This window comes from Cololabis saira, chromosome 20 (assembly GCF_033807715.1).
Source record: "Cololabis saira isolate AMF1-May2022 chromosome 20, fColSai1.1, whole genome shotgun sequence".
Classification (NCBI taxonomy): Eukaryota; Metazoa; Chordata; class Actinopteri; order Beloniformes; family Belonidae; genus Cololabis; species Cololabis saira.
This window is the reverse complement of record NC_084606.1, coordinates 39,922,559-40,066,737: the sequence shown is the minus strand read 5'-3', so window position 1 is coordinate 40,066,737 and position 144,179 is coordinate 39,922,559. Positions and strand designations below refer to the sequence as shown.

Here is a 144,179-nt window from a genome sequence, read left to right as displayed (position 1 = left end):
TTTGACAATTTTCACCTGTTTCAAGTAAATTTTCACTTGAAATAAGTAGAAAAATCTGCCAGTGGAACAAGCAGATTTCCACTGGCAGATTTTTCTACTTATTTCAAGTGAAAATCTACTTGAAACAGGAGAAAATTGCAGTTTTTTCCAGTGATGAGTCTTGTTTTAAGTGTAATGAGATTTTTTTTTACTAAATTGAGACATTTTAACTAGAAATAAGACAAATATTCTTGTTAAGATTTAGAGTTTTTGCAGTGATCCATTTTACTTATCCTGTGAAGGATAGAGTCATATTGATAAGTTCAGAAAAGTGTTTTTATTGTTGTGTTTTGATGTATTTGATGTAAGCCCAGTGGATATTTAAAGCTTACAGTAGGCTGCATTTAACTGCTGCTATGTCATTCCTGCAGTATTTCTGCAGGTGTTTTGGTCACTGCTATTATTTGTAATATATTATTTGTAATCAGCACAAATTATCTGTCCCCATATGATAAAATCCACTATCCCCCTGATTTTTTTTTTTACAACTCGAGTACTGGCAAGTTGCAACAAATATGCACGCCTTGCTCTGTGCCAACTCTGTGTTGATTCTGCGCCCACCCGGCCGTGTGCGCGGCGCAAACAAAGCAGCTTTAAGCGGTGAAATCAAAAAATGTTCAATTTGGGCAGGCAGGTGCAGCACAAACCCCGTGGCAGGCGCCCTCTTGCGCGCCTCGGCGGCAGAGCGGTCCGCTCTTAACAGAGTGGACCGCGAGTCTCTTGTGCCGCGGCAGCACACACATGTTTGGTTTGTCCCACCTAGACTGCACCGAGCTGTTTCTTCTTCTATTCACTTGTATTGACGCAACAGGCGTCACCACTAGTTTGGGGGTGGAACTGCAGCAATGATCATCAAATTCTCAGCTTGCCCGTTGATTGACAGAACAGGGGCACTTCAGGGGCCAATCAGATTACAGGCGGGGCCTCGGCCCCCATGGCCCCACCCCTAGATCCGCCCCTGGTCATGTGTGATAAAAGAGTTTCAGCTAAAATGAAAGGAAAGGTGTAGAAAACTGTGGGGAGAGCAGCGATGCTGTTTGGTCTAGAGACAGTGAGGAAAAGACAGGAGGAAGAGCTGGAGGAGCAGAGAGGAAGATGCTGAGGATCAGGAATGAGTAAATCAATCAATCAATCAATCAATCAATCAATCACATTTTATTTACTATTTTGTATATAGCACTATGCATCCAAGTACATGAAATACAAAGTGTTTAACATTTTGACTGAAAAATAAGCATAATAAAAAATAAAAATAAAATAAAAACTGGGAGACAAATGCACACTGACATACAATATAGTTAATTGAAATGAAATAATGATAAAAGTTCAAGAATTAAGGCTAAAAATAATCAGTCCACAACAATAAAATAAAGGACTGTCTCAGAAAATTTGAATATTGTGATAAAGTTCTTTCTGTAACGCAATTAAAAAAACAAAAATGTCATACATTCTGGATTCATTACAAATCAACTGAAATATTACAAGCCTTTTATTATTTTAATATTGCTGATTATGGTTTACAGTTTAAGATTAAGATTCCCAGAATATTCAATTTTTTTGAGATAGGACAATTGAGTTTTCTTAAGCTGTAAGCCATGATCAGCAATATTAAAATAATAAAAGGCTGAAAGCAGCAAAAGTTTTAGTTCTACTCTGGGGAAACAGCTAGAAAGGAAGAACCAGAGGATCTGAGTTCCTTCCTGGTTCATAGAAAAAAACATCTCTAAAATATACTCTGGTGCAAGCCCATGAAGCGCTTTATAAACTAATTAAAGAACTTTAAAATCAACAAGAAAACTAACAGGTAGCCAGTGTAAGGATTTTAAAATTGGCCTAATGTGTTTCTCTCCTTCTGGTCTGAGTCAGAACTGCTGCAGCGTTTTGAACCAGTTGTAGCTGATTGATGGTTTTCTTGGGTCGACCAGTAAGAAGAGCATTACAGTCAGAGGGACAGCACACGTTAGAGGCTCTGGAGATGAAGTCAGGGAGGCCAGACTGAGATGGTTGGGACCAGTACTCGAGTTGTAAAATAAAATCAGGGGGGATGGTGGATTTTATCATATGGGGACAGATAATTTGTGCTGATTACAAATAATATCATATATTACAAATAATAGCACTGACCAAAACACCTGCAGAAATACTGCAGGAATGACATAGCAGCAGTTAAATGCAGCCTTCTGTAAGCTTTAAATATCCACTGGGCTTACATCAAATACATCAAAACACAACAATAAAAAACACTTTTCTGAACTTATCAATATGACTCTGTCCTTCACAGGATAAGTAAAATGGATCACTGCAAAAACTCAAAATCTTAACAAGAATATTTGTCTTATTTCTAGTTAAAATGTCTCATTTTAGTAAAAAAATCTCATTACACTTAAAACAAGACTCATCACTGGAAAAAACAACAATTTTCACCTGTTTCAAGTAGATTTTCACTTGAAATAAGTAGAAAAATCTGCATGTGGAACAAGATTTCTTTGCTTGTAATGAGAAGATAAATCTTGTCCCACTCGCAGATTTTTCAACTAATTTAAAGTCAAAATTAACTTGAAACAGGTGAAAATTGTCAAATAAGTTATTTTTCTGGTGTTATTTTTTTGGTGATGACTCTAAATGTTGAAATAGTAGTAAAACCACATTCATTGATGAAATGAAAGGGATGGAAAGGAGGGATGGCAGTTTTACAGGGGGGATGATTTGGACCGTTTTTATTTCAGGGGGGGATGATTTGGACCGTTTTTATTTCAGGGGGGATGATTTGGACCGTTTTTATTTCAGGGGGGATGATTTGGACCGTTTTTATTTCAGGGGGGGATGAGGACCGTTTTTATTTCAGGGGGGGGTGAGGACCGTTTTTATTTCAGGGGGGGATGATTTGGACCGTTTTTATTTCAGGGGGGATGATTTGGACCGTTTTTATTTCAGGGGGGGATGAGGACCATTTTTATTTCAGGGGGGGATGATTTGGACCGTTTTTATTTCAGGGGGGATGATTTGGACCGTTTTTATTTCAGGGGGGGATGATTTGGACCGTTTTTATTTCAGGGGGGCTGATTTGGACCGTTTTTATTACAGGGGGGATGATTTGGACCGTTTTCATTTCAGGGTAGGAGGATTTTGGACCGTTTTTATTTCAGGGGGGGGGGATGCCATCCCCCCTCATCCCCCCTCAACTCCAGTACTGGTTGGGACATGTCCAGAGGAGAGATAGTGAATATATTGGTAGAAGGAGCTGAGTTTTGAACTGCCAGGCAGGAGGCCCAGAGGAACCAAAGAGGTTTATAGATGTAGTGAAAGAGGACATGAAGGTAGTTGGGGTAAGAAAAGAGGATAGCGAATTTTCTGTTTCACCAAGTGAACAGACGGAACGCAAAAAAAAGATGTTAAATTGCTGGAAAGGAACTGGAATTTACCGGGATACCTTAAAGGAGCCGTATGTAAGAGCAATAATAAAACGAATCATAAAATGACCCTGATATGTCAACAGACATTTAAAAATCATGTTCATTTCAAATACTTATGTCACTGACAACAGCACTAAAGCCAGGATATTCCCGTTTAAAAAGAGGAGTTGCAGCCCTCAACTGATGTTTATGTTGTCATTTTTTGTTTTGGCCTGAAGCTCCATCCTCCACTTATCTCCCAATCACAAAGTCAGTATTGTTTCGGCATGCCAGCTCGGCTCTAATTATCGCAGCAGCCGCTACGAACGTGTTGGATGAAAAAATGTATAGCTTTCCAAAACCTAAAAGACCTCGTTATGAATCCGAGTTACGTCGTGACAAGGTCCGAAATAAAACAAGGATTTGTATAAGAGATGCTTTTGATAGATGGAGACGGCTGAAAGCGGAGAAGAATTTGAAGACAGACGCCAACGTTGCTGATTTTCTCCTGGACAGGTAAGATTCATAGCTAAATGTTTGGCTTTCATATATAAATACCGTATTTTCGCGATCATACGGGCGCCGTGTGGAAAGGCGCACCCTCAGTTTTGTGTAATTTCTGTATTTAAAACACACACACGGCGCACCGAACCTAAAGGCGTATGGAGCTAGAACAGTCTCATAATTCACAATTGCACAGGACAAGTTTTACAAATGCACAGACCGATTTGCAAATACAAACACCGTTTCACACGTGCACAGGACAAGTTTTACAAATGCACAGACCGATTTACAAATGCAGAGGACAAGTTTTACAAATGCACAGACCGATTTACAAATACACACACAGTTTCACACGTGCACAGAACAATTCACACGTGCGTAGGACAAGATATACAAATGTATTTTTGATGCACACACAAATATAACCTGATTTACAAATGTTTTTTTGTCTGTGAGCTGCGCTGGATTTGTGTGTGTTTTGAGACTCCCTTGACGTGACTAGATCATGGATGTATCCACAAATGTGTTTTTTTTTAACACGGAAGGATCTGCAACCAATCAGATTAAAGGGGCGGATACACCTGCTGTTTGAACTGCGTTCGCTTAGAAAAGTGATTAATATTTGGAGTTGGTGGAGTAAAGATAAACAAACATCAACAGGAGATAAAAGATAAATAAACAGGATGGAAAGGAGATCATTGTTCTGCTTTTCATGTGATCTAAAGAAAACAGCGCGATCTGAGATGGTTTGTCAGGCCGTTCAACCAGAGCCGTCGGGACTGGAGAGCTCCAAGTCCTGCCGATGCAGCAACTGAATTATGTGAATTATGAGACTGGTCTAGCTCCATAAAAGGCGCCGTCTACACACACACACACACACACACACGTGCGAGCGCGCCGCAGAACACACACACAAGCACACGCCGCTCAACAGTATTTTGAAAGTGACTGCAGTACCAGTTTTGGCCATTTCTTACAGACGGCTCCTTTAAAAAAGGAAGCCAGGGAGCAGTATATGGAGAAAATAATGATTACTAACGGTTTGGATCCATATGAAATCCCTACTAAAGAATGGAGCTCCTCGTCGGAGCTCCACTCTTTAGAAAGGATTTATTGCTGTAGTTCTGCACAACCCACGTCTCCGGCTACCTTATTTAGGAGTGTTTGGCAGCTGCTTTGGTAAATGTTTGACTCGCCATGTGTTTCAATAAATTTGTATAATAGTACAACATACAGTACATGTTTTGTATTACTCTTACTTCTCTTTTCTTTTTTTTTGACTGCTATATTATGCTGAAGAGGCTCCGAGGCGTGAGCAATATTTTTGTTTTCCTCGTGAGATTATTTTTTTCCTCTGCAGCTACAAATAGAGTTAATATTTTTTCCTCAACAAACTAGTTTTATCTGAAGATTGGGGTTAATCGCACCGCAGAGAGCTGGCCAGCAACTGCGTTTAGCTGGAGAAGTGGGGAATAAAACCCGTGTTTTGATCCGACCCCGGCTCAGACCCAGAGGAGGTCCAGTACCGCGGGTCCCAGGACGGTTATAAACGCTACAGTTAGCTGAGTGTTTATTCCGCTGATGATGTCATTGTGACATCACCTCCAGGTTTCCTGCAGAGTGGATTTGAAGCCTCTTTTTCACACATCAATCCGAGTATAAAGATGTGGTGTTAATCCACTCTGCAGCTGTGCTTTCACGTTGATCCCATGATGCTCCCGTCCTAAAGTGAGCTTTTATAAAGCCATAAGCTGTTCTGCAATTAAAGCAACCTGAGCTGTGATGTCACCACAGCTGGAGCAGGGAGCCTGGCACCATTCTTGAATAGCACCCACTTCCTCACGTCACATTCATCCTGCCTTTCCACGATGGCAGTTCATTCATTTTATTGCTCTATCTCTCAAGGAAAACCCTCCCACATCTGAGCCACCCTGCAATTCACACAGCGCAGTAGAGGAAAGGTGCTACAGGGTTGGGGCTGGTTTAATTTAAAGGAGCCGTCTGTAAGCAATGGCCAAAACTGGTACTGCAGTCACTTTCAAAATATTGTTGAGCGGCGTGTACCCTCCCCCTCCTCCCCCCGACCAGAGGTTGCCAGGTAGGCTGCAGAATGCAGCAGGAACCCTCATAAAAGGATCAGTACCAACAGTACGGACCCGGCAACTGCACACGAGTCAGCGGTAAGTGACGTTATTTTTTTATGTTATTCATATTTGTCTACAAGTATGATCTTTGCATGGGCTAAGTATTTAGCTTAGCTCCGGTGTTAATCCGTGTTACGGAGCTCTATTAGTACCGTAATACATTTTCTTCTGTTCATGGTTTCAGATCTTCCCAGCACCTGAAGCTGTTCAACGACACCTTCAGAAGACTCACGGTCCTTCCTTGAGCCAGCAACAGTGCATACATGTTATTTATATACAACTTATGTTCTTTTATTTTTTTAAAAGTTGTAATGGATGATACTAACACAATTTGCCCAGTTCTTTTACAAATCACAAATCACACATTTATTGATAGCAGAGGAATGTTATCTCTCATAGATGCTTATTCTGGTATATACAGTGAACAGTTTTAGGATAGGGGGGTGTTTCATTCGTACTTCTCACATGAAAATATTGAAATGAACTGATTTGAACTAGTTCAAAGTGAAAATGGTGAACTATGAATGTGAACTATTCATTTTTAAACTTTGTGAACTGAAGTTTGAACTAGTTCATGAGAAGCATGAACTTGCACAACACTGTTCTCACCCTAGATGTCATTAGCAGGCTGATTTTCACACATAACCTCTATGTTTTGTATTCCAGCTTTTGACATGTTTTCTTGGACAACTGAACTTCATTTTCATTGAAAGTGATTTAAAATCGACCACGTTTGCTGTTTCAAACTTGCAACTTTAGCACACAGGGTCAACACCTCTCTGTTCTAATAATTCAGCGTATGTGACGTATCAGCAGCAGCGAGGAGGAGCTTAGAGGAGAGACTCCCATCAGCCTCATTCCCACAGCTTCCATGGAAATGTGTAACTGGCTCCAGTTAGGGTGTGTGTAGCAAAGTGATAAGATAAGTGTGTTGTGGGAGTGTGTGTGTGTGTGTGTGTGTGTGTGTGCGTGTGTGTGTGTGTGTGTGTGTGTGTGTGTGTGTGTGTGTGTGTGTGTGTGTGTGTGTGTGTGTGTGTGTGTGTGTGTGTGTGGCACAGCACACACAGCTGGTGGTGGTCTGGTCCCGTCTAAATCACATACCATTCATTCTCAGCCACACTCCCCCTTCAGCAGGCACTCCCCCTCTCCCCCTCTCCCCTGACCTCTCCTGCTTTCACTCTTCTCCTCTTCCTCTCTCTAAAAGAGAGAAGAGAGAGTCAGCATCCATCACCTTTCAGCCTCTTCACACTCTTCACTTGGCTATTATTGCTCCATTTCTTAAAGGTTGGAAGTCTTTTTTTCATTAACCCCCTTTAACCCTGTTTTTCAGGATGCTGGTCAAAGCCTCAAACTTTGATGTTTATATACATATATATATATATATATATATATATATATATATATATATATATATATATATATATATATATATATATATATATATATATATATATATGTATATGTATATATATATATATCCATCCATCCATCCATGATCTATACCAGCTTTTTATTCTTTGCAGGGTCACGGGGTCTGCTGGAATCTATCCCAGCTCGTATTCAGGCGAGAGGCAGGAGTTACACCCTGGACAGGTTGCCAAGAGGCCTGTACTTTTCATCACTGGTATATCTCAACTGTGAGAGACAAAAATGAAAAAAATAGAAATCCAGAAAATCACATTGTCTGATTTTTAAAGAATGTATTTGCAAATCATAGTGGAAAATAAGTATTTGGTCGATAACAAAAGTTCATCTCAATACTTACTACTAAAGATTTTCTATGGGGGTGAGATCTGGAGACTGGCTAGAACACTCCAGGACCTTGAAATGTTTCTTACCAAGCCACTCCTTCGTTGGCCAGCGATGTGTTTGGATCATTGTCCTGCTGAAAGACCCAGTCACGTTTCATCTTCAATGCCCTGCTGATGGAAGGAGGTTTCCACTCATTCCACTCCATTCATTCTTTCCCTACACGGATCAGTCGTCCTGGTCCCTTTGCAGAAAAACATCCCCAAACCATGATGTTTCCACCCCCGTGCTTCACAGTAGGTTTGGTGTTTTTTGGATGCAACTCAACTTTCTTTCTCCTCCAAACACAGAGAGTTGTGTTTCCACCAAAAAGTTCTATTTTGGTTTTATCTGACCATATAACATTCTCCCAATCCTCTTGTGCATCATCCAAATACTCTCTAGCAAACTTCAGACCTGGACATGTCCTGTCTTCAGGGGGAACGTCTGGCCCTGCAGGATCTGAGTCCCTGATTGTAGTGTGTTACTGATGGTTCCCCTTTGTTACTCTGGTCCCACTCTCTGCAGGTCATTGACTAGGTCCCCATGTGGTTCTGGGATCTTTACTCACCGTTCTGGTGATCATTTTTACCCCCCAGGGTGAGATCTTGGAGCCCCAGATGGAGGGAGATTATCAGTGTCTTGTATGTTTTCCATTTTCTAATAATTGCTCCCACAGTTGATTTCTTCACTCCAAGATGCTACCTATTGCAGATTCAGTCTTCCCAGCCTGGTGCACGTCTACAATTTAGTTTCTCACGTCCTTTGGCAGCTCTTTGGTCTTGGCCATAGTGGAGTTTAGAGTGAGACTGTTTGAGGTTGTGGACAGGTGTCTTTTATACTGATAACCAGTTAAAACAAGTGTCTTTTATACTGATAACCAGTTAAAACAGGTGTCTTTTATACTGGTAACCAGTTAAAACAGGTGTCTTTTATAATGATAACCAGTTAAAACTGGTGTCTTTTATACTGATAACCAGTTAAAACAGGTGTCTTTTATACTGGTAACCAGTTAAAACAGGTGTCTTTTATACTGATAACCAGTTAAAACAGCTGCATTAATACAGGTGACGAGTGGAGGACAGAGGAGCCTCAAGAAGAAGTTACAGGTCTGTGAAAGCCCGAAATCTTGCTTGTTTGTAGGTGACCAAATATTTATTTTACCGAGGAATTTACCAATTAATTCAGTCAAAATCCTACAATGTGATTTCCTGGACTCTTTCCCCTCATTCTGTCTCTCATAGTTGAAGTGAACCTTCACTTATACTTTGGCTGTGTCCCAATTGAACCCCTCGCCCTCGTTTTCTTCACTAACCCTAAATTTTGCGCGTTCCCGTGAAGGTAGTGGTGTCCCAATTCCTCTTTTTACCTAGGGGGAGGGGGCATAACGAGGGCTAGGGGCTGAGAATAGCCCCTTCAAATCGAGGGATTTCAGATGCTGACTTGGCGAGCGAGGGGGTATGAAAATTTCAATTCAATTCAATTCAATTTTATTTATATAGCGTCTAATACAACAGAGTTGTCTCTAGACGCTTTCCAGAGACCCATACCCAGAACATGACCCCCGAGCAGTTATTACATAAACAATGGCAGGTAAAAACTCCCCTAGTGGGAGAAAAACCTTAAGCCAAACAGTGGCAAGGAAAAACTCCCCTTTAGGAGGGAAGAAACCTTGAGCAGGACCAGGCTCATAAGGGGGGACCCTCCTGCCGAGGGCCAGACTGGTGGGTCAGGGACGGCAACAGCACAGCAGGCAGGTGGAAGCAGCAACGGGATGACCAGGGGTGGGGACCGCAGGCCAGCACGCAGCTCCCGAAGCTCCGGCCCAATCAGCAAGTCCCAGGTTGGGGTGCAGGGTAAGGGAAAGACTTGTGCTCCGTAATGCAAGCTACAAGCCACCCACGACCACCTGCAGAGAGAGAAAAGGGAGGAGAAGGGGGGCCAGCAATGGGATGACCAGGGGTGGGGACCGCAGGCCAGCACGCAGCTCCCGAAGCTCCGGCCCAATCAGCAAGTCCCAGGTTGGGGTGCAGGGTCAGGGAAAGACTTGTGTTTCCCAGAATGCTTTTGCCGTAGGCTCTGTGTCGATTTGACTCGCCGACCAAAGGCAAACAGGCAGACTCGTCTCAGAGAAATAGAGAGAAATAATCCTGTGACTCGTCAGATTTGTTTTGGATGTTTCTGATATAATAGTCTTCAGAAACCACAAAGTAATCCAGCTGTTATCTGGCTAATTTACACACTTTCAGATAAAGTTGCCGAAGATCACGCCAGAATAAAGGAATTTATGGTTCCGTGTTACACCAACGCAGAGCCTACGCCGTACGCCGTACCCTACGCCGTAGGGTCTGCGTCGATTTAACGCAGACCCAAGCTCCGGAGCCGGCAGACAGAATCTCTAAATTTCAGAGCAAATTTCTTAACAGGCGTAGCTACAACTGTTAGATTTCATCTATTAAACCAACATCTTCCTAAATGATTTATTTCAGCCAGCGTAATTCTCAACGGAGCTGCGTTCCGGGAGAGAGTTTCTCTCCCGGGACGAGGGAGCAGCTTGACCCGGCGGATACGTCTGTTTTCGGGCTGTGAGCTAAGGCGGCTCTTCTCATCTCCGAAAACATCGGGTCAAATTTCTTAACAGGCGTTATTTGGATAAACTGAGCCCCGGTTGCGGATCTTAAGGTTACCTTTATGCCTGAAAAAATATTAAAACTTAATAAAGTGCCATATTAACAGCGCTACAGCTGAAATTAAAACAGCTTTTGGCTCTCAGCTTCCTGATCAGGGTAGGGATGAAAACGAGGGGGAGTAGGAGAAATGGGACAGGCACCTGGGCCAAGTGCCCTAGATCTCAAGTGCCCTAAAATCTCCCCCTTCTTTTTTAGGGGTTAGGGAAGAAAAGAAGGGCGAGTGGAGAAAAGAAGGGCGAGTGAAGTTGAATTGGGATTGGGCCTTTGTGCTACTAGCTCGGGGGTCGGCAACCCGCGGTTCTAGAGCCGCATGCTGCTCTTTAGCACCGCCCTAGTGGCTCCTGGAGCTTTTTCAAAAATGTTTGATCTTTTTTTTCCTTTTTTTCGTCTTTTTTTTCTTTTTTTTAATTATTTTTTTCTCTTTTTTTCCTTTTTTTCCCTTTTTTTCTTCTTTTTTTTCTTCTTTTTTTCCTTTTTTTCTCTTTTTTTCTTCCTTTTTCCTTTCCTTTTTTTCTCGACATTTCCACTTTTTCTCAACATTTCGACTTTTTTCTTGACATTTCGACTTTTTTCTCGACATTTCAACTTTTTTCTCATTTCGACTTTTTTCTCAAGATTGTACTTCAACATTAATCTTGAAATTTCAACTTTTTTCTAAACATTTTGACTTTTTTCTCAAAGTGCATAATGAAAAAAAAAATCTTCCCCCAGTTCTAACTAATATAGATTCATGCAGCATGTGTTGTCTTCATTCTAAGGCTTATACAAGACTTTTCATTTTTTGCGGCTCCAGACATATTTGTTTTTTGTGTTTTTGGTTCAATACGGCTCTTTCAACATTTTGGGTTGCAGACCCCTGTACTAGCTCCTTCAGCAGTTGTGGCAGTGGCTAGCTGTTGGCTTGGCCCTCTGCCATTCAGTCAAGTTAGCAATAAATATAATGCTTTTAATACATTCTCCTGGTTTGATCTGTGACAGCTCTATGTTGTTAAGTTTTTTTTTTCTTTAATGGAAAAACAGGATTTCTGGCAATGAATGAGTTTTTCGTGGTCAGTTTCTCCACAACTCACATGGGGAATAAGAAGAGGGTGGGAGAGGATGGGGGGGGGGTCACAGGAAAAGGGGACAAACAAAGAGCGTGAGAAGCTGTGATGTCACACAATCTGCTGGGACCCAAATGGTTTATTCTACGAAACACACACACACACACACACACACACACACACACACACACACACACACACACACACACACACACACACACACACACACACACACACACACACACACACACATACAAACACACACACATATATATAAAGAGAGAGCGCTCAGGATCAGACGTAAATAGGACATTCAGCACACGTTATTGACAACGGTGTAAACTGAGCAAATCACCTTAAAAGCTTTTGGGTTCATTGGTGGATTAAATCTTCAGTCAGCATGAAGCTCATTATGGGGCAGCTTCTCTGGTCTCCTCTCGTGTATTCGTATTGAAATAAAGTGATCTAAATAGGAAAATTGTAACTTGTAATATGCATAATGGGAATTTAAACGTCCTGCTGAAAACTGTGTAACAGCGACTGGAACTGATGCAGCTGCATGAGCTGGATTTTGGCAACAAATCCTGAGTTTGAAGAGTGGAGGGTGGCCTTGCCTAGTCCCCTGAGAAAACTGATCACAAGTGCAAAGTGTGAGCACATTCCGGGGCAGTGGGATATCTCCGGATGAATGTAGAGCTGTAAGGAAGACTTGTGCTCACTTTCTCTTTGTAGTCTGAAGGAGAAAGTGCCCTGGGAGGGTTCCAGCCAACAGCTGAGGCCACGGCTCATTTCATTTAGGGTTTGAATGACTTTGTGGTCGTGGCGGTTTCATCGATCGCAGGTGGTCGTGTGTATGTTGAAGAAAATCTGGAAGAAGAAAAAAGCTAGATACTGCATGTGGTGGATCATGGATGTCTTTCAGCTTCTGGCTGCAGGTTACATGGATTTATTCAAAGCTACTGCATCATGTGATTAGAAATACCAACGTACAAGTGGAAAAGACACCCCCATTTGTTTGAATACAGAGTTGCAACGTCAGTTCAGAACACTTCAGGCCAGAGTCGGCCCAAGGCATAAGCCAACTAAGCGGCTGCTTAGGCTCCCAAGAGTTAAAAAAATTAAATAAAATTATTTTTTCATGTGTGAGTGATGATTCATACATTATCAAAGGTATGTTATTGTAAAAAACACAATAATTAATAATACTAACAATATTATGTTAGACTAGAGTAGACTACTTCTGGCATCTGGACTGTATTTTCCGCACTATGAGGCGCACCTAAAAGCCTTAAATCTTTTCAAAAGCTGACCATGCGCCTTATAATCCGTATTTCTTATTATTTATTTTTCTTCTTATCAGGGCCCGAGCACCTTCAGTGCGAAGGCCCTATTGTATTTGCAGGAATTTTTATTATTAGGGCCCGAGCACCTTCAGTGCGAAGGCCCTATTGTATCTGTAGGAATTTTTTTTCTTTCTTTCTTTCTTTCTTTCTTTCTTTCTTTCTTTCTTTCTTTCTTTCTTTCTTTCTTTCTTTCTTTCTTTCTTTCTTTCTTTCTTTCTTTCTTTCTTTCTTTCTTTCTTTCTTTCTTTCTTTCTTTCTTTCTTTCTTTCTTTCTTTATTCTTCTGACGAAAGGAGGGCCTTTTTGCCCCCCTAAACGTGCCCAAAAAGTCACCAAATTTTGCATGCAAGCCAGGCCTGGCGAAAAATTTGATATTTAATGGTTTGCATTAATGGGCGTGGCAAAATGGCTCAACTGCGCCCCCTTGAAAACTTTGTGCCTCAAGCCCCAGAATGCGGTATGTCGTACACGCACGAAAATCGGTACACACCTGTATCATGGCGCAACTGAAAGAAAAGTCTCTTGGCGTCATGCCCGAAACCTAACAGGAAGTCGGCCATTTTGAACATTCTGAAATAATTGCGTAATTTTGGAGCAATATATGCCATTCCTTCGAGAGTTAATTCAGCCCGAACCGTATCGTGAACCCAGATGTGTTATACATCAAAATGTGCGTCTCCATCCTGCGACTACACGCATTACTTTTCTCTTTCAAAAGTGTTACCGTGGCGACGCTAGACGCCAACAAGCAGACCCCCCCTTCATCTGATTGGTCCATATTTGATAGTTCCCCAAAAGGCACCAAATTTGGCATGCAAGCCAGGCCTGGCGATAAATTTGATCTTTCATGGTTTGCATTAATGGGCGTGGCAAAATGGCTCAACAGCGCCCCCCGGAAAACTTTGTGCCTCAAGCCCCACAATACGGTTTGACGTACATGCACGAAAATCGCTACACACCTGTATCATGTCACAACTAAAAGAAAAGTCTCTTGGCGCCATGGCCGAAACCGAACAGGATGTCGGCCATTTTGAATAAATTGTGTCATTTTGGCGAAATTTATGCCATTCCTTCGGCAGTTAATTCAGCCCGAACCGTAACGTGCACCCAGGTGTGTTATACATCAAAATGTGCGTCTACATCCTGCGACACCACGCATGACTTTTCTCTTTCAAAAGTGTTACCGTGGCGACGCTAGACACCAAAAGGCGCGCCCCCCCTTCATGTGATTGGTCCATATTTGATAGTTCTCCAAAAGTCACCAAATTTTGCATGCAAGCCAGACTTGGCGATAAATTTGATATTTCATGGTTTGCATTAATGGGCGTGGCCTAACGGCTCAACAGCGCCCCCTAGAATACTTTTCTCTGCCATAACTTTTGAATGGTTTGACATAAAGAGTTGTGGGTGGTGTCATGGGACTTGGTATTGAGTCCTTGACCTTCATTGGCCTGAATTAGCCCCGCCCCTTCTTCTGATTGGTTGTCCCGATTTTCTGCTATGAATTTGGAATGGTTTGACATAGAGAGTCGTGGGTGGTGTCATTTCTGATATGCTTATGGGGGGCGGTGGCCGTGAGTGCGAGGGCCCGTTCATCGCTGCTTGCAGCTTTAATTATTATTAGGGCCCGAGCACCTTCAGTGCGAAGGCCCTATTGTATCTGTAGGAATTCTTCGCGTTATTATTAGGGCCCGAGCACCTTCAGTGCGAAGGCCCTATTGTATCTGTAGGAATTCTTTGTATTATTTTTCTGACAAAAGGAAGGCCTTTTTGCCCCCCTAAACGTGCCCAAAAAGTCACCAAATTTTGCATGCAAGTCAGGCCTGGCGAAAAATTTGATATTTAATGGTTTACATTAATGGGCGTGGCAAAATGGCTCAACAGCGCCCCCCGGAAAACTTTGTGCCTCAAGCCCCACAATGCGGTTTGTCGTACATGCACGAAAATCGGTACACACCTGTATCATGGCCCAACTTAAAGAAAAGTCTCTGGGCGTCATGTCGAGAAACCGAACAGGAAGTCGGCCATTTTGAATTAATCATGTCATTTTGGCGAAATTTATGCCTTCCTTCGGCAGTTAATACGGCCCGAACCGTAACGTGCACCCAGGTGTGTTATACATCAAAATGTGCGTCTCCATCCTCCGACACCACGCATTACTTTTCTCTTTCAAAAGCGTTACCGTGGCGACGCTAGACGCCGAAAAGCGCGCCCACCCTTCATCTGATTGGTTCAGACAGAAAAAACTTTGCGCCTCAAGCCCCTCAATACGGTTTGACGTACATGAACGAAAATCGCTACACACCTGTATCATGTCGCAACTTAAAGAAAAGTCTCTTGGCGCCACGGCCGAAACCGAACAGGAAGTCGGCCATTTTGAACATTCTGAATTAATTGCGTAATTTTGGAGCAATATATGCCTTTCCTTCGAGAATTAATACGGCCCGAACCGTATCGTGAACCCAGATGTGTTATACATCAAAATGTGCGTCTCCATCCTGCGACTACACGCATTACTTTTCTCTTTCAAAAGTGTTACCGTGGCGACGCTAGACGCCAACAAGCGCACCCCCCCTTCATCTGATTGGTCCATATTTGATAGTTCCCCAAAAGGCACCAAATTTGGCACGCAAGCCAGGACTGGCGATAAATGTGATATTTCATGGTTTGCATTAATGGGCGTGGCAAAATGGCTCAACAGCGCCCCCCAGAAAACTTTGTGCCTCAAGCCCCACAATACGGTTTGACGTACATGCACCAAAATCGCTATACACCTGTATCATGGCACAGCTTAAAGAAAAGTCTCTTGGAGCCATGGCCGAAACCGAACAGGAAGTCGGCCATTTTGAAATCTGATTGGTCCATATTTGATAGTTCTCCAAAAGTCACCAAATTTTGCATGCAAGACAGACTTGGCGATAAATTTGATATTTCACGGTTTGCATTAATGGGCATGGCCTAACGGCTCAACAGCGCCCCCTAGAATACTTTTCTCTGCCATAACTTTTGAATGGTTTGACATAGGAAGTTGTGGGTGGTGTCATGGGACTCTGTATGGAGTCCTTGACCTTCATTGGCCTGAATTAGCCCCACCCCTTCTTCTGATTGGTTGTCCCTTTTTTCTGCTATAACTTTTGAATGGTTTGACATAGGAAGTCGTGGGTGGTGTCATGGGACTCTGTAATGAGTTCTTAAGCTTCGTTGGCCTTAATTAGCCCCGCCCCTTCTTCTGATTGGTTGTCCCTTTTTTCTGCTATAACTTTTGAATGGTTTGACATAGGAAGTCGTGGGTGGTGTCATTTCTGATATGCTAATGGGGGCGGTGGCCGTGAGTGCGAGGGCCCGTTCATCGCTGCTTGCAGCTTTAATTAGGGCCCGAGCACTTGCAGTGCGAAGGCCCTATTGTATTTGCAGGAATTTTTATTATTATTTTTTTTTTTCTTCTGACAAAGTGATGGCCTTTTTGCCCCCCTTAACATGCCCAAAAAGTCACCAAATTTTGCACCCAAGTCAGGTCTGGCGAAAAATTTGATATTTAATGGTTTGCTTTAATGGGCGTGGCAAAATGGCTCAACAGCGCCCCCTTGAAAACTTTGTGCCTCAAGCCCCACGATACGGTTTGACGTACATGCACGAAAATCGGTGCACACCTGTATCATGGGGCAACTTAAAGAAAAGTCTCTTGGCGTCATGCCCGAAACCGAACAGGATGTCGGCCGTTTTGAATTAATCGTGTCATTTTGGCGAAAGTTATGCCATTCCTTCGAAAGTTAATTCAGCCCGAACCGTAACGTGCCCCCAAGTGTGTTATACATCAAAATGTGCGTCTCCATCCTGCGACACCACGCATTACTTTTCTCTTTCATAAGCGTTACCGTGGCGACGCTAGACGCCAAAAAGCGCGCCCACCCTTCATCTGATTGGTTCAGACAGAAAAAACTTTGCGCCTCAAGCCCCATAATACGTTTTGACGTACATGAACGAAAATCGGTACACACCTGTATCATGTCGCAACTTAAAGAAAAGTCTCTTGGCGCTATGGCCGAAACGGAACAGGAAGTCGGCCATTTTGAACATTCTGAATTAATCCTGTAATTTTGGAGCAATATATGCCATTCCTTCGAGAATTAATTCAGCCCGAACCATAACGTGCACCCAGGTGTGTCATACATCAAAATGTGCGTCTCCATCCTGCGACTAAACGCATTACTTTTCTCTTTCAAAAGTGTTACCGTGGCGACGCTAGACACCAACAAGCGCACCTCCCCTTCATCTGATTGGTCCATATTTGATAGTTCCCCAAAAGGCACCAAATTTGGCATGCAAGACCGGCCTGGCGATAAATTTGATATTTCATGGTTTGCATTAATGGGCGTGGTAAAATGGCTCAAAAGCGCCCCCTTGAAAACTTTGTGCCTCAAGCCCCACAATACGGTTTGACGTACATGCACGAAAATCGCTACACACCTGTATCATGGCACAACTTAAAGAAAATTCTCTTGGAGCCATGGCCGAAACCGAACAGGAAGTCGGCCATTTTGAAATCTGATTGGTCCATATTTGATAGTTCTCCAAAAGCCACCAAATTTTGCATGCAAGACAGACTTGGCGATAAATTTGATATTTCATGGTTTGCATTAATGGGCGTTGCCTAACGGCTCAACAGCGCCCCCTAGAATACTTTTCTCTGCCATAACTTTTGAATGGTTTGACATAGGAAGTTGTGGGTGGTGTCATGGGACTCTGTAATGAGTTCTTAAGCTTCGTTGGCCTTAATTAGCCCCGCCCCTTCTTCTGATTGGTTGTCCCGATTTTCTGCTATAACTTTGGAATGGTTTGACATAGAGAGTCGTGGCTGGTGTCATCAGATTATTTATGGAGTCCTTGACCTTCATTGGCCTGAATTAGCCCCGCCCCTTCTTCTGATTGTTTGTCCCTATTTTCTGCTATAACTTTTGAATGGTTTGACATAGAGAGTCGTGGGTGGTGTCATCAGACTCTGTATGGAGTCCTTGACCTTCATTGGCCTGAATTAGCCCTGCCCCGTCTTCTGATTGGTTGTTCCTTTTTTCTGCTATAACTTTTGAATCGTTTGACATAGAGAGTCGTGGGTGGTGTCATTTCTGATATGCTTATGGGGGGCGGTGGACGTGAGTGCGAGGGCCCGATCATCGCTGCTTGCAGCTTTAATTAGGGCCCGAGCACCTTCAGAGCGAAGGCCCTATTGTATTTGCAGGAATTTTTATTATTATGGGCATGCCAAGTAATGGCATGACCATATTGCAATCGTCCAGAATGGCCCAAAGGGCAATGTTGCTAGCATTTTGCTAACAAGCTAAAGTCGCAAAAGTCCCACGTCACACCAGCGGGTGTACAGCATGACCCCGCTCTGATGTGGAAAAAAAAAATCTCCAAAAACTAAAACACGCCCGAAAAAATGAGGAAAAACATGAAAATGAAGGCGATATATTGGTATACAGAAAAGGTTTCCCTTTTCTTATTATTCTTATTCCGCACTTTTTTTCGTCCGTTAATACGGCCCGAACCGCAACGTGCACCCATGCATGGCATACATCGTTGGATGCGTCTCCATCGTGATTCGATGGGTATTACTTTTCTCAGTAATAGGGGTTACCGTGGCAACGCTAGTTGCCAAAAAGCAAAAAAAAAGGCAAAAATTCCCACGCTTATTGCTCGGCCGAACTTTATCGTAGAGACATCGTTCAAACTTTGAAACACTCGGCCCGATAGTCTTTAAAGGACCATACAACTTCATCATTCTAGTTATTACGGTTTTTGCGATATTTAACTTTCAATTTAAAAAAAAAATCCCTTTTATTTTGGACGTTTGTTGCTAGGCAACGGTTTATCGTACAGACATCATTACAACATTGACAAACCCGGGACGCTTTGTACTGCAACATATTTTAGTCTCGTCAAGCTTGCTATTACGGTTTTTGAGGTATTCCACTTTGTTCATTTTGATGCTAACGGAATTTCGGACGCTTGTTGCGCGGCAACACAATATCGTAGAGAGTTTAATTTAACGTTAAAAGACTCGGGTTGCTGTGGACTACAACATACTAAGGTCTCATTACGCTGTCGTTTACAGCTTTTGAGATATTGAAGCCTAATTGTCCCATTCTATCCTATGGAGCTTGTTACCATGGCAACAAAAACCTATGCATTTGTATGGGGGAGCATGTGAATAAAACATCTGTTAATGATGCCCAGACCGGAACGTGCACCCATGCATGGCATACATCGTTGGATGCGTCTCAATCGTGCCTCGATGGGCATTACTTTTCTCAGTCAAAAGTGTTACCGTGGCAACGCTAGATGCCAAAAAGCAAAAAAAAAGGCAAAAATTCTAACGTTTATTGCTCGGCCAGACTTTATCGTAGAGACATCGTTCAAACTTTCAAACACTCGGCCCGATTGGCACTAACGGACCGTACAAGCTCATTATGCCAATTATTACACTTTTTGCGATAATGACCTTTCATTTTTTTCTTTATTTCCGTTTGACTTTGGACGCTTGTTGCTAGGCAACAGATTATCATAGAGACATCCTACAAATGTTCCCCGACTCGGCACGCTGTGGACTTCAACATATTCAAATTTCATGAAGCTGTTATTTAAGGAAATTTTATGTCAAAATCCATGCCAAATGGCCCCATTCATTCAGATGGTTTTTTTTACCACGGTGAAACAAAAACCTATCCATTAATGTAGCCTGAACCGCAACATGCACCCATGCATGGCATACATCGTTAGATGCGTCTCCATGTTGCCTCGATGGGCATTACTTTTTTCAGTCAAAAGTGTCACCGTGGGGGGCGCTAGACGCCAAAAAGCGCACGCCTTTAATAACTATTGGGAGCACAGGAATGAATGCAATACAACTTTAAACACCTCAAACTGACATAGAACCACCCCGAACACAACCACTACAGCCCTAAACCAAAGCAGCGAGAGGGGTCGAATGGGCCGTAGGGCATGCCCATATCAAAATTTCATGAAATTTTCTAGTTATTATTATTATTATTTTCCTGACAAAGTGAAGGCCTTTTTGCCCCCCTTAACATGCCCAAAAAGTCACCAAATTTTGCACCCTAGTCAGGCCTGGCGAAAAATTTGATTTTTAAAGGTTTGCACTAATGGGCGTGGCAAAATGGCTCAACAGCGCCCCCCGGAAAACTTTGTGTCTCAAGCCCCACGATACGGTTTGACGTACATGCACGAAAATCGGTACACACCTGTATCATGGGACAACTTAAACAAAAGTCTCTTGGGGTCATGCCCGAAACCGAACAGGATGTCGGCCATTTTGAATTAGTCGTGTCATTTTGGCGAAATTTATGCCATTCCTTCAAAAGTTAATTCAGCCCGAACCGTAACGTGCCCCCAAGTGTGTTATACATCAAAATGTGCGTCTCCATCCTGCGACAACACGCATTACTTTTCTCTTTCAAAAGCGTTACCGTGGCGGCGCTAGACGCCAAAAAGCGCGCCCACCCTTCATCTGATTGGTTCGACAGAAAAAACTTTGTGCCTCAAGCCCCATAATACGGTTTGACGTACATGAACGAAAATCGGTACACTCCTGTATTATGTCGCAACTAAAAGAAAAGTCTATTGGCGCCATGGCCGAAACCGAACAGGAAGTCGGCCATTTTGAACATTCTGAATTAATTGCGTAATTTTGGAGCAATATATGCCATTCCTTTGAGAGTTAATTCAGCCCGAACCGTATCGTGAACCCAGATGTGTTATACATCAAAATGTGCGTCTCCATCCTGCGACTACACGCATTACTTTTCTCTTTCGAAAGTGTTACCGTGGCGACGCTAGACGCCAACAAGCGCACCCCCCCTTCATCTGATTGGTCCATATTTGATAGTTCCCCAAAAGGCACCAAATTTGGCATGCAAGCCATGCCTGGCGATAAATTTGATATTTCATGGTTTGCATTAATGGGCGTGGCAAAATGGCTCAACAGCGCCCCCCGGAAAACTTTGTGCCTCAAGCCCCACAATACGGTTTGACGTACATGCACGAGAATCGCTACACACCTGTATCATGGCACAACTTAAAGAAAAGTCTCTTGGAGCCATGGCCGAAACCGAACAGGATGTCGGCCATTTTGAATAAATTGTGTAATTTTGGCGAAATTTATTTATTTCCTTCGGCAGTTAATTCAGCCCGAACCGTAACGTGCACCCAGGTGTGTTATACATCAAAATGTGCATCTACATCCTGCGACACCACGCATTACTTTTCTCTTTCAAAAGTGTTACCGTGGCGACGCTAGACGCCAAAAGGTGCGCCCCCCCCTTCATGTGATTGGTCCATATTTGATAGTTCTCCAAAAGTCACCAAATTTTGCATGCAAGACAGACTTGGCGATAAATTTGATATTTCTTGGTTTGCATTAATGGGCGTGGCCTAACGGCTCAACAGCCCCCCCTAGAATACTTTTATCTGCCATAACTTTTGAATGGTTTGACATAGGAAGTCGTGGGTGGTGTCATGGGATTCTGTAATGAGTCCTTAAGCTTAGTTGGCCTTAATTAGCCCCGCCCCTTCTTCTGATTGGTTGTCCCGATTTTCTGCTATAACTTTTGAATGGTTTGACATAGAGAGTCGTGGGTGGTGTCATCAGATTCTTTATGGAGTCCTTGAACTTCATTGGCCTGAATTAGCCCCGCCCCTTCTTCTGATTGGTTGTCCTTTTTTTATAATAAAATTGCCGCGAGCCGCCAGTCGCTCTCGCGCTGACTCCCGCTTCCTGATTCAAACGTCTGCCGGCCCCGCCCCCTGACCAATCAGTGGCGAGTAGGGTGATGGCGGCCCCGCCCCCCGACCAATCAGTGGCGAGTAGGGTGATGACGGCCCCGCCCCCCGACCAATCAGTGGCGAGTAGGGTGATGACGGCCCCGCCCCCCGACCAATCAGCTCCCTGTAATGTGGTGACTTCAGAAATATTCCCGGCTCAGCCCGGTTACAACCTTGGCAGAATGGTTACAAAAAAAGTAATAATTTAAATAGTAGGGTTTTACTAATATTTATAACTTACAAATATTAAAAAAATTAGGAAAAAAAAGTTCCAGACATTTTATCGCTATGTTGGTCTGTCCTAACCCAGTAGGTCAAATAAAAGGATAAGCTGAGACTTAGCTCAGCCAGATTATTGCGGTCTTTGCTGCCAGAGGTCGAGAGTTCAAGCCTGGCTTGATATGCCAAAATTTTTGTCAGCAATTTTTGTGTTTTTTTTACATCAAAATGTTCGTCTCTGTCCTGTGACGACGCACATTACTTTTCTCTTTCCCCTTCATCTGATTGGTCCATATTTGATAGTTCTCCAAAAGTCACCAAATTTTGCATGCAAGACAGACTTGGCGATAAATTTGATATTTCATGGTTTGCATTAACGGGCGTGGCCTAACGGCTCAACAGCGCCCCCTAGAATACTTTTCTCTGCCATAACTTTTGAATGGTTTGACATAGAGAGTTGTGGGTGGTGTCATGGGACTCTGTAATGAGTCCTTAAGCTTCGTTGGCCTTAATTAGCCCCGCCCCTTCTTCTGATTGGTTGGCCCGATTTTCTGCTATAACATTGGAATGGTTTGACATAGAGAGTCCTGGGTGGTGTCATCAGATTCTTTATGGAGTCCTTGACCTTCATTGGCCAGAATAAGCCCCGCCCCTTCTTCTGATTGGTTGTCCCTTTTTTCTGCTATAACTTTTGAATGGTTTGACATAGGAAGTCGTGGGTGCTGTCATTTCTGATATGCTTATGGGGGGCGGTGGACGTGAGTGCGAGGGCCCGTTCATCGCTGCTTGCAGCTTTAATTAGGGCCCGAGCACTTGCAGTGCGAAGGCCCTATTGTATCTGTAGGAATTTTTTTTTTTCTTTCTTTTTTCTTCTGACGAAAGGAGGGCCTTTTTGCCCCCCTTAACATGCCCAAAAAGTCACCAAATTTTGCATGCAAGTCAGGCCTGGCGAAAAATTTGATATTTAATGGTTTGCATTAATGGGCTTGGCAAAATGGCTCAACGGCGCCCCCTTTGTGCCTCAAGCCCCAGAATGCGGTATGTCGTACACGCACGAAAATCGGTACACACCTGTATCATGGCGCAACTGAAAGAAAAGTCTCTTGGCGTCATGCCCGAAACCGAACAGGAAGTCGGCCATTTTGAATTAGTTGTGTCATTTTGGCGAAATTTATGCCATTCCTTCGAAAGTTAATTCAGCCCGAACCGTAACGTGCACCCAAGTGTGTTATACATCAAAATGTGCGTCTCCATCCTGCGACTACACGCATTACTTTTCTCTTTCAAAAGCGTTACCGTGGCGGCGCTAGACGCCAAAAAGCGCGGCCACCCTTCATCTGGTTGGTTCAGACAGAAAAAACTTTGCGCCTCAAGCCCCATAATACGGTTTGACGTACATGAACGAAAATCGGTACACACCTGTATCATGTCGCAACTAAAAGAAAAGTCTCTTGGCGCCATGGCCGAAACCGAACAGGAAGTCGGCCATTTTGAACATTCTGAATTAATTGCGTAATTTTGGAGCAATATATGCCATTCCTTCGAGAGTTAATTCAGCCCGAACCGTATCGTGAACCCAGATGTGTTATACATCAAAATGTGCGTCTCCATCCTGCGACTACACGCATTACTTTTGTCTTTCAAAAGTGTTACCGTGGCGACGCTAGACGCCAACAAGCGCACCCCCCCTTCATCTGATTGGTCCATATTTGATAGTTCCCCAAAAGGCACCAAATTTGGCATGCAAGCCAGGCCTGGCGATAAATTTGATATTTCATGGTTTGCATTAATGGGCGTGGCAAAATGGCTCAACAGCGCCCCCTAGAAAACTTTGTGCCTCAAGCCCCACAATACGGTTTGACGTACATGCACGAAAATCGCTACACACCTGTATCATGGCACAACTTAAAGAAAAGTCTCTTGGAGCCATGGCCGAAACCGAACAGGATGTCGGCCATTTTGAATACATTGTGTCATTTTGGCGAAATTTATGCCATTCCTTCGGCAGTTAATTCAGCCCGAACCGTAACGTGCCCCCAGGTGTGTTATACATCAAAATGTGCGTCTACATCCTGCGACACCACGCATTACTTTTCTCTTTCAAAAGTGTTACCGTGGCGACGCTAGACGCCAAAAGGCGCGCCCCCCCCCCCCCTTCATGTGATTGGTCCATTTTTGATAGTTCTCCAAAAGTCACCAAATTTTGCATGCAAGCCAGACTTGGCGATACATTTGATATTTCATGGTTTGCATTAATGGGCGTGGCCTAACGGCTCAACAGCGCCCCCTAGAATACTTTTCTCTGCCATAACTTTTGAATGGTTTGACATAGAGAGTTGTGGGTGGTGTCATGGGACTCTGTAATGAGTCCTTAAGCTTCGTTGGCCTTAATTAGCCCCGCCCCTTCTTCTGATTGGTTGTCCCTTTTTTCTGCTATAACTTTTGAATGGTTTGACATAGGAAGTCATGGGTGGTATCATGGGACTCTGTAATGAGTTCTTAAGCTTCGTTGGGCTTAATTAGCCCCGCTCCTTCTTCTGATTGGTTGTCCCGATTTTCTGCTATAACTTTGGAATGGTTTGACATAGAGAGTCCTGGGTGGTGTCATAAGATTCTGTATGGAGTCCTTGACCTTCATTGGCCTGAATTAGCCCCGCCCCTTCTTGTCATTGGTTGTCCCTTTTTTCTGCTATAACATTTTAATTGTTTAACATAGAGAGTCGTGGGTGGTGTCATCAGATTCTTTATGGAGCCCTTGACCTTCATTGGCTTAAATTAGCCCCGCCCCTTCTTCTGATTGGTTGTCCCTTTTTTCTGCTATAACTTTTGAATGGTTTGACATAGGAAGTCGTGGGTGGTGTCATGGGACTCTGTAATGAGTCCTTAAGCTTCGTTGGCCTTAATTAGCCCCGCCCCTTCTTCTGATTGGTTGTCCCGATTTTCTGGTATAACTTTTCAATGGTTTGACATAGGAAGTCGTGGGTGGTGTCATTTCTGATACTTATGGGGGGCGGTGGCCGTGAGTGCGAGGGCCCGTTCATCGCTGCTTGCAGCTTTAATTAGGGCCCGAGCACCTTCAGTGCGAAGGCCCTATTGTATCTGTAGGAATTCTTTGTATTATTTTTCTGACAAAAGGAAGGCCTTTTTGCCCCCCTAAACGTGCCCAAAAAGTCACCAAATTTTGCATGCAAGTCAGGCCTGGCGAAAAATTTGATATTTAATGGTTTACATTAATGGGCGTGGCAAAATGGCTCAACAGCGCCCCCTTGAAAACTTTGTGCCTCAAGCCCCACGATACGGTTTGACGTACATGCACGAAAATCGGTACACACCTGTTTCATGGCACAACTTAAAGAAAAGTCTCTTGGGGTCATGCATGAAACCGAAAAGGAAGTCGGCCATTTTGAATTAATTGTGTAATTTTGGCGCAATTTATGCCATTCCTTCGGCAGTTAATACGGCCCGAACCGTAACGTGCTCCCAGGTGTGTTATACATCAAAATGTGCGTCTCCATCCTCCGACACCACGCATTACTTTTCTCTTTCAAAAGCGTTACCTTGGCGATGCTAGACGCCAAAAAGCGCGCCCACCCTTCATCTGATTGGTTCAGACAGAAAAAACTTTGCGCCTCAAGCCCCATAATACGGTTTGACGTACATGAACAAAAATCGGTACACACCTGTATCATGTCGCAACTAAAAGAAAAGTCTCTTGGCGCCATTGCCAAAACCTAACAGGAAGTCGGCCATTTTGAACATTCTGAATTAATCGCGTAATTTTGGAGCAATATATGCCATTCCTTCGAGAATTAATACGGCCTCAACCGTAACGTGCACCCAGGTGTGTTATACATCAAAATGTGCGTCTCCATCCTGCGACTATGCGCATTACTTTTCTCTTTCAAAAGTGTTACCGTGGCGACGCTAGACGCCATAAGGCGCGCCCCCCTTCATCTGATTGGTCCATATTTGATAGTTCCCCAAAAGTCACCAAATTTTGCATGCAAGGCAGGCCTGGCGATAAATTTGATATTTCATGGTTTGTATTAACGGGCGTGGCAAAATGGCTCAACAGCGCCCCCCGGAAAACTTTGTGCTTCAAGCCCCACAATACGGTTTTACGTACATGCACAAAAATCGGTACACACCTGTATCATGTTGCAACTTAAAGAAAAGTCTCATGGCGCCATGGCCGAAACCGAACAGGAAGTCAGCCATTTTGAATTAATTGTGTAATTTTGGCGCAATTTATGCAATTCCTTCGGCAATTAATACGGCCCGAACCGTAACGTGCACCCAGGTGTGTGAGACCTCAAAATGTGCGTCTCCATCTTGCGACTACGCGCATTACTTTTCTCTTTCAAAAGTGTTACCGTGACGACGCTAGATGCCAAAAAGCACTCCTTCCCTTCATCTGATTGGTCCATATTTTATAGTTCTCCAAAAGTCACCAAATTTTGCATGCAAGCCAGGCTTGGTGATAAATTTGATATTTCATGGTTTGCATTAATGGGCGTGGCCTAACGGCTCAACAGCGCCCCTTAGAATACTTTTCTCTGCCATAACTTTTGAATGGATTGACATAGAGAGTTGTGGGTGGTGTCATGGGACTTGATATTGAGTCCTTGACCATAATTGGTGAAAATTAGCTCCGCCCCTTCTTCTGATTGGTTGTCCATATTTCCTGCAATAAATTTTGAATGTTTTGACATAGAGAGTTGTGGGTGATGTCACCTGAATCGGTATTGAGTCCTTGAGCTTCATTGGCCTGAATTAGCCCCGCCCCTTCTTCTGATTGGTTGTCCCGATTTTCTGCCATAACTTTTGAATGGTTTGACATAGAGAGTCGTGGGTGGTGTCATCAGACTCTGTATGGAGTCCTTGACATTCATTGGCCTGAATTAGCCCTGCCCCTTCTTCTGATTGGTTGTTCCTTTTTTCTGCTATAACTTTTGAATGGTTTGACATAGAGAGTCGTGGGTGGTGTCATTTCTGGTATGCTTATGGGGGGCGGTGGACGTGAGTGCGAGGGCCCGTTCATCGCTGCTTGCAGCTTTAATTATTATTATATATACCAGTTTACTGTTTATAGTGTGTTATTATTACTGTGTTATTACTATTCCTATTGATGCCTCTTGTTTTTGCACTATCCCCTTTGCTGCTGTAAACTGCAAATTTCCCCTCTGTGGGACTATTAAAGGATTACCTTATCTTATTATCTTATCTTATTCATTTTGGGAGTGAATGGAGTTGTCAGAAAGCTGATTTGTAATCTATTAATAAAGTTTGACTGTTTTGTTGACATTCCCTTTAGCACAGCACCGTCTAATGGATGCTAACGTAACCCCAGCCTCTACTGTAGCGCCTTAGAATGCGGTGCGCCTTATATATGGAAAAGGTTTTAAAATACGTCATTCATTGAAGGTGCGCCATATAATGCGGAAAATACAGTAGTTTAGTTGAAGTTTATTTAAAACCAAAAATAAAGTAGATAACGTGTTTACAGTAAATGGTTTACAAATTATCTATTTGATTATTTTGTTTCTTTTAGTCGGCCTACACTGTAGATGACACTCAGTATCACACTTAAATGGTAAATGGTAATTGGCTTACACTTATATACACTTACACTTAGTACTATATCACTTTAAATATTATGGGTAAATCAACCCCAGGCTGCTCTTGTAGCTGAATTTGCTCCATTTCAGATTAAAACCCATAGGGCCCGATTTACTAAGATCCTAAATAAAGAGTACTAAATTGCGTGTGCACTGAAAAAGTTTGCGCGTGCTGTTGTTGCGTGGTTTGCGGGTGATCAACTAAGATTGCCTGCGCAATTGATAACAGGTGCAAACAGCAGTATTTAAATGAGGTGTTGCGTGTCTTAAGGTTTGCGAGCGCAAACTCTGCGCCATGGAGAGTCTGGATGGAATGCACAGTCACAAGTCACAAGCGCAAAATGAAATTTGACGAGTTGGAGTTAGAGATATTAGTGGAAGAGGCAAATAAACACATTCATGAACTACAGCAAATACATTTAAACATTACCAAAAGAAACGCAATATCGGAGAAAACCTGCGATAGAATAAATGCAGTTGGTAACACAAAAAACGGAAAAACGTCTGGTTTTTCATATTTCAATTTTAGGCACAGATCAAAAATACGAAATAGAAAAACGAGCCACAGGACTGAATTTGATTTTAATATTGAATTGGTCGGGTTTACGTGACCCCGCGGTGCTCGGCATGATCTGAGGAGAAAAAGACAATCAGACACAGAGCTGGAGAGCGCTTTGATTCATCTATTTATGAGTTAAGTTTTTATTCAGATGTCCACAGTATATTGCAAATATTATATATTATATAGCAAACACTGACAGTAAATGTGTGACAGACGGGACCATCATATGGCCGTCGATTTAACGCAGAAGCATAATTCAGGCGAAGTTGCAGTCTCTGCGCTGATCCTGACACAGCGGGTCGGAGCGGATTTGGTCATGATGTTTAACCTGTGTTTTGTGATTAATAAGCACTAGTTTTAATTAAATGTAATTTACGAAGGATGATTTCACGTTCAATAAGATAAGTAATCAATAAAATACAAAGTTTTGGCACAAAGGCTTGGCCTGCTTGTGGGCGAGTGGAGGGGGGCACAGGTGGCAAGATATAAGGCGGAGAACTAAAGAAAAAGTGGCCTTTAATAAAACTTGTGCAACCATTTTTAAAATAGCATGCAGCAGAATAAAGACTCTCTCTCTGCGTATTCTTTGATTTTGGATGTCGCCTCCTTGCCACAATAACAGCAGCAGCAGATTAGCACCTTCCTTTCAAACGTATTAAATACAGACGCAATCACAATACGCGCAATTACTTTCAGGCTTGGTAAATCTCATTGCGCGTGGTAAATGGACCAATTTGCATCTTCCCCTCCCAGTATTTAGGATTTCTGGCGGGTACGCCCCATATCGATTATTCATCAGGGCAAAAGTACTAAATGGATTGCGTGTGCAATTTTGTGCATTTCAGAGACGCAGTCGTCTTTGCACGCCGTTAGTAGATCAGCTGGCACTTTGGTTTGCGGGTGCTGTCAAGTTTGCACACGTTTTAACACACGCAAACCTTTAGTAAATCGGGCCCATAGATGGGTAAAAACCTGCCAGGCTGACAGTAGGATGATGGAAACAACACTGCTGCAACTGTGACCTTTGACCTTTTATCTGCTGCTTCTCTGTGTGGCTAGTAGGGGCAGTTGCTGACTTTGCAAAATATAAAGTTTGTTAATCTGTTGTCTGCTTCCATGGTCTTAATCCCTGTGGATTACAATCTAACTACAACAAAAAGTTTTACAAGTGTATTGTAATGACAGGGAAGAACATGAAATAAGTTTATAGTGGGTGTGTGAATGATCAATAATCAGTATTATTGGCAGTAATACAGGGCCCCAAAATCACATTTTGCTTAGGGCCCCATGGAGGCTTGGGCCGGCCCTGCTCCAGGCGTATTTGTGCACACGTTGTAATGCCAGTTGTGAACACACACTCAGTGCCGGCCACTTGTGATGAGATTTCTCAGCACACATGCCAATGCTGAGTCTGGGCATGATGGACGCTAGCGACGGACCTAGCAACGGCTAGAGAGCCACAGCAGCAGACCTAGCAACGGACCTAGCAACGGAGCTAGCAACGGCAAAACAAGCCCATCCGGGATTTCATCACAACCAGACAGAAGAACATCATGCAAAAATGGTGAAACACTGGCAGTTAATGGATCTTACAAGAACACTTAGTAAAATCTCACCCCCCCGCGCCCCTCGCCCCCAGCTGGACATCCAGTCTGACAAGACTTTGACAGATGGCCCAATGGGACTCTGGAGACGGAGGGAAGAGAAAGAACAGGATGGAGGGAGGTGGGGAGGTGGGGAGGTGGGGAGGTGGGGAGGGGCCAAAGCAAATACACAAGTATTAGCACATGCAAGTGTGTTTCTGCACCTGTTCTACTCACCATATGAGGACATGAAACATTTGGACAGTTACATCGTGGGGGTTTCACTCGACATCCATCGTGGGACATAAAGCACTTTTGCTTCGTGTAAAAAGAATATTATCAGCGTGAGTTCTGTTGTTATCGTGGAGACTTGACTCCCCGTACCAAAAGTTATGACACTGAAGTGCTCAATGTTTGTGTAGCACAATTCAACACAAGGTCATTCAAAGTGCTTTACATCAACATTAAAAGCAGCAAGACACAATTAAACAGTAAGTAACAAATACAATGAAATAAAATGATAAGAAAAGAGGTAAAATAATAAAAAGCACAAGTTGTTAGAAAGTAAGGGCAGTAGAGTACAGCAGGTACATCTCATTCTTCCAAGGGCAAGAATTAAGTTTCTATACAAAACGTACAAAGACCCGGTCAAATACAGTATTACAAAAGTAATCTGTAACAATTCGTACGGTGAATTAAACCAATTTGACAATTCTACGTCACAATGCCTGTTTCAGGTCTTATTTCACACAACTGACGAGAATTACGTTTCTACACAGTCAAAACGTTCAAGGAAAGAATGTACTGTAAATGTCAATGTATATGTTTGTTTCCCCTCACAGGTCATGTGATTATGGAGGGCTGAGATGTGATTGGGTTAAGTTTTAACATGCAGGCGACCCTCCACTATATCATTACGTTAATGGAGGGTAGCAAATATACTGTAAACGCAGAAACACATACATGCAAACAATTAAGTTTACCAATGTGTACTTGTGTGTGTGAGTGTGGATTATTGTGTCCAGGAGTCATCTGTTCCTGAATGGAGGAATAAGAATAAGGGCTATAAGGGCTATAAACCTCCAGGGAGCCCCGGGGAGACAATGTAGCCCCGCTGTTGCTGTGTGCGTGCTAACGCTGAGGCCTGGACACGTGGAAGCACCACACATACAATACCCACACGTTATTTTTGCTCATTTGATGTGGAGCTTTTTGTTGCTATATGAAATAAATAAGTCATTCAACGTTTAAAACACACAACCTGCCACATGATGATGCAAACAGCCTTCAATTCAGCTTTGGTTTGAGGCACAAAAAGTGAATGAAAAGCTTTTTAACCAAAGAAAGCTCAGGCCCCGCCCCCAGCCCTCCTCTCACCCCTGCACCCTCGCTCTGCTCCTTTTCATGTCAGTAATGGAGTAAGAAAGGGGAGCATCTTATCTCCTATTTTATTCGATTTCTACATGAACTCCTTAATGTGTGTTCTGTGTATGGGGAGCAACAGGATGTAAAGTATAACCAGAGCTGGTAGAGTAGCCAACAATTGTACTCAAGTAAAAGTACTGTTACTTCAGAATACTATGACTCAAGTAGAAGTAAAAATTAGTCTTCCAAATAATTACTTGAGTAAAAGTAAAAAAGTACTTGGTGAAAAAACTACTCAAGTACTGAGTAACTGTTGAGTAATGTCTGATTTATTTTTTTAACACAACCATTCAAACAGACAAAAGTACAAAATAATCATCTTCAGGCAAATTAAATCAATAAAATAATAAAATAAATTAAAATTAATAAAAAATTAAAGATAGCTTAAATTAAAATAATCTTAAAGTAAATTCAATTACTTTAATAAATAATAAAATAAATAAAATAACAGAATAAAAAAATAAATTAATCACAAGTAGCACAACATTTCCAGCCTTTGTCCTTTTCTTTTTTTTTTAATTCAAGATCTTTTTATTGAATTTTTTACAAAGTAAAAAAGGTGAAATGCTGAATGTTAATTACAAATATTTTGAGTAGGCATGGGCATGTTGATCATAGCATACACCAGTGTACAAAATATAAAAAACAATTAAACAGTATGAAAAAAAATAAAACAGTAACAAAAACAAACTACAGACCAAACTAATCCCTCCCCTGTCACTGCCAGAATACTAATCACAATATGAGGTCATTCTAACATCAAAAGCCTGCACTAGGAATACAAAAGAAATATGAAGTATAGTTCACAGGGTCTGGAATGCTTCTAGAAAAGGTCCCCACACTTTCTGGAACTTATTTGATTGCTGAAGAGAGTATCTAATTTTCTCCAGTTTTAAGCAGGACATGATGTCTTCCAGCCATTGTGCACGAGTAGGAGGGAAGGGATCCTTCCACCTGAACAGAATTGCCCAACGAGCCAAAAGGGAGGCAAAAGACAAAGTGTGCCCCTGTGCAGTGGTTAACTTCCTTCCTCCCTCCATGACCCCAAACAGGGCAGTCAGTGGGTTTGGTTCTAATCTGATTTTAAGCACCAGAGAGAGAGTATGAAATACTTCCCTCCAGTACTTGTTTAGACATGGGCAGGACCAGTACATGTGGATGAGAGAGGCTTCTGCTACTTTACATTTTACACAGTATGGACTAATATCTGGGTACATGGAGGATAACTTTGCTTTGGAAATATGAGCCCTGTGTACCACTTTAAACTGAATTAAGCAGTGACGTGCGCACAGGGAGGTTGTATTAACCAGTTTGAGTATGGACTCCCAGGTATCCTCCGATAAGGGAAGCCCTAAGTCCTTCTCCCATGCTGCTTTGAGTTTATCTGTAGGGGCGCTCCTAAGATCCAGCAACATGCCATAGAAAGATGAAATGAGCTCCTTTTTGAATGGGTCTGTGGCAAGAACTTTGTCAACTGTGGTCAAGCCTATTGATGCACCAGGGCTGGGTGTCTGGGAAAGAACAAAATGTCTAGCCTGAAGGTACCTAAAGAAATGTGATTTTGGAAGGCTGAATTTACTACTTAACTGCTCAAAAGATGCCACGGTGCCGTGTATGAACATATCTCTAAAACGAATTATACCCCTCCTGTGCCATTCCTGGAAGGTGGGGTCCTCACGGGATGGTTTGAAAAAGTGATTTGATGCAATGGGGCTAAGAAGAGAGAAGCTGTGAAAACCAAAAAACTTCCTCAATTGGGCCCAAATTCTAAGAGAATGTTTAACCAAAGGGTTTTTGATTGATTTAAGTGAAGGAAGTGGAAGTGAGGAGCCGAGTAGGGCAGGAATTGACAGGTCATCAGTTGGATGTAACTCCATCGCCACCCAGTCAGGGCGGTCAGCGCCGTCGCAGTAGAAGGACCAGAATGCAAGGCAGCGCAGGTTAGCAGCCCAATAATAATAACGAAAGTTTGGGAGGGCCAGACCACCTGCAGACTTTATTTTTTGAAGGTGAGTCTTGTTCAAACGTGGCCGTTTACCCCGCCATAAGTATGAAGATATAACTGAGTCAAGGGACTGAAAAAAAGAACCAGGAATAAAGAGTGGTAAGGTCTGGAAAAGGTACAAAAATTTAGGTAAAATGGTCATTTTAACTGAATTGATGCGACCCACAAGAGACATTGACAGGGGTGACCATTGTGTAAGGATTTGTTTGGTCTCATTTAACAATGAGATAAGATTCTCTTGGAGCAGGTCTTTGTGTTTCCTTGTCACAGATATGCCTAAATAGGAGAATTTGTCATTTACGATTTTAAAGGGAAAATTGGAAAGGTCTAAAGCATGCGATTCAAGATTGGTAGGGAAAAGCTCACATTTGCTGAGATTCAGTTTATAGCCTGAGAGTTTCCCAAACTGACTGAGAAGTGACAGCGCAGGGGGTAATGAGGCCAGAGGGTGAGAGATGAAAAGCAAGAGGTCATCGGCATAAAGCGAGACCTTATGTTCCCTGCCACCTCTCCAGATACCGGACACATCCTCTCAAGATCGGAGCGCTGTGGCAAGCGGTTCGATAGCCATGTCAAAAAGCATGAGACTAAGGGGGCACCCCTGACGGGTTCCACGATGCACATTAAATGGTCTTGACCGTTGAGAGTTAGTACGAATTGAGGCTGTTGGGTACAAATAGAGAAGTTTAATCCACAGAGCAAAGTTCGGACCAAAACCAAACCTGTCCAGCACAGCAAAGAGATAATCTCATTCGACGAGGTCAAATGCTTTCTCCGCATCCAGAGAGACAACGCATTCAGGGATAGCCTCAGAGGCAGAGTAGATAATATTGAACAGTCGCCTTGTGTTGAAGTAAGATTGCCTACCTTTAATGAAGCCAGTTTGGTCTTCAGATATAATTGTGGGGAGGGCATTCTCCAGCCTATGGGCTAGGACTTTAGCTGTCCATTTCTTTTTTAACCAGGCAGAACTAGAACAAACATGAACTCATAGAAACTCTGTGTGTGTTTGAGTCTGTGTAAATGTGACAAAACATGCAAAAACAAACATTTTTCCCAAAGAATCACCCAGTGATGTCATGAGATTGACGCGTACGTGGATAAAAGGGATAAAAGAAAAGTAACAGCTCAACGTAGCCTAATGTAGCGGAGTAAGAGAAACAGTTTCTTCTTCACAAATCTACTCAAGTAAAAGTAAAAAGTATAGTGATTCAAAACTACTCCTAAAAGTAAAACATTTCCCAAAACTTACTCAAGTAAATGTAACGGAGTTAATGTAACTCGTTACTACCCAACTCTGAGTATAACGAGTCAAAAAGTGTTATTATGATCTGCAAAACCGTGGAAGATAGACATATGACTTTTCCTGACGTTAAACTGTCAGGTAATGTTCTGAATATCCGTAGTGAAGAGAAATATCTTGGCCTCGTGATCAATGATCAACTGACAGATGACGAGGATATTTATTGTCAGTGTCGTGTGTTGTATGTGCAAGCAAATGTATTGTCACGTAAATTTGGTTGTTGTACTTTTGGAGTGAATTTAACTCTGTTCAAACCGTATTGTTCACTTCTGAACACTGCACATCTGTGGCTGAACTATAAAAAAGCCTTCAGAGACTGCAAGTACATTCAGTGATGCTCTGAGGATGCTGTAAAGAAGGCCCAGATGGAATAGTGAGTGAGATGTTTGTGAGTGCTGGAGTGAACACACTGCAATCTGTTTTGAGAAATGTAATGTACAGGTTTATCGGTCGGTTAAATTATTCTGATAATTTGTAATTGTACCAAATATTAATGTCCATGGACCACTGGTTCTTGGGGTAACTGTACCAAATATTAATATCCATGGACCACTGGTTCTTGGTAACTGTACCAAATATTAATGTCCATGGACCACTGGTTCTTGGTAACTGTACCAAATATTAATGTCCATGGACCAAGGGTTCTTGGGGTAACTGTACCAAATATTAATGTCCATGGACCACTGGTTCTTGGGGTAACTGTACCAAATATTAATGTCCATGGACCACTGGTTCTTGGGGTAACTGTACCAAATAATAATGTCCATGGACCACTGGTTCTTGGGGTAACTGTACCAAATATTAATGTCCATGGACCACTGGTTCTTGGGGTAACTGTACCAAATATTAATGTCCATGGACCACTGGTTCTTGGTAACTGTACCAAATATTAATGTCCATGGACCACTGGTTCTTGGGCTAACTGTACCAAATATTAATGTCCATGGACCACCGGTTCTTGGTAACTGTACCAAATATTAATGTCCATGGACCACTGGTTCATGGGGTAACTGTACGGGTCACTGTCAAATCCAACTGCCTTTAATTTAAGCAGATAATCGGCTGTTATCCCGTCTTCTCCACTAGTTGCAATCATTTTTGCCACTCAAGTCTGAATTATGGTTTTGCGTCAAAACGACGTCATGTACACGCTGTCGCCGTGACGCCGTCGTGAACCTTCAGACTTCTCCGTCACTCCATTTCTCCGCGGTGCAGTACCCCCCGGGACCGCTAGTTCGCAATCTTTTCCTGAGTGGTTTATCCGACTTTTTCCGGTCACAGTGAAACAAAGAGATAAGGACAACTATTGTGCAAAAAAACAAAACCAAAAAAATCACACATACACGAAGAAAAGAGCGCTGAAAGTTCACGACTGCTTCAAACTGGAAACCAGAAATGCGTTGCTACCAAGTGAACCAATCACAGCCCTCTCGGTCTGCGTTTGGTCTGCATCGCCTTGACACGTAGTTACAATTTTTGGAAGGTGACGTTAGTGACGGCGTCAGTGACGGCGTCAGTGACGGCGTCAGTGACGGGGTCAGTGACGGGGTCAGTGACGGGGTCAGTGACGGGGTCAGTGACGGCGTGTGGTCTGCGTCGACGCGTACCACACACCGTAGGCACGGCGTCGTTTTGACGCAGAACCATAACTCAGGCTGCGTCTGAAATCGCATACTTCCACCCTAATGAGTATGCAAAATGAGTGTGCGAGATTTTTTAGTGCGTCCGAAACATTAGAACGTACACAATAGTAGCCTATGCTATACTCATTTGGACACTAGCCGAGCAGAAACTTCCCACAATGCAATGCAGCGGCGTTTGGTTCCTAAGTGATACGTATATGACATGTCATAAGCATAATATTAAGTATAATAATATTATTATATAATATTAATATTATAATATTCGTATTTAATAATATTATATAATGTCATCTTGTTTCAGCCAGGATAAACGGGAAAGAGCGGAGTGGACCGCTGCTACCGCTGCTACCACTGCTACCACTGCTACCACTGCTACCACTGCTACCGCTGCTGTGACAGGTTACCATGGTAACAACTCCCCCCCCTCCCAACAGCAGGAAGTGCAGTGTGCACTCTTAATAGTGCGTCCGAATTAATGCACACTACTGATATTTACTCAAAAGTGTGCTGAATTTAAGTATACTTTTTAGTATGGCATTTCGGACGCACCGTCAGCCTTCAGTGTGAGAAAGGGGGCGTGGCCCAGTGGGAAAGTGATGTCAATGCAGACCCTCCATTCTGATTGTGTTGATGTGTTTTATTGTATTAAAGTAGGCTCGAGCATTTATTTTGAAGGGACAGCAGTTTGAAAGGACGTCGTCGGGGACTGCTGCGCCTTGACTCTTTTATTTTGAAGGGACAGCAGTCTGAAAGGACGTCGTCGGGGACTGCTGCGCCTTGACTCTTTTATTTTGAAGGGACAGCAGTCTGAAAGGACGTCGTCGGGGACTGCTGCGCCTTGACTCCACTTCCTGGAAGATTGACAGCTTGAGCCGCCGAGCAGCAGCAGCAGCAGCAGCAGCGCGGGTCCGGGTCCGTGCAGCCGCGGCGGGAGAAGGAGCTCAAGTCGCTCCGGGGATTCACACGTCACTCACCGGGGATTCAGACCGCACTTTGGGAGAAGTTTACGGCCACGGGGCTCGGTCGGGACTCGGTCGGGACTCGGTCGGGACTCTCCGCGGACTCCGGGGCATGAGAGCGGGGCGGCCCCATCCCTCGCAGCAGTAGAGCGGGGCAGCGGCTCCATGGCCGCCGGGGACGGAGCCACGCTGCCGGCCACCGTGGCGGCCAGCCGCGGCGTGGACAAGGCTCTGGAGGAGGCGGCCGCCAGCGGAGCGCTCAACCTGGCCGGCAGGAAACTCAAGGAGTTCCCCCGCAGCGCCAGGAACTACGACCTGTCCGACATCACGCACGCAGGTCGGTGTTCGGTCTGTTCTCTCTTTTGTTGTCCCCACCTGCCTCTGCTGCCTCTGCTGCCTCTCCTCCTCCACCAACCTCTCCTCCTCCACCAACCTCCGCTTTCACTTCTGTCTCCCCGGGGGGGCTGGGTACCAGGGGCGCCTCCGAAATCCAGGGTTCCTACGGGGGCTGGAAATCCTGGAAAGTGCTTGAATTTCTAGTTTAAGTGCTTGAAAGTGCTTGAAGTTCAGGGTTCCTACGATGCTTGAAATCCTTGAAAGTGCTTGAATTTCTAGTTTAAGTGCTTGAAAGTGCTTGAGGTTCAGGGTTCCAACGGATGCTTGAAATCCTTGAAAGTGCTTGATATTATAACTCTGTCTTTCACAAAATTGGGATCAGACTGTATAGTTTAGTTATTAGCCTACAAGGAGAAATAAAATCAGTAAGATGTAACATAACTAGATGTTTCCAGCACGATATAATGTACTTAATTGTGATTAAAAAGCGGAAAAACACAATTGAGTATATATATTCCTGTAGATATTTTACCCCAGCGATAAGGTGCTTGAAGATTTTGAAAATGTGTGTATGTTTTTTAAAATTATTATTAGGCTCAGAAATACTTAAAGAAACGCCTACTGATATGCATTTTGCCCGAAGGATTTGGGAAGAAACGCATAACTGACGATAGAATCTATGTGACCGGCAAGTGTTTTTTTTTTTTTTAAATTGAGGCCAGTGGGGTGGCCAGCAAATTTGTATGGGGGGCCGTGGCCACCCCTGCCCCCCCCCCCCCCCCCCCGGTGGCACCACTGCTAATTACATGTGAATTTGGCTGGTATCAGAGGACCTGTCCTCGGTTCTTACGTGGAACAACTTCCCCAGTTTATCTGACCACTTAGATCACTAATATCACCACAGTGCTTCAGCAGCTCAGGTTATCAATCATCCTGGCTGCTGCTCTTCCTTAACCCACGCAGTCGTGACTCAATTGGTTTTACTTTCTTTCTCTGTGTTTTTAAAACATTCTTTAGGTATTTGGCGTTTTATTTTTAGGACAACTTCAAACATAGTGAAGAGGAACCCCACTACCGCGAGTTCCTCTTTCCGTCACAGCTGCTTGCTGATGCTACACCTCTCCCCGGTCCTGGGACAGACTTTGTGTCTGTCTCCTTTTGTAATCACATTGGGCCAGATTACCCAGGTCCTTGCTGAGAGTGAAATGAAAAGACCACGTGGATGAAAGTGGATTAGGAGGAACTATCTTGGGGCTACCTGGCCTCGCGAGAGGAGGATTAACCCCTTCAGTCAGCCTGGGAGTGCTGACATTCAAAACCACTCCCCCCTATGTTCTGTTGCTGCTCTCTGTGCATTAGTAATCAGGACCATCTGCTAAGAACAACCCGGGTCCGGTCCTAGTGGGCCGAGACGGCCTGCACAGACACCTGACCCTGGTGACCGTGCAGGTTATTAACCCCGGTACCTGTGGTGAATGTGTTTACCGTTCAGGGAGTTAGATCTGGTGATTGGTATCAGAGTGAGTGGGGTTAAACAGTTAAACACCACCACAGTGTCTTCTGTGGCTCTGGAGGAAGTTGATCAGGTCTTACACAACACCCCCTCCCAACTTCCGACTCAAGTGATGTCATCCAGGCTGAGTCTGAAAGCTAACAGGATTTGGATGAAGTAATGTACGATGGAGCAGTTTGAGATCCAGTGAATTTAACTGAATAACACTTTATTTGTTCCCAAAAGGAAATTGTGTTGGTGTCGTATAAAAAGGGAGAAATGCTGACAGAACATTAAGAAGTTGAACATCTAGCAGAGATAGAGGTCGTTCTCTGAAGATCACCATGGAGTTGTTGTGTTTCTAACCTAGAAACAGCCGTCTGATTATGTCACTCGCAGGATTGGCAGACAACGCCGTTGTTGTCTTAACTTGCATTGGGTACGGTGATATGTTGTTGCTAAGGGTTTTGGCACATATATCTCATCTTTAGCATGATCTGGATGATAATTATCTCAGGCACCAATGTCAGAGACGTTCTTGTTGTGGGCTGGTGTCTCATATTCCTGTCAGCTGTGGGTTGTGCGCTGACTACTTGGCCCCCCATGAAGTGTGTCGCGTGGACCCCCTACTGTAGTCATGCTTAGCACATGTTACGGCCCTGTGAAGGTGATGCAGTTTGTCTTATATCACGGTATTCATCAATACTATTTTTCTTTGGGAAGTAAAGGAGTATGGGACACAATTGACACTTTGTTAACTCTGTCAACACTGTCAACTCTCCTGTCCACTTCGGTTCTAAAAACTGGGTTTTACATCACTTTATTTCAAATTATTGTACCTAAGAAAATCAACAGAAACTAGATATAAATAAAAAAAAAAACACTTTGGGTACCGTGTAGTGAGTTTAAAAAAACTGAGGTTTTTTGCGAAAACTAGATATTTTGATGAGTTTATCTGATAGCACGGTGGAAGAGTTGAACTGCAAGTCTGGCCATTCACATAGCTTTATCCAAAGCAGACATTTTTCATAATTTACCGTTGGTTTTGGTAAAGGGATGACATTCAAGTATGTGTACTTTTCTAACTCCTCTCTTTTAATTGTGATGTGAGCCCTGTTAGGGACCAGTGTTGCAAATTGGCATTCGCTATAAACGCTATGATACAGGCATCAGATAGCCATTTATGTCTGTCTATGTTTTCTGTATCTGTCCCTTCCAAATAAACAAATGAAATTCATTCCTTTGATTCTCTCTGGGTAGAGGGTGTCACTTTTACAAGTGCCCCCAGCACACCGCTTTACCATTTTAAGATGAATAAATAAAAGGCTTTTGCGGTCGTAGCTATACAGCTGTACCTGCTGTTCTGCTCCTTCAGCTTTCCTCCTGTGGTGTGGATCTATGACGGCGACCCTTTGGGTAGTTCCTCAGGGTGACTTGTCTGTTATTCATTTAGCTCTAATTCAGCGTTGTGCACTACTATGACTGTCATCTGTCAATAATTTCTTTAAATTGTATAGATTCATTCTTTAATAAGTGTTTTTACAGCACACACGGTGTCTTTATGGCGGTGCCTGGTATCTGAGTAATAAGGTGCTCTCTGTTTCACTTAGAAACCTGGTAGTTATGCCTCCACGTTTCCAGCCAAAGCCCTGTCTGCTTCCCAGTGTGGGTGGGGACAGTCATGATACAGTCACCATCGGTGTCAGGTGAGGGCTTGCCAAGCTAGATCTGAGCTGATGCTCACCTTAAACTGGAAAGGGAAGCAGATTTTGTTGCATCAACGGCAGAACCAGTGGATGTAATATGCACCTTAAAGAGTATAAATAACATTTTGTTCCAAGCAATGATGGTAATCTTTGAGGCTGGCGTTACAAAACACGTATTTCTCCTCAAATGAATGCTGGAGAGAGCTTCCCCTCATGCACACGTTTGCAGTAATTATGTCTTTCAAACTCACCAGAGATGAAAAAAGAAGATAAAATTGCCAATACAGCCTTTTCCCCCGACGGCGTGACCATGTGACATCCTCTTGGAGCGCATTTCATTTTCACTTCATGAATGTGACGTTGTGTGACTCTTCCACTGAAGGACCAGTTTTGTTTACAAACTCATCATCATAGTTTTTGTTACTGAATGTTTGCCTCCACTTTTGTGCTAAACCTGATTCTACAGTCGGACTGATCAAATACGTCACAGCAGCTTCACTCCAACCTCCTACTTCTGCTCCAGGTGCTGAACTGTAGTGGAAAAGAAACCAGGCCGAGTTGAGATGAATAGGTACTAGTGGAAAAGCGTCAATAGTAGTTTAACTGGGGTAAGATTGCACTGTAAGGCGCCCCCCCACCCCTCCCAGCAATGTTTCTAACATCAGCCCCCCCATCCCTGAGAGAAACCAGCTTCCCTCAGGAAGGTCAGAGGTTCACACACACCATGGAGGCTCGGCCGACTCCTCTGTGTTTCCTGGTAGCTCCTGCGTGCCAGAACAAAGCTCAGCTATTGTTTGCTGTTGTGCACCTTGTGGACCCACGGGCACGTCTGTTGTTGCAGAACACTGTTTGATGAATGTACGTGGACTGCCTTTAAGGGGGTGGGGAGCGTGCTTTTATCACCGACTGTGTGGATTTTCAAAGGGTAATACGAGTGTTCTGGGAGTGAAGCCTCCCAGTAGGGTATGTTTAGTGTCTGGAAGTATATATAAGGCCTTTAAGGCCAGAAATCAGACGTAGGCAGAAGATATTGTCAGTATTGTTCCCACTCGGCCCCATCCCTGTGGGTTATTGTGTCCCCGTTCATCGTGGGATGGAGGGGGAGGGTGATGTGGAAGGGCTAACCCCCTACAAACTGGTTTTTCAGACACGCATTCCAAAAAATCACATGATGAAGCGTACCGTTCAGATAAGACAGCAGATGAACAGATTTATCCATTCACCAGCATTAGACAGGCTGAACCACAACAAGATATGTTTATCTGGCACATGTAGCTAAACCTTCAACACACCAACTGCAAATGACCCAAAATGCAATTCAAAAATCTGGACCAAAATCCCAACAGACACTTGAGTGAGTCAGGATTTAATCAGACTTTGATCACCTGCATGTTTGGGCTTTTCCAGCTTGTTTGAAAGTGCAGAGCTGTTGTGGTCCTAACACAGCGCCCAGGGGAGCAGGCAGCCGCATGGGACTCATTTCATATGCAGGAGCTTTTTTTTTTTTTTTTTTTTATTATTGGCTTTATCTCGAACAACAACAAATCACCATCAGATTAAAAGTGTCAAATTATCAAAAAAGAAAAACAATTGAACAGTCTCATCCAGAAATAAAGAACAACAGCAAAATAATGTATTGGAGAGGGAACAGGAGGAAGCAGAACGCTGATTTAGTCCTTTCCCTTCCTCACAATATCAAATCATATGCCATAGAAAATATGAAAATTAAAATAAGAAAAGAGAGAAAAAACAAAATAACAAAAAAAATAAAATACAACACAAACTATGAACAAAGATCAAGGCATAATTAAACTGGCCTCCTACAATATCCTAAACTCAAATGTAATTTCCAGTCACTTCTCTGATGATCCATGACCAGCAATGAAAGCAGATAGTTACATTTGTATCATATATGATGTATCACATAAGGAACAGAATAATAATAAAAGAAATACCTACAGAAAGTAAATTGAGTTCTTTAGAGGTCCTTATTTCTACATTTGTCAAGAATTGTTTTCTTGTATGTGTTTTTAAACTGTATAACTGAGTTAGTGCTTCGTTTGAATTCTTCAAGAGTTCCTTCTGGAACCGCCATTATTGTCTCTTGCTGGCATCGTCTTCCATCACTGGGTTAAGAAAAGCTGAACAAGTGAAATAAATGTTGCGGCGCAACCCACTCCATGTTTCATCTTGAGACCAAGGCTTGTGAAAACATCGTCTGTTTGACACAGGGCCGGGATGGAAGACGAAATAGATGCAGAAATGAGAAATCTACGTTTTTGTTTAGAATGAACAGCATATATCATTATTTTCTTATTTATTAAAGTATTTTAGCATCATTGGTGTTTCTAAGTCTGTAAGTTGGCTGTAAGCGAATACCTGGAGGTATCGGGTCTGATTCCCGCCTGGATCAGGACGTCCCTGGGCCTTGAGCCAGGTATTATTATTATTATTATTATTATCATTATTATATCTCAGCTCTTACTTTATTTAAACAGCGCTCCCGTAGGTGGAGTTTCAGTTGGTCTGCTAGCAGAGGCAGCGTGAATTATTGTTCTGTGGGCGCAGAGTTAATAAAGCGTCCTCCAGTGCAGGAGACAAAAGCCTGTTGTTGAGAGCAGGACGGGTCTGGCCAGTGACACACGGGCTGAACCAGCTCTGAGGAGCCCAGCAGCTGACTGGGAGGAGCCGTGGACGGGGGCTGGGTGGGGCGGGGGTCTCTGCACCACGTTTCCTGATAGCTTTATTTAGTTTTTCCTCCCTGGATTACTGGATTGCATGCTTAAAATATCTGCTCCATAGATGGACATTCAAATGTAGAAGAATCAGCGTCAAGCGTAAAGAGTCCACGGTTCTCCGCCAGGAGCGTCCTGCCCATTCAGGGTCCTAAACATGGCAGCTCCACGCACTTATCAGTCACAAAAGCCCCACTTGCAAACATGTCAATAATTGGAGTCCATGTCTGCAAACTAGTTTCTCCAGATCCTGAACTATTAGTCTCCACGCTCACTTTCAGTGTCCACGATACGCACAATGCTTCATTCTGATTATTTATCATCGTAAGCACGCTGTGTTTGTCCATTATTGTGACCCCGATAAGGATAAGATACATTTTTTGTAGCAAATGAATGAAGAGAACCAGTTTACAGTAATCCCTCGCTATAACGCGGTTCTCCTTTCACGTCTCGCTGCTTCACGGATTTGCATTGTGCATCGTGTTCTGCATTTTGATTGGCTAAACAGTCTCCCCGCTTCTTCACTTCCTGTGTCAATAACGTTGGTTGCTTAGCAACAAGCTGAGAACGGCCAATGAGCTTCAGCAGCAGCTCAAGAGCGGGAGCCTTTAATGAATCGTTCATTACAGTTCTCAGATATAATCTATGGTGGAATCTCGGTTTAGAAGAATATTGTTGCCCAGAAGAAAAATGAGCTACAACAACGACCCATAACTATGTTCTTCTCGGGTAAAAACACACCTGCACCCAGGGCTTGAAATTAACTTTTTGACCTACTAGCCAAGTGGCTAGTAGGTCAAAAAAGTTACTCGCCAAACAGATTTTTTACTCGCCAAAACCAAAAAGTTGCTTCACTAGAGTATTTCGTCATCACTACTTATATAGCAGTCATAGTAGTACCATATAACAGTCATCCCGTTCTTCTCAATCAAATGTGCTGTGTAAAAGGACCTTTCAACTATTCTGGAAGAACAGTATAAATCCCTATGCAGCAGTAAGAAGACGCATGAAGTACATTAGATTCAAATATACAAACTATTTGCCCCCGCCCCCTCCTCCTCCTCCCTCCTCCCTCCTCCCTCCTCACCTCACACACATTTGTGATAGGCTATATGAATTTATTGAGGTTAAAAATAAATCATATGCAGTAGTACGATATCAATGCAAGTCATGTAATAGTATTTTTATTGAAAAACAGGGTTTTTAAAATAAAATAAGTCCCGTCAATTGACTCGCGAGCGTAACTTCAAAAAATAAATAAATATTGCAGAAGCTTGCGCGTAACCTACGGCGTAAGATACGCGGCGACGCGTACTCTACGCCGTAGGCTCTGCGTCGGTGCGACGCGGAACCATAAATCAACGCGTGGATTTCGGCGCCGCAGCTCCGCTTCCTCCCGGCTCCCGGCACCGAGTACTACTCCGCGGTACTGCGGTAACAGTCCTGGGGCCTCATCTATAAAGCTTGCTTGCGCAGAAAAAGCGCCTGAAAGTTGCGGAAGCCACCATCTACGCAAAGCCTCGGATCTAAAAAGAAAAAACTAACCGATGGCTGCCGCTCCAAACCCACTACTCCACGCGGAAGAGGAAAAAAGAAAGTGTTCTGATTAAAATAAGGAAAGTTGGACTACCAACAAGTATATAACAATTGCGTTCATAAGGATAAAGTTTAAAAAAAAAAAAAAAAATTAAAGAAATTGTCTCTTCTCCCTGTGTGTGTCCGCCTGTCATGCACGGGTACTTGGGCGCATGTTGTTTACTTTTAAGCCGGAATTATGGTTCTGCGTCACACCAACGCAGAGCCTACGCCGTAGGATTTGGCGTAGGGTGCGCGTCGCCGCGAACCCTACGCCGTAGGCTCTGCGTCGGTGCGACGCGGAACCATCAACGCACACGTGGATGTCGGCGCCGCAGCTCCGCTTCCTCCCGGCTCCCGGCACCGGGGCTCGGCGTGTCCCTCCGCGGTACTCCCGCGGAGTCCCGCAGCCCCAGTGAGTATTTTCACCGGACATTTTGACCGGAGAGATTATAAAATACCGGACTTCGGCATATTTTACCGGTTATGTTATGTTCCCTCGTTTACTTTTCTTCTTCTGACCCGTTAGCGGCGCTTGGCAACCAACGAAAATGAGTATTACCGCCACCCTCTGGATTGGGGTGGTATAATTTTTCTAGGTCGCCAAGTGGCGAGACAGCCAAAAATATGTCTCGCCACAGCAAAATCTAGGTCGCAAATGGCGAGTGGCGACTGCTAATTTCAAGCCCTGCCTGCACCGTGGGCTTTAGAGGAAGAAGACGCTACAGAGCGAGTCAGGATGCAGCAGTATCAGAAGAGCAGTGAAATACGCGCCAGTCACTATTTGTCCTACTGTACTTATTGTATATTTTTTCATAATCATTTTTCTTTTTCTCCCATTCAAATCCAATTAATCGGTTCGCGGCAGGGCTGATCTCCGCAATTTGAAACCTTGTATAATAATTGTAAACAAAATAAAGGTTACTACTTCATGGATTTCACTTATCATGGGATGTTTTTGGAACGTAACCCCCGTCAAAAACCAGGGATTGCTGTATTAGGTTCCCTGCTTTCTCGGTAGATGTGGATGTGGGTGACGTGGCAGGTGACAACTGTGACCCGAGCTTCATAGGAAACCTATATACAAGGGCAGCAAAGGTGCGTCGCTCCTGGAACGGCATCCTGATCACCTGTCACAGCGTCCGGGTCCAGTATCACTGGGGTAATGTGGAAACCCTTGAGCGTGTTTGGTGAACGCCGTGCCCCGTCCTGCTCCAGGAAGTGCCCCGTTTTCAGCCCCTTGCTGCGAGGCGCTCTTGTAAAGCCGCTGGATCAAACCCGTCTGCAGCTGCGTAATGGCGGAGCGCGCATGTGTGGTTTGAAGTCAGCATGTCATGTCAGTTGTTCCCATCTGTTCTGTGTGGTGCGCGACCGTGCGTGACCGTGCACGTCGGTGTGGCGTGTTCAGCTTCCTCTGCTCTGCGGATGTGGGCCGTCTCCTCGCAGGGCTCACTTCTGCATGGCCTGTGTTCGCTGCGTCCTTGCTGTTTCGTTGAATCACAGGAAGATGTTTTTCTCTCGTGCATTGCTATGCTAAAAAGAATAAGGAGCTAGCCATTCCTTTGTTGTGTTTCTTTTGTACATCTGTGTCTCTGAGAGCCTCTGGCATGGGGGGGGGGGGGGGCTGCTTGGTCCCAGGGGTGGTAACCAGAGAAAGGGGAAGAGAAACTGATGAAGATGTTGCAGGACAATGCCGCGCTGCGGGCCAGACGTGGGCGGGGCCGTAGAATTCAACGATGGAAAGGTTCCCTGGGAAATAACATGTGAGAGTTGAGAAGACATGTGCGAGCGACTTCAGGCAACTTACGAACAGTTGGAGCTGCAGGTCCTGCATGTCGGAGGTTGCTGGCACAAACCTGTAACAACAGTTCCTGTGAGCCATATCTGGGGGGGGCTGGAGTTAGGGTTGCCAACTCCTTGAGAAATAAAATCAGCAGGGCCGGCCAACCCGGTTGCTTTCACACTTCCTGGCGTAGTGAATTTTTATTAGCCCCTTTTTTTTGTGAGTGAAGCGATTTTTTTTTTTTTTTTTTTTTTTTTTTTTTTTTTTTTTTTTTTTTGACTCGAACCTGAATTGAATTAGATGCATATTTCTGAATGCCATGAACACATGGAAAACAAATTATTATTCAGCAATTCACTTTAATACAAAATAACAAAATGAACTGAATAAAATAAGTCTCTTTCTAAAACAGATACCTGTCCTGCTTAAATTAAAACTGTATAAATTAATATAAAACAATAGAAAGAAAGCAGAACATCCATTCTGTAATAGTACACATTTTTAGTGCAATAACAAAAGTGCAAACAGAAAGTCTGTAGAAAACTTGTAAACATATTTGTGCCTCAAAGGCCATGACTGTAGCTACAGTTGGAGTAAAACAGAAAAGAATAACTCATGAACTCAACAGCTCAATGCCATTTTCCACTGGCATTTTATGACTATTTTTTGACTCTCACAGTAATACGGGACAAAGTGCGTCCCTTTTCAGCTCCATACGGGACGCGTACTTTAGTTTATAAATATGGGACGATTCCATTTTTCAAGGGACGGTTGGCGACCCTAGCTGGAGTTGTTGGGGGGGCTTGGCATAAACAACAGTGTAGCATAAATGCTAAAATAGCAGGGTTTTTGTAGTAGCGGTTCCGTCTGCGTGGACGAGCTTGTAGCTCGAGGGATGCTGTTGAGGCCGCGCTCTCACAGAATTAGGCCAGTTCATCACTTCTGAGCGAGCCGCCGGCGTCAGCCTTTCCTGCAGGACTTTGGTTGACTGACTGATTTCACCCGTCTGCACCGTCGCTAAAATCAATCCGCCTCGTCTCCTTTAGTCTGAGTTGTTGCCACCACCGCCAGAGCCTCTCCGGGAGTCCCTGTGGTCACAAAACATTATTCCTTGAGCTCCAGTCTTGTGGATCCTCAGTGGAAAATTAGCGCGTGCACTTGGGTGGTGTTGTCCGATCGATAAAGATTCAAGCCGATCAATACGCACAACCGCTGCAGTCGTCTGACCCACAACTGAATGCTGATGCAGCAGTTTCTCCTGTCAGATAAACGGTGGACGTTGGAGCGTCTGCGATGGTTTTCAGATCAAAGTAAGACGAGCTGAAGTGTTAAAGCTTTTGTGGTTGGAGCGTAAACCCCAAATCATTTATTGATTGTATTTGGATGCTCTAAGATTGAAAGTTAAAGCTGACCTCGTCCATGAGAATGCCAACATGAGAATGCCAACACGCTGATTTATCATCAGCTGCCCTCTGCCCTCCCTGTCTGACATCTACAGCTCCCGCTGCCTCAACAGGGCAAGGAACATTTTAAAGGACAACACCCACCCCGATTTCCACCTTTTCGACCTGTTGCCCTCTGGGAGGCGCTTCAGGTCCTTACGAACCCGTACAAAAGAGATTCAGGGACAGCTTCTTCCCCAAAGCTGTGAACTTTCTCAACCTATAAGCTACCTCATATTTTCTGTGCAATATTTTTCTACCTTCTATCCACAATGTCCCAATATTCTACTATTTATGTGCAATACTCCCATCCCTTCAAGGGCAATATTATTCTTCCATTCATTTAAGTGCAATATCCCCCCACCCATCCATGTACATTTTTTATCCTCCCATTCACTCTTGTTTATAGTGTGTGTACATATATATACATTTATGCTTCCTTGCTTACATTTCTGTCTTTGCATGTGTGCACTTTGACGGAGCTGCTGCCTAATTCCACTGTACATGTACATTGATAATAAAGGCTTTCTATTCTATTCTATTCTATTAAGTTCTTTACATCGTCACTGTTAAACATCAGGTGATGGTCTTGTACATGCAGCATAGGAATCAATATCCTAAATATCATCAATCATGAGCACAATCGCTGGCAGCTGAGCGACTCCAAGCTTCTTGCAGGCTTTGAAACCATGACAACCGGGCTGCATGCATATGTCCCTTCCCTCCTTATTAGCTGTGTCCCAGCGTTAATGGGACTCCGTCTCCTTTCTCTCAGCGCAGTGTGTCTTGTAGCAAAATTTTATGCTGTGAAATTCAGTTTAAGTAATCTAATGGTCTTGGTGGTGAATAATGAGAGCTGAGGCTGCTCTTATGTAACCCGGCAGACCCATTAACTCCCACAGTGGTCGGGGCCCAGATGGCTGATATACGATAGAGATGAGGCCTCAAAGGGGCCGGGGGTGGGGGGGCTGTGGGGGGCTGTGCATGTGCCCAGACTGCTTACTACACAATAAGGCCCCGTTTACACGTAGCAAAAATCGGTGGTGTTTTCATGCCTTTTGGCCGTTCGTTTACACGAAAACGAAGCTCAAAGTCTCCAACAACCATAATTTCTGAACACTCCGGCCAAAGTGGAGATTTGCAAAAACTCCGAGCCTCTAAACAGAAGGAAACTTAGGCTTCAGAACGTCACATTATGAGACAGAAACGTCACCAGCGTCATGTGTGCGACCTGTGTTTACAATTTGTTTGGCCACCGTCAATATTTTCTTGTATTTTACCCGTTTTATATTCTAACGTCACACTTAAAGGAGCTTGAAGCAAGAATAAGAAATGAGACTCATTAGCACCACGACGACCGTCGGGGTTCCTGCAGCCAACAGCGAAGCCGGCATGGGAGCGCCGTTCAAATCAAGCTCTAAATATGACTTACAATGTTATCTTACCTGGTCAGTAGGAAATGAGCCATGTCAGCATCTGTTTTCAGTCCCAATTCAAGTTGAAGCTGCCTCCATGACTCAAACGTGTATCCAATGTTTATTCCTGCGCCGCCGAGAACGCGCATGCAGCGTCACTTGACGTCACATCCGCAGGACAGCGCGGGAAATTCCGGTCACAATTGCAGCACATTTTGCAGCACACAGCCTGTTCAAGGCAACGGACAGATACGCTAGAGGGCTCATTCTTTTTGGTTTGGAACGCTTCATCTGACATTATTACTAGAAAACTTAAAACATATACAAATTTTTTTCATAAATCCTGCCTCATGCTCCTTTAAAAGTAACTCCACTTCTCTGTCACTCCAAACGAAAGACTCTCGTTCATCTTGGAAGTAACTGGAAGTTACTCGTGTCATTTGTTGATGTTTTTTTCCAGGATTCTGATTGGCTAGCATGACTTTATCTTCTCGTTACACTGCCCCCTGTAGGTTTGGCTGCTCATAGCACCTTAACAGCTATTTGAATGAATGAAAATATATTTATTTCGGCCAGGTCATTCAGATTTATGCAGGTTCATGTAAATTATGGTATTTTTCAGAACGTAGAGGGGGAAATATATCCATTTTTGTAAATACCCGGCTATGTGTAAACGTGGCCTAAGTAGGATTTCAGTCGTGGAAGTTGACAGTGTCTTTAAGAACGGTTGAGGCGCATCGGCTGGAAGACTGGAACTTTTATAATCATACGAAGATAGGGATGTTTTTCATTGATCTGGAGATTTGACAGGAAGTTCAGTTGAAGATCACGTGCAGAGAAGGCAGCAGCTTTTAACCCAAATGGTTTCATGTCTCTCAGCTGACAGGTCGCCATCGCATCAAAGTTTCATTAAAGCGGTATCAAGCAGCGCTTTGTAGCGCTGAAGCTAAAAACAATAATATGGAGTCTTACAGTTTGCCGGCGTTTAAAATCTTTAAAAGGTTTTCTAGAGACGACTAAAGTAATGTAGTTAATGGCAATTAAACAACACTTTGAAAATATTTTGCTTATAGATACATTTGTGTGAAAAAGTGTTTGCCTCCTTCCTGATTTCTTATTTTTTTGCATGTTTGTTGCACTTCAATGTTTCAGATCATCAAACAAATCTAAATATTACACAAAGATAACACAACTAAACACAAAATGCAGTTTTTAAATGAAGGTTGTTATTACTAAGGGAAAAGAAAAATCCAAACCTACATGGCCCTGTGTGAAAAAGTGATTGCCCCTAAACCTAATAACTGGTTGTTCCACCCTCAGCAGCAACAACTGCAATCAAGCGTTTGCAATAACTGGCAATGAGTCTTTTCCAGCTGTGGAGGAATTGTGGCCCACTCATCTTTGCAGAATTGCTGTAATTCAGCCACATTGTAGGGTTCTGGAGAAGGAACCTCCTTTTTAAGGTCAAGCTTCAGCATCTCAATGGGATTCAGGTCTGGACTTTGACGAGGCCACTCCAAAGTCTTCATTTAGTTTTTCTTCAGCCATTCAGAGGTTGGAGATTCTCCTTCAGGATGTTTTGGTAGACAGCAGAATTCATGGTTCCATTTACCACAGCAAGTCTTCCAGGACCTGAAGCAGCAGAACAGCCCAGACCATCACGCTACCACCACCATGTTTTACTGTTGCTATGATGTCCCTTTTCTGAAATGCTGTGTTACTTTTAGACCAGATGTAATGGGACATACACATTTCAAAAATTTCAACTTTTGTCTCGTTAGTCCAGATTGTTTCCACAAAAGTCTTGGGGATCATCAACATGTTTTCTGGCAAAACTGAGATGCGCCTTTATTTATCTTCTTTTTGCACAGCAGTGGTTTTCGTCTTGGAACTCTGCCATGCAGCCATTTTTTCCCCCGTCTCTTTCGTATGGTGAAGTCATGAATTTTTTTTTGTGATCTGAAACATTTAAGTGTGACAAACATGCAAAAGAATAAGAAATCAGGAAGGGGGCATATATATATATATATATATATATATATATATATATATGTGTATATATATATGTGTGTATATATATATATATATATATATATTAGGGGTGTAACAGTATTTGTATTCGTCCCGTCCCGTCACGGTACGGGCGTCACGGTTCGGTGCACGCAGTCATACGGCGAATACGTCTGACTGAGTTAAAAAAAAAAAAAAAATCAATCATCGGTTTTTTTTTTCCCTTATAGATATCAACAGTCACGTTCCGTACAGACCTAAATGTGTGCTAGTCTGTGCATATCAATACATATATGATCAATTCATATATCATCATAAATTGTAGGCTATAATAACGATAAAATGTTCTAATTCTTAATTTACAACTGTCCTGAACGCATCAGGGCTGTGAGCCAACGCGGATTGGGTGTAAAGCCTGATTTATGGTTCTGCGTTAAATCGATGCAGAACATACGCCATAGGTACGCCATACGCAGTTACACCAACGCAGCGCCTACGGCGAAGGTTGCGCGTCGCCGCATAACTTCGCCGTAGGCGCTGCATTGGTGTAACGCGGTACCATAAATCAGCCTTAAAGAGCATATTGCAGGTTGGAGACCCCTGTGAATCAATGTGTAGGAAAATAATGTAGGAACTGAATTTTCATTGAAATACGCATAAATATATACTACAGTGACCTCCGGAGTTGTTTTTGTGAGAGTATTTTACTTCCGCATCTGAAAAAGCTGAACCGGAAGTGACGTCGCATTGGGGAGCGTGGTGAATTCAACAATAGGAAAAATAATGGATCTTAATGTTAGTTGTGACACTGAAGAGGTTGTGAATGTGTATTCACACCAATATGACGGGCCACAGCCTTATAATTACGTTACCCGTTAGTCCCTCCAAGTTCTTTTGATTGACAGCTGAAACTCGCTTTTAAAAGGCTGATTTATGGGTCCGCGTTACACCAACGCAGCCCTACGGCGTAGGTTACGCAGCGACGCACAGAACGCTGCGTGCGCCGCGTACCCTACACCGTAGGCTACGCCGTCGATTTTACGCGGAACCATAAATCCGCCTTTATTCACTACAGCACCCGCCCGTGCTCCTGAAAGAAACTCCGAAAATAACTCCTAAAAAATGGGTGAGTACTTGTAATCTGTCTACGTTTGTACTTTCTAAACAGAAAACAGGCTTATTATCTTCTCTTTTTTCTGATTAAAGCATCCGAAATAGCCGGGTATTTTTAAAACCGAATACTTCCCCCCCTTCGTTTATCCACATTACATCGTTGTTAAAAAAAAAAAACCTTCCACACAGAACCGAAGATCTGTGTTTTCGACCACTTTCATAAGCATTCCAAACCTGTAGATCATCTGGTCTTCCAGCCTCCGGGCCGCCTCTGTTGCGCCGCTTCCCCGGGATCCGCGCCTCCTCCTCGGGCAACGAGCTGGAGTTTCCCCGTGTCCGCCGCGGAGCTGCCGCGTTAATCGACGCAGCCCAGCTGCAGCCCTGCTGCGCGTCGCCGCGTACCCTACGGCGTAGGCTCCGCGTCGGTGTAACGGTGTCAAGAGCAGAGACCATTTATTTAATAAATAGCTTGGAGGACAGATGGTGGATCATCTGCAGTTCTGGATCGCACTTTAGACGTCAGACTCAGAGCAGATTTGTTGTTGTTTTGGAGCATAATGTGACGTTCGAAAAACGCAAAACTCCGGTTGTCTCTGTCTACACCAGGTCTACACGCATCTACATAAACAGAGTTTTCAAAAATCTTCCCTTTGCCTGGATTTTTGTTAAACATTCGTTTATTTGCGTTTTCATGTGGATGACAGGTCCAAACGTAGGAAAATATCTTGGGTTTAGCAGATACCCGGCTACGTGTGTACGGGGTCTGGGCAGTCAGATGGGGCAGAGCTGTGGAGACGTCTCCCCAGTGCTACGTCATATGACGCGGTGGTCGAAAAAAAAAGCGTTTGTAGGAACTTGGCTAAAATCAGCCACTTTTTCCTCTGAATAAGTGCCCTTATGTCTTGTAAAACATATTAAATCCTACATTAACTTCTCACATAGTCATTTTCACATAAGGTCAGGTATCATTTTTGAAAAAATTCTAACCTGCAATATGCTCTTTAACAGTTACAGCAAATTTGCCGTGAAGGAGATTAGCGCTAAAGTTTAAAAGAGGACTAAATTTGTACAAAGTTTTGAATGTTACCCCGTTTTCCACGTTACCTGGATTATTTTGGGTTATGGAAGAGTCAACTACCGTTGGTGAGTCAGTGTAACTTCTTAAATAATTTATTTATCAGAATGTTGTAGCTTTGACCAGCTGCCTATTTGAATGAGCTTGTGTTGTTGTCAACGAGACCGCCGAGTCTATTCTATGTTATATAACTCAGAAATGACGTTATAGACCGCTGTGTCTATATATCTAAATAGACTGTGTATTTTAGACCAGTTATGTTTTTTTTGTATTTAAGCTGTATCAAAGATGGAACTGATTCAGTCTGTGACTATCTGAGTTTTCAGCGCCGTGTGATTGACAGCTGTCAGGTGTGTGTGTGTGTGTGTGTGTGTGTGTGTGTGTGTGTGTGTGTGTGTGTGTGTGTGTGTGTGTGTGTGTGTGTGTGTGTGTGTGTGTGTGTGTGTGTGTGTGTGTGTGTGTGTGTGTGTGTGTGTGTGTGTGTGTGTGTGTGTGTGTGTGTGTGTGTGTGTGTTCTTCTGAACAAGTTTGTGACTTTACTCTGCTTTCTGCAGCATAGGCCTATAGGCTTGGCTCAATAAAAGTGAGAATAAATGTAGTTTGATGGGTAGGATGATGTTGTTGAACATTAAAATGACTATCATAAGGCCCATGGAGAATGCTCCGCCCCCAGACGGCTCTGCCCATATGCAGCAGTAGAGGAGCCCGGGTTCAAGTATTTATTAAAAGTGCTCGAGCCTCGTTACAATGTCCCATCACATAAACCAGTCCGTGGTAAAATGAAAAACACTAATGTACAAGTTAAATGTTTTATTCTATTTATTTTACACTTTAATAAGAGATGCTTTTTAGTTTTGTAGCCAATTGAACAAACTTTAACTTTCAAATGCTATGATCAAAATAAAGGAAGAAAAAACTCGTCTTATACATTTGGGACTTTTTGTATTTTTTTTTCCCGTTGTACCGAACCCGTACCGAACCCGTACCGAACCGTGACCCCTAAACCGAGGTACGTACCGAACCGTGACTTGTGTGTACCGTGACACCCCTAATATATATATATATATATGTGTGTGTGTGTGTGTGTATATATTAGGGGTGTAACAATATATCGTGCCACGAAATTTCGCGATACAAAAACTTCACGATACGTGTCGTGGAGGTGACAAAGTGTATCGCGATATTGGGTTATTAATATTAATCTTTTCTGTTGACTAGTACCGTTTTGGTCCCGATTACGGGACTCTTGCAGGGTTTTTTGAGCTCTGAACTTTTACTCATGTAAGGCTGGTGTAGAGTTAAGCCTTACCTTATTAAATTAAACCTTTTTGGGGTCGTGAGTAGGATAAACACGGGGACAACTTCTGCTGAGTTCCAGTGTACTTTAATGTCCCTCAACAGTGTAGGATTTTAGAACATCAACACAGCACCTAGTGCTGTACTGTGGCGTATCACTCCCCCCAATCTAAAACAGACTAATCACTACAGATAAACTGACTAGTATCATTATAGTACCTGATTTACATCACAATATAAAGAATATATTTATAAAATAATGAACCCTGAACAAAAATAAATCTCCTCCCACACTTATAAGGTGAGCATGAATCAATCTTTTTATGATGTAAAATTGTATGTATTTATTTACTTTTATTTATTTAATTTTAGTTGTTAAATTTCTGGAAAAGAAAAAGTCAAATCATACATGAGAGAAACTATTCAGTTTGTGACAAAATATTTGTACTAAATCTGTAAAAACTGAAGATGCATAATGTAAACCTGACATTTACTTTTAGTTCAGTTTGTGGAAAATGGTTGGCCTGGCTTTCTCTTTAAAACTTAAATAGTTATAAAGCATTACAAACTGTAACAATAGGGCAAACGCACAGCATTGTTTTGTATTTTGTGTCTTTCAAATAAAAGACAATTTTTTTCCAGTCATATGTTCCTCATTCAAGGTTGTTAAAAAATACTGCTATAATATCGTATCATATCGTTATCGTGACCTCAATATCGTGTATCGTACCGTATCGGGAGATTAGTGTATCGTTACACCCCTAGTATATATATATATAAAATTTGTATTTATTTTTTTGACTGAAGTAATGATTTTCAGTGTTTTCTCTTTGGTTGACACATGCCTTGAAGGGGACATATTATGGCATTTAATGTATATTTTAAACAGGCCTTGAATGTCTTAAAAACAATCTAAAGCTTGTTTTTTCTACATAAATCAGAAATTCAGCCTGTGGGCCATGTCTTTAGTTTTACCGCTTCTAAACCCTTTTTCTGTGCTTCATTCTGAGGGGAGGCGAGGCTATGATAATGAGGCTCTGCGCTGATTGGCTGCTTGAATGACGTGTAGCAGGGGAGGAGACAAAGCGTCGCTCCGGGGAGAAGAGCCCCCCGGAACCCGGGGCTCCTCGACGGTCCGGTCCGTGAGCAGCTCCGGCAGCTCCGTATGCGGCCCCGATGCTCCGGAGCTAAGCTAAATACTTAGCCCATGCAAAGATCATACAAATATAAATAACATAAAAAAAAAAAACGTAACTTACCGCTGACTCATGTGCAGTTGCCGGGTCCGTGCTGTTGGAACTGATCCTTTTATGAGGGTAAATGTCGATGCAAAACCTCATTTTAACTCTCCCTCACTGTTGAAAGAGCTGAGAGCTGGTTGTGGGCGTGGTTTCAGCAGCGGAGGCCGACCTATGGAAATCTGCTCCCGTCGTGAGTCACGACGGGAGCAGATTCTAACCGGCTCAAGAAAATCACGTGACACTGGGGGATTCTGTCGGGCGGGGGTCACAGACCTTGCAGAAATTCATGGGATTTCATCTCCCCTCTGCTGGCAGGGTGAGGGGAGACCACTATGTTAAAACAAGAAAAAATTTGTTTTTCATAATAGGTCCCCTTTTAAACAATGTTACGCTAGATTTAAAGTTTGGCTGAATAAAATGCTTTCAACTGTGCAATGAGATCAATCATTTCAATAATCAATAGATTATTCGAGTCATTAGTTCCAGCCTGATTATACACAACAAATCATTTTCCTGTATTTAGTTTTTGAGCACTGCATCTCAGATATTTGATCCTCCTGCTTGCACAAACTGCAGATTATGAGGGTTATATTGTATGCATATGTTTCAGATTGATGGCTAAGTGAATATTATTAATGTATGTGTTTTTCCTTTCTCTCTTTTTGTTTCAAGCCAACTGCTTTGGCATTCTGTCAGTATTCATGTTGTTGCCATGACGATTTAGGATCATTTTTCTTTTCTCTGGTCTCCTTCATATTTACTCAGACGTAGATTGGATTCCCCCTCAAACATGTGACAAGCTTGCTGTCTGTTGAGAGAGGGAGGAGGAGGAGGAGGAGGAGGAGGAGGAGGAGGAGGAGGAGGATTGTTGGAGAGATGGACTGTGAATCCGGTCTGACTTGATACCAAATGCAATAAATGAGGATGCCAGAGTAGCTGCCTCTCTTCTCGTGAACAGGGAAATCCTGCCTAAAGAAGCAACTAACACTCATTTTCACCCATGTCCCGTTGTACGAAGAACAAAGTCCCAAAGGAGCAGGCCAGCCCTGTGAGGGCCTCCGCTCTGACGAGGGCTGGGGATCCATTCAAATGTAAAGAATCCATTCTGATTCTTAAGATTCAGAATCGATTATCAAGATTTGATTTGATTCCGATATTGATTTGGGTTAGTGTTATTAAAACTGTTTTTTCAACTGTTGCATGAATTATATGACTGTAGTTATGCAACATATTAATATTATTATTATATTGAGATTCAACAGCAAGTATTGCAGCTAATGATGCTGTAAGGACCAATCAGCTCCCAGAATGCTGATAGAACTGCTTTCAGAAACATCGTGGGTCAGAATTATCAAACAGATCCAGGGCAGCAAACAGAGACGGATGAAATCTGTTTAATTTTCTTCCTACATTCCATTTTAATTTTTTCCATTTTCGGTCTATTTCGGTTTTTTATTTTTGAGAATTTGGTTTTTAGCATTTTATGCAAATTTAACTCCCAGACAGTAAAGTGATGAAATATAGACAATTTATGCAATTATAACTGAAAACTTCAATGTTTTCATACCTTTAAACATATTTAAATGCAAAAACATGGCACCAGTTATTCTTGTGTCCAACAAAACATTCCTTTTTTGGGCATAAACAAAAAAATACCACAAGTTATAATGTAATGATGAAAAAAAAATCGATCTTTAGACATACGAATCGATTTTTAGGAATTAATATAAGAATTGATTTAGAATCGGAAAATCTATTTTTTTTTTTTCTATAACACAGGCCTAATTCCGACCCGGGCCTTGCTGCCCTGCAGGGGTCAAAGCTAAGGGAAAAGCTTGCACAAACAACACTGAGCCTGTGATTGCCGTCTGCAGCATCAGCAGAGTTCAGACGGGTGACATGACGTCTTATAAACATGTTGTTTCTTGCAGGGATTCACCAGTTTTTAGCTTCACTGAACGTCTGATTAACCGGTGCAATCTGCTGATGTCGCTGCATTCACAGTTTAGTTCCTTGAATCATGAGGTGTTTGTGAGGACGTCACTTGATGGACTCCTGTCTGACCATATGGGTTTCCAAAGGGTGGAATTAGATGAGAAATAATAATACCGCTCCATACCCAGATGCTATCTGCCCAAAAGACAGTTTTTTGCTGAGTCATTTAACCAGTGCAACGTCATATTACATCACTGTGCCCAGTCTGAAATGTGAAACAACCAAGCTGCATCATCAGCACTCCGAGTGGCCAATGAAACAAACTGAAATGAAACTTGTTCCCTTCGTTTTAACAGCCGTTCACGTTCAGGGGTTGGATCGTCAACTTTAGGGATGGTAATGACTACGTTTGCCTGCAGTCAAAATTCGGGTTAAGGTCAATATTCCGGTTATTGAAACATTCGGAATATTCCGTTTACATGGTAATTAATCATTTGGGATATCTGGATCAAACCAGCGACGCACGGAGAACGTCATGACGCAATTACCATCATTTCCGCTTCTTCTTCTTCCTGTATCCCAATCCAAAACAACAATAACAGCAGCACGGCGGATAATGAACAGCCTTCTTTTGTGCTTTGGTGCTGGTACCGACCCACCACCAGGACTGAACACTGTTCCTCGTCGCCTTCTTCATTAATGGAAGGAGAGAACGTGAAGAAATGGCAAATGGAGCCGGAGCTGTGCCTCCATATCCATGCTACCGCGCAACTCTTCGCTCACCTTTTTGAAAATCTAGCTATCCTGGTACTTTCTACCATCTACAAATGCCAAAATGTTCATATCCTTCATTACATTTATGAAGTGATTAGTCTCCTCCTGGTCTTGCGTTTCTCCGTGTTTATAAGAACTTCCTGGACTCAAAAGACCAAGATTCCTTGCGAAAAGAACATGCATAGAAAACAAATTCCTGTTCCTGTTTGGGGACATCCCGTTAGGCTAAACATGACCAAATATTGGGGTTAGAAAGGGGTTATTGACTGCATGGAAACGTAGTCAACGATGGTCTGCAGCCTGTGTATCTGCAGCACCAACTCCTGTGGTAAATATTTAGACCAAGTCGTTCATCCTAGGTCAGCTTCTATCTCTGAGTACAAACAGTCTGACTGTTGAACTGACAGCAATGATGTCACAGCAGCGTGATGTTCCTGCGGGGGAGTGATGTCCTTGTAATGCATCATGGGAGGCTTTTAAGCTTCAAAAGTCTCTGATCAGATGTACTCTATTTGGTCATGAGTCGATAGCCCATAGAACCTGTCTCGGTGTTGGGTCCGGCCTAGGGCTGAACGATTAATTGCATTTGCGATAATATTGCGATGTGATACAACAAGATTTTCTAACCGCAAAGGCTGCGATTTGACCAGTCACGTGATCTGGTCATGTAATGTGCGAGTGAGCAGAGCCGGCAGGGAAAACAAGTCACAGTAACCTAAATCTACCATGGCCTCCGTGTTAGGGCTCGGCCAGGCGGGGCTTCATAAATATATGGGCTTTATAAATGTATTAAATATATGAACGCGGAGTCGGCGTGGCAAGGAGCTGCGTGCGCCGGCGGACAGTGAATCCTGATTTAAATCTGGCATTATTATATAACGGACTGATTTATTGCCTGTGTAGTTTAAAAATACATGAGAACAGAACCTTGAAAAAATAATCGCATATTAAATCGCAATATTGAGGAAAAAAATCGCAATCAGATTATTTAAAAAAATCGTTCAGCCCTAGTCGGGCCCGTCCCCATCACTCGGTGTGGTCCGGGCCGAGTGGAGCAGCAGCCCCCCCCACAACCTTTGAGGTGCTGGGACTGTTTCTGCAGCGCCGCTCGTCAGCTGGCTGGAACTAATGCTGTAACAGGAACCAACGCGGCCACATCCTGTCTTACAGCACACACGGTTGTTAGGTTGTCATGGGCAACCTTGTGAAATAAAAGTAAACACCGCCAGATCGAGTAGCGAGCTGAAATCCTCCTTTGCTCTGTCTATCCTTCAGACATGTAATACTTTAAAACTATCACAGCCAGGAAGCTAGAACCCATCCAAAAAAAACCAGCAGCAAATCTTTCTGCAGATACTTTTTTTAATTCTTGAAATAAATAAATAAATAGTAAAACTCTTAATTCTACATGTTTGTCAGCAGGTGATGGAGATGATGGATTGGTACAACAGCTGACTCTGAGGAGCAGGCAGAGTCTGCACTTTATCAATAAATATGTTATAATATTCTAATAATCATTTAAGAAGAATCTGCAGATATTGGCTAATTTCTCCTTCCACTTCATCAGTCGCTGATACGCCCATGCGGCCCAGGGGACTGTGGGAGTCCCCGGTCCAGCACCACGGTGCACATTTACATCCCAACCATCACCCCTCAATGACGGCAGAAACCGTTTCTTTACCCAGAAGCCTCAGTGTTTGAATTGCTCAGCTTTGATTTGATCAAGCTCTACGCAAATAAACGTCCCGGCGTACCCACATGGGCGTCAGTGAGTGGCCGCGCCGGCAAGTGGCTGCCACTGGCATTATGTTGAGAACTTGCACCCTGTAACGGAGTATATTCTAACATGTACTTGTGAATACCTCCAGCGTCACTGCTGGCAGGCAGTTTACTCACCGCCCCGTGGCGGCGGTTGCAGGTGGTTTCCACATACTCATGCTGCTTTTCCACTAGTACCTACTCAGCCCGACTCAAGTCGCCTTGCCCTTGTTTTCTTTTCAATACCCAGATCAGAAGTAGGAGGTTGGAGTGAAGCTGCTGTGACGTATATGATTTTGTGATCTAAACGAAGAAGACAACTAGGGCTGCAGCTATCGAATATTTTAGTAATCGAGTATTCTACTGAAAATTCCATCGATTAATCGAGTAATCGGATAAAACATATATTTGTTTAGTTAAAGAGCAATTATAAATATACATAAGATGTTAGATGTTAATTGACATCAAGACTAAATTATATAATATAGTAGGTTCATGGCTGTTCATTTAAAAACACCAGTCGACCAAATTCACTGCCTTCACTCAAAAAACTAAGGATCTTACCAAGAAATGTTCTTATTTCTAACCTAAAAATGCCATTACACCTGATATCAGACATAACTTAAAATGTTAGGTGTTTTCCCACGTGTTTCAATTGAACTTTCATTTGTGTCAAGCAAATTTTAAGTTCTAGTTAAGTTTTAAGTTAAAGTATAAGATTTTGAGTTTTGGCAGTGTTTAAAATAAACTTCTGAGACCTGCTGTATTGGAGCACATAAGGCACCAGTGCTGCTTGTTTTATCCATGAATGACTACAGAGATAAAATGAAATAAACTACCCAGTTAGCTTTATTACGTTTTTATTTTTCTGACATTTTCTGCCTTTTCTTTTAGTTAAAACTGTAGCGGGAACAGAGGTTTATGTACCGGGTAAAGGCTGATTTATGGTTCCGCGTTACAACAACGCAGAATGGTGCGCGTCGCTGCGTACCCTACGCCGTAGGCTACGGCATAGCCGTGGCACCGCCAGCCGGACCGCCGCTCTCCGCCCTCGCCGGAGAGCACCGTAGACTCTGCGTCGATTTAACGCGGAACAATAATTTTGGCTTTAGAGGGGGAACATATAGGAGAACGGACCAGAAGAATATAGTGTGGATTAAAAATAAAAGTTAAGCACTGAGCTACATTAGTCTCCCGTCTGGGTCATTGCACACTGCCTGAGCATGATGTTACTAAAACCAAACATACCCGCCGCCTCTTTCTCCCCCCTTTAACGTGCGCAGCGCATGGATGTATGGCGCAGCGTCAGCGCGTTGTGTCGCATTAAATGTGGTCCGGGCGTAATACGAGGCTTTGAGCTGGTGAAATTAAACGAAAAAAATAAATAAATAAATAAATAAATAAATTAAACGATTGCTCGAGGCAGAGAAAATTCCTCGCTCATTTTTTGTAATCGAATTACTCTAATTATTCGAGGAATCGTTTCAGCCCTAAAGACAACAACACTAAAGATGTAGAACCTGGAGGAGATGATAGATGCTGCTGGATCTGTGGCTTATGTTCAATATCAAGTTAAAAAATGAGAATTAGAGAAGCTTCAAGCGGCAATGCTTTTTTTTTTAATTTAGTTTGTCTCTGCGCTGCTGAAAAGTCAGCTGGAGTCGTGAGCAGCTATGAAGAGACAGAGCTCCTGGTGGATCTGGTCGTTCCTTATCGCCCGTCTAGATCCCTTTTTAATTCTCTCCTCAGCACCAGGTTTATGAACATCTGACCCTCAGAGTTGGACCATGAAACAGACTTCTGCTGCCATTGGTGGTTGAATAAAATGAACCAGAATCTGTCAGTCTCTTTCTCTGATTTCCTCCTCCTGACTCAGACGCCTGACTCCAACCCCCCGACCAATCGGTGGCCTGTAGTGTGATGATGTCAGATACAGCCAACTCAGCAGCTTAGAACCTCGGCAGAATAGTTACAGAAAAGTATCTACCCTGCACGTTAGACCCCTGGTGGAACCAAACCGAGGCGAGTCGGGCTGAGTAGGTACTAGTGGAAAAGCGCTATCAGTGTGCGCCGTTTCACTGCTTGCCAAATGCATTTAAACATATAAACTACAGGGATTAAAGTTCTCCGTCTCTGGACGGATTTCCGTCAATTGGAAAATGAGGGGGAAAAAAAAAAAAAAAAAAAAAAACTTTGCATGTGAGTTTTGTTGTGGTATAGTTAGACTATCCAATGAAATCATGTTAGGCATTAAACTGACGCTGTTGTAAACCAATAAAACTGCCGGAGCCTTGTAGCCAATCAGAGCAGAGGAGGCGGTAACTTCGGGATAAGGATTGGCTCTAAGGGCTGGGTCGGTCGGGCTGGGGTGCGAAGCGGGGCTGGGGCTCGAGCCGCGGCTGGGGGAGCAGTCGCCCCGTCGCCCTCCCTCCCCGCCGCCGGAGGCTCGGCAGCCCGGCCCGCCTCGCGGGGCCTTCGTCCAGGCGGCGTTTGCGCGTCGTCGGGCGGGGGTTTTCGCGGGGCGGTGTCCGGCGCCGCGCGGAAGGCGGGCCGGTGGGGGGGATTGGGTTCGGCGGCCGGCGGCGGCGGCTCTGGACGCGCGCCGGGCCCTTCTCGCGGATCTCCCCAGCTGCGGCGCCCGTCGGGGACCCGTTCGCGCGGGCCCCCGGCAGGTCGCCTCTAGGTTTACCACCTTTCAGAAATAGAAATAAGGAACGCCTGATTTCAGCAGCGCAGGCGCCAAAAAAGGCAACATCCCCAAAACTTCTAAACTGCGTAAAAATGTATTTATTTTATATGAAAAAACTAAATGCTTTGATTGAAAGTTTAAAGTGCTTTAATAGCATTGAACTTGCACGACTGTACAGACAGACAACCATAGCCTCTGCTCCTATGCTACTGTAAATCCACATCAGCCCAGATGTAGATTATAGCTACAGGTGAAGGTCGGAAAATTAGAATATGGTGTAAATTTATTTAAATTCAAAAGGTGAAACTAATATATTACATAGTCTCATTACAAACATACAAAGCAACACATGTTAAACCTTTTATTTGTTATAATTTTGATGGTTGAATTCTTTATTGATTTCATAAAATATTCAAATTTTTTGAGATTTTTTATTTGGGGTTTTCATAAACTGAGCCATAATCACCAAAATTATAACAAATAAAGGCTTGAAGTATCTTACTTTAAATGTAGTGGGAAATAAGATATTTGTTTCACCTTTAGTTGAATTTACTACGAATGAAGTTTTGTGATATATTCAACTTTTCCGACCTTCACCTGTAGATTATGACATCAATAAATAAGAGCATAATATATGTCCGTATTGTTTCAATAGGGAACGCAACTTTTAATTCGCAATTGCGTAACATTTCCGCATATCAAGGGATGGGTGGCGAGCCTTGTCACCTCGGCTGGTGCCTAGCACCTGACTTAGAACTGGTGCGGACCAGGGGAATCCCACTGTTTAATTAAAACAAAGCATTGCGAAGGCCCACGGGGGGTGTTGACGCCATGTGATTTAGAAAAACCTTCCTCTCAACAATAACATCATCTCTTTGTCTGCACTAACACCATCATTGATTGTCCATGAAACAGTCCAGGATGTTTTCATCACCTTGGCCAAAGCCTTGCCAAGTGCAGTGACATCAGAGCAGCTGGTCAACTGGATGAAGAAGTGCAGTTTACCAGGTCGACTCAGATCTAGGAGAACAGGCCAAAGGCTTTAATGAGAGTACTGCACCAATTGATGTGGACGATAAATTAAAAGCAAACTAACAATAATAAAACTGCTCAAAAACACCTTCCTCCTATAAAATGCTATTGGTCTCGAGTATTTAAATAGTGTTGGTTAAAAGTCGTATTACACCTTAAATGCTGTATTAGAAAACAGAAGGGCTAATACAGCATTTAACTTTTTTACTTGAAACCTTTGGGAAGCGACCGCATATGAACTGGCGTGAAACATTTTTTTCAGTCAAAAATATTTTTTTTGCTTTAATCCCTGAAACTAGTACCTGCAACGCGTCACGTCGTATTCACATCATGATTGAATGTGATTTCTGGGTATTTCCAGATGGAAGTCACAGATGAGGTGCATGGTTGATGGTGCAGGTCGGTCCCCTGTGGGGGGGGGGGTTATTATTGAAGAGATCAGCTCTGGGACATTGGACAGTAATAAAAACTGGATGCAGTGCACGTTACAACAAAGGTTCAGTGTGGCCCGTCCACACAAGGCCCTCTGGGTTAGCTGAGACGGGTCTTTCCCAGCAGCCCTGTAGATTTCTTCCCTTTTTCCTTGAGTCATAGCTCTCTGGGCTTTTGTTGCCTTGGCGTCCTCGCGCTTGGCCTCTTCATTTTCTCTCCTCTTTCTCTGCCTCTCTTTTGTTCTTGCACTTCTGCTGGTGTTTGCACAGTCACTCCACCCCCGCCTCTGCACTCTTATTTTTTTAATGAAGCTCACCCTTTGATATCAGTAGTTTCATTTTTGTGCATCTGCACACACCAGGACGCCCCAGAGTTCCTCGTTTTAGGGCTGTACGGATGAAAGCCGCTCAGCTTGGTGCTGGCAAATACATTTAGAAGTTGCTGAATTTCAAGTTACGAGTGAATTTCTGATTTCTTTTAAACTGGGCCGTTCTGTCTTCTGTGTCACCATTCAGCTGCTCGTTGACTCATGGAAACAGACATATCTTGATCATACTTGTGAATCATCTGGGAACCTGAGACTGCACCTGGGTGAGCGCTTGCTTCCCAGGTGAGCGCTTGCTTCCCGGGTGAGCGCTTGCTTCCCAGGTGAGCGCTTGCTTCCCAGGTGAGCGCTTGCTTCCCAGGTGAGCGCTTGCTTCCCAGGTGAGCGCTTGCTTCCCGGGTGAGCGCTTGCTTCCCGGGTGAGCGCTTGCTTCCCAGGTGAGCGCTTGCTTCCCAGGTGAGCGCATGCTTCCCAGGTGAGCGCTTGCTTCCCAGGTGAGCGCTTGCTTCCCAGGTGAGCGCTTGCTTCCCAGGTGAGCGCTTGCTTCCCAGGTGAGCGCTTGCTTCCCAGGTGAGCGCTTGCTTCATGTTGGATGTAATATGATGTCCAGGGTGCCGGCTCACCCAAACACATCACTTTAAGCCCTGGTTTAACCCTTGTACTGTCTTTGGGTCAAAATGACCCAATTCTTCTATCCTTCTTTCCTCCTGCTCTCTCCTTCCTTCTTCCGTTCCTCTTTTCCTCCTTTTTTACCCTCCTTTACTCCTTTTTCTTCCCACCTCCCTTTCGTCATTCGTTCCTTTATTACCTTCTTTGCTTTTCCGTCCTTCTTTCCTTATTTTCTCCATTCCTTCATTCTTCCCTCCCTTCTTTATTTCCTTTTCTCCATTCTTTCCTTCCTTTCTCCCTTCCTTCCGTCTTTTCTCCCTTCTTTCCTCCCTTCCATCTTTTCTCCCTTCCTTACTCCCTTTCCTACTTCCTTACTTCCTTTCCTTCTTTTCTCCATTCTCCCTTCCTTCCATCTTTTCTCCCTTCTTTCCTCCCTTCCATCTTTTCTCCCTTCCTTACTCCCTTTCCGACTTCCTTCCTTCTTTCCTTCTTTTCTCCTTCCTTCCTTACTTCCTTCTTTCCTTCCTTCCATCTTTTCTTCATTCCTTCTTTTCTCGCTTCACCCTCCCTTGACCCAAAGACAGCACAAGGGTTAAATCTATTGCAACACCTACAAAGACAGACTCCGAGGGAGGACCGAGATGAGCTAAGAGGAAAGGATTGCCTGTGAGAGTGAGAGGAAGGTTAAAACTGTTGTCTCATCCATCCTCCGATGCTGGAAGAGTGCAACGCTTGTAGGTTTTTGCTTTAACCCGGGTCTGCCAATGCTGCAGTTGCGTCCTCCCTTGACAGCTGTTTTTTACTGCACAGCAATCCACATTTGCACATCTACAACACGGCCTGGACGCAGCAGTATGAAGATTGTTTTCAGACCCTGTTTTATAAAGCATGACCTCATGGTGCGCTAACGTCTGTAAGTCCTTATAAAACAGGGCAGAAGAGTTTTGATAAACTTTCACTGGGAGCTAGGTTGAAGTTTAAGTCCGGGGAAAATGCTCACTTTGTTTTATTCCCAACAAACGTTTGCACTCCTAACCATCCAACAATAGACGGAGGGTTGTTTTTACTCCTTCAGTAGACCGGTGTGAGGTATTCATGAAGGAATACACGGGGTAGAAACTCAGCAGAAACTGCCGTTAATAGGAAGTGACAGTTAGACACATTGAGGAGTATTGGTATCTGCAGAAAAGCTTTGTCTGTGGACAGTGCGTGATGAAAGTGTTGTTTTCTGAAGTGAAACCTTACACCAGCAGAAGCAGGGCTTTGTGTCCCTGAATGGAAGCTTAGACCCAGCAGGACACCCTGCTGCTTCATTTCATTCATTTGTCAGTCGGATGTGATGGCCTCCCGAGGTCACCAGAGCTGGTTTAAGAGGCCAGCTCTAGAGGTCGGGAAGTCAGCTGTGATGCAAGCGTCCTCCATCACGGCCTTTAATTAGACTCGGACCGTTCTCTGTGAAAGGATTCCTCTCTCTGCTAATCCTTAGAAATCCTCCCACACTCCTCCAGGCTCTTGTTCCAGTTAAAAGCCCCTTCTCCTAATAGTTTTGGAAATTTAATGTAATTTCTGAATGACTGTCTTTGATAATCTCACACAACATGTATTATTCAGAAATGTACAGTTTACAGACATAAGTCTTATTCACATAAGTCAATTCACCGTCCTGTGGTTATTTGAACGTATCAGTGTTTGTTAGTGGCCAGAAGGCTGCTGTTACTGCGTGGGTTAAAACTAACATGGTGTTCAACTGGTTGCAGAACAAACAGTGATTTCATTCAAGGAGTTTCCTATCAGTGTCTCTGGTTGGCTCAGCCTCATTTCCTTTGGCTCACGGTCCTTCAGGCTTCAGGCCGCTGCGTTCAAACATGTTGGAGAGAACCGCACCAACAGGCCAACGACGCCACAGTTCACACCCACCAAGGTGTTGCTCAATATGACTGTCATCTTCAGTTTCTCAAGACTGGGGAAACACATGGTGAACTAGTGCAGAAGTGGTACGAGTTCCAGGCTCGTTGTGACTAAAGTACCGCTAAGCTCTTCAGACGGTGGTACCATCGGCTACAATTGAGACGAAGCTGCAGGCAGACGGTTACCTGATGGCACTTTTCCACTAGTACTTACTAGAACCAGAACAATTCAGCACCTGGATCAGAAGTAGGAGGTTGGAGTGAAGCTGCTGTGACGTATTTGATTGGGTGATCTAAACGGAGAAGACAACAACACTAAAGATGTAGAACCTGGAGGAGATGATAGATGTGCTGCTGGGTCTGTGGCTTGTGTTTGATATCAAGATAAAAAATGAGAGAGAGAGAAGCTTCAAGTGGCAATGCTTTTTTTTTGTTTGTTTGTCTCTGCGCTGCTGAAAAGTCATCTGGAGCCGTGAGCAGCTATGAAGTGACAGAGCTCCTGGTAGATCTGGTCGTTCCTTATCACCCGTCTAGATCCCTTTTTAATTCTCTCCTCAGCACCAGGTTTATGAACATCTGCACCTCAGAGTTGGATCACCAAACAGACTTTTGCTGCCATTGCTGGTTGAATAAAATGAACAAGAATCCGTCAGAGTCTCTTTGACTGATTTCCTCCTCCTGACTCAGACGTCTGACTCCAACCCCCGGACCAATCAGTGGCCTGTAGTGTGATGATGTCAGATACAGCCGACTCAGCAGCTTAGAACCTCGGCAGAGTAGAAGTATCTACTCAGCACACTAGACCCCTAGTGGAAAAGAGGCGAGTGGAGTCGGGCTGAGTAGGTACTGGTGGAAAAGCATCATAAATGTAATGAACCGACCACAAGGTTGACACTATGGAGAAGTCGCTGCTTGCAGTGCAGCTTTCTTGGTGTGTTGTTGAGCTTTGAGCACCAAGTCTTCTTCTCTTTGCGGCGGTGTTTCCTATCCTTCTGTCATACATGTGGCATGGATCTACGTCCAAGGATCCAGAAGCCAAGCCAACCAAAACGACCTGCTGCATGACCGCCGTTGAGGTGTGTAGTGTCAGGTTTATGTTCCACGGTCTAGTGTGACGCCACACTGGGCATTTGGTTTAGCGCCGGTCCTGCAATGGTATGGTCACCTGAATTGGCTGGACCGTTCGGACCCTTCCAGGGCTGTACAGTGCAACAGTTTTCATCGCATTTGCGAATAAAAATCATCCGGTGCGAAGAGAAATATGTATCCACTCGCATGCGAGTGAGTTGCGCTGGGGTCATGTTAAAAAAAGTGTGAAAATCAATATCAATGTCTCTTGACAGCCTTTCTCCACCGAGGTGTCGTCAAAAAATGACCTATTCTGACATTTCATGTATAAATACCGTATTTTCGCGACCATACGGGCGCCGTGTGGAAAGGAGTACCGGTACCCTCAGTTTTTGTCATTTCTGTATTTAAAACAACCACGGCGCACAGAGCGTAAAGGCTCCGTCTGCACACACGCGCGCGCGCCGCAGAACACACACACACACAAGCACACAAGTGTGCGTATTTAAAAAGAGTGGGAGCAAAACTTTGTTTGATTGTAGGCTACTTTATTTCAGTTTTTACATTAATCAAACCCATTGAAGTCCTCTTCCTTTGTTTCTGCATTAAAGAGCTCCGCTAAATCGGCTGTGCCAGTCCGAATTTCCTCGCTGTCAGAGTCACTTTCCGTGCCGTGCGGCGTCTCGGACTTGCCGGCTTTTGCGAAAGCTCGCAAAATAGTCCCAGCAGACACGTTAGCCCACGCATCAACCATCCATCTGCAAACTGTGGCATAACTTGCCCGGCGCTGCTTTCCACTCTTGGAGAAACTGTGTTCTCCCTCAGTCATCCATCTCTCCCACGCCGCTGCAGTCTTAAAGCTGATTTATGGTTCCGCGTTACACCAACGCAGAGCCTACGCCGTAGGGTATGCGGGGACACGCACGTACGGTGCGCTTCGCCGCGTACCCTACGGCGTAGGCTCTGCATCGATTTAACGCAGACCATAAATCAAGCTTCACTTTGAACGGTCGGTTTTCTGCCAATTTCTGCTACCTTCTGCTACTTTCTGGTTCTGCGCATGCGCACAGTCGACTTTCAAAGTTTGCATCATTTCTTGCACTATGTAAAATGGATATTATGGGATGTTGAGTATTTGATCCTTCAAAATACATGAATGCATTACACTTTGTGAACATTATACGATAAAGAGAAAAAAACAACAATTCTAAGGCTTTATTTGATATTCATTTAGTCATTCGCCTTTATTTAACCAGGCAGGTCATTAAGAACATTCTTATTTACAATGACGGCCTGGCAAGCGACAAGGAAGTGGTTTAGGGAGTAAAACACAGTAAAATTGTAGCTCTACAAAGGTAGAAAACCTTTAGGTAGCATTTTTTGGCAAAGCAACCTGTTTATTTGCTGTTCAACATGTAAATGAAGTTCTGATGAATATAACCTGGATTTCACAATAAACAGGTTAACTAACTGTCCACCCGGGTGTGCTAGTAAATTTTTATTTGTGCTACTAAAATTTTTAACTTGCTAGCACCAGTGCTACCATTCAAAAAAGTAAGCGTACAGCCCTGCCTCCCGAGCTGCACCGGCACGGACCGCACCACTCAGTGGAGACGGTCCTTTAGTCCGTTTACCTGGACTGGCTCTCTGGGCCAACAGGCCGAGCGGAGCTCTGCAGGCATTTCAATTCAATTCAATTCAATTTTATTTATATAGCGTCTAATACAACAGATGTTGTCTCTAGACGCTTTCCAGAGATCCAGAACATGAACATGAACATAAACATAAACATAAACATAAACCCCCGAGCAATTATTATATAAACAATGGCAGGTAAAAACTCCCTTAGTGGGAGAAAAGCCTTAAGCCAAACAAATTTCCTCTGGTTCCTTGTGTAGGTTCAGTCATCAAGGTTCCAGGATCTTCCAAAGCTTGAATTAAAGCCAGTAGACTTTGTCCTGGTTCTCTGAGAAGTTTTACATCCGATCCAAAGGGCTAACGGACGGGTCGGGACCTTTCACGCTCAAACACTCCATTACTACGCTGAAACTGAAGACGAAGATTTGGGATAAGAAGGGTAAACCTGTACAAGGACCAACAAAAGATGGCGGACAAGACCTTCCTTTCAGCCTCAGTGTCTCCCCAGTGGAGCCCACAGGCTGTGCCGGTTACTAAGCAACCCGAGGCCTTGCAGATAGAAGAAGCAGAAGCAGCTGAATGGTTAATAACCTCCAAGTAGTTGGCGTATGCGTGAATGCAGGTTTCCTGAAAACGACATAATGCATCAGTTCATATGAAGATGAGCAGCACAGTTGATGCTGATCAGGGGTCAGAGCATTTAAAAAAAGGATGGAAGGAGTGTTTGTATCAATAAATGTGACGTTGACTGAGCTGCGACCTGCCGCACCCCTTTCGGACAAACAAAGCAGATTACAAAGCTTAATTGAGGGCTGCCGTCGTGAGTCAGCTTGTTGACAGGAAAGATTCAGTTCCTGGCGTTGCGGTGTGTCGGCCATCCCACTCACGGTGTGTGCTGAGCTGACAGGTGTGGCCCCTGATCGTGGAGCACGGCTGTATCATACTAGAGATGCACCGATCCATCGGCAACTGATCGGGATCCACCGATAATGCCCCTATCGGTTTTGATGGGAGTTCAAAGCAGACGATCTGATGACGTTTACAACACCAAACCGCCGCCAGCGCGTCTGTTCCCACATCTCAGATCGAGGTCTGCTGAGGGGGCGTCGGCCTCGCCGGTATGGGAGCTTTACAATGTCGAATAGGAAAACACATTTGCAGTTTGCAAGCTGTGTGCAAAGGAAATACCCAGAGGAGGAATGTTACAAAATAATTTCAACACAACAAAGCTGATAAGGCATTTTAAAGTTTCTCAAGTCAAGGAGTATATAAAGAACAGGAGTGTGCAGCAACGCAGCTAACACCTGTAACAGAGACCTATAAACGACAGCAACAACAGCAAGAAAAATAAAGAACTACATCCTAAGTTAATGGATTCATAAGCCTTGATCATCAGCCGTTTTCTGTTGTAGCAGACATCCAGTTTAGCCGCGTCATTAGCAGCTTGGATCCGCGGTATGCGCTGCTGAGTTGTAAATATTTAACTGAAGAAATCCCGCCAGAGTTATACCAGACTATATACAGTCACATCCAACCCCTAACCCTCACGCAGGACCACAGTCGTGTCAGTCGCTTCACGAGGGACATTTGGAGTTCTAGTGTGAAGAGTTTTGCTTCACTCACAAGAGTTTCCTCACACGTGGCGGATGCCATCACTAAAGCTTTAGCAAACCTTAATAATTCATAATTAATTTTTTATTTTAAGATTTATTCCTTTTCCTGAGGAAAACTAAGGTTTATAGTTCACAACTTGTATCAACTCTAAGAGAGTGACATGTCTACTGTTGTCTGTTAGTGTTTTGCATGTTGTGTTGTACAAATTTATTACCACAGGAAAGCTTAAAGGGGACCTATTATGGCATCTAATACCTATTTTAAACTGGCCTTTAATGTCTTAAAAACAAGCTTTTGATTGTTTTTGCTAAATTAATTAGAAATTCAGCCTCTAAACCATGTCTTTATCATCCCGGTCTCTAACCTCATTATCTATGCAGGATTCTGAGTGGGCAGGGCTATGATAATGAGGCTCTGTGCTGATTGGCTGCCTGAATGACGCGACACACCGCTACGAAAAAATGGCGGAAGCTCCGGCCGGTGGAGTTAGTTGTGGGCGTGGTTTCACGCATCGGAGGCCAAACTATGTAAATCACTCCCGTTGTTACGTAACTTTGGGGAGCAGAATCTTATTGGCTCGTAGATCCACATCACACTGGACGGCTCATCCGGGCGGCTGTACAGACACTGCAGAATTTAGTTGCTTTCCTCCTTCTCTGAGTTGGCAGGCTGAGGGGAGACCACTTTATATATGTTAAAGCAAGAAAAAAACCTGTTTTTCATAATAGGTCCCCTTTAAGTTAATAAGCTACATGAGTCTAAGTCGTCTCTAAGAGTCTCTAGAGGGTGAAATATTGCTCATTGCCTCAGCCTGCAATAAAACAGTGGTCAATTCATGATACTTTCTCATCTCCTAATTGTTATACCTAATAATAAAATGTCAGTGTTGTAAATAAGACAACAATATTGAAGAATTTATGGATTTCAAGCTGTGATTGGTGATCGGCAGATACTGATTTTGGTGATCAGCCCTCCAAATCCTGATGGGTGCATCTCTTCTATCATACCAGGGTCCTGCTGTGTGAGACACAGCTGCACATCTGTCTGCTTCTCCGCTCTCGTTCCACAGCACATACTCCTCCCATGTTCCCAGTAGTGAGTCGCTCTGCGTTTATTATGACAGCTACGAGGAGGTTTCTGCAGAAATGGCTCTTGGGAAAGAGAGAGCAGAGCGAGTCCTCTATTTTTGGACCTCAGCAGAGATTTTGAGTGCGCTCCTTCTTGAACGTGTCATATTTTTGAAAACGCCCACGAAGCTCTGGCAGCCTGAGTACATTTTGTTCGTTAGAACTGTCTGCAGTTCAAATGGAAACCTGAATAAAAAGTTTCATCGGTGAGCGTTGTCAGACGACTTGAACGATGACCTGTGACCTCGGACACGGATCCGTGGCCCATTAACGCCGTGAGATCCAGCAGTGACTGAAGGGAGCTCACTACCATGGTCGCCGGCCGAGCTGACATCCAGATTAGTAGCTGGCTCCAGACATTTTTTCAACTTTTTTTTTGATTAAAGTCTTTTTATTAGTTTTTTATCATTATACCAGGTTTGCTGGATGAAATATATTAAATCCTGATAAAATAAGTTTGTTAGTGCACAGCTCTGCTCATGTGTGCATGTGAATGAGTGTACGTTTGTGTGAACATGAAAGTACAATCTGCATTGAGGCTTCTCGCTTTAGGAATCCTGGTCTGTGATTGGACGCTACCTCGGCGTCACCGCTGCTCATTTGCATAAAGTTGAGATTTTTCAACTTCAAATTGATGCTCTGGACGCCTCCAACGCGTCACTCCTGATGCCTCTGATGCGTCTCGCAGTGCTCTCATAGAAAATGAATGTCAGCCGGACGCCTGTGATGCTTTCAGTGTGAGTCCAGGGTTAGGGTCACTCAATGGGCCAAATTTCAAATGCTTGCGCATTTTGCCACTCATAATTAATTGCGTTAATTTTCATAACGCGTTAATTAGCAGGGTAATTAATTAATCTAATTAACGCGCTAAACTGACAGCCCTACTTGGTTTGGTTGGGTCCCAGTAATCCTGCCCTGATGAAAGCGGCATCTGGCCCAGCCGGGCTAAAAGGAGCTGAAGCTCTGCAGGACCAACACCTGCATGGTGCATGTGCAGGTGAACATGCTGCACACAACAAGTTGTTATTTCTGCAGAAGGAATGAGTTCAAAATCATCCACCCATCCACTATAGTCTGCTTTCCTCCTATTCAGGGTCGTGGAAAGGTTTCTAACCTGGAGTACACTCGTGTTTGGCTCCAGATGGAGGAGATTATTTCCTTTTACTGGAGCACACACTTACGCACCGGCCCCCCACCCCCACCCATTGTTCCTACTCCCCTCCAGCCGCGGGATAGTCAGGATGGGGAGAAATGGGGCTGCAGAGAGACAAGAATACGCACAAGCAGGGACAGACTTCTGTGTCTCCTGGCCATGTTCATGAAGGACACGAGGAACTATCCTGCACGCTTGCATTAACACAGAATGTGAAGTAGTAACGCTTACGGCTTTATTGAACACATATTCAGATGAGTGTTATCCTGTTAGTGTGGCCACATTCAAACAAAGGAGATATAAAGGAATGAAGAGGTAATGTCTAATGGAATGAAGCCCCCAACGAGGAGGAACAAAGGAAGGAACTGCCTGGTCCGTCCCTGCTGCTCCCCACGGCCATCAATGAGCAGCCATTGGGCCGTCTGCTACCGCCACACCTCCGTCTCATCCTGCTCCCAGTGTGAACGGCAGGGGGTTAAACCTCCAGCCACGCTCACTTTCCTTTATCCCACATTACACAGAAAGTAATGAGTCGTCAACGGGGTTTTTACAGTCAAATGGCTCAAATTATTATGGGAAATTCTTGGTTACAGTATCCTCTCCTGGATAAGATAAGATCTCAAATACAACAAGGGGGTTAAGGTATTGAAATAAATAAATCTGTTGCCTTGAACACGTTTTGTGAAGTGTCTTAAGTGAAACCACGTGAGACCACGTGATAGAAATATTTAGGCTGCAAGGGACATATGTGTTCCCAAACAGTGGATCTGGTGGTAACGGGTGACGTATACGATCTTAAAACCGTTATGGATAAAAGGCAATAAATGGTGTCTCTTGTGGCAGCTCATGGTTCATAGGGTTCCTGCCCTGAAACATCAGAGAAGTTAAAGTGTAAGTTGTTCTTTGGTCGGGTTGGTATGTCTATATGAGGAGATGAAAGATTCAGTAAAAGTGAAGCAACAGCCAGGGATTTCCACACAGAGTAGAGGAATAATGAGTGTGTGCAACATTTGAGTCCACCTACAGAAGATTGGCAGGCCCTGCTGGATGGTCCACCCTGAAACTGAAGTGGAGGAGAATGGCCTACATACAGGTACTCTGGAAGCTGCCAGTAGCATCTATTTTTGTAAATGCTCACCCAGTTTGGTTAAGTGGATAAAAGAGGACCCTGCCAAGATGCTTGTTTCTGCACCGTGGGCTTGGAGTTGATGTTTCCTCTCGTATGTTTAGCCTGCTGGTTTGGGGAGTCAGGCAAGGCAAGTTCATCTGTACAGCACATTTCAGCAACAGTGCAATTCAAGTTGCTTTACACAATAAATATGTGAAGAGTGAATATGGGGAAAAAAAGTTACAGCAGCAGAATAAAGAAGAATAAGACTTAGGCCCTGTCCCAATACACCCACTACCACTACTTTTCATCCCTACCCCTAAATTTTGCGCGTTCCCGTGAGGGTAGTGGTGTCCCAATTCCTCTTTTCACCTAGTGGTAGTGGCTTAAACGAGAGGTAGTGGCTATGAATCTGGCCCTTCAGAGCGAGTGTTTTCAGATGCACCCTAGCTGACCGAGGGCCAGAAAAATTTCCCAGAATGCTTTTCGTCGTCATTTTTACGGACTGAATCAAAAAAAAAAAACATTATCTTATTTTTTAGTGAATAAAAGAAATATTTTGAATTAGTTTCTGCATAAAAATGCGTTTTGATTACATTTCTAGCGAGAAATATATATTTTACTTTCATAATATTCACTCAGTGAATGTACATAATCACTTGTTTGCCCGTTGTTGCGAAGTCTTTTTCAAACCTCGCCAGAATAAAGGCTGGTTTATGGGTCCGCGTTACACCAACGCAGAGCCTACGGCGTAGGTTACGCGTTGGTGTTACACGGCGACGCGCGCCGTACGCCGTACCCTACGCTGTACCCTACGCCGTACCCTACGCCGTACCCTACGCCGTACCCTAAGCCGTACCTTAAGCCGTACCCTACGCCGTACCCTACGCCGTACCCTACGCCGTACCCTAAGCCGTACCTTAAGCCGTACCCTACGCCGTACCCTACGGCGTAGGCTCTGCGTCGATTTAACGCAGAACCATAAATCAGCTCCGGAGCCGGCAGGTAGTTTTGATCCCGAAATTTTCGGAGCAAATTTCTTAACAGGCGTAGCTACAACTGTTAGATTTCATCTATTAAACATTTATCTTCCTAAATGATTTATTTCAGCCAGCGGTAATTCTCCACAGAGCTGCAGGTTTCTCCCCGGGACGACGGTGCAGGTTGACCTGGCCGTGAGCTGCTGCTGCTCCGACCCGGCGGCTCTTCTCCGTAAACATCGGATCAAATTTCTTAACAGGCGTTATTTGGATAAACTGAGCCCAGGTTGGGGATCTTAACGGTTACTTTTACGCCTGAAAAATATTAAAACTTAAAAAGTGGCATATTAACAGCGCAGCAGCGGAAATTAAAACAGCTTTTAGCTCTCAGCTTCCTGATATGGTGTGACGTTTGTGCAAACGTAACTACGCAGTCGCTTACGTACCCGAATGTAAACCACGCAGGGACGTAGCAAGCTAAATTTAGGAGTGGTGCTGAAAAGTAGGAGTAGTGGGAGTATTGGGACAGGGCCCTGGGAAGATTACAAGGGCCCTAAAATCTGTGGCTTCTTTTTTAGGGGTAGTGGTAGAAAGTAGGGGGTGTATTGGGATTGGCCCTTAAACTATGGTTACAGTTTAGTACTAACATTAACATTGTTTAAAATTAAATTCAGAATAGGAAACAATTCATCAAAGGCAGTTTTAATGTTGATTTAGAGTAACTGAGGGTTTCTGGAAGTTTGTTCCAGATCCGTGGAGCATAGAAGCTGAATGATGCTTCTCCATGTTTGGTTCTGGGGACACAGAGCAGACCTGAACCAAAAGACCTGAGAGGTCTGGATAGTTGCTATGGCAACAATAAGTCTGATGTATTTTGGTCCTAAAACATTAAGTGATTTTATAAACAGAAATATTTTAAAGTCTATTCTCTCAGGAACAGAGAGCCAGTGTAAAACACAGCTTGTATCCAACAGCAATAACCACTCTTAACAAAAACAAGAGCTAATGTTCAATAACAAAACAAGATTGTATGCTTATGAAGGTTCTTGTGGGGTCCGTGTGTTAGTGTGTGTGTGGAAGGGTGAATGTGTCTAGATATATATATATATATATATATATATATATTTATTTTATTTGTTTATATTTTATATTACATTTTATTGGATTATTTTTCAGATATTTTATTTGTCGTCTGTGGACGAGTGTTTTTTGGATCCTGCTGAGACATTGGTCCTCTGAACCTGGAGATGTTCTTCAGGTGGTAGAAGGCCGACTTTGTAATTGTCTTAATGTCTCTGAACGTCCAGGTCTGAGTCCGTGACTCAGACCTGGACGTTAGCTGTAACACTGGTAGCTGTAACACTTAAAGCTGTATGTTTACTCTTAAACGCTCTTCTTTTGGTCCAAAAACAACTCTAGTTTTGCTTGAAGAACATTATGTCACATCCCCTCACTGATTTGTTCCATGCATCTACTCAACACTCGTATGGGCTCATTGTCACCTGGTCACATTGTAATGTAAAGTTTTGTGTCATCTGCATAGTTATGGTAACTTATCTTGTTATTTGAACCATAATAATGAGGGGGGAGGGGGGTCCTAGGATGGAACCTTGGGGAACCCCACCTGTAATTTTTGTTGATTAGTTGTTACCTATTGACACAAAGTAGTACCTGTCAATTAAGTAATAGCGCTTTTCCACTGGCACCTACTCTACTCATCTCAACTCAGCCTGGTTTTTTTCCACAATAATTCAGCACCTGGAGCAGAAGTAGGAGGTTGGAGTGAAGCTGCTGTGACATATTTGATTGTGTGATCTAAACGGAGAAGACAACAACACTAAAGATGTAGAACCTGGAGGAGATGATAGATGTGCTGCTGGGTCTGTGGCTTGTGTTTGATAAAGTTAAAAATGAGAGAGAAACTTCAAGCGGCGACTCTTTTTTTGTTAGTTTGTCTCGGTGCTGCTGAAAAGTCAGCTGGAGCCGTGAGCAGCTATGAAGAGACAGATCTCCTGGTAGATCTGGTCGTTCCTTATCGCCCATCTAGATCCCTTTTTAATTCTCTCCTCAGCACCAGGTTTATGAACATCTGCACCTCAGAGTTGGATCACCAAACAGACTTTTGCTGCCGTTGATGGTTGAATAAAATGAACAAGAATCCGTCAGTCTCTTTCTCTGATTTCCTCTTCCTGACTCAGACGTCTGACTCCAACCCCCCGACCAATCGGTGGCCTGTAGTGTGATGATGTCAGATACAGCCGACTCAGCAGCTTAGAACCTCGGCAGAATAGTTACAGAAAAGTATCTACTCGGCACATTAGACACCTAGTGGGAAAGAACCAAGTCGAGTCGGGTTGAGTAGGTACTGGTGGAAAAGCACCATAAGACTCAGACTGTGCCAGAAAGTCCGACCCAGTTCTCCAGTCACTCTAGTATAGATATACTGTGGTCAACGCTGAGGTCCAGTAGTACCAGCTCTGTGGGTCCACAGTCCGTATTTATGTGGATTGAACACCTTGACAAGGGCAGTCTCTCGGTTGGTCAGAGTTAAGAAGGTGAAACAGCTTTTTCAATAACCTTACTGATGAGATGGCTCTATAATTCTGCATTAGCAACTTGTCCAGATTGAAGACTGCTGTCTTCAAGGTCTGGGGGACAACGCCTGACAAAAGGCTATCTGAATGGGATCAGAGGCCATTACAGGATTGTTGAAGGAAGCTGTGGGTAAAAAAGATGTAAGTATCGTTAGTCTAACGCCATCATTGTCTGTGTTTCAGATCTGTCCAAGAACCGGCTGTGTGAGCTTCCAGACGAGCTCTGTCAGTTCATTTCTCTGGAGACGCTGAGCCTGTACCACAATGGGATGAGATCGCTGTCCTCCAGCCTTGGCAACCTGCAGGCTCTCACTTACCTCAACCTCAGGTAACGCACCGCACCTCGCCACGCCTTAAAGGACCCCATGAAGAGCTACTGTAGTAAAAAGATTCATATCTTTTGTTATATGCTAAAGTCTAACTTCGAAAAGTTTCTAACTCTGCTGATCTGTGCTAACTTTGGCCTTGAAAGACGCTGTGTAGCGACATGAAAGCTGGCTGTGTATCTCTCTCTCTCTGTGTGTGTGTCTCTCTCCATCTGTACCTCTCTTGTAGTAGAAAAAGATTAACAGTTTTATATAATCATTGTTGTTTCTTAAAGCTTTGGTGACCGTAAAGAATCTCTGCAACTCTGCTCAATGCAAAGGAATGTTGTCTGCTGTAAAAACCTGCCTGTCTTGGGCTCAGATTGGAAGAGAGCACACGCGGCCTCCTGAGAGAAGCTCCGCTCTCAGTGTGCAAATTATCTCCCCTTTTTCTGGGTATAGAGGACGTCATTTCTCAGAACAGGTGTCTAGAGATAGCCCTTGTTTGAGCAATTTACACCAAAATTTGTAATAATAAGTGTCACTCGGGGAATCCTCCCCTTGAGTGCACAAAGGAAAGACACAAAATTCTGGGAGACGACACCTGTTGTTGAAAAAAGGTGCAGGGGAGGGTGGTTAAAGTTTAAAAAAATGAAAGGTTGTTTCTTGTTCCTCCGATAAAATATACGTGAGGGAAACAATGGAGTATTATGGGTTGTAATCATAAAACTGAGGGGTGTGGCCCCCAGGCCCTTTGATAGTATATAAGGAGGAGGACTCGGTGAAAGATTTTAGAGTTGTCCATTCGAATGGTTAATTCTCCTGTGGTTGGTACTGATTGTTTTTATGCAATAAAAACCTCTGCAGTATTTGAACGGAACACCAGACGGATCTGACTCTTGGCATTATTTTTCTTCAGTCCAATTGGAAACGGTGATACTTATAGAAACTTAGTTTATGTAGGGGGACCAGGATTTTCCACTACACTACTAAAGGCTGGATTATGGTTCTGCAACAAATCCACGCTGAGCCTACGCCGCAGGTTGCGCCGCGTCGCGCGCACCACGTCGCACGCCACACCGTGCCTGACACACCTCCCACAAATTGTTAGCAGACAGAGAGGGCTGTGATTGGTTCGCTTGGTAGCAACGCATTTCCGGTTCGTGAAACAGTCGTGAACTTTCAGCGCTCTTTTCCTCGTGTATGTGTGATTTATTTAGTTTTGTTTTTTTTTCACAATAGTTGTCCTTATCTCTTTGATTCACTGTGACCGGAAAAGTCAGATAAACCATTCAGGAAAAGATCGCACCCCCCTAGCGGTCGCGGGGGGTATTGCAACGTGGCAAAATGGAGTGACACAGAAGTCCAAAGGTTTCACGACGGCGTCACTGCAGCGGCGTGTGCTTTGCGTTGGTGTAGCGCAGAACCATAATCCAGCCTTTAGTCCTCAGCACTGATGGTTTAGAAATAAAGAATCTCACGTTGTTTGACAATGCATGTAAATTACATTTGTACGCCTTTATGCCGTTGATCAGTCTGTAAAGATTAAAATGTATATATTCTCCAAAAGTCCGTCCCCAGACGCAGTGAAGTCTGTCCAGCCCTCAGCATTGAGTTGATCTGATTTAGCGCTGAGCCAGCTAACGTGGAAACGCATTAAAATGGTCATCAGTAAAGCCTTTAGCAGCACAGCTGACTTATTTACGCTGGTATCACCAACCAAGCTTAACTGAGTGAAGCTGGACTGATGGCTGTAGATCATGTAGAAAGATATGTTGCTGTACATTCAAGTTCCCTTTTATAGGTTAATCTGCAGTTTTGCACGTTTCCACCCAACTACAGAAAGATCTTTGCAGCTTAAATGGAAAACACTATGTGTATCAGGTATTTTACAATCAGGTAATCAGGTATAAGGTAAACTGATGCATTTTGCCAGTGAGTTTGTATCAGACCTTGAGTTTCCGGAGCAACCAACCCTGCTCAGTCAGCCCCGTCAAGCTTTAAGAGTTCAGTCTTGTGATCTCATCTAACCTGTCTGATGGCACTTTTCCACCAGCACCTACTCGGCTCTACTCATCTCAGCCTGGGGCCGGATTCACCAATATGTTCTTAAGAACGATCTTAAGAAATGTCTTCAGATCTAAAATTAAGAAGTTCATAAGAAAGTTCTTAAGTGCAATTCCTCAATATTTTCTTAAGAACCGTCTTAAGAACTGTCATTTCTTAGGAATTTCTTAGATAGATAGATAGATAGATTTACTTTATTAATCCCGAAGGAAATTTAAGAGTGGTCAACTGCTCACAGAATCAGTCACACACACAACTAGTATAATAAAACAAGTTAATAAATATCTAAAATAATCTTATTTTTCCTACTTAAAGCAGCACAACGTAACTTTCAGCTTTTCTGAGTTTGGCGGCATCTTTTGGACAAAAGCGGTAGTGTTTTACCAGAAAGAACACTACGTTTCCCATGAGCACCAGCGCGTACTGCCGGAAAGATCCTGTCCCGTCGCTGCATTTGTTTTGATGAGAGGAGACGGGACACTTTTCTGTTTCACCAAGTGAACAGACAGAACGCAAAAAAAAAGATGTTAAACTGCTGGAAAGGAACTGGAATTTACCGGGATACCTTAAACAAGGAAGCCAGGGAGCGGTATATGGAGAAAATAATGATTATTAATTATTATTAATTATAATAATAATTAATCCCTACTGAAGAGCCATGTGTTTCAATAAATTTGTATAATAGTACAACATACAGTACATGTTTTGTATCCCTCTTACTTCTCTTTTCTTTTTTTTGACTGCTATATTATGTTGAAGAGGCTCCGAGGCGTGAGCAATATTTTTGTTTTCCTCGTGAGATTATTTTTTTCCTCTGCAGCTACAAATAAGAGTTAATATTTTTTCCTCAACAAACTAGTTTTATCTGAAGATTGGGGTTAATTGCACCGCAGAGAGCTGGCCAGCAACTGCGTTTAGCTGGAGAAGTAGGGAATAAAACCCGTGTTTTGATCCGACCCGGTCTGCGTGAGTGTTTGTGGTTTAAGGCTGATTATGGTTCTGCGTTAGGGCTGGGCGATATATCGAGATTTTAATATATATCGATATATTTTCAAACGCGATATGGTACGAGACAATATCGTTTATCGATTTATTACATTTTTTTTTTTTTTTTTTTTTTTTTTTTTTTACGATTTTGATATAGCTTATTTTGTGACAAATTGACTTGAATGTTTTATTTGAGATTTGCACAAATGTTTTGTTATTTGCACAACTGTCAACCTCAGTGGAAAAGTCTGCCTGTTACTGTCTACATTGTATTAATTGCACAGTGTATTTTAATTTAATTGTTATGCAGGAAAGGGATATTTATTTTATTTTATTCAAAAAGCATTTTTATTCTATATATGCAGGCCGTTTATTTTCGTTTCATTTGTTTTATACATTTTGATATTGTGCAGACCTCTGTTAATAAAGGAACCTGTGTGACATTTGGCACGAGGCTTTGTATTAAAACTGACTGTTTTTTTAATGGTTTGCCTCAGAAAAAAATGAAGCTAACAGAGATGCTAACAGAGATGCTAACAGAGATGCTATGCTATAATGCTTTGGGGGAAACCCCAATTAAGGCACAGAAAAAATATCGAGATATATATCGAGTATCGCCATTCAGCTAGAAAATATCGAGATATGACTTTTGGTCCATATCGCCCAGCCCTATTCTGCGTTAAATCGACGCAGAGCCTACGGCGTAGGGTACGCGGCGACACGCACCGTACGTTGCGTGTCGCCACGTACCCTACGCCGTAGGTCTGCGTCGATTTAACGCAGAACCATAATTCAGGCTTTACTGTGTGGAAGCCGGTGTTTGGTCGTTACAGCCGCGATCCAAAGCGAGCCGACGACTCTTTCACTCTTTTACTTTGTTATATCAGATACTTGGCCTGCGTGGTTCTGCCTCCGAGCAGGAAACCGTTGAAAAGTTGAACCATTAGGATCTTTTCCCCACGTCTGTTGTGTGGAGCTGCGGCAGCCACAACGCAGCAACAGGTTCTGAGGAGCTCTGAGCTCCACGCCCCGCCCATTTTCGTCTCGACTGCGAATCGGGAAGGAGGGGGAAGTGACGTATGCCGTAAAGCAGTCAAAGTCGTAACGATTTGTAGTTTTTTAGTGTGGCAGGGTTCCTACCATGCTCCTCAAAGTTACATAGTGCCAGTGAAGGTGATACAGACTCCCTCAGACCATGACAGAGGTGTCATTAAACCTGTTGGAAGTTGATGTACCATCACAATGACTCTGGAAATATGATATTAAGGTGGATATATATATATCCACCTTATATATATATATATATATATATATATATATATATGTATGTGTATATATATATATATGTATATATATATATGTGTATATATATGTATATATATATATATATATGTATATATATATGTATATATATATATATATATATATATATATATATATATATATATATATAACTAACTACATATATATATGTATATATATATATATATACATATATATATATATATATATATATGTATATACTATATATAACCAAACTACCTGTATATATATATATATATGTATATATATATATATATATATATATATATATATATATATATATATATATATATATATATATATATATATATATATATATATATATATACAGGTAGTTTGGTCTTAACCGTCAGTCACTCACTAAAAATGGAGAAGGAGAAAAAGGAGAAAAAGAGATGCAGGAACTTTTCAAGGTTCTGGTGGATGAGATTAATGTGCAAAAAAAAATACTATTGGGGAAAATTAATAATAATTAACTACCACGCTAACTAACATGCTAACAAACAGTTAACAGGCTCTTTGTCTAATTAATTACAAAGTATATCCTTAAACTATGACCTACTACTACTTGAAGGGTAGGCATTTATAAGCTCAGAGCTTCAGCCTACTCCTTTTCGATCCAAATGATTACACGACATGTTATGAATGAGTGTACCATACTGAGCACATGATCGAAATAAAAAAATAAATAAAAAATGCTAGTCTGAACTTGTCTAAAATGTGTTGAAAAAGGTGATATTAGAGTCTTATTATTATTATTATTATTATTATTATTATTATTACCTTTTCACAGAATACATTTTAAGACAGGTCAAGGTTGTCTTAAAGTTAAGAAAAAAGTCAGGAACAAATTTGAGAACTTTTATTTCAAGAATAAATGGTATTCTTAAGAAAAGTTTTTTCTTAAGAAGAAACTTAAGAAAGTTGAGAAAATACTTAGAACTTTTTTGGAGAATATGACTTCTTCTCTTTTTTTCTTCTTAAGACTGAACTTGACTGAAAAAAGTGACACTTAAGAAGGTTTTTTTTTTTTTTTACCCTTGTCTGCACACATATTAATGATTGATACCATGACGGTAGAAACCAAAAGTATATATATGTGCATTATTACTATATTTAATATATATACATATATATACGCATACATATGCGTACACATACATAAATATACACATACAAACCCAGTGATTTTATTTTTTTTTTTTTTTTTTTTGGGGGGGGGGGGTGACGACATCCACTCCCAAAACTCAAGTAAGCAGGAACACACGGAAACACACGTCAAGCACTGGAAATCTGCAACAAAAAACCACAAACAAAGCACGAAACCGGCACGGAGCCAACCAAAACAATAACAGCAATCGACCTAAATCTTGAGATCTGATCGCAGTCTCAGCTAAGCTATCGCTACCGCTACCTAAACCCAAAAACTAGAGAGCCAGCATGCAGGTGAACAAGCCAGTGTGTGTGTGTGTGTGTGTGTGTGTGTGTGTGTGTGTGTGTGTGTGTGTGTGTGTGTGTGTGTGTGTGTGTGTGTGTGTGTGTGTGTGTGTGTGTGTGTGTGTGTGTGTGTGTGTGTGTGTGTGTGTGTGTGTGTGTGTGTGTGTGTGTGTGTGTGTGTGTGTGTGTGTGTGTGTGTGTGTGTGTGTGTGATAAACCAAACAAAGCTCCACCTGAAGTGTATCTATAGTGGGGGAGGGGGGGGAGCAACCCCGCCACCCGCGAGACCAGAGGCCGACACGGAAGAGCCCGGAACCCAGGCCACCGGCAACCCCACAGAGGGGAGAAGTAGGAGGGAGGCAACCCACCGCCTGCGAGGCCCCCCCCCCCCGGCGGCGGCCGAGGGGGCCCGCGGCGGCGGACTGCGACCCAGGCAATCCCCGGCCACCCGGTCCGGGCCGGACACGCGGCCAGGAGGCCCTCACCCTTCAGGCCAACGACCCCCACCCGGCAGGGGCCCAGCCTGCCCGGAGAGACAGAGCCGCCCCGGCCGCCGACGCGGGCAGGCGCACCCGCCCCCCACGAAAGTGGCCCTCCAAGACCAGAGGGGCGCCCCGCCGCAGAGGCAGCGGGGGGGACCGGAGACGGGCCCGGAGAGAGGGAACCCCCCAACAAGGCGACACCCGTGCAGGCCCGACAACGGAGGGCCCCAGACCCAGGCATCCCATTCATTCATCCATTCAACTATCCGATATCTATACTAATAATAATATGATATACTATACATAATAATAATAATAATAATAATAATTAATAATAACCATCTTTGTATAATATAATATTGATAAATTATTAAGTTTTGATGTCCTGCCAATGGAGGCCCAAATCCTCCATGGCAGGACCCTTCCATACCGCATTCTCACCGACACAGACACACAATCACGCACCGTTTCCCCCTCCCCGGGGGGGTCCAGCACCGCCAGAAGGCACCCCAGGCTGCACGGCGAGCCCCGCCAGGCCCGGGTATCCCGACCCACCTATCCCAGGCCGGTGAGGGAACGCGGGTGATGTGGGACCCCCTCCCGCCCCTGGTGTTGAGTGCATGTGATTAATGCCATAAAAACAGGGAGGGGGAGGGCCAGGTATCGAGCCCCCCCCCCCTCCGGAACTACGTGTCCTTGTCAAATGTATTTATTAAGTGTAGAATGTGCAGTGTCTATTTTGCTGTTAAAACCGTGAGGCGGGGAGTGCCGGGCCACGCGGGACAGTGCCCGCGTGGCCCGATTTCTTTTCTTAATGTTTTGTGAATCCGACCCCTGGTTGTTCCTTATCACCTGTCTAGATCCCTTTTTAATTCTCTCCTCATCACGAGGTTTATGAACATCTGCACCGTATAACCGTTTGTGAATCAGGTTATATTTGTGTGTGCATCAAAAATACATTTGTGTATCTTGTCCTACGCACGTGTGAATTGTTCTGTGCATTTGCAAATCTGTGCATTTGTGGATCTTGTCCTGTGCATTTGTGGATGGGTGTGTGCATTTGTTACTTATTAGACTGTTTTAGCTCCATATTGTTTAGTCCGACCAGGAAGAAGAGAAATCTTTTCCAGACCTCCATATACCCAGAGATGCTTGGGACACTTCCCACCCCTCCACGCCGTCGTCTCTTGTTATTGTGACACTTGAGGCAGCGCCGCTGCCTTTCGCAACCACCTGATATCCCAGCTGGTGTGAAAGATCCTCTCCCACTCCTGAAACATCTGTTTCTGTTCTCTCCACAGCCGGAACCTTCTCTCCGGGTTACCCCCGTCGGTGTTCCAGCTGCCCCTCCTGCGCGTGCTGATCGTCAGCAACAACAAGCTGTCCTCCCTGCCGTCCTCCGTCTACTCCCTCACACACCTCCGGCAGCTGGTAGGACACACAAACGCCGCTCTGCTCCTGCACAGTTGTTGCATAAGTGCTGACTGACACAGCTCATGCTCCTCCCAGGACGTGAGCTGCAACGAGCTACAGAGGCTGCCGGCCGAGCTCGGCCAGCTGGAGTGTCTGAGGGACCTGAACCTGAGGAGGAACCAGCTCACCTGCCTGCCTGAAGGTACACGCTCTTCATCTTTATTATTTTATATTTTATATTTATTTATATTTTATTTATAATATATTATTATTTTTTATTTTATTTATTATTGAGCATTAATAGCATATGGATACAGACACAAAAGGATTACAATGCTCATTTTTATATTTTAACACCCCTGCCCTCCCATGCCCTGAACAGGTTGGACACCTAACCAACACAATTGGAAAATTTTATGAAAATAAAAAACATAGACCAATGATGAATAGAGCAGTTTAACATGCACATATGCATATACAGGACTGTCTCAGAAAATTAGAATATTGTGATTTTCATTAATGCAATTACAAAAACAAAAATGTCATACATTATGGATTCATTACAAATCAACTGAAATATTGCAAGCCTTTTATTATTTTAATATTGCTGATCATGGTTTACAGCTTAAGAAAACTCAAATATCCTATCTAAAAAAATTAGAATATTCTGGGAATCTTAATCTTAAACTGTAAACCATAATCATCAATATTCAAATAATAAAAGGCTTGCAATATTTCAGTTGATTTGTAATGAATCCAGAATGTATGACATTTTTGTTTTTTTAATTGCATTACAGAAAATAAAGAACTTTATCACAATATTCTAATTTACTGAGACAGTCCTGTATACATACACAAAATACACAACACAAAAGGAAAATATGGCCTATCAACATTGAAGCTGTGCACTAAACAAAACACAATTCACATGGATGAAGTCACATCTCAAATACCAGTGTAAAGTGGCTGCTCTGTGGCAGCTAATGGCGGTTTTCCACTAGTACCAGCGCGATTCGACTGGCCCAGGTTTCCAGCTTCTCCACTAGGGGTCTAACGTGCCGAGTAGATACTTTTCTGTAACTATTCTGCCGAGGTTCTAAGCGGCTGAGTCGGCTGTATCTGACATCATCACACTACAGGCCACCGATTGGTCGGGGGGTTGGAGTCAGGCGTCTGAGTCAGGAGGAGGAAATCAGAGAAAGAGACTGACAGATTCTGGTTCATTTTATTCAACCAGCAACGGCAGCAAAAGTCTGTTTGGTGATCCAACTCTGAGGTGCAGATGTTCATAAACCTGGTGCTGAGGAGATAATTAAAAAGGGATCTAGACGGAGATAAGGAACGACCAGATCTACCAGGAGCTCTGTCTCTTCATAGCTGCTCACGGCTCCAGCTGACTTTTCAGCAGCGCTGAGACAAACTAACAAAAAAAAAAGAGTCGCCACTTGAAGCTTCTCTCTCTCTCATTTTTAACTTGATGTTGAACACAAGCCACAGACCCAGCAGCACATCTATCATCTCCTCCAGGTTCTACATCTTTAGTGTTGTTGTCTTCTTCATTTAGATACACAATCAAATACGTCACAACAGCTTCACTCCAACCTCCTACTTCTGATCTGGGTATTGAAAAGAAACGAGTGCGAGTGGGTTGGAGTTGCGCTGAGTAGGTACTAGTGGAAAAGCGCCATAAGTGGGCACAACTCTAAACTCACTGATATACAGTAACACCGGATCCCAGACAGAGAAAAATGTGTCCCTGGACCACCTGAGAGAATATAAAGATACTTTGGATTGGATTTTTTGACTTCGAATACAATAATAATCTTCTTTTTCAAGCAGCGTTGTAAATGTTGTTATATTTTTATAGCTTTTGTTTAATGTTGTATGTCTAATACCTGTAGTACCGAATATGGCCATAGCAGCATCGGGTTGAAAATCAATATTCAGAGCTTCTTCTGACAATGTTTTAAAGATGGAGGGCCAATAATTTACCAGGGCAGGACACGACCAAAACATATCACGCTCTTGATCTTTGACCTCTGACCTCAATCTCAGCTGCTCTCATGGGGGGACGTCCATGCAAACCTGCCGTTGCCTTGTTCCTGTGAGATATTGATGGTTTACGGTTGGGGGATCCAGTAGAGGAACATCTCAGAGCGGGTCGGGGGGTGGGGCATATGATCGGGGGGCGGGGCATATGACCGGGGGCGGGGCATATGACCGGGCCCTTTGCAGCTGCTGAGTCCCTATTATCATCGCTACAGCCGAGAGACAGGGAAGGAAATAAGCTAGGCGGCCGGGCTACTATAGCAACAATTTACCACCAACTCGCATGTTCTTGCTGCTAGTGTGTGTCTGTAATTGTTCTAACTGAAGCTACCTGTAAACCTGCTCCCTGACCATGATGCAGCTTTTGGGCAGCCCGGGGATGAATCCCTGCTAACAACGTCAGGTTCATCTCCCACAGGAGGAGGATTAGGGCCAACAAAATATGTGTCTAGCTTGGACAATTTGGATTTTTCTTGGTCCTTTTTTTCTTTTTCTTTGCATTTTATCACTCCACTTTTGTGTTTCTAACTCCCGTTCATGTTTAGGCTGTAGGATTACTGCTCTGTTGACAAGTGATCGATGATGACGTATGACGTTGATAGACGGCTGTTGATGACGAACCATTTTACCCAAAATACATTTGGAAATTCACTTGCAATTTTTGTTTTAATGTTAACAGAGTGTGAAAATCTCAGCACAACATATTATACAATGCTTTATACCTAATATGAACCAAGTGGTGCCACAAAGAAGAAAATAATCTCCCGGGCGGGGCCCGCTGCTAAAATTAAATCCGATTTAAAATGAGTAAAAATTACCATCTAAACACCTAATTCCAAATGAAAATGGCCATTCCAAATTAAACTTAATTCTGAAGTAAGTGGCTGGTTTATTCTGATTTTAAATCAGAATAGAATAATTCCAGATCATGTATCCACTCATTCCTCTTTAAGTGAATTCCGGTCTTTCTTTCTGCTCGTTCCCTCGCCCGTCTGTCTCCATGATCTTATATTCCACGCTGGGCTGGTTTTCCAAACAAAGTTTCAAGATGGCAGCGCGCAGTAAACACTGGTCAAGAGCAGAGACCATTTATTTAAGAAATAGAAATAATTAAAAGAACCGATGGAAACAGGAAACATCAAAATTGTGAGCTTTTCAAAGTTGTAAGTTAGTTTTTCTTCCGGTAGTTTAACTTCCGGTCCCCCCCCTATCCAATCAGAACCTTCCCAACCCCCAGACCTGGAGAGGAATTGGATAAAGCCGATCAAACGTGTTTTCCATGTAAACCTCAATTCAGAATTACTATTTCCATGTAAACTCGAAGGAAAATAGTTTAATTCTGAATTATTTAATTCGGAATAATTAATTCCGAATTAAAAAACATCATGTAACCGTGGTCAGTGTGAGCCGGATGACGTGGCGACTGCAGGTTAAAAACCTCCTCCCCACGTTCAGCTTTGGGGTCATTGCAGCGGGAACCGACGCCTCTAGCTGTGGGGTGACGGTGCTAACCACCAGCAGCTGTGCTCTCGTCTCCTGCAGGAATAAACCTCCACACTCTAAAAGAAGAGCTCCTAACATGTAGTTTGAAACCTCCTTTAATTCTTCCTCCATGGATGGAAAGCAGCAGCTGCTGACTTGTTTCCTGTTTAGCGTCGGCTAATCTGCCGATCAATGAGTCCTGATCAGCAGCACCTCGTTCCCTCGTACGTCCCATCAAAGCAGAAAGGCTGGACTTGTTTAACCCCTCGTTCACACTGAAAGCGTCATGGGAGTCCCGACGCCAGCATCTCGCCGCTTGGTGCATTCACACTGAAAACATCAGTGCCTGCAGCGGGGCGGGGGTGGGCGTGGTTTCAAGCTGCGCTGCAGAACTGAAAGGAACAGTGGGAACAGCCTACACATCTTCAGTTTCCTATTTCACCATAGATCACACTTTGGGACGCCTTCTTTATATCTAAGCGTTATTTCCGCGTAGATAAGAGGGAGTTTGATGCTCCTTAACAAGTTTGGTCGGCGGATCAACATCAACCGTCAGAGCCCACTCCCGGTGAACCATGAATCCGCCTAGGCTGATTTATGGTTCCGCGTCACACCAACGCAGAACCTACGGCGTAGGGTACGCGGCGACGCACACCGCACCGCACCATAATTCAGGCGAAGCTGCAGTCTGTGCGGTGAACACTGACACACCGGGTCGGAGCGGATTTAGTCATGATGTTTAACCAGTGTTTTGTGATTAATAAGCACGGGTTTTAATAATGTTTTCGTTGGATCAATGTAGCAAATAAAATCGTTGGGACCATCCAGCTCCTCACCCATCAGATACATGTTTCACGTGATCAGTTCAGGGAAAAACGGCAGTCAAACCAGCAAAATGTCATTTTGTTGGATGAAATATATTAATTCCTGATAAAATAAGTTTGTTAGTGCACAGCTCTGCTCCTGTACGCGTGAATCAGTGTACGTTTGTGTGTACATGAAAGTACAATCTGCATTGAGAGTTCTCGCTTCGGGAATCCTGGTGTGGGATTGGACGACGCCTCGGCGTCGCCGCTGCTCATTTGCATAAAGTTCAGATTTTTCAACTTTCAAATTGACGCGCCGCGCCCGCCGCCCGACGCTCCTGCCGCTCCCGCCGCCCCCGCCGCCTCTCGACGCCCGTTTTTCATTGACAATGAATGGCAGCCAGACGCCTATGACGCCTGTGACGCTTTCAGTGTGAACGCAGGGTTACAAGTTCCACTTCTGCATTTTATTTAGGTCATTTAAAACACACATTTGAATACAACATTTGCTGGACTTCATTTGTACAAAATGTAAAGACTTGGTGAGGAGATTAATTTCTGTTCTGACAGTTGAAAACAACCTGTACTCAATTACTTCTGCTTGGTCTGTACTTTCAGATGTTGAAATGAGTAAAGTAGTGGTGGAGTGTTGAACCAAACCACTTAATGTCGATGATAAAGATAATGAAGAATCATCTGAATAGGCCTGTGTTGAAAAGATCGATTTTCCCATTCTAAAGCGATTCTCATATTAATTCCTAAAAATCGATTCATATGTCTAAAGATCGATATTTATTTATTTTTTCCTCATCATTACATTACAACTTTTTGTATTTTTTTGTTTATGGCAGAAAAAAGGAATGTTGGACACCAGAATAACTAGTGCCATATTTTTGCCCTTAAATATGTTTAAAGGTTTAACAGTTTAAGATTAAGATTCCCAGAATATTCTAATTTTTTGAGATAGGATATTTGAGTTTTCTTAAGCTGTAAGCCATGATCAGCAATATTAAAATAATAAAAGGCTTGCAATATTTCAGTTGATTTGTAATGAATCCAGAATGTATGACATTTTTGTTTTTGTAATTGCATTACAGAAAATAAAGAACTTTATCACAATATTCAAATTTTCTGAGACAGTCCTGTATACTGTCTTGGGGTTCAATTTTAAAAACCAAATCCTCAAAACTGTAAAACCGAAAAAATTAAACAATGTAGGAAAAAATAAAACTGATTTCATCCGTCTCTGTTTCCTCCCTGGATCTGTTTGGTAATTCTGACCCACGATGTTTCTGAAAGTAGTTCTATCAGCATTCTGGGAGCTGATTGGTCCTTACAGCATCATTAGCTGCAATACTTGTTGTTTAATCTCAATATAATACTAGTATTAATATGTTGCAGAACTTCAGTCATATAATTCATGCAGCAGCTCAAAAAACATTTTTAATAACACTAACCCAAATCAATATCGGAATCAAATCGGATCGACTCAAATCTGGATAATGGCTTCTGAATCTTAAGAATGAGAATCAAATGGATTCTTGACATTTGAATGGATCCCCTGCATGTGAAACTGTTCTCCTCTGATCTCCTCCAGAAATCTCGGAGCTCCCCCTGGTCCGGCTAGACGTGTCCTGCAACCGCATCTCCCACGTGCCGCTGTGCTACCGGCACCTGCGGCAGCTGCAGAGCATCCTGCTGGACAACAACCCGCTGCAGATGCCGCCGGCTCAGATCTGCTCCAAGGGCAAACACCACATCTTCAAGTACCTGAACATGGAGGCCTGTAAGAGGGGCCACGAGGACCTGGACAAGCACCTGAGGCCCAGCGGCTTCAGCAGCTGGTGAGGAACACTCAGGGGACTGACCCGGCACCTGGGGGCCTGGCCCCCGGGCCATCGGGCCCCAGGGCCCCCGGACCGCAGGGCCTCACTCCAGCACACCCAGCACACTTTCTTACTAAATACTGATCCTTTTCTTTAGTGACCTGGTGGGTTGAGGGGAGAAACCGTCTACGCCTGTGCTGAAAAGATCCATTTTCTGATTCTAAATCCATTCTCATATTAATTCCTAAAAATCGATTCGTATGTATAAAGATCGATTTTATTTATTTATTTTTTCATCATTACATTACAACTTTTAGTATTGTTTTGTTTATGCCCAAAAAAGGAATGTTTTATTGGACACCAGAATAACTACTGCCATGTTTTTGCCTTTAAATATGTTTAAAGGTATGAAAACATGAAAGTTTTCAGTTATAATTGCATAAATTGTCTATATTTCGTTACTTTATATACTGTATTGGGGTTACATTTGCATAAAATGCTAAAAACCAAATTCTCAAAAATTAAAAACCGAAATAGACCAAAAATGAAAAAAATTAAAATGGAATGTGTGAAAAAATAAAACCGATTTCATACGGCCCTATCTCTGTTTCCCCCCTGGATCTGTTTGGTAATTCTGACCCACGATGTTTCTGAAAGTAGTTCTATCAGCATTCTGGGAGCTGATTGGTCCTTACAGCATCATTAGCTGCAATACTTGCTGTTGAATCTCAATATAATACTAGTAGTAATTTGTTGCAGAACTACAGTCATATAATTCATGCAACAGCTCAAAAAACTGTTTTAATAACACTAACCCAAATCAATATTGGAATCTGAATCAAATGGATTCTTGACATTCTAATGGATCCCCAGCCCTGGTTATCTGGGTCTCCCGGTTCTTGTTTGACGTGTTTGATGCGTTTTCCTCTGCGTCTCGTCCTGCAGCCTGCTGGAGCACGAGCTGTTCACGGGCCAGTTCGGAGGGCTGGACTCGGGCTTCAACAGCGTGGACAGCGGCAGCAAGAGGTGGTCCGGGAACGAGGTACGGTCCTGCTCTCACGTGTGAGACGTACAACCCCCATCCCAACATCACAGTTAGGACGCTTGTTCTCTAACCCCGTATTCCCCTCACATTAAACCTGCACGGATGCTTTTGAGGTTGTGATGAGGGGAGAACGCTGGGGGGGCCTGAGTGTTGGGACGGTAGTCTGGTGAGGTCGGGGGAGGAATGTTGTCCCGTCCTTATCTAGAACGTTGGCCCAGAGGCCATGCAGGCGGTTCTGGATGTTTTCACATGCGGCTCCATCTTTGCATGAGGGGGTTTGACCTGGATTGGTGCAGGTTTGACCTGGATTGGTGCAGGGCACGGCGGTTCCTGGATCTCCTTTACAGAGTCATGCCGCCCGAGGGAACGAAGGCCTCGGGCCTCCTGTATTGATCTGCAGCTTTGTCCCATGTCTCTGCAGCTGAAGAGACGCTGCAGACCGTTTAGATGGAGAAACCTCTGCTGAACCTTTCTCCCGCCATGCAGGCTGTGGCCGATAGTGACTACGTTTACCTGCAGTCAAAATGTGGGTTAAGGTCAATATTCCGGTTTGCTGTCTGAAACATTGGGAATAATGTGTTTCCATGCGTGAGCAAACAGGGTTATCCCTGTTTACATGGTAATTAATCATTTGGGATATCTGGATCAAACCAGCGACGCACAGAGAACGTTATGACACAATTCCCGTCATTTCTGCTTCTTCTTCCTGTATCCAAATCCAAAACCACAATAACAGCAGCACGGAGGATAATCTACAGCTCAGTAGAAGTCCCTTCTTTTGTGCTTTGGTGCTGGTACTGCGGAGCTTGATCTGGTCTGGTCTACAAATGCTGCTTCACGCAACTTTTCTCTCACCTTCTTGTAAATCTTCTATCCCGGTACTTTCTACCATCTACAAATGCAGAAATGTTCATATCCTTCATTACATTTATGAAGTGATTAGTCTCCTCCTGGTCTTGGTTTCTCCGTGTTTATAAGAACTTCCTGGACTCAAAAGACCAGGATTCCTTGTGAACAGAGCATGTGCAGAAAACAGATTCCTGTTCCGTTTGATGGGGATATTCCGTTAGGCGTTTACATGACCCAATATTCAGGTTAGAAAAGGAGTAACCCAGGGCTCATATTGGGGTTTTTAAAAACTAGCATATGAGCAAATTCTGGTTATTCAAAGGGGTTATTGGTGTTTACGGGGCCGTGCAAAACCGTGTTTTTGCTAATATTCGGGTTTTAAAAGGGTTATTGATGCATGGAAACGTAGTCAGTGTTCGTATGTTACAGCTGGCAGAGGTATATAAAGTACTTGAAAAAAGTAACCAAGTAAAAGTAGAAATAAATAAGTCTCTTTATGCCGTTGCTGAATCACATTTACATGATTACATGTACCATTACATTCAGTTATAATAATAATAATAATACATTTTATTTATATAGCGCTTTTCAGGGCACTCAAAGACGCTTTACATTAAAACAAAACACATAATACAAATTACAATACACAGGACAGTACATAAGGTTGTTATTCACGTTCCACTGGGTTCTAACTGTTTTGTGTCAGAGTTGTGCAAAACTTTGCAAAGGAAGAAAAGGAAATGCAAACTAAAGTTAGTAGTAAACACGGATGGAAGACTTGTTGTGAAGTCTCTGAGAAACCAAGGGGAACATTCTGAAGTCCAGATGAATCCATGTGTGTGTTTTGTGTGTGTTCAGTCAGCAGACGACTTCTCGGAGCGTTCCCTCCGCCTGGCCGAGATCAGCCGGGACCGGCGGAACCTGGAGGAGGAGGAGGAGGAGGAGGAGGAGCAGCGGAGCAGCCACGGTGGGTCAGACGGGTCAGCGCTGCAGCAGCAGGACCTGCTGGAGCTGCAGAGCTGACCTCCACATGTGTTTGTGTGCAGTGAACGGAGACGCCGAGCAGGTGGACTTCATCGACAGCAGCGTGGCTGAGGGAGAGGAGGAGATCAGGATAGACTTCCCCGCACCCTCCATCGTAGCCCCCGCCCCGGTACAGACCCCCCTATACCTGTTGCTGCTTCATACTGTATCTGCTCTGATATCTGCTCTGATATCTGCTCTGATATCTGCTCTGATATCTGATATCTGCTCTGATATCTGCTCTGATATCTGATATCTGCTCTGATATCTGCTATCTGCTCTGATATCTGCTCTGATATCTGATATCTGCTCTGATATCTGCTATCTGCTCTGATATCTGCTCTGATACCTGATATCTGCTCTGATATCTGCTCTGATATCTGATATCTGCTCTGATATCTGATATCTGCTCTGATATCTGATATCTGCTCTGATATCTGCTCTGATATCTGATATCTGCTCTGCTATCTGCTCTGATATCTGCTCTGATACCTGATATCTGCTCTGATATCTGCTCTGATATCTGATATCTGCTCTGATATCTGCTCTGATATCTGATATCTGCTCTGATATCTGCTCTGATATCTGCTCTGATATCTGCTCTGATATCTGCTCTGATATCTGCTCTGATATCTGCTCTGATATCTGCTCTGATATCTGCTCTGATATCTGCTCTGATATCTGCTCTGATATCTGATATCTGCTCTGATATCTGATATCTGCTCTGATATCTGCTCTGATATCTGATATCTGCTCTGATATCTGCTCTGATATCTGATATCTGCTCTGATATCTGCTCTGATATCTGATATCTGCTCTGATATCTGATATCTGCTCTGATATCTGCTCTGATATCTGATATCTGCTATCTGCTCTGATATCTGCTCTGATATCTGCTCTGATATCTGATATCTGCTATCTGCTCTGATATCTGCTCTGATATCTGCTCTGATATCTGATATCTGCTCTGATATCTGCTCTGATATCTGCTATCTGCTCTGATATCTGCTCTGATATCTGCTCTGATATCTGATATCTGCTCTGATATCTGCTATCTGCTCTGATATCTGCTATCTGCTATCTGATATCTGCTCTGATATCTGATATCTGCTCTGATATCTGCTCTGATATCTGATATCTGCTCTGATATCTGCTCTGATATCTGCTCTGATATCTGCTCTGATATCTGCTCTGATATCTGCTCTGATATCTGCTCTGATATCTGATATCTGCTCTGATATCTGCTCTGATATCTGATATCTGCTCTGATATCTGCTCTGATATCTGATATCTGCTCTGATATCTGCTCTGATATCTGATATCTGCTCTGATATCTGCTCTGATATCTGATATCTGCTCTGATATCTGATATCTGCTCTGATATCTGCTCTGATATCTGATATCTGCTATCTGCTCTGATATCTGCTCTGATATCTGCTCTGATATCTGATATCTGCTATCTGCTCTGATATCTGCTCTGATATCTGCTCTGATATCTGATATCTGCTCTGATATCTGCTCTGATATCTGCTATCTGCTCTGATATCTGCTCTGATATCTGATATCTGCTCTGATATCTGCTATCTGCTCTGATATCTGCTATCTGCTATCTGATATCTGCTCTGATATCTGATATCTGCTCTGATATCTGCTCTGATATCTGATATCTGCTCTGATATCTGATATCTGCTCTGATATCTGATATCTGCTCTGATATCTGATATCTGCTCTGATATCTGCTCTGATATCTGATATCTGCTCTGATATCTGCTCTGATCTCTGCTCTGATATCTGCTCTGATATCTGCTATCTGCTCTGATCTCTGCTCTGATCTCTGCTCTGATCTCTGCTCTGATATCTGATCTCTGCTCTGATATCTGATATCTGCTCTGATATCTGATATCTGCTCTGATCTCTGCTCTGATATCTGATCTCTGCTCTGATATCTGATATCTGCTCTGATATCTGATATCTGCTCTGATCTCTGCTCTGATCTCTGCTCTGATCTCTGCTCTGATCTCTGCTCTGATCTCTGCTCTGATCTCTGCTCTGATATCTGCTCTGATCTCTGATATCTGCTCTGATATCTGCTCTGATATCTGATCTGATATCTGCTCTGATATCTGCTATCTGCTCTGATATCTGCTATCTGCTCTGATATCTGATATCTGCTCTGATATCTGCTCTCTGCTCTATCTGCTCTGATATCTGCTATCTGCTCTGATCTCTGCTCTGATCTCTGCTCTGATATCTGCTCTGATATCTGCTCTGATATCTGATCTGATATCTGCTCTCTGCTCTATCTGCTCTGATATCTGCTATCTGCTCTGATATCTGATCTGATATCTGATCTGATATCTGATCTGATATCTGCTCTGATATCTGCTCTGCCAGCAGAGACTTGATGATTGTGTCTCCTGTGTCCAGGAGCAGAAGGAAACGTCTTCATCGTCTCAGAGCGGAGACTCCCCCACGTTCAGGTGAGCCTCATAAAACGCCAGTTTAAACCTGAACACAAAATCCTGGGATTATACTTCAGTGTGAGCTGAAGAGGAAGTGGTGGATAAAAAGAGATAAGATAAGATTGTCCTTTATTTCTCTCTCAATGGGGAAATTCTCTTTGTGCAGCAGCAGTAACTTAACACACACATGCAGGGAAAGGGTAAAAGGAAAAAATATATCATTACAAAATATAAACAGTATATACATCGGAATGGAAAGTAAAAGTAGTGCAATACGGAAAAGAAAGAAAAAACAAAAAAAGGCAGATAGGATGTGTATGAGTTGGACAGATATTGCCCATGTTGTTGTTGTTGTCCATTACTGCAAACGAGTGCAGGAGGAGGAGAGGAGGTCCTAGGAAGGAAGACCCGGCCTCCTGTGAGTCCCTGCTGGGAAAGTGTACGTCATCAGTGTGAATGTCAGACAGACAAAGTCCACCTCTGTTCTGTCTGTCTTTCCCCTCTTTCCTCACTTACCAGGGTCACTAGGGTTGTAGGACGGCTGGGAAAAGTCAACAGATTGCAGTTCTCATCACCTCCTCCTCACGGCTCCTCACTGCTACAGTCTTTGCTTTTATTCCATTTCTACAACATAAAACCTATGCTAAAAGAGATCATTGACCAGCAAGCAGGTTCACTACGGAAGGGCCATGCAGGAGAAAAAATATTTGAGAGGGGAAGATATTTTTTTATTGTGCACTTTGAGAAAAAAGTCGAAATTTTGTGAATAGTCGAACTTTCGCCTTTTTTCTCAACATTTCAACTTTTATTCACGAAATTTTACTTCATGAATCTCGACATTTTGACTTTTTTCAACATTTCGACTTTTCTCGACATTTCGGCTTTTTTCTCAAAATTGTACTTCAACATTAATCTCAACACTTTTTTATCGAAGTGCATAATGAAAAAAAAATCTTCCGTAGCTTCACACCTGCTGGCTCGCCCGTAGCCACCTTTCTACTCAAATCCCTGCACTTTGTACACGAGGTCCCGTGCAAAAGTCAGCCCCTCCTCTCGGTATCGGGCAGCAGCCGGGACTCGACACCTCCAGACTTCACTGGGGGGTTTGGACGTTCACTTTTGCACAGCTTGAGGTTCAGTGACTCCCCACGTCCTCACCCATGGGTGGGTTTGAGGTGGTGGTGAGTAACGGACAGAGAACCAAACCTCCTGGCTGTAATAATGATAAAACCGTTTTACAGGACCCTGCAGAACCAAAGTCAACAGGACCGTGAGCATGAGGAGCTCTCTGGAGGCAGCAGCACTTCTTACTGGCACCTTTGAGTAACTAATCATTAGTTCCTGTTAACAGCTGTACATGCAAACGCTTTGAGACTCAGGGACAGGTTCTTTCCCAAAGCTGGGAACTTTCTGAACCAATAAGCTCCTCACACTGTAATACCTCATACTGTGCAATATTCTTTCATCCATTAATTTTCATAGTGTCTACAGGACTGTCTCAGAAAAATTTTAATATTGTGATAAAGTTCTTTATTTTCTGTAATGCAATTAAAAAAACAAAAATGTCATACCCTCTGGATTCATTACAAATCAACTGAAATATTGCAAGCCTTTTATTATTTTAATATTGCTGATCATGGTTTACAGTTTAAGATTAAGATTCCCAGAATATTCAAATTTTTTGAGATAGGATATTTGAGTTTTCTTAAACTGTAAGCCATGATCAGCTATATTAAAATAATAAAAGGCTTGCAATATTTCAGTTGATTTGTAATGAATAGGGGTGTAACAATATATCGTGCCACAAAATTTCGTGATACAAAAACGTCACAATACGTGTCGTGGAAGTGACAAAGTGTATCGCGATATTGGAATATTAATATTAATCTATTGTGTCAACTAGTAACGCACATCCGAAAAAATAAAAAACTCAAATCATACATGAGAGAAACTATTCAGTTTGTGGCAAAATATTTGTGCTTGTATGAAACTGAAGATGCATAATGCAAACCTGACATTTACTTTTAGTTCAGGTTGTGGAAAATGGTTGGTCTGGCTTTCTCTTTAAAACTTAAACAGTTATAAAGCATTACAAACTGTAACAATAGGGCAAATGTACAGCATTGTTTTGTATTTTGTGTCTTTCAAATAAAAGACAATTTTTTCCAGTCATATGTTCCTCATTCAAGGTTGTTAAAAAAATACTGCTATAATATCGTATCGTATCGTTATCGTGACCTCAATATCGTGTATCGTACCGTATCGTGAGATTAGTGTATCGTTACACCCCTAGTAATGAATCCAGAATTTATGACATTTTTGCATTACAGAAAATGAAGGACTTTATCACAATATTCAAATTTTCTGAGACAGTCCTGTATATAGATATTTATATTTCCTGTTTCTTATTCTGTTTTTTTTACATAGTCTTTACATGTTACTTTTATGGAGCTGCTGCCTAATCTCATTATATCATTATAATGACAATAAAGGCTTTCTATTCTATTGGTGCACGTAGCTGAGACAGCACCGTAAGCGCTCATTAACAATGACTGTGTTTCCATGCATCAATAACCCTTTTAAAACCCGAATATTGGCAATAACCCGAATTTGCACGGCCATGTAAACACTTTGAATAACCAGAATTTGCTCATATTCCGGTTTTTAAAAACCCCAATATGAGCCCTGGGTTACTCCTTTTAAAACCTGAATATTGGGTCATGTAAACGCCAAACGGAATATCCCCATCAAACGGAACAGGAATCTGTTTTCTGCTCATGCTCTGTTCTCAAGGAATCCCGGTCTTTTGAGTCCAGGGTACTTCTAAACCAGCCTTTCTTGACCGGGGTGTCGTCTGACTGCTTCAGGGGTGTCGTCAAAAAATGAACTATTCTGACATTTCATATATAAATACCGTATTTTCGCGACCATTTGACGCGCTGTGTGGAAAGGCGCACCCTCAGTTTTGTGTGTCATTTCTGTATTTAAAACACACACACGGGGCACCGAACGTAAAGGCGCCGTCTACACACACTTACGACACACACGCGCTGCGGAACACGCACACAAGCACACAAGTGTGCTTATTTAAAAATAGAGCGGGAGCAAAACTTTGTTTGATTGTAGGCTACTTTATTTCAGTTTTTACATTAATCAAACCCATCAAAGTTTCATCCTCTGTTTCTGCATTAAAGAGCTCCGCTAATTGAGCTGTGCCAGTCCCAATTTCCTCGCTGTCAGAGTCTCTTTCCGTGCCGTGCGGCGCCTCGGACTTGCCGACTTTTGCGAAAGCTCGCAAAATAGTCCCAGCAAACACGTTAGCCCACGCATCAACAATCTATCTGCAAACTGTGGCATAACTTGCCCGGCGCTGCTTTCCACTCTTGGTGAAACTGTGTTCTCCCTCAGTCATCCATCTCTCCAACGCCGCTGCAGCCTTAAAGCTGATTTATGGTTCCGCGTTACACCAACGATTTAACGCGGAACCATAAGGCATCACTTTGAACGGCCGGTTTACACCGACGTCCAGCGGTTGGGATTCCTTTGTCAGACCTCCTGGAATAACGGCAAGCACAGCGTTCATATTCTCAGTCTCATCTTCTCCCGCTTTATCCGTTCCCGGGTCGTGGGGGCAGCAGCCTCAGCAGGGATGCCCAGACTTCCCTCACCCCAGACACTTCCTCCAGCTCTTCCGGGGGGAGTCCGAGGCGTTCCCATGCCAGCCGAGAGACATAGTCTCTCCAGCGTGTCCTGGGTCTTCCCCGGGGTCTCCTCCCGGTGGGACATGCCTGGAACACCTCCCTAGGGAGGCGTCCAGGAGGCATCCGGTACAGATGCCCAAGCCACCTCAGCTGACTCCTCTCAATGTGAAGGAGCAGCGGCTCGACTCCGAGCTCCTCCCGGGTGACCGAACTCCTCACCCTATCTCTAAGGGAGCGTCCAGCCACCCTGCGGAGGAAACTCATCTCGGCCGCTTGTATCCGCGATCTTGTCCTTTCGGCCACTACCCAAAGTTCATGACCATAGGTGAGGGTAGGGGCGTAGATTGACCGGTAAATTGAGAGCTTCGCCTTTCGACTCAGCTCCCTCTTCACCACGACGGTCCAGTACATCGACTGCATTACTGCGGACGCTGCACCGATCCGTCTGTCAATCTCACGCTCCATTGTTCCCTCACTCGTGAACAAGATCCCGAGATACTTGAACTCCTCCACCTGAGGCAGGACTTCTCCACCCACCCGGAGAGGGCATGCCACCCTTTTCCGATGGAGACCCATGGCCTCGGTCTTGGAGGTGCTGATTCTCATCCCTGCCGCGTCGCACTCGGCCGCAAACCGCCCCAGCACATGCTGGAGGTCCCGGTCTGATGAAGCCAACAGGACAACATCATCTGCAAAAAGCAGAGATGAAATCCTGAGGTCCCCAAACCGGATCCCCTCCGGCCCCTGGCTGCGCCTAGAAATCCTGTCCATAAAAATGATGAACAGGACCGGTGACAAAGGGCAGCCCTGCCGGAGTCCAACATGCACTGGGAACAAGTCTGACTTACTGCCGGCAATGCGAACCAGACTCCTGCTTCGATCATACAGAGACCGGACAGCCCTTAGTAGAGGGCCCCGGACTCCATACTCACTCAGCACCCCCCACAGAATGGCACGAGGGACACGGTCAAATGCCTTCTCCAGATCCACAAAACACATGTAGACTGGTTGGGCAAATTCCCATGAACCCTCGAGCACCCTGCGGAGGGTATAGAGCTGGTCCAGTGTTCCACGACCAGCCCCAACCCTCTGCTTCCTCAGTGGAAGGCATGTCAGTCGGGTTAAGGAGATCCTCGAAGTATTCCTTCCACCGTCCGACAATGTCTCCAGTCGAGGTCTACAGCTCCCCACCAGCACCATAAACGGTGCCGGCAGAGTACTGCTTCCCCCTTCTGAGGCGCCGAACGGTCCTCCAGAATTTCCTCGGGGCCGACCGAAAGTCTTCCTCCATGGCCTCCCCGAACTCCTCCCAGACCCGAGTTTTTGCCTCCAAGACTGCCCGAGCCGCGGCCCGCTTAGCCTGCCGGTACTTATCTACTGCGTCAGGAGTCCCACTGGCCAACATAGCCCAGTAGGACTCCTTCTTCAGTCTGACTGCATCCTGTACTTCCGGTGTCCACCGCCGGGTTCTAGGATTGCCGCCACGACAGGCACCGGAGACCTTGCGACCACAACTTCGAGCCGCCGCGTTGACAATGGAGGCAGAGAACATGGTCCACTCGGACTCGATGTCCCCCGCCTCCCCCGGGATGGTAGGAGTTGAAGATGTCCCTGACAGAGGGCTCGCCCAGACGTTCCCAACAGACCCTCACAATCCGTTTGGGTCTGCCCGGTCTGTCCAACCTCCTCCTCCGCCAGCGCATCCAACTCACCACCAGGTGGTGATCAGTTGACAGCTCAGCCCCTCTCTTCACCCGAGTGTCCAAGACATGCGGCCGAAGGTCAGATGAAACGACAACGAAGTCGATCATTGACCTCCGGCCTAGGGTGTCCTGGTGCCACGTGCACTGATGGACACCCTTATGCTTGAACATGGTGTTCGTTATGGACAAACTGTGACTCGCACAGAAGTCCAACAACAAAACACCGCTCGGGTTCAGATCGGGGAGGCCGTTCCTCCCAATCACGCCTCTCCAGGTATCAATTCAATTCAATTCAATTCAATTCAATTTTATTTATATAGCGTCTAATACAACAGATGTTGTCTCTAGACGCTTTCCAGAGATCCAGAACATGAACATAAACATAAACATAAACCCCCGAGCAATTATTATATAAACAATGGCAGGTAAAAACTCCCTTAGTGGGAGAAAAGCCTTAAGCCAAACAGTGGCAAGGAAAAACTCCCCTTTAGGAGGGAAGAAACCTTGAGCAGGACCAGACTCATAAGGGGGGACCCTCCTGCCGAAGGCCAGACTGGGGGAGTCAGGGACGTCGACAGCACACAGCAGGCAGGTGGAAGCAGCAGCGGGATGACCAGAGGTGGGGGGGGGGGGCGTCAGCAGCACACAACAGTCATGTGGAAGCAGCAGCGGGATGACCAGAGAGGGGGGGGGGGGGGGCGTCAGCAGCACACAACAGTCATGTGGAAGGAGTAGCGGGATGACCAGAGGGGGGGGGGGGGGTGCAGGCAGGCGGAAGCAGCAACAGCAGACATCCACGTAGGCAGGTGGAAGAAGAATTGGGATGACCAGAGGGGGGGGAGGGCCGGGGACACAGGCCAGAACGCAGCTCCTGAGGCTCCGGCCTGCAAACATACACAAAAGAGAAAAAAGGGGGGCCGGCACAAGAAACTACAGGAAAAGTATCACTGTCATTACCCACGTGAGCGTTGAAGTCCCCCAGTAGAACAATGGAGTCCCCAGTTGGAGCACTATCAAGTACTCCTCCCAGGGACCCCAAGAAGGCCAGGTACTCCGCACTGCTGTTCGGCCCGTAGGCACAAACAACAGTGAGAGACCTTTTCCCGACCCGAAGGCGCAGGGAAGCGACCCTCTCGTTCACCGGGGTGAACTCCAACACATGGCGGCTGAGCTGGGGGGCTATTAACAAGCCCACACCAGCCCGCCGCCTCTCACCCTGGGCAACTCCAGAGTAGTGGAGGGTCCAGCCCCCTTCAAGGAGCTGGGTTCCAGAGCCCAAGCTATGTGTGGAGGCGAGCCCGACTATCTCTAACCGGTATCTCTCAACCTCACGCACAAGCTCCGGCTCCTTCCCCCCCAGCGAGGTGACATTCCATGTCCCCACTGTGAGGGTTTTGGTCCAGGAATTGGGTCGTCGAGGCACCCCGCCACGACTGCTACCCAGCCCACATTGCACCGGCCTGCCATGGTCCTTCCTGCGGGTGGTGGGCCTACAGGAAGGCGGGCCCACGTCGCCGTTTCGGGCTGAGCCCGGCCGGGTCCCACGGGCAAAGACCCGGCCACCAGGCGCTCGCCTACGAGCCCCAACCCCAGGCCTGGCTCCAGGGCGGGGCCCCGGTGACGCCGATCCGGGCGACGTAACGGTCCTTGATCTTTTGTTATCCATGGTAGGTTTTGTGAACTGCTCTTAGTCTGGCCCGTCACCCAGGACCTGTTTGCCATGGGAGTCCCTACCAGGGGCGAAAGTGCCCCCGACAACATAGCTCCTAGGATCACTCGGGCACACAAACCCCTCCACCACAGTAAGGTGGCGGTTCAAGGAGGGGCGTTCATATTTTTCACTTCTTTTTTTACATTGTCTGTGAGATGGGCGCGCATAGAGTCACAGATCAGCAGCGATGGTGATGTGTGGAAAAAACCACTGGGTCGCTGCACATAGACCCGCCTCAGCCACTCATCATCATCCCTTCATCCACCCAGCCCTTTTTGAACATTTTGGCATTTGTGGACGGTAGAAAGTACCGGGATAGCCAGATTTAAAAGAAGGTGAGAGAAAAGTTGCGCGAAGCAGCATTTGTTTTGAATTTGGATACAGGAAGAAGAAGCGGAATGACGGGAATTGCGTCATGATGATCTCCGTGCGTCGCTGGTTTGATCCAGATATCCTGAATGATTAATTACCATGGATACAGGGATAACCCTGTTTGCTCAGCCATGTAAACTGAATATTCCCAATGTTTCAGTTACCGGAATATTAGCAATAATGCGAATTTTGACTGCATGTAAACGTAGTCAGTGATGTGGTCCCAGCTGTGGCCCGTGGGGACTGGTGTAATCTTCTCCCTCCTCCTCCCAGGTCCAGCGTCCACGTGGCGGTGGGCTCCCCGTCGTCGGCGTCCTCGTCCCCCCTGTCCCCGTCCAGCCCCACCCTGGAGGAGCGGCGGAGACCCGGCACCGTGTCCCCGTCCAGCCCCACCCTGGAGGAGCGGCAGAGACCCGGCACCGTGTCCCCGTCCAGCCCCACCCTGGAGGAGCGGCGGAGACCCGGCACCCTGCTGATCTGGCAGGAGAGGGAGCGGCTGCAGCAGCAGAGGGAGAAGGCCAGGTGGGCTCTCGGCCTCCAAACCCTTCAGTTATCGGGGTCGCATTTCAGGCCTGCAACACGTTTCTAAGAGTTGGAGCCATTTAGTGCTTAAAGCAGCACTATGTAACTTTTCCAGCTTAATCTAATATTTCATCATCATCATCGTGATGGTACATCAACTTCCAACAGGTTTAATGAACCTCTGTCATGGTCTGAGGGGTCTGTATCGCCTTCACTGGCACTATGTAACTTTGAGGAGCATGGTAGGAACCCTTCCACACTAAAAAACTACACATTTTTACGGCTTTGACTGCTTTACGGCATACGTCACGTCCCCCTCCTTCCCCATTCGTAGTCCAGACCAAAGCTGGGCGGGGCGTGGAGCGCAGAGCTCAGCAGAAGCTGGTATCATGGCCGAAGCAGTGGAAAAACCCAAGAAAATAAAAGTTTTATCGGAGGAGGTGAAAAAAGAAAGCGGGAGAGAAACAAGCTAAATGCCCGGACAAGAATAAACATTGTCCCGGCGTTCACTCGCTGGCGTGAGCTGAAAGACGAGGAAGGATGTCTGACAAGAGAGACAGAATTGTTATGATAGAAATGTAAATGTAGAGTTCTATGTTCAATAAGAATCAAAATTAGAATGTTTTCACATACAGGGGATTCGTCTTGGGTTCTAGTATTTTTCCTGAGAACTGTAAAATTGTGCAGGGCTGATCTGCAAAATATAAGGAATGGGCATTCAGTTATTCACAGGTTATAAAGTATTTTTTTATTTTGTCAGTAAGTATGTTGGACTACTAATTTATGACGAAGTCCCTCTAAAAAACGTGACAGGAAAAAGGTGCAGTAGAACAAAACCAGAGTGTTTGTAGTTTGGGGCTGAAACAGGATGGGGGGCGGGGGAGACTTCACTAATAAAACCAAGTTGAACTTAGTGATTTTCAACATCGTCATATTATATTGTTTAGCCAAAAATAGATACATTACCTCTTCGCTATCCATCCTGCAAACGACCGCTGAAAACAGAAAAGTAGTTTTGAAAGTCCGTCCCGTCTTATTTCATTCACTATCAAAACAAATGCAGCGATGGGGACAGGGGTTTTCCGGCAGTACGCGCTGGTGCTCATGGGAAATGTAGTTCTTTCTGGTAAAGCACTACCGCTTTTGTCCAAAGAAGCCGCCAAACTCAACAAAAGCTGAAAGTTACATTGTGCTGCTTTAACAGACGTCCGTACTCCGACAGTGAACTAGCTCATTCATAAACTTTGCAAATACATCTACCTTCAATTCAATTTTATTTATATAGCGTCTAATACAACAAAAGTTGTCTCTAGACGCTTTCCAGAGATCCAGAACATGAACCCCCGAGCAGTTATTACATAAACAATGGCAGGTAAAAACTCCCCTAGTGGGAGAAAAGCCTTAAAGAGCATATTGCAGGTTGGAGACCCCTGTGAATCAATGTGTAGGAAAATAATGTAGGAACTGAATTTTCATTGAAATACGCATAAATATATACTACAGTGACCTCCGGAGTTGTTTTTGTGAGAGTATTTTACTTCCGCATCTGAAAAAGTTGAACCGGAAGTGACGTCGCATTGGGGAGCGCGGTGAATTCAACAATAGGAAAAATAATGGATCTTAATGTTAGTTGTGACACTGAAGAGGTTGTGAATGTGTATTCACACCAATATGACGGGCCACAGCCTTATAATTACGTTACCCGTTAGTCCCCCCACGTTATTTTGATTGACAGCTGAAACTCGCTTTTTAAAAGGCTGATTTATGCGTCCGCGTTACACCAACGCAGACCCTACGGCGTAGGTTACGCGGCGATGCACAGAATGCTGCGTGCGCCGCGTACCCTACACCGTAGGCTACGCCGTCGATTTTACGCGGAACCATAAATCCGCCTTTATTCACTACAGCACCCGCCCGTGCTCCTGAAAGAAACTCCGAAAATAACTCCTAAAAAATGGGTGAGTACTTGTAATCTGTCTACGTTTGTACTTTCTAAACAGAAAACAGGCTTATTATCTTCTCTTTTTTCTGATTAAAGCATCCGAAATAGCCGGGTATTTTTAAAACCGAATACTTCCCCCCTTTCGTTTATCCACATTACATCGTTGTTAAAAAAAAAAACCTTCCACACAGAACCGAAGATCTGCGTTTTCGACCACTTTCATAAGCATTCCAAACCTGTAGATCATCTGTTCTTCCAGCCTCCGGGCCGCCTCTGTTGCGCCGCTTCCCCGGGATCCGCGCCTCCTCCTCGGATAACAAGCTGGAGTTTCCCCGTGTCCGCCGCGGAGCTGCCGCGTTAATCGACGCAGCACAGCTGCAGCCCTGGGGAAGCTGCGCGGCTTCCCCGGGATCCGCGCCTCCTCCTCGGGCAACGAGCTGGAGTTTCCCCGTGTCCGCCGCGGAGCTGCCGCGTTAATCGACGCAGCCCTGCTGCAGCCCTGCTGCGCGTCGCCGCGTACCCTACGGCGTCGGCTCTGCGTCGGTGTAACGGTGTCAAGAGCAGAGACCATTTATTTAATAAATAGCTTGGAGGACAGATGGTGGATCATCTGCAGTTCTGGATCGCACGTTAGACGTCAGACTCAGAGCAGATTTGTTGTTGTTTTGGAGCATAATGTGACGTTCGAAAAACGCAAAACTCTGGTTGTCTCTGTCTACACCAGGTCTACACGCATCTACATAAACAGAGTTTTCAAAAATCTTCCCTTTGCCTGGAGTTTTTTTAAACATTCTTTTATTTGCGTTTTCATGTGGATGACAGGTCCAAAACGTAGGAAAATATCTTGGGTTTAGCAGATACCCGGCTACGTGTGTACGGGTCTGGGCAGTCAGATGGGGCAGAGCTGTGGAGACGTCTCCCCAGTGCTACGTCATATGACGCGGTGGTCGAAAAAAAAAGCGTTTGTAGGAACTTGGCTAAAATCAGCCACTTTTTCCTCTGAATAAGTGCCCTTATGTCTTGTAAAACATATTAAATCCTACATTAACTTCTCACATAGTCATTTTCACATAAGGTCAGGTATCATTTTTGAAAAAATTCTAACCTGCAATATGCTCTTTAAGCCAAACAGTGGCAAGAAAAACTCCCCTTTAGGAGGGAAGAAACCTGGACCAGGACCTGGATCATAAGGGGGGTAGAAACCTGGACCAGGACCTGGATCATAAGGGGGGTAGAAACCTGGACCAGGACCTGGATCATAAGGGGGGACCATCCTGATGAGGGCCAGACTGGGGGTCAGGGACGTCAGCAGCACACAGCAGGCAGGTGGAAGCAGCAACGGGATGATCGGGGGTGGGGGCCGCAGGCAGGTGGAAGCAGCAGCGGGATGACCGGTGGTGGGGACCGCAGGCAGGTGGAAGCAGCAACGGGATGACCGGGGGTGGGGACCGCAGGCAGGTGGAAGCAGCAGCGGGATGACCGGTGGTGGGGACCGCAGGCAGGTGGAAGCAGCAACGCGATGACCGGGGGTGGGGACCGCAGGCAGGTGGAAGCAGCAGCGGGATGACCGGTGGTGGGGACCGCAGGCAGATGGAAGCAGCAACGGGATGACCGGGGGTGGGGGCCGCAGGCAGGTGGAAGCAGCAACGGGATGACCGGGGGTGGGGACCGCAGGCAGGTGGAAGCAGCAACGGGATGACCGGGGGTGGGGACCGCAGGCAGGTGGAAGCAGCAACGGGATGACCGGGGGTGGGGAACCGCAGGCAAGTGGAAGCAGCAACGGGATGAACGGGGGTGGGGACCGCAGGCCAGCATGCAGCTCCCGAAGCTCCGGCCCAATCAGAAAGCCCCAGGTTAAGTGGAGGGTCGGGGAAAGGTTGAGAAGGGGCAGGGCCAGGGAGAGGAGTCTTGAGGGACGAACCTTCTCCCCCGCCCAAAAGGGGCCGTTACCCTGCCCCCCTCACTCCCACACTGCAGACACACACAATAATGTGATAAATGATGAACTTATCTGGTTAATATTTGATGGAAACCAAAGCGAAATCACACCTAATTACTCACATTTGAATAGTAGCGTGATGGTGCTGCTGCTGCAGGTACCGGGAACGTTATCCTCCATTTTTGTTGGTTGCTAAGTATCTGCGCAGCACATAGCAACCAAACACCGCTGCATTGCATTATTTTGCATACTCATTAGGGTGGAAGTATGGAACACGCAACTTGTGTCTGTGGCAAAGCTGATGTCCGTTTCTGTGATGGCAGCATTCATTCAGAGTGTTACATAGTTGACACATGGAGACCACGGTGGTCCAGGCCTGATCCTGCACAGACAGGAAACATGAAGTAAAGCCATCATTTTTGAGGTAGACTGACTAAAAACTCCAACCTGTTTACCTCAAGAGGGTGCATTCACAAAACTCTTATTTCAGTATTTAGTCTGAACTCCCTCTGGTCCACGCAGGGTTTAATTAGGTTCTACTGATTAGGATCCCATCTATCTAAGTTCTAGAGCCCTGTTCCTGGGCAGTTCTTCTGGGTTTAGCTGCTATTTCGGGAAGAAAGTCGTCCTCTGTCCGTCTGGTTTTCACTATGTGTCTTTCTCTCATGTAATTATACGCTTCCATGTCAAAACTTTCAATTTTGCAGTTTGCTGAAGTCATCCAACAAAACAGGAAGTCATGTGGCCCCGGCAGCCCAGACAGGAAGTAGCTCGTGGTGAGTTGGGCCTGTAGAGCAGATAAGAATGATCCATATGTGGTGGTGGTGGGGGGGGGGCGGGTGGGGGGACAGGTGGGGGGACAGGTGTCTCTGCAGTACTAACTGTGTCTGTTGCCCCCTAGTGGCTCCTCACCAGAGAACGGCAGCTCCCAGTCCGGCCTGCGGCAGAGATGTGCGGTGAGCCGCTCCTTCATCATGATACTTTGATTGGGTCATTATTCCATAGATGTGTGTGTGGTCTGGGATGATTTTTATTCTTGTTAATTCACGCTCGTAAACCCCAGCTGCTTTGTTTTCAGAGCGCTGACCAGATGAGCACAGGGTCTGCGGCGCTTCTGCAGCGCTCCAGCAGCCGAACAGGTACGTCTGTAGGTATGGAAGTCTATGGAAGCCCATTTCCGCCAGTAAAAGAAAAAAATAAGATGAAAACCTATAATAAAAATATTCCCACGGTAGCTCATAATTTGACTTTTCATCTCATAATTTTGACTTTTCATCTGATAATTTTGACTTTTCATCTCGTAATTTTGATTTTTTATCTCATAATTTGACTTTTTATCTCATAATTTCAACTATTTATCTCATAATTTGACTTTTCATCTCATAATTTTGATTTTTTTATCTCATAATTTGACTTTTTATCTCATAATTTCAACTATTTATCTCATCATTTGACTTTTCATCTCATCATTTGACTTTTCATCTCATAATTTGACTTTTCATCTCATAATTATGACTTCTAACTCATAATTTTGACTTTATCTCATAATTTTGACTTTATCTCATAATTATGACTTTCTATCTCATAATTTCGACTTTCTATCTCATAATTATGGCTTTCATCTTAGTTTTCATCTTATTTTTTTCTTTTACTGGCGGGAATGGGCTTCCATACAAGTGTGTGTCTTAGTGCCGCTGATGTCTGTGACGGAACCTGAGCTGATGCAAATCTCTGCAGAGGGTATTTAAATCAGAGCTTGTTGACGTGGATGTTGTGTAGGAAATGCTCCCGTCTGTTCAGGCAGAAACAGCAGGGTTTACATTATTAGTTCATGGTTTGGGAGGCCAGTTTTTAATTTGCTTAAAGTCTTTCTTCAATTTTTTTTTTAATTCAATTCAATTTTATTTGTATAGCGTCTAATACAGTAGATGTTGTCTCTAGTCGCTTTCCAGAGATCCAGAACATGAACATAAACCCCCGAGCAATTATTACATAAACAATGGAAGGTAGAAACTCCCCAGTGTCAGTTTAACAAAACCTACATTTGCGATGAGATTACTTCCTTTACAACTTCAGATTCCTCCTTTACTCGTGTTACTTATTGACTTCAAGACAAACGTGCATGCGTGTGCGTATTATTATGGGCATGCCAAGTAGTGGCATGACCATATTGCAATAGTACAGAATGGCCCAAAGGGCAATGTTGCTAGAATTTTGCTAACAAGCTTAAGTCGCAAAAGTCCCACTGCGCACCATCGGGTGTACAGCATGACCCCGCTCTGATGTGGGGAAAAAAAAAATCCCCAACAAATAAAACACGCCCAAGAAAACCTGAAAAATTAAGGCGATATATCTAGTATCTAGAAAAGGTTTCCCTTTTCTTCTTATTATTATTATTCCGCTGCTTTTTTCGTCCGTTAATGCGGCCCGAACCGCAACGTGCACCCATGCATGGCATACATCGTTGGATGCGTCTCCATCGTGCCTCGATGGGCATTATTTTTTTCAGTCAAAAGTGTTACCATGGCAACGCTAGAAAAAGGTGAAAATTCGGACGCTTATTGCTCGGCAGAACTTTATCATAGAGACATTGTTCAAACTACAAACACCTGGCCCGATTGGCACTTACGGACCGTACAACCTCATTATGCTAATTATTACAGGTTTTGCGATATTTAACTTTCCATTTAAAAAAAAAAATCAATTTTATTTTGGACGTTTGTTGCTAGGAAACAGTTTATCGTACAGACATCATTACAACATTGAAAAACCCGGGACGCGTTGTACTACAACATATTTTAGTCTCATCATGCTAGCTATTACGCTTTTTGAGATATTTAACTATTCTACTTTTCAAACTAACGGAAATTTGGACGCTTGTTGCTTGGCAACACCATATCGCAGAGACGTCGATCCAACGTCAAAAGACTCGGGACGATGTGGACTACAACATACTGAGGTTTCATTTGGCTGCTGTTTACAATTTCTGAGATATTGAAGCCAAATTGTCCCATTCTATCCTATGGGGCTTGTTACCATGGCAACAAAACCTATGCATTTTTATGGGGGAGAATATGAATAAATCATCCGTAAATTTGGCCCGAACCGTAACGTGCATCCAGGCCTTGGTTTGGTTTATTGGCCATTATTAATAACCCCAAACATGAACCAGAACCAGAACCACTTCAGACACAACCCGAACCCCTTAAACACAACCAGAACCCCCTTAAACACAACCAGAACAACCTTAACCCCCTTAAACAGAACCAGAACCCCCTTAAACACAACCAGAACAACCTTAACCCCTCACCAGACCCCCTAAACACAACCAGAAACCCCTTAAACACAACCAGAACAACCTTAAACACAACCAGAACAACCTTAAACACAACCACTACAACCTTAAACACAACCAGAACAACCTTAAACACAACCAAAATAACCTTAAACACAACCAAAACAACCTTAAACACAACCACAACAACCTTAAACACAACCACTACAACCTTAAACACAACCAGAACAACCTTAAACACAACCACAACAACCTTAAACACAACCACAACAACCTTAAACACAACCACAACAACCTTAAACACAACCACAACAACCTTAAACACAACCACAACAACCTTAAACACAACCAGTACAACCTTAAACACAACCAGAACAACCTTAAACACAACCACAATAACCTTAAACACAACCAAAACAACCTTAAACACAACCAGTACAACCTTAAACACAACCAGAACAACCTTAAACACAACCAAAACAACCTTAAACACAACCACTACAACCTTAAACACAACGAAAACAACCTTAAACACAACCAGTACAACCTTAAACACAACCAGAACAACCTTAAACACAACCACAATAACCTTAACACAACCACAAACAACCTTAAACACAACCACAACAACCTTAAACACAACCACAACAACCTTAAACACAACCACAACAACCTTAAACACAACCACAACAACCTTAAACACAACCACAACAACCTTAAACACAACCAGTACCACCTTAAACACAACCAGAACAACCTTAAACACAACCACTACAGCCCCAAACCAAGCAGCGAGAGGGGACGATGGGCAGTAGGGCATGCCCATATTAAAATTTCCTTAGTTAGGGCCCGAGCACTTACAGTGCGAAGGCCCTATTGTATCTGTAGGAATTATTCTTTATTCTTTCTTTCTTCTGACGAAATGAGGGCCTTTTTGCCCCCTAAACGTTCCCCAAAAGTCACTAAATTTTGCACCAAGCCAGGCCTGGCAAAACATTTGATATTTAATGGTTTGAATTAATGGGCGTGGCCTAATGGCTCAACAGCGCCCCCTAGAAAACTTTGTGCCTCAAGCCCCACAATACGGTTTGACATGCATGCACGAAAATCGCTACACACCTGTATCATGTCGCAACTTAAAGAAAAGTCTCTTGGCGCCATGGCCGAAACCGAACAGGAAGTCGGCCATTTTGAATTAATCGTGTAATTTTGGCGCAATTTATGCCATTCCTTCGGCAGTTAATACGGCCCGAACCGTAACGTGCACCCAGGTGTGTTATACATCAAAATGTGCGTCTCCATCCTGCGACAACACGCATTACTTTTCTCAGTCAAAAGCGTTACCGTGGCGACGATAGACGCCAAAAAGCGCACCCCCTTCATCTGATTGGTCCATATTCGATAGTTCCTACTTTCTGCCATAACTTTTCAATGGTTTGATATAAAGAGTCGTGGGCTGGTGTCATCAGACTCTGTATTGAGTCCTTGACCTTCATTGGCCTGAATTAGTCCTGCCCCTTCTTCTGATTGGTTGTCCCTATTTTCTGCTATAACTTTTGAATGGTTTGACATAGAGAGTCGTGGGTGGTGTCATGTCTGATATGCTTATGGGGGCCATGAGTGCGAGGGCCCGTTCATCGCTGCTTGCAGCTTTAATTGTTATTGTTATTGTTGTTTTTGTTATAAGTGTAGTTATGCTAGGAATGTATGACTGTATGTATTTATGTCTTAGATGTTATCATTTCTGTAATATTTGATGTACTTTATGGACCCCAGGAAGATTAGTGGTCACCAAGACGGCAGCTAATGGGGATCCATCCAATAACCAAACAAACACATTTGTACTGATGACTGAATGTTTTTGCTTCAGACGTCCCGTCCTCCCCGAAGACGTCTCCTCCTCCCGGCCAGGCCCAGAGACCCAACAGCTTCCTGTTCCGCAGCTCGTCTCGCAGCAACGTCAAGCCCTCAGGTAGAGACACACACCGCTCCGACACACCGCTCTGATACTAATTATAATAATAATGATACTAGCTCTGTTACTGCTGATCCCGGTGCTGACCACTGTCTGCTCCGGCAGGGGGAGAGTCCCATTCCACGCTGCGTCTGCCTAAAGAGGAGAGGCCGGAGGTCACGCAGCTACGGAAGGTAAAGCACACACAGATTCACTCTAAAAGCAACTAAACTAGTGATTCAAGCCTTAATTATATCAAATCTTGACTATTGTAAAGTAAGTAAACGATTCCTCGAATAATTCGAACAATTCGATTACAAAAAATGATGGAGGAATTTTCTCTGCCTCGAGGAATTGTTTAATTTTGCCAGCTCAACGCAGGGTAAAGGAAGAAGAAAGAGGCGGCGGGTACATGTATGTTTGGTTTTAGTAACATCATGCTCAGGCAGTCTGCAATGGCCCAGACGGGAGACACATGTAGCTCAGTGCTTAACTTTTATTTTCAATCCACGCTATATTCTTCTGGTCCGTTCTCCTATATGTTCCCCCTCTAACCCGGTACATATATAGGTTCCTCTAAACATCTGTTCCTGCTACAGTTTTAACTAAAAGAAAATGTGCTCCAATACAGCAGGGCTCATAATTTTATTTTGAACACTGCCAAAACTCAAAATCTTATACTTTAACTTAAAACTGAACTAGAACTTAAAATGTGCTTGACACAAATGAAAGTTCAATTGAAACACGTGGGAAAAACACCTAATCTTTTAAGTGATGTGTGTTATCAGGTGTAATGCGATTTTTAGGTTAGAAATAAGAACATTTCTTGGTAAGATCCTTAGTTTTTTGAGTGAAGGCAGTGAATTGGGTCAAATGGTGCGAGTTCAGGATTTTTAAATGCACAGCCATGAACCTACTGTATTATATAATTTAATCTTAGTGATGTCAATTAACATCTAACATCTTATGTATATTTATAATTGCTCTTTAACTAAACAAAAATATGTTTTATCTGATTACTGTTAGCGTCGCTCCATTGGTTACCCGTAAAATTCAGAATCCAATTTAAAATTTTATTACTTGCGTATAAAGCCCAAAACGGCTTAGCTCCGCATTATTTTCAAGACCTGATAGTGCCTTATGTTCCTGTCAGAGCTCTCCGTTCTCAGAGTGCAGGTTTACTCGTAGTTCCTAGAGTATCTAAATGTAGATTTGGAGGGCGGGCGTTCTGCTATCAGGCGCCACTACTATGGAACCAACTTCCAATCTGGGTTAAGGGGGCTGACACCACCTCCACCTTTAAAACTAAACTTAAAACATTTCTGTTTAGTAAAGCCTATAGTTAGTGTTTAGTAAACCTCTAGCTGGTGTTGGTAAATCTCTAGGTAGTGTAAACTTTAGTGTGTCAGAGTCGCTCCTGTGGTTTCTTGTGCTGGCCCCCCCTTCTCCTCCCTTTTCTCTCTTTTGTCCATGTTGCAGCATCCTTTGCCGGACACCGGAACCTGCAGTGTGGGAGTGAGGGGGGCAGGGTAACGGCCCCTTTTGGGCGGGGGAGAATGTTTCAATTCAATTCAATTCAATTTTATTTATATAGCGTCTAATACAACAGATGTTGTCTCTAGACGCTTTCCAGAGATCCAGAACATGAACATAAACATAAACATAAACATAAACATAAACCCCCGAGCAATTATTATATAAACAATGGCAGGTAAAAACTCCCTTAGTGGGAGAAAAGCCTTAAGCCAAACAGTGGCAAGGAAAAACTCCCCTTTAGGAGGGAAGAAACCTTGAGCAGGACCAGGCTCATGGGGGGGACCCTCCTGCCGAAGGCCAGACTGGGGGAGTCAGGGACGTCGACAGCACACAGCAGGCAGGTGGAAGCAGCAGCGGGATGACCAGAGGTGGGGGGGGGGGGCGTCAGCAGCACACAGCAGGCAGGTGGAAGCAGCAGCGGGATGACCAGAGGTGGGGGGGGGGGGGGGCGTCAGCAGCACACAACAGTCATGTGGAAGCAGCAGCGGGATGACCAGAGGGGGGGGGGGGCGTCAGCAGCACACAACAGTCATGTGGAAGCAGCAGCGGGATGACCAGAGGGGGGGGGGGGTGCAGGCAGGCGGAAGCAGCAACAGCAGACTTCCACGTAGGCAGGTGGAAGAAGCAATGGGATGACCAGAGGGGGGGGAGGGCCGGGAACACAGGCCAGAACGCAGCTCCTGAGGCTCCGGCCTGCAAACATACACAAAAGAGAAAAAAGGGGGGCCGGCACAAGAAACTACAGGAACAATGGACAAAAATGATATGCTATGAGATATTTATAATAAATAAAAATGGTAATGGAGAAGAGAGGCAGGGAAAGGGAGAGGAGAAGAAGGGTGAGAGGCACCGCCCAGCGGATCATGTCGGTGCCCCCCTGCAGCATAAGCCTATAGCAGCATATCTACCGCGAAGCTATATTTGAGACTAACTATTATAGTTTTGTTCTATAGCTGCGACAATGGCTACTGACTCTAACACACTAAAGTTTACACTACCTAGAGATTTACCAACACCAGCTAGAGGTTTACTTAACACTAACTATAAGCTTTACTAAACAGAAAGGTTTTAAGTTTAGTTTTAAAGGTGGAGGTGGTGTCAGCCTCCTTAACCCAGATTGGAAGTTGGTTCCAAAGTAATGGTGCCTGATAGCAGAACGCCCGCCCTCCAAATCTACATTTAGATACTCTAGGAACTACGAGTAAACCTGCACCCTGGGAGCGGAGAGCTCGGCCAGGAACATAAGGCACTATCAAATCTTGTAAATACTGCGGAGCTAAGCCGTTTTGGGCTTTATATGCAAGTAATAAAATTTTAAATTGGATTCTGAATTTTACGGGTAACCAATGGAGCGACGCTAACACTGGAGAGACGTGGTCTCTCCTGCTAATTCCTGTCAGTACTCGTGCTGCTGCATTTTGGATCAGCTGGAGCCTATTCAGCAAATTACTTGGACATCCTGCTAACAACACATTACAGTAATCCAGTCTAGAAGATACAAACGCATGAACTAGTTTCTCTGCATCCCTCTGCGAGAGGATTTTCCTAATTTTTGCAATATTACGGAGATGGAAAAACGCTATTTTACAAACCTGATTAACATATGGTTTAAACGACAAATCCTGATCGAAAACAACACCAAGGTTTCTCACAGTTGCACTGGAAGCCATCGCAACACCATCTAATCCCTTCCTAAAATGCTCTGGACCAAGAATGATAACCTCTGTTTTATCTGAATTTAGAAGCAGGAAATTTCTGGACATCCAGTCCTTGATGTCCCTAAGACATGCCTGAAGTTTAACTAACGGTTCTGTTTCATCCGGCTTCATAGACAAGTAGAGCTGCGTATCATCAGCATAACAATGAAAGTGTATGCCGTGATTCTGGATTATACTTCCCAACGGCTGCATGTATAAACTGAACAAGACTGGCCCTAGCACTGAACCCTGCGGAACACCATAACAGACCCTCGACTGTTCTGAAGAAACCTCATGTACATGAACAAACTGGAACCTGTCAGATAGGTATGATTTAAACCAACATAGAGCTGTCCCTTTAATCCCAACAACATGCTCTAACCTGTGCAGTAAAATGCCATGATCAACAGTGTCAAAAGCAGCACTGAGGTCCAGTAAAACCAATATGGACACTAATCCCTTATCTGAGGCCATAAGAAGGTCATTCGTAACTCGAACCAGTGCTGTCTCTGTGCTATGATGCATTCTGAACCCTGACTGAAAGACTTCAAACAGATCATTTCTATACAAATAGTCACATAACTGGCTTGAAACTGCCTTTTCCAGAATTTTAGATACAAATGGAAGGTTAGAAATTGGCCTATAATTAGCTAAGGTGTCTGGGTCAAGGGAAGGTTTTTTAAGTAAAGGTTTAATTACTGCCACTTTGAAAACCTGTGGTACATATCCTAAGCTTAGGGATAGGTTGATTTGGTCCAGTATTGTCACACCAATAAGAGAAAAAACATTTTTGAATAGTCGAGTCGGGATGGGGTCTAACATACATGTGGTAGACTTAGCTCTATTAACGAGTGAGGTCAGCTCAGGGAGGTCTATAGGATCAAAACAGTCTAGAGACAAGTCAGAGCCTAGGGAAGTCGCTAAAGCTGAAGAAACGCCCACAACCGGCTGGTTGATTTCTTCTCTAATTCTCGTGATTTTACTGTTAAAGAAGCTCATAAAGTCCTCACTACTGAGAGCTGCAGGAATACACGGCTCCACAGAGCTGTGACTCTTTGTCAGCCTGGCTACAGTGCTGAACAGAAAACGTGGGTTACTTTTGTTATCCTCTATCAACGTTGAATAATAAGCTGTTCTTGCTTTGCGAATGGCTTTTTTATATACTATTAGAATATCTTTCCATTCACGATAAGAGTCTACAGACCTACAAGAGTACCACTTCCTTTCCATTTTACGCACGCTTTGTTTCAACATGCGAATATCTGAATTGTACCAGGGAGTTAAGCTCCTGTGGCTAGAAACCCTCCTTTTCAAAGGAGCAACTTCATCTAAAGCTGAGTGCAACAGATCAGCAGTGTTACTAACAAGAAAATCAACATCAGAGGTAGAACCCAGGTCACTGGCCTCTATTGCTTCAGTAGAGGCTTCACTATTTTCCACTGTCGCAAGACGAGCAACGGTCTCCTTAAATTTAGCAATAGCTTCATCAGACAAACATCTGCTAAAATAATACCTCCTGCCCTGCACTTCAACATCAACAACATTCAATTCCAACGTTATTAAATAATGGTCGGATAAAAGGGAGTTAACAGGTGACACCAACAGACCATCAGTTTCAACACCGTAGGTGAGAACGAGATCGAGAGTATGACCAAAACAATGCGTCGGCCCGTCCACTTTTTGTGAGATACCCATTGATTCTAGAAGAGAATTGAAAGCTAATTTAAGATTATCGCTTTCAACATCCATATGAACATTAAAATCACCCACTATGATGAATTTATCTGTACTGATCAATAATCCAGAAAGGAAATCTGAAAATTCAGACAAAAACTCTAGATAAGCGCCAGCAGGGGGCCGATACACTACCACTAACACAACTGGCTTCTCTGATTTCCAGCTCGGAAATTTCAGACTAAGCGTGAGGCTTTCAAACGTATTATGATTGCACTTAGGTTCAATTTTTGTTTGGAGACTGGAGTTATAAATTGCTGCGACTCCTCCGCCCCGGCCCGTGTTTCTAGGAATGTGATGATTAAAGTAGCCGGGCGGAGTTGATTCATTCAAACTAACATACTCTTCATCCTGTAACCATGTTTCTGTTAAGCAGAAAACATCACTCCTGCTCTCTGTGATTATATCGTTTACTAACAGAGACTTGGAGCTTAATGATCGTATATTTAGTAGTCCGCATCTAATTTTTCGGTCTCTTATTGGTACCAAATGTGCATTGGTTTTAATTTTTACAAGATTATTTTGGTTAACGCCTCTATAACGCCGCACCTGGTGAACTAGTGGAGGGCGGGGAACTGCAACTACTTCTATTTTGCTAGGCACCTGGTTAGAGTTACCAGTTACATCGTGTAATCTTATAGTTTTGTTGGCAGGCGTTGGTCCTCGAGAAGCAGCAGAGAAGTGTGTTAAACTACAGCTCTGCATCCTGGCCTGGACCCTGCGATGTCAGGGAGAGGGTCTAATGAAACAGGCCAAATTACTAGAGACAAGAGCAGCACCATCCCGGGTGGGATGAATGCCGTCTCTTCTAATCAGACCGGGCTTTCCCCAGAACGTTTCCCAATTGTCAATAAAGGCCACGTCGTTTTCTGAACACCACCGATACAACCAGCGACGGAGCGAGAGCATGCGACTAAACATGTCATCACTGGTCAAATTGGGGAGGGGGCCAGAGAAACCTACGGAGTCCGACATGGATTTAGCGAAGTTACACACCGAGACAATATTCATTCTGGTTACTTCCGACTGGCGAAGACGGGAGTCGTTAGCTCCGACATGGATGATAACTTTACCATATTTACGATTACCCTTTGCCAGTAGCTTCAAATTTGCTTCTATGTCGCCCGCTCTGGCCCCCGGGATACACCTAACTATGGTCTCTGGAGTCGGCTTCACATGTCTGACTATGGAGTCGCCAATCACCAGGGTCGGCTTCTCAACGGGTGTGTCGCTGAGTGGGGAAAATCGGTTAGACACGTGAAGCGGGTGGTGGTGTTCCGTGAGCCCTTTACTACGCTTCCCCCGAACCGTCACCCACCGGTCCTGACTGGCCGGCTGCTCGGGAGCTGCAGGGGAGCGGCTAGCCTCAGCTGCTATGGGCCGGTCCGCCGCTAGCTTAGCCTGGTTAGCTGAGGAGGCTATCGGACTATGGTCAAATTGGCAGAACCGGACCTCTAACTGACTGAGCCTCGCCTCCAGCCCTGTAAATAAACTACATTTTAAGCACTTACCGTCTTCACTAAAGGAGGCAGAGGAATAACTAAACATTTCACACACTGAGCAGCAAAGAGGTGAAACGGTGGGAGACGGAGAGCCCATGCTAAGATGCTAACGGAGGCTAACGGACAGAAAATGTATTGGTGATTGGTGACAGTGAAAGTTACGGAAGAGAAAATGAGCGAGTGTTGAAATAAAGACAGTAATGTACCAGATATAGTGCTATTTTACCAGAAAACAGTCTAAGTTTAAGACAAAAAAGTCGGGAGAGATCTGTGCCCGCACGCCGTGCAGCAGCAACGGACCGCAACACCAGGAAGTGACGCGATGCGTGACGCAGTACGTTACCCAATCAGCAACATGATTGAATGTTGAATGTTCGTCCCTCAAGACTCCTCTCCCTGGCCCTGCCCCTTCTCAACCTTTCCCCGACCCTGCACCCCAACCTGGGACTTGATGATTGGGCCGGAGCTTCGGGAGCTGCGTGCTGGCCTGCGGTCCCCACCCCTGGTCATCCCGTTGCTGGCCCCCCCTTCTCCTCCCTTTTCTCTCTTTTGTCCTGCAGGTGGCCGTGGGTGGCTTGTAGCTTGCATTACGGAGCACAAGTCTTTTCCTGACCCTGCACCCCAACCTGGGACTTGCTGATTGGGCCGGAGCTTCGGGAGCTGTGTGCTGGCCTGCGGTCCCCACCCCCGGTCATCCCGTTGCTGCTTCCACCTGCCTGCTGTGCTGTTGCCGTCCCTGACCCACCAGTCTGGCCCTCGGCAGGAGGGTCCCCCCTGATGAGCCTGGTCCTGCTCAAGGTTTCTTCCCTCCTAAAGGGGAGTTTTTCCTTGCCACTGTTTGGCTTAAGGTTTTTCTCCCACTAGGGGAGTTTTTACCTGCCATTGTTTATGTAATAACTGCTCGGGGGTCATGTTCTGGGTATGGGTCTCTGTAAAGCGTCTAGAGACAACTCTGTTGTATTAGACGCTATATAAATAAAATTGAATTGAATTGAATTGAATTACTCGATTAATCGATGGAATTTTCAGTAGAATACTCGATTACTAAAATATTCGATAGCTGCAGCCCTAGTACTGTGCGCATGAAACGCAAGTATCTCCTGCCACAACTAAGAGGAAAGGAAGAAGGGGAACATCACCTTTCTAAAATATGATCAGCTGATCGTGCATCCTCCCAGATCCACATGATATCATCTAGCTGCACTCTTTTACTTTTTTCTTTGTTTGTCTCTCTTTGTTTTTATTCATTTTTTTCTCTTTATGTGTGATTTACGTGTATTAAATCCTCTAGGAGAGTTGTCAGTAAATCCACAGGACTTAAATGACCGTAACTATATGTATAGTGGTTCCTATGATCCAGATATCAACTTCCTTGACTTCCTTAACTTCAGAATGAACAAGGGATCATGTAATTATTATAACGAGGAAGATTTCAATACATTCTTTAGCAAACCATCATATGAGGGTTACAAAAATATTTTTTCAACTTTTTCATTTGAATATATGAAGTCTACCCAAAAACTATGATCATCTAGTTCAATTTATGTCAACTTTAAATCATGTATTTTGGGTGCTTTCTCTATCAGAAACATCAATGACGATATAGCATCTTGTTACTCAATACCTCATTACAATGCTGGGCATTCATGTAGAAAAAATAGAAGGGGGGGACGTGTTTCAATTTTTGTTGACAGAAATTTAGGGTTTATTGAGAAGAAAGAGCTGAGTACCAATTTAGACAAAAATGAGGCAGAATCACTTTTTATTGAAATATCAAACTTCAGTGCTTTTGGTGGGAAAAATGCTATAATTGGTGTCATTTATCGCCCGCCAGATATTGATGGCAGTACCTTTAATAATGTTCTGTCTGATACTGTAGAGCTGATAAGCAACAAAGGACATGTGTGCATTCTTCTTGCTGATTTTAATATTGATATCCTCAAAAGTGAATGTAATTTATCAACTCCATTTTTGAATATTCTTTCTGCATCATATCTTCATCCTCTCATCTACAAGCCAACACGGATAACAAATACAACTGCTACTTTAATTGATAATATTTTTCCAAATTATTTTGACCATACAATCAAATCTGGACTATTGCTAACAGACATTTCTGATCATTTTCCAATTTTTTCTAGCCAAAGTTATTTACATGTCAAACCGAATGAGGGGATGAAATGCCGTAGATTTACTAAAAGAAAGGAAGAATCATTTATAACTCTGATGAAGGACACATCATGGGCAGAGGTGTTCAATTATCAGGATGCTGAATTGGCCTATTTTGCATTCATGAACATTTTTTTATCTGTATTTAAGTGTTTTCCACTTGTTCAAATTACCAGAAAACATAATTCGAAAATGTCCAAACCATGGATCACTCCAGGTTTACAGAGATCCTCAAAAGAAAAAAAATAATTATTTAAAAAATGTGTTGGTAATCTCAGTCCATTTAATATTGCAGTTTATAAAAAATATAAGAACTCTTTCACAATATTTATACGCACTGCAAAAAAAAAACGATTTTTCTGAAAAGTTTGAACAATCCCGAAATTGTATAAAAACCACTTGGAACCTCATTAATGAACTCTTAAATAAAAAAAATCCTTCAAAACTATCCCATCTCAGTTATCTGAAGGTGAGAGAAATCTTATTAACACATTGGACATAACAAATGGCTTTAATTATTTTTTTGTTAATATTGGTCCTTCTTTAGCAAAAAATATCAAAAACCTAGATGACTCTCCCCTTGTGAACATCAAGGATCAGAATCCTAGTGTCAGGAGTTTAGACCCTCCCACTTCCAAAGACGTTTTTGACATTATACAGGGTCTGAAAGATTCTGATGAAATAAAAGCCAGCCTTGTAAAAAAGGTAGTTTGTGTATTGTTGAACCCTCACCCATGTTCTAATCTTGTCCCTTAAAACGGGCGTTTCCATGCATCAATAACCCTTCTCTAACCGGAATATTAGCAATAACCCGGTTTTTCACGGCCATGTGAACACCAATAACCCCTTTGAGTTACCGGAATTCCGGTTTTTAAAAACCCCAATATGACCCCTGGGTTACTCCTTTTAAAACCCGAATATTGGGTCATGTAAACGCCTAACGGAATATCCCCATCAAACGGAACATGAATTTGTTTTCTGCACATGTTCTTTTCGCAAGGAATCCTGGTCTTTTGAGTCCAGGAAGTTCTTCTAAACACGGAGAAACACAAGACCAGGAGGAGACTAATCACTTCATAAATGTAATGAAGGATATGAACATTTCTGTATTTGTAGATGGTAGAAAGTACCGGGATAGACAGATTTACAAGAAGGTGAGAGAAAAGTTGCGCGAAGCAGGATTTGTAGGAACGCCAGACCAGATCAAGCTCCGCTGGAAGATGCTGAAAAAGGCGAACTACAGGGTAGAGAAACAAAACGACTTCTACTGGGCTGTTGATTATCCTCCGTGCTGCTGTTATTGTTGTTTTGGATTTGGATACAGGAAGAAGAAGCGGCTTCTTAGCGCTTCCCTGCATTTCAATCAATCCCTTGATCTGGAAACAACCTGCCGTTGAACCAGAGGGGTCAGCTGCTTACTGTCCGGATCAGTACCGGGCCCTGGCAGGACTCCCCCAGGCCCCCATGTTCCCCCGGTTCTCCTCTCTCCATCCCCGTGTCTGACCCGTCCTCTTCTCTCCAGACCCTGGAGTCCCGGCTGAAGATGTCCCTGCCCGAGGACCTGGGCGAGGCTCTGTCCAACGGCACGCTGCTGTGCCAGCTGGTCAACCAGATCCGTCCCCGCGCCGTCTCCATCATCCACATCCCCTCCCCGGCCGTGGTGAGTGAGCGGGGCCCGCTCTGGAACAGGAGCAGCTCAGACTCGGAGGCTCGGAGGTTTTTACTGGAAACTAACTCTCTTCTTCTTTCCACATCAGCCAAAACTGAGTTCAGCCAAGTCTCGGCTCAACGTGGAGAACTTCATGTCGGCGTGCCGTAAGCTGGGAGTCCCCGAGGTAACGACGCTGCTGCTGCCGAGTCTCTGCTTCTTTACTCTCTTACGGTGCTTTTCCACCAGCACCTACTCATCTCAACTCGGCCTGGTTTCTTTTCCATAACAATTCAGCACCTGGATCAGAAGTAGGAGGTTGGAGTGAAGCTGCTGTGACGTATTTGATTGTGGGATCTAAACGGAGAACAACACTAAAAATGTAGACCCTGGAGGAGATGATAGATGTGTTTCTGGGTCTGTGGCTGGTTTGATTTGAAGATTTTATTTCGAACATGCGTGATAAAAAAAAAAAGAGTACAAAAAAGTGAAAAAACTATCTCTCTCTCTATATATATATATATATACATACATACATACACACACACACACACACACACACACACACACACACACACACACACACACACACACACACACACACCGTATTTTCTGGACTATAAGCTGCACCTGCATACAAGCCGCATCTGCGCTATTTAAAAAAAAAAGAGATATGCAAGCCGCAGATATTTCTGTTGTTAGATTAGATATTTACTACATGTACAGAAGGATTTTGAACTGTAAATGATGTACATGTTTGTATCTAAATAGATCTTTCCTAACAGTGTCTTTTAACACGGCAGCAACTTTGCTGATTAAAACTGGACAGAACCAAGAGAAAATAACCGGTATTTATTTATCTATTTATCTGTTTGAAATCTGCTTCTACCTACTTCTATCTGCTAAAGAAGAAGTAGCGTATTCTTCTTTGCATTTATTTTGTCTTAGTTTTGATTCTAACTCCGGTTAGCACTCCCCCTAGCGGTGGAAGAAAAATCCACAGAATAGCCGCTACATGGTTCAAAACCTACGAAAAAAGTAGCGGCATATAGTCCAGAAAATACGGTGTGTATATATATATATATATATATATATATAGATATAGATATAGATATAGACAGAGCTCCTGGTAGATCTGGTCGTTCCTTATCTCCCGTCTAGATCCCTTTTTAATTCTCTCCTCAGCACCAGGTTTATGAACATCTGCACCTCAGAGTTGGATCATGAAACAGACTTTTGCACTCCCATTGCCTGTTGAATAAAATGAACAAGAATCCGTCAGTCTCTTTCTCTGATTTCCACCTCATGTTAGACCCCTAGTGGAAAAGAACCAAACCGAGGCGAGTCGGGCTGAGTAGGTACTAGTGGAAAAGCTCCACTAGGTGGACCTGAGTGGATACACCGGCGGAGGAACAACCTTCACGTGATGGAGCCATAAACCTGCTCTGTTCCTGTTCCTGATCAACTCTGCTTCATCATGTTCTGCTCTGTTGTCCCGTTCACCTGTCTGACCAACACTTGTGTTTTCCTCCTGTGTGTGTGTGTGTGTGTGTGTGTGTGTGTGTGTGTGTGTGTGTGTGTGTGTGTGTGTGTGTGTGTGTGTGTGTGTGTGTGTGTCCAGACTGAGGTGTGTGTGTGCTCTGACGTGCTTCTGTGTAAGCTTCCCGCCGTGCTGCGCTGCGTGGCGGCGCTGCTGGCCGTGGAGGACGGCCCCGCCCAGCGGTCTCCACCCGTGTCGCCCTCCGCGCCCTCCGCGCTGCTGTCCGCAGACTTCCTGCTCTTTTACTGTGCCGTCATGGCGCTGCTCTCCGCCGTCTACTGCTACCTGCTCAGATAGAGCAGCGCGGCGCCGCTGCACACACACCCTCAACACACACACACACTATTGGCAGTTTAGCTGCTTTACCTGGTTAGTTTATCACCCGTTTAAAAGGATTGGGGTATTTTTGGGGTTCAGATGTTCCTTTAATCAGAACCGCCTCATTTTTTTCGAGGAAAAAAGTCCAAATTCTGACTTTGATCAAAGGAAAAAAAGCTCTGCTCTGCAGCTCTGGGCCCCGGCAGCAGCAGGGGGCGCCGCTGAGCTCAGGGTACTAACGTTCTCCTGAAGATGAGGAACACTGAACCAGAACTGCCACCTCGTAGGTGCAGCAGCTCTTGCAGAGCTGATAAGGCCACACTGGAGTGAAGCGGCTGCCTGTGGGGCGTCGCTATGGCAACAGTAACTTCATGCAGATCAGGGCGGCTCCAGGGGCTTGAGTTTAACCCCGGGATACGACTGGGTTCTCAGGCCCGGGTAGAAGGACGGGTCCTGGAAGGATGTTCTGGTCTCCAGAGACGCTCGTTTTTTATCTCCACCCATCCCGTCCAGACTCGGGGATTCCTCCTCAGAGGAGCCGTAACACTCAGCAGCAGTCTGACCTGGGGGACGTTTCCTGAGATGGAACTGTGAATGTGACATTAGTCCTGGGATATGTGTGTGTCTTAACCCTGACGTGGATGTGAATGTGTGACGGTGAGGCGGTGAGGTGAGGTGTTGCCTGTGACCAACGAACACTTTTCTCTGACTGCGGTGCTTCCTGAGAGCAGCAGGGGGCGCTGCTACGTTAACAGACGGTACTGACCCTCCAGGAGGTTGTGGACAGTTTTTTTTTTTTTTTTTCCCCTTTGGTCCATTTGACATGCTGTCTTTGCTTGTATAAATGTAAACAGCTTATTAAATTATTGCTTTTTTAATTTATTTTGGACTCTGGTTGTGTTTGTGTGGAAACAACAGAGGCTTCATTGGAGTTTTCCGGCTTTTTCCAGGCTCGTAAACCCAACGTGGGCCCTTTAAACCCACACACGTGACTTTAAAGGGCTTTAATATTCACATAACAGTTGTAATAATGGTGGACTTTTTAATTGTCCCCCTTGGAGCACCAGAAAGCCTTTGCGGGCGCCGCTCTGCGTCGGTCCCTCCGCCTCCCAGAAAACACCAGCTGCAGAATCCACCACCATTTCATTTATTTATAGACACATTTCAACAGCTAAAATGTAACGGCAGCATCATTTTAAGGACTTTTTTTTGTTTTAAGTGTGGAGGTGACATCGGCTTCACATCGTCAAACGTCCCAGAGGGTTCAGAACTTCCTGGCCAATAATCTTGCTCTGGAAACAGAACTGATCCTCTGAAATGTTCCTCCTTCACTCTGATATTCTCCATGTCCACTTGTTTGTAGCCGTTTATTTGTTGGTGCCACAGTTGTGGGGACTTTCTATTCTTCTACGCCAGCTCAGCAGCTGCTCACAGAGTTATCAGTCCAGTCTGGTAGCAGACATGGAGAGTATTAGGGCCAGGCGGGAGAAAAATACAAATATTTTAAAAGGAGGAAGATTTTTTTTTTTCATTATGCACTCCGAGGAAAAAGTCGAAATGTTAAGGAAAGAAGTCAATTACTCTTGAAATTTCGACTTTATTCTTGAAATCGTATTTCAACATTAATCTTGCTATTTTGAAAGGGAAAGATTTTTTTTTTATTGTGCACTTTGAGCAAAAAGTCAATGTCGAGAAAAAAGTCAATGTCATGAATAAAGTGAAATTTCACCTTTTTTCTCAACATTTCAACTTTATTCACGAAATTTTGAATTTCGACTTTTTTCTCGAAATTTTACTTCAACATTAATCTCAACGTTTCGACTTTTTTCTTGAAGTGCAGAATAAAAAAAAAATATCCCCCTCTTAAAAATGTTTTCTCCTGCATGGCCCTGATACTCTTCCGTAGTTAAATAACAAAGAAGTTGAAATAAATGTTTGTATAATAGCATCCAGGGGTGAGAATAACGTCCCACTGCGCTCATGTTTGATATATGGAAGCTTGAAATGAAATTAAATGAAAACCCTTGGAGTGATGGTGGAACTGTTTTATATAAAGCTGTGTTGTCCCCACATCTCCTGTAATCCACCGGTCAGAGCCTCTGCTGTTAAAAACATCCCTCTCCATCTTTTACTTTAGTTTTTGCTCTGTGGTTCAGTTGGGATTTATACTCTTTTTGACTTAAATGTGCATTTTCTAAGTGAAACTGGATAAGCGAGTCGCTCACTGGCTTAGACCAAACTATATTCTTAAACATGTTAGTGGAGCAGAAAGATTGTTGTATTTTATATTTATATAATGCTCTTGTATTATTGAGAATCTCCTTTTTGACGTTATATAAATTTCTATGTGAAAAGTTTCTTCCTGCTGTAAAGAATTTTATTAAACCTGCAACTTGGAACATGTGCTATTTGTCTGTCTGCCTTCTGTTGCTTCTGCTGAGTCAGCAAATAAATCTGTCTCTGCAGGGTCTCTGCAGCCCCATCTGCACCTGAACTGGGACTGACCGGTAAAGGGCCTTGGTAAAAGCGCCGGGTGTTCCGGTCAGCGTATCGGGGCGTGCAGGGGGCGAGCAGACACCCTGGAATCAATCCTTGTGCCTTGTGCTTTAACATGTTAAACGCTCGTGTGTGCTCTCTGAACAGCAGGTTACTGCCAGGCTTCCTGCTGTTGAACTAGAACCTGGTGAGTAGGTGAGTTTGCTGAGTCACTGTTGGAGCTCCGGCCCTGTGGAGGCTCCACCTCCACCTCCGCTGCTTCAACCTTCAGCTCCTGTTATCGTCTCTTCACCAGTTCTTTTTGTTTTAATATTTTTTATTAGGGGGTAAGGCACAGTAGAACAGGAATATAAAAAAAAAAAGATGTACAGTCTACCTCCTAGGATGGTTTTTTTTTTTTTGATTCAAGAACAGAACAAAAAATCAAAAAGTAAAACAAAGTAATATTTAAGTATTAAAGCTACACAGTATGAATTAAATAGATGTTGAGCTCATAGGACTAGATAGTACAATCCCTTAGATCGATCAGCACTTGGTAGTGAGTGGGTGGGGGGGTAAGGGTAAAGGGGTAAAGGGGTAAACGCTTCATTGGGGTCTTCAGGTGGGCACCCCCCTTCACCGGTGTTTCGTTGATAAGCCCACGACACCTCAGGAGGGCTCAACGGCAACACCTGGCGTCCCAGGTGTGCCCCCCTCTGCTTTTACCCCTAGGGACATTTTGCAGCCCAGGTGGGGTCCTTTCTCTTGATCCATATCCAAGAGAAAGGAATGAATAAAAAGGGGGAAAAAAAGGGAAAAACCAACACCCAAAAAAAAACCAAACCCCAAAAACAAAGGAAAAGTATATAAATAGATAAAAAAAGGAGGAAGAAAGAGAGAGAGAGAAATGAGAGAAGAGAGGGAGGGGGGATCCGTCAATCAGGAGGCAGGGACTGGAGAGAGTGGAAGAATGTAAGAAAGGGAAGCCACTTATTATAAAATTTGCTCTCTTCACCAGTTCTAAACCCACTGAGCTGATTGTAAAACAGCTCGGTTATCGGGGGCAAATCCATCCAGACTGTTTCAGGGAGACATTAGTTTGCTACGGAAGAGTATTAGGGCCAGGCAGGAGAAAAATAAAAATAATATTTTAGAGGAGGAAGATTTTTTTTTCATTATGCACAAAAAAGTCAAAATGTTGAGGAAAAAAGGTGAAATGTCGAGAAAAATGTTGAAGTACAATTTCAAGAAAAGTCTAAATGTTGAGGAAAGAAGTCAATTATTCTTGAAATTTCGACTTTATTCTTGAAGTTGTATTTCAACATTAATCTCGACATTTTGAGAGGGGAAGATTTTTTTTTATCTTGCACTTTGAGAAAAAAGTCAATGTCGAGAAAAAAGTCGAAATGTCATGAATACATTTCACGAAATTTGGACTTTTTTCTCAACATTTGGACTTTTTTCTCGAAGTGTACAATAAAAAAAAAATCTTCCCCTCTCAAATATTTGTTCTCCTGCCTGGCCCTGATACTCTTCCGTAGGTTGCTCTGTCGAAGGCTGACACTATTTTCTGATAACAAAGATGCTTCAGTTGAAAAGAGATAAAACAAGTACCGTATTTTCCGCACCATAAGGCGCACCTTCAATGAATGATGTATTCTAAAACTTTTTCCATATATAAGGCGCACTAAATATCTGGTAAAATACCGACTATAGTGGCTGGGATTGAGTTGCGTATCTACCTGATGGAGCTGCGCTACAGGAAATGCTACAAAATCCTACAGCAAATGCAAAAAAAAACCAACAAGAAAAGTACCGTATGTCAAACTTTATTAACAAAATAAAAACCAGCTTTGCTCCGTCTCGTCAAAGTCTCCATTATGCGAGTCAGCGTCGCTGCTGTTGTCTTGAACGTCTGTGACGATTCCTGATGTTTTTAGCGCCGTTACTTCGGCGACACCAACTACATTACCCACAATACCCCTGACTACAGTAACAGAAATTACCGTAATGATCATATATAAGGCGCACTGCATTATAAGACGCACTGCCGGTTTTTGAGAAAATTAAAGGCTTTTAGGTGCACCTTATAGTGCGGAAAATACGGTAAATATTAACTTCTAACGTTTGGTGCATTTATATAGTGTCAAATGTTTAAACCCATGAGGAAATGATATTTAAGGATGAGACAGATGGCTTATCCCGCGATGAGGTAAATATGTAAGGATTCCAACATGAAGTTGGTGAAAGGAGGGATGTGTGCAGCGTATTCACTGGCTCTTCTGTCCCTCCCATGCCAGGACTCGCTGTTCTCCCCTCAGCTCATCCCGGAGGACGAGGGGCTGAGCCGCCTGGGCCACACCGTCCACATGCTGCTGGAGCTGGCCGACGGGCCCCAGCGGGCCCCCAAGCAGGAACCAGCTGCTGCACCAACGCAGTGATGCAGCTCCTGCAGGGACGGTTCCTGCGTGCTGGAGGACACTCTTACACCTAGTGTCCCCTCCAGGACACGCTGATGTGCAGAAAGTTCACAGCTGTTTTTCTATTGCAGTGTTGCTGAGGTTTCCATGCTTTTAGTCTCACACACTTCTCAAACACCTTTCCACCACCTTTCTCAGTGAGATAATAAACTTTTTCTTTCTCTATTTATTTATTTTTTGGTCAAAATCATTTCGTGTGGAGACTTATATTCCTTGAAATGAAGCGGGCTGCTCTTAGAATCAGAATCAGCAACTTTGTGGCGCTCGAAACCCGGAGACTGTTGGGGGGGGGGGGGGGGGGGGGCTGATAAGAGGGGGGGCCAAGGAAGGCGTTGAGTTGAGGGAGGTGTGGTTATCAGTAAGTGTGTGTGTAGCGGTAAATCCGTGAACTTCGCTCAGAGCTGCTCCTCAGCCAATGTCCTTGATGTTATCAGGTGGCTCTGTCAGTTCTGAAAACAGGTCCACAGATGTTCCTGAGAGGGGAGGGTTAGTGGGGGAAGAGCCCCTTGTTTTCATTCCACCAGGAAGATTGTGACCAGAGCGATCGGCCAAAACCGCCCTGTCAAGGCCAGATTATAGAATCAACAATTATATTGCAAAACAGACAGACTCAGTAATTTTCCGTCTGCCATCAGTCTCTGGTTGATCAATGGCGACTCCAATCAGACGAATTTGTGATCAATTTCCGCCAAGCCGAGCTTCCAACTTCTCCAAGGTCTTATCCATCTTGCCAATGAGCTCAAAGACTGCCGCCAGCCTGCAATTCTGTTCAAGAATCACATCTAGCTTACGGCTTTACTCCCCCAACGTTAAAGTCTGAGTGTTGACCTTGCTTGACCCTTCAGCCACGTCCGGCAGCTCTGAAAGAGCCAAAACAGCTGTCGACGACTTACGTGTTTGTCGGTACACCAGGAATCCCCCTCCTCCGATCAAGAGAAATCCTGCTATCATAAATCCAATTATGAAGCATCTTCAACGTCCTCGACAGACAGAATCGCCAAACACAACGGTTTCCAATATTTGTAGGAATCCATTGTGTATCCAGCAAAAAATGTCCCATCGGGGCAAGAGGGCTCCCTTACCCCCTGACTTCTTGTCGCAAAAATTTGGTCAATTGTGCTGAGAGACCAGTTAATCAATTCCATGATTGTAGAGTTTCAGAGGAGTGAAAAGGAGAGACTCTGAAGATAAGACAGGACAAAAGCAGCAGCAGGGCAGATAGATAAGGGAGAGGAGCAGAAAAAGCATCAGCCTTCGTTGAGAGCCGGAAGAAGAACCTGGGAGGACTTGTTTGATCCGGGTCCCCAGATTTGGAGATTACAGTAACAATTCATGTTTTTAAATCCACCAGCACTCCATCAATGACTCCATCAATTTCTGCTGCTTCACCAGTGTTCATCATTACAGACTTAAGGATGAAAGAGTATGGGATGGATCTCTACATTTATTTTTGTGCACTATTCCAAACAGATGTTTAATTTATTTTCTCTGTTCGGTCCTCGTCATCTGGCCCGTTGACGTGTTAACATCAGTTTACACTGCAGTCTCACATATGATTGAGACCTCAGTTGTCAAACAGCTCATGACATTTAAAAAGAGGAAGACAAACAGAGAAACAGAGTAGACAATGCAATAAATAAACACACTTCTGGTCCAATAAATATGCAGTTGCTGGTAGTTTGTTAAAGTGTATCATGTGCAGATAAAAGTCCCAACTCAGTTACCTATACCTATAATATGTTACATTCTATTCAGATTATTCAAAAACGCCTCGTAGATGCTGATATGTGCACGTTTACGGGCATGAGGGTGTAATCTTGTGCATGTTGTGAAAAAAAATAAAAAATGATGTTCACTACATTTCAACAGCGTTCAAAACACGTGACCTTGTGGTTCCTGGTAGGTAGAGGTTATATCTTTATATCTAGCACCTTTCACAGACAAGGGGATGTTAAGGTGATTCACAAAGAATAAACAATACAATAAATGTAAAAATTCCATAAAAACGAGAAGATAAAACATGCTGTGATCCGAGCTGTAACACTCAAATAGGAAAATAAGATGGATTGAATTCAAGGACTCAATGTGAAACATTTGGATATTTCTTTGTTTAAATGTCTTTCACTTCACTCCCTCCCAGTTATTCCATCAAGTTTGTATCTGTAATAATATCTATCTATCTATCTATCTATCTATCTATCTATCTATCTATCTATCTATCTATCTATCTATCTATCTATCTATCTATCTATCTATCACTGCATCGGCCCAGTGCATTATGGGAGGTAATATTGATGGACAAAAATGTTTTTTACTCCAATGTATCTGTCAATGAACAGAAAGTTGGAAGCACAGGAAATATTTTCGAGGCATGTTGCCGCCCTCTGCTGGCAGTCACGATAAAATTACTTCCTCTGGCTCCTCTGTTGTTGCCAGGTTTCCTGTCCAGGGGCCTCGTTTATAAAGCTTGCTTGCGCACAAAACAGGGCTTGAAAGATGCAAAGGTTGGGATTTAGAAAGACTAACTCTACGCCAACCCTGACCCTCCCGTTTAAGATCTGGGGAACTGGCGACGCAGGAGGTGAGGTGGTGAATTGAAGCCAGATTCATGTCATACTGTTACAGTAATGTCATCACAATACGGTTTGACGTACATGCACGAAAATCGCTACACACCTGTATCATGTCGCAACTTAAAGAAAAGTCTCTTGGCGCCATGGCCGAAACAGAACAGGAAGTCTGCTATTTTGAATTAATTGTGTAATTTTGGCGGAATTTATGCCATTCCTTCGGCAGTTAATACGGCCCGAACCGTAACGTGCACCCAGGTGTGTTATACATCAAAATGTACGTCTCCATCCTGCAACAACGCACATTACTTTTCTCTTTCAAAAGTGTTACTGTGGCGACGCTAGACGCCAAAATGCACGCCCCCCCTTCATCTGATTGGTCCATATTATTTTTGGGCTCTAGTGGCCCTTTATTGAAGATGCAGATATGAAAGGGGTAGAGAGAGAGAATGGGGACAACATGCAGCAAAGGTGCGCAGGCCGGGATTCGAACCTGCGACCGCTGCAGGAGGACTGTAGCCTCAGTATATGAGCCGCTGCTTAACCCACTGCGCCACCGAGCGGCCCTGATTGGTCCATATTTGATAGTCCCCCAAAAGTCACAATTTTGCATGCAAGCCAGGCCTGGTGATGAATTTGATATTTCATGGTTTGCATTAATGGGAGTGGCCAAACGGCTAAACAGCGCCCCCTAGAATACTTTTCTCTGCCATAACTTTTGAATGGTTTGACATAAAGAGTCGTGGGTGGTGTCATGGGACTCTGTATTGAGTCCTTGACCATAATTGGTGAAACTTAGCCCTGCCCCTTCTTCTGATTGGTTGTCCCTATTTTCTGCCTTAACTTTTGAATGGTTTGACATAGAGAGTCGTGGGTGATGTAATTTCTGATATGCTTATGGGGGACGGTGGCCATGAGTGCGAGGGCCCGTTCATCGCTGCTTGCAGCTTTAATTGTACTTTCTTCTGCTCAGTCTAAACATTGACACAAGGGTGGAGTAACAAACCCTCCTTTTTGCATCGCTTTGTGTGAAGATGAAACAAATTAGATGTAAGATCAATGGTCTTTGAGAGGTTTAGCAGTTTGCTTGCTGTCTTCATGCTGAGTTTGACCAACCTTGTTTGACCAGAACCAATATCTCCTCCCAACTGGAACATTACATTTCCATCATGTTTAACTGCTCCTGTTGGTTTACTTTGACATGTTAGCGATGACAAAAGCAGGCTATCTTTCAATGAAGATTATCCAAGCTTGTCAAAGAAATATAGAGTGGATTGCAACAAAAAATGCAACAAGAACAATACGTGCAACAAAATAAGAGCAAGGTACACTAAAAGGTTTTTGATTCAAAAAGACCCCTCAGTTTAGTTCAGTCATCAAATGTTGTAACAATCAGGAAATCAGGAAAGTAAAAATGATTTAGTTATATGGTGTATACAAACTGAAACGAGTTTGGATGTATTTTGTTAATAACATATGAGAATAGAGAGTGTGTTCCTGATTACTTAAGAAGGTTCCTGACCGACCAGAAGGTCAGAAGTGTTTTGGCCTCAAACCTTTCAAGACTTAATAAACCAACACAAGCATTTTAAAACCAGCTCTTTGATGGAATTGATATGAAACTGCTTCAACACGCCACCGTGAGACCTTAACCCTTCAGTCCTAGCTATGCCGTTGAGGATAAGGTAAGCTTGTGACGTGGCTGTACGACTCCAGGTCCGAGTCCACAGTGGCAGTGAGTCCCTGGTGAACCCAGATTTGTAACTGTTCTTTCTCAGCTCTGAAAGTGATGACCTACTTTTTGTTCCTGCTTAATTAAACGTTATTGAAGTTATGTGGTTACCTTTGAACAGTCTCCTAAAAAGGATTTAAACCACTGTAATACTCAGTACTGGAGTTGTAAAAAAGAATCAGGGGGATGGTGGATTTTATCATATGGGGACAGATAATTTGTACTGATTCCAAATAATATAATATATTACAAATAATAGCAGTGACCAAAACACCTGCAGAAATACTGCAGGAATGACATAGCAGCAGTTAAATGCAGCCTTCTGTAAGCTTTAAATATCCACTGGGCTTACATCAAATACATCAAAACACAACAATAAAAAACACTTTTCTGAACTTATCAATATGACTCTGTCCTTCACATGATAAGTCAAATGGATCACTGCAAAAACTCAAAAACTTACCAGGAATATTGGTCTTATTTCTAGTTAAAATGTCTCATTTTAGTAAAAAAAATCTTATTACACTTAAAACAAGACTCATCACTGGAAAAAACAACAATTTTCACCTGTTTCAAGTAGATTTTCACTTGAAATAAGTAGAAAAATCTGCCATTTTTTTGCTTGTAATAAGAAGATAAATCTTGTCCCACTGGCAGATTTTTCTACTTATTTCAGGTGAAAATTTACTTGAAACAGGTGAAAATTGTCAAATAAGTTATTTTTCTGGTGTTATTTTTCTGGTGATGACTCTAAATGTTGAAATAATAATAATAATAATAATAATAATAATTAATAATAATAATAATAATAATAATAATACATTTTATTTATATAGCGCTTTTCAGGGCACTCAAAGACGCTTTACATTAAAACAAAACACATAATACAATTTACAATTACACAGGAACAGTACATAAGGACACAACATGACACAGGACATTAATCACACATTAAAAGCTGCTCTGTAAAGGTGAGTTTTGAGATGGGATTTGAATGCTGGGAGGTCTGTACAGTCACGGATGTTTTTGGGGAGGGAGTTCCAGAGGGTGGGAGCAGCGATGGAGAAGGCTCTGTCGCCCCAGGTCCGGTGCTTGGTTCTGACAGGAAGGGACAGGAGGTTGGCGTCAGAGGAGCGGAGGCTGCGGGAGGGAGTGTAGCGGTGGAGCAGGTCGGTGAGGTAGCAGGGGGCCTGATTGTGGAGAGCTTTGTGGGTGAGGAGAAGGATTTTGAAGTGGATCCGTTGAGGGATGGGGAGCCAGTGGAGCTTCTGGAGGACTGGGGTGATGTGGTCTCTGGAGCGGGTGTGGGTGAGCAGGCGGGCGGCAGAGTTCTGAATATATTGGAGTTTATTGAGGACCTTGGAAGTTGAACCGTAGAGGATGCTGTTGCAGTAGTCCAGTCTTGAGGTGATGAAGGCGTGGATCAAGGTTTCAGCGGTAGAGAAGGAGAGTGATGGACGGAGACGGGCAATATTTTTGAGGTGGAAGAAAGCAGTCCTTGTGATGTGGTTGACATGGTGTTGGAAGGAGAGGTTATTGTCCAGGATAACTCCGAGGTTGCGGATGTGAGTGGAGGGAGACAGAATGGAGTTGTCAATGGTGAGGGTGAAGTTGTGAGCGGTTTTGGTGAGGGATTTTGGGCCGATGATGAGCATGTCCGATTTGTTGTAGTTGAGTTGGAGGAAGTTCGAGTGCATCCATGATTTGATTTCAGCGAGGCAGTTGGTCAGGGTAGAGTGGGTTGCAGAGGTGAGGGATTTGGTGGAGATGTACAGTTGAACGTCGTCAGCGTAGCAGTGGAAGTGGAGGCGGTGGCGGCGGATGATGTTGCCAAGGAGGAGCATGTAGAGGATGAAGAGTAGAGGACCAAGCACCGAACCCTGGGGGACGCCTTGTGACAGAGGGGCAGTGGAGGAGGAGCAGTTGTTGATGCTGATGAATTGATGTCTGTTGGTGAAATAGGATTTTAAACAGGAGAGGGCGGATCCGGTGATATTGAGAGATGATTCCAGTCGGGAAAGGAGGATGGTGTGGCTGATGGTGTCGAAGGCTACTGTGAGGTCCAGGAGAAGGAGAATGCTGAGGTTGCCGGAGTCGGAGGAGAGAAGAAGATCATTGGTGACTTTGATGAGGGCTGTTTCTGTGCTGTGACGTGAGCGGAAACCAGACTGAAATGTTTCAAACAGATCATTGGAGGTGAGGTGGGTGTTGAGCTGAGTGGCGACGGCACGTTCCAGAATTTTTGACAGGAAAGGGAGGTTGGAAATGGGCCGGAAGTTGTTCATGGTATCAGGGTTGAGTCCAGGTTTTTTGAGGATGGGGGTGACAGCTGCCAGTTTGAGAGTGTCCGGGACTGAGCCAGAGCTGAAGGAGGAGTTGACGATGTTGATGATGAGTGGGGAGATGGCTGGGAGACAGTTTTTTATAAATGTGGATGGGATGGGGTCCAGAGCACAGGAAGTGGTTTTCATGCCCATCATGACAGTTGAAAGAGACGCTGAAGACATGGGAGAGAAGTGAGACAGGGGCTGAGAGGTGGAGGGGGGGGGGGAACAGGTGGGGAGGTGGAGGGGGTGGAGGAGGTGGTCAGGTTACTGTAGATGGTCTGGATTTTGGATTGAAAAAATGAGAGGAAGTCGTTGTACTTAGAGACTGTGAAGGAGTTGGAGATGTCGTCACTGGGTTTGAGAAGTTTGTTGATTGTGGAGAAGAGAGCCTTTGGGTTGGAGGAGTCGGAATGGATGATGTTGGAGAAGTAGGTGGAGCGAGCTGAGTTGAGGGCATCCTTGTATTGGTGGAGATGATCAGAGTAGGCGAGTTGATGAACAGTTAATCCAGATTTCTTGCAGAGTCGCTCGAGTTGACGTTTACGGGATTTCATTTTGTGGAGTTCAGGGGTGTACCAGGGTGCTGAGCGTGCGAAAGAGACTGTTTTGGTTTTGATGGGAGCCAGTTGATCAAGACAGGAGGAGAGTGTATGGTTGTAGTAATCCACGAGGTCTGAGGGGTTGTCGGCTGACGGGGGAGGGGAGGCGGACATCTGAGTGGCAAGAGAGGCTGAGAGGGCAGAGGGGGAGATGGATCTGATGTTGCGGAAGGATATTTTGCGTGCTTCTTTGGGAGTGGGGATGGGGATGTTGATGTCCATTATGATTGCCAGGTGATCAGACACGTGGAGGTTGAGGCTGGAGAGCTGATTTATTGTGAGGCCGGTGGAGCAGACGAGATCGAGGGTGTGGCCGCGGGCGTGAGTGGGGAAGTCGACGTGTTGAGTGTAGTTGAGGCAGTGTAGCAGGTCCAGGAATTCAGTAGCAGGTTTACAGTTTGCATCGTTGATGTGGAAGTTGAAATCACCCAGGAGGAGAACAGAGGGAGAGATGGAGCAGAGCGGGGTCAGAAAATCCGAGAGATCCGAGAGAAAGGAGGGGTTTGGTTTGGGGGGGGCGATAAATGACGGCGGTGACAAGAGGAGTGGGGCCAGGTAGTTTGAAGGCAGCGTGCTCAAATGACGGAATGACAGGAATGGGGATGGAGGTTGCTTTAATGTCCTTTCTGTATATTGCTGCAACACCGCCCCCCCGCCCCTCAGCGCGATAGTTTTACTTGTCAGGGTTTGACACTTCCCCCCAGTTTGTAACTTTCAGTTCTGTCTTGCCCCGCCTGTGTCCCATCTGCCCTGATTGTGTCTGCACCTGTGTCTCGTCATGTCTCGTTATCCCTTCAGTATATCTTGTCTTGTCATTCCTTGGTTCCCTGTCGGTCCATACTGTTCTCTCCTCCATGTCTCCTCGTGGTTTTTGTTCCTGTTCCTGTTCCTGGTTTTTGTATTTTATCCTGCTCTGCAGCACTTTGCTTTTGCCCTTTTGGATTAAACCCCTTTGTTTTTGAGTACTCCTGCCTCCAGCCTCCTTCTGTCTCCTGCACTTGGGTCCTTAAAGAACCAAACCATGACAGAACGGACCGACCATATGGACCCAGCGGGAGACTACCTCACCCTCATGGAGTTTTTGCGCCAGGAGGAGTACTGGGACCCCTTTTGGGGAACACGACTGGCTCGAGGCGGGCCCAGGGGTTCTCAGCCCCAGGGGAAGCGACGGCGTCAGCGCCAGCCCCAGCCTGTTCCTGCTCCAGCGGTGGTCCTGGACGCATCGCCCCCTGTTCCGGCTCCAGCAGTGGTCCTGGACGCATCACCCCCTGTTCCGGCTCCAGCAGTGGTCCTCAACGCATCGCCCCCTGTTCTGGCTCCAGCGGTGGTCCTGGACGCCTCAGCTCCTGCTGGAGTTCCTCCTCCGGTGATGGTTTCAGACCCCCCTCAGCCAGCTCCGAGGACCCGTGTCCCCCCTCAGCCAGCTCCGAGGACCCGTGTCCCCCCTCAGCCAGCTCCGAGGACCCGTGCCCCCCCTCAGCCAGCTCCGAGGACCCATGCCCCCCCTCAGCCAGCTCCGAGGACCCGTGCCCCTCCTCAGCCAGCTCCGAGGACCCATGCCCCCCTCAGCCAGCTCCGAGGACCCGTGCCCCCCCTCAGCCAGCTCCTAGGACCCGTGCCCCCCCTCAGCCAGCTCCGAGGACCCGTGCCCCCCCTCAGCCAGCTCCGAGGACCCATGCCCCCCCTCAGCCAGCTCCGAGGACCCGTGCCCCTCCTCAGCCAGCTCCGAGGACCCGTGTTCCCCCCCAGCCCGCCCTGGATGTGGACTGTGGGGACATCTGGGATCTGTCCCTTGAGGGGGGGCCAGCGCCCCGGACCCGGGTACCCCCGCAGCCGGCACCTCGGACCCGGGTACCCCCGCAGCCGGCACCTCGGACCCGGGTACCCCCGCAGCCGGCACCTCGGACCCGGGTACCCCCGCAGCCGGCACCTCGGACCCGGGTAGCCCCGCAGCCAGCGCCACGGACCCGGGTCCCCACTCGGGCAGCTCCGGGGATCCGCTGCCCCCCGACGCCGGCTCCCCGCATCCTGTCTGCTCCTGTTCTGGCTCCCCGCATCCTGTCTGCTCCTGTTCCGGCTCCCCGCCTCCTGTCAGCCCCGACTCCGGATCCTGAGGCGGTCCCGCAGCCCTCTGTTCCTGAGGCGGTCCCGCAGCCCTCTGTTCCTGAGGCGGTCCCGCAGCCCTCTGTTCCTGAGGCGGTCCCGCAGCCCTCTGTTCCTGAGGCGGTCCCGCAGCCCTCTGTTCCTGAGGCGGTCCCGCAGCCCTCTGTTCCTGAGGCGGTTCCGCAGCCCTCTGTTCCTGATGCGGTCCCAGAGTCCCGTCAGGTTCCCGAGTCCCGTCAGGTTCCCGAGTCCCGTCAGGTTCCCGAGTCCTGTCAGGTTCCCGAGTCCCGTCAGGAATCCCCGTCACGCCCCCCGCCAAGACCCAGGCCTAGGCCTCGGGGACGCCCCCCCGAGCTCTCTCGCTGGTCTGCTCGGTCCCGAGGGCGGCCCCCGGAGCTTTGGCCGTGTGTGGCCTGGGCCCTCCTCCAGGCCCCCATCCGCCCACCCTGGGTTAGGACTCTGGGGACATCTGGGATCTGTCCCTTGAGGGGGGGGTACTGTCAGGGTTTGACACTTCCCCCCAGTTTGTAACTTTCAGTTCTGTCTTGCCCCGCCTGTGTCCCATCTGCCCTGATTGTGTCTGCACCTGTGTCTCGTCATGTCTCGTTATCCCTTCAGTATATCTTGTCTTGTCATTCCTTGGTTCCCTGTCGGTCCGTACTGTTCTCTCCTCCATGTCTCCTCGTGGTTTTTGTTCCTGTTCCTGTTCCTGGTTTTTGTATTTTATCCTGCTCTGCAGCGCTTTGCTTTTTGCCTTTTGGATTAAACCCCTTTGTTTTTGAGAACTCCTGTCTCCTGCACTTGGGTCCTTAAAGAACCAAACCATGACATTACTGCTATTTCCCCTAAAGGGGAAATAGCAGTAAAACCACATTCATTGATGAAATGACATAAGGGATGGAAAGGAGGGATGGCAGTTTTACAGGGGGGATGATTTGGACCGTTTTTATTTCAGGGGGGATGATTTGGACCGTTTTTATTTCAGGGGGGGATGATTTGGACCGTTTTTATTTCAGGGGGGATGATTTGGACTGTTTTTATTTCAGGGGGGGATGCCATCCCCCCCCCCCCCCCCCCCCACCTCTGGTTATCCCGCTGCTGCTTCCACCTGCCTGCTGTGTGCTGCTGACGTCCCTGACTCCCCCAGTCTGGCCTTCGGCAGGAGGGTCCCCCCTTATGAGCCTGGTCCTGCTCAAGGTTTCTTCCCTCCTAAAGGGGAGTTTTTCTTGCCACAGTTTGGCTTAAGGCTTTTCTCCCACAATGGGAGTTTTTACCTGCCATTGTTTATGTAATAATTGCTCGGGGGTTTATGTTTATGTTTATGTTTATGTTTATGTTCATGTTCTGGATCTCTGGAAAGCGTCTAGAGACAACATCTGTTGTATTAGACGCTATATAAATAAAATTGAATTGAATTGAATTGAATTCACCTCAATGGATGAGATAGCATCAATACCCTGAAAGTTCTTGAAGCTTATTAACTAAAACTCTCGAGAATAGTAGAAGAAAAGCCATAAATAAATAAATCGATATTTCACTGGTTTTTCCAGTAATGAATCCAGTGCTTGAATGAGATATTTGTTTGCTTCCCATTGTGTCTGTGTCTCTCCTCTCTCTGTTCTTCATTCTCTCTCCAGGTTTCTACCCCCTTATGATCCAGGTCCTGGTCCAGGTTTCTACCCCCTTATGATCCAGGTCCTGGTCCAGGTTTCTCCCCCCCTTATGATCCAGGTCCTGGTCCAGGTTTCTTCCTCCTAAAGAGGAGTTTTTCTTGCCACTGTTTGGCTTAAGGTTTTCCTCCCACTAGGGGAGTTTTTACCTGCCATTGTTTCTGTTTTGTTTATGTAATAATTGCTCGGGGGTTTATGTTCTGGTCTCTGGAAAGATCCCAGATACAACTTCTGTTGTAATAGATGCTATATAAATAAAATTGAATTGAATATAATTTTGCCTAGGGGGGGGCACAGTCTCAGAGATAGACAAGCTTTCAGCCAG

The 144,179-nt window shown here is 44.4% G+C and overlaps 1 protein-coding gene across 2 annotated transcripts; it reads left to right on the top strand.

Annotated features, from left to right (window-relative positions):
* The first annotated feature begins 36,996 nt into the window (after nucleotides 1-36,996).
* lrch4 (leucine-rich repeats and calponin homology (CH) domain containing 4) lies at nucleotides 36,997-133,026 on the top strand. Of its 2 annotated transcripts, none has more exons than XM_061709691.1 (18): nucleotides 36,997-37,434; nucleotides 79,243-79,387; nucleotides 86,962-87,091; nucleotides 87,170-87,275; nucleotides 93,008-93,254; nucleotides 94,182-94,278; nucleotides 95,989-96,097; nucleotides 96,177-96,283; nucleotides 98,581-98,633; nucleotides 106,376-106,624; nucleotides 111,213-111,281; nucleotides 111,407-111,461; nucleotides 111,584-111,644; nucleotides 115,671-115,772; nucleotides 115,881-115,948; nucleotides 125,915-126,052; nucleotides 126,150-126,227; nucleotides 132,674-133,026. In XM_061709691.1, the coding sequence occupies exons 1-18, from the start codon at nucleotides 37,263-37,265 to the stop codon at nucleotides 132,812-132,814; spliced, it is 2,127 nt and encodes a 708-aa protein (XP_061565675.1). In that variant the 5' UTR covers nucleotides 36,997-37,262; the 3' UTR covers nucleotides 132,815-133,026. The 2 variants fall into 2 exon arrangements, with proteins under 2 accessions (XP_061565675.1, XP_061565674.1); XM_061709690.1 differs by lacking the exon at nucleotides 132,674-133,026 and adding an exon at nucleotides 127,662-130,940.
* The last annotated feature ends 11,153 nt before the right edge of the window (nucleotides 133,027-144,179 follow it).

Coding starts and splice junctions, on each gene's coding strand:
- lrch4 (XM_061709690.1), top strand. CDS start 37,263: ATGGCCGCCGGGGACGGAGCCACGCTGCCGGCCACCGTGGCGGCCAGC. Junction 93,255..94,181: donor CCCAGCGGCTTCAGCAGCTG/GTGAGGAACACT, acceptor CTCGTCCTGCAG/CCTGCTGGAGCACGAGCTGT. Junction 96,284..98,580: donor CCATCGTAGCCCCCGCCCCG/GTACAGACCCCC, acceptor TCCTGTGTCCAG/GAGCAGAAGGAAACGTCTTC.